Genomic DNA, 144179 nt, shown 5'->3' with positions numbered 1-144179 from the left:
ATGTCAATTGTTCGCCCCAGTACCCCATCTACCCGCCACCGAAATTACATCGATCCTCAACCCCATTCCCTTTGCCATGTGGGGGGTGGACATCCTAGGCGATTTCAGCGGGACCGCCGTGGTTGAAGAAGGTGAACAGTACCTCCTTCAGCGTTTAGTAAAAGGGTCTTATAAATCATTTTAGGGATGTTAGGGTGATTTGGTTTAGATGTAGGGACAAGAGTCCTTCTTGAGAGAGATACCGATATCTGTCCGTATCCTGTTGTCATCATTGCCGGGGGGTGACAAAATTTAGTGTCTACACCGATCAAATTCCAATTCTTCAATCCAAACCACCCTAGCTTAGGCCAAGAAAATCATTTTAAAAAAAAAAAATCGACTTTCTTTTTCAAGGAAACTTTTTTTTCACCAAACATTGAACATATACCACATCATCCAGGGTTCACAAACCCCTATAAGGTTCCCACATGCATCTGAAGCCTCGTGGTGAATAGATTCCTATTCACCGACATGGTTTGAGGTATTTATATCAGATCACCAAATACGGTTGATACTACATGGTTTTGAAGGTGATTGATACCGATACTTGGCCCATATTATATTGGTGAAACAGTACAAACAATGGGTAAAATAATATATAAAAAAAATTCATTTTTTAAGAAAAACTAGGGTAAACTTTTTCGATACTGTGATTCATATCGATAGTATTGATTTTGAAAGTGACCAATACCTGACGTACACTAAAACCATGTTCACCGTGGTTTATAGAAAACTTGATCCTTCATTTTTTTTCCTCAAGATTAATTAATTCCAAATAAATAATATTTTTTATCCAGAATTTTCATGCAAACCACTAATTTAAAAGGACATCTTGAAAAAAACTTATAACCTCATTTTCGGTATGAGACTTTTCTAATCAAACAAAAGGAGAAAGAAAATCATGAATACGGAAGAGTTGTCTAAGGGGGCCGCCGATAAGGTTGAGTCAATTTCTATCTGGTAGTAGACTGAAAAGCTCAGCTCTGTCACAGATCCGATTGGAACTTGAAGTCTAGCTAAGAGCAAAATGGTGACCATTAAGATTTTTGAAAGAGAAGGTTATATCAGCTGAAATCATGTTTTAAAAATCAGATTGGTATTGACATAATTGACTCTTCTCATTCCAATTAATCCTCATTTTCAAATATTTTTTTTTTTTTGAAAAGGAACTTGATCTAACTGGTCACGTGATAGTTTCTACGTTTACACACAAACCAATGCCTTTGTGCATGAAAAGACCATTCAACCCATAATGAAATTGAAAATTGCATATAAATCAATGCTTCTGTGTGCTCTTTCATTAGCTACCATATTGGTGTAGGAGCTACACGACCGGTTAACGTCCTCTTGCCCTTTTTGCTAAAACCATGACCATAAATGCACACAGATTTTTTTTAATCACAAAAAATTTCAAACATAAAAAATCAATGAAACCCATCTTTTTCCAACACAAATCTTTTATGGTGCGTTGCCTTGTCCTGCCTAGGACCCGGCTCCTACCAATCCAGGCAACAGTGCTGCATGTGCAGCACCTGAGATAAGGTTGTGCGCATTTACCGCCTTACCCCCTGCCCAATGCCTTGCCCAAGCAGGGATAAGGCGGTCAATGCGCCCTCCTCATCTCAGGCGCTGCACACTGTTGCATGCTGCCCGGATTGACAGGATCTTTTTCCGTCCTACTTGTGCTGCGTAGACACAGGATAGCGCGCAGTGATCGCTTTACCTCTACTCAGACAAGGAGCTCCGACAAGGATAAGGCGATCAATGCGCACCGCTTTATATCTGCGCAGCACAGCAGGACGGGTAGCAAGCGCCGTAGAAGATCTGAATCCATCTTTTTCACGGATTGGCTGGCGTTTAATTTAAGTTATAAATAAGTGGTTAAAATGTATGTAGAGAAGGAAATCGATGGAGAGAGGCTTGTGTGTGATTGTGATGATTAATTTTCTTTCCTTTCATAACCCTTTTCCCTTTTAAAGCTGCGTGACCCCTCTACAGCCATGTTGTTGAAATCCTGGTAATTAAGGCTTTAGAGCCAAAGGGAAATAAAAGCTGTGGACGTCACAACTCACAATAACAAATTTTTGTTTAGTTTAATAAATAAAGTTGTAATGATTAAGCGAATCTAATTAATTAACCCTTGCACCAATAAATTAAAACCTGACCAGATGCCCTTCTTTTGTTCTTTCTTCCCTATTCCCTCCTTCCTATTCCCTCCTCTTCTTCTTCTTCTTCTTCTCGTATGTTGGTTCATGTCAAAATCTGAGAATTGTTTTACCAAAAAAACAAAATCTGAGAATTAAGCTTCAAAACGTGATTTGATTATGTGTTTCATGAACAAACACGTACATTTTGATCTGGTAAGACAGACAAGACAAATTGATGAAATTTCCTTTAATTACACCTTGGTTAAGCAGCACACGCATTTCCTAAGTATATTATGAAATAGATCACATAAAATATATCCTTAATTTCTCTTTATTAAAACATTAATTTTTTTTTTCTAAGTTGTTTTCATCAGATGGTCCAATGATGTTATAGTTTATGCTGTCTTCCTTTGATTTCACGAAGCACGTGCATGGCACATCATGCCCACCACTCATTCACTCACTCTGATTCTATATTTCTATGCATAGTATATGAGAGAGAGAGAGAGAGAGAGATGGGATAATTTGTGAAGCACTGTTAGGTAACGGGACATTGTCACATATATCGTCATCTCAATGGGTTGCAAGATGATGGACTAAAATTAGTAATGTGGTGGTGGTGGTGGTGGTGGTGGAGGGGGGGGGGGTTGTAAAACAAACGAATTCACATGAGGTATATATATAGAGGTTTGGTTATATATATAGAGAGGTCTGAGGTCTGGCCCCTCTGTTAACTGTGGTGAGTCCAATGGTTTGAGGTATCGAATCGATCGGATTCGTAGATTCATATTGATGGAGACCGATATTGATTCCTGGTCGATCGATCCTGTATCAATGAATCGGCACAGACAAGGGTAAAATTTTAAAAAGAAAATCTAATTTTTTAAAAAAGAAAATAAGGATAAATTTAACTGATCCCGACAGAGACAAATACTGATACCGATACCGATTACTAAAACCCTGGTGATGACTGAACGAATTGAACGAAAAACAAAAGGTCTGTAATAATGTGGCACATAATTAAGGGTCACTATTTTCCTTTTTAAATTTGCTAAAAATGTGTTTGTAATTTAAGTACATACTGTGTGTGGAAATTCAAGCCAGCTTAAACTTTTATTCTTACCTAACATGCATGCTAGTTGCATGTCCTTGTTCAATTAAGTATTTAATTTTTCTCCGTCACTATGTCTACTTAAGTATAACACTTCATTATTTGCCATATGGTAATACATGAGTTAGTTCATTTGCTAGAATACTAGACAAACAACTTATTAATTTTACATTTTATATTCATTTTCTTGTGATATCATTTTGGTAATTTATTAAAACTTTGAATCAGAGTTTGAGCAACTTTTCTTACTTATTTTGGATTAAAATTGGGCTGGCTTCATCAAATTAAACTGCGATGCAACATTGGCAGAGAAGAAAGTGTTCGCTGGAATTGGCTACATCTTAAGAGACGCCAGGGACTGTGCTGTATCAGCTATATCCGAACTTCGTAACTTCACGTAGGTTTTAGTGGCGAAATTCTGGCAATTAGGGGAGGCATTCTGCAGGCAATTGAGGAAGGAGTGGATCACCTTGAAGTTGAGTTAAACAGCCTTGAATCTATCCAGTTCGTTTATGGTAGCAAAGACCCTATTCCAATGCATTTCATGCACCTTGTAAATGATATCTTACACTTGACATCCTTCCTACAATCTTGTAGGTTTCATCATATCTCCAGAGTTTGTAACAGTTTGACTGATACTCTGGTTAGGAAGGCCATTTCCGTGTCGGATTGGATGTTTTGGCCTATATCCACACTGTGGATTCAGAACAGTAGTAACTTTGAATTTATGAGCTTTACTCTATTGAATAATTAATTCTCTCTTTATTCAAAAAAATAAATTAAAAAAATTAGTCAATAAGATGTACGTGGGGTCCTTTATTACATGGACTAATCTATGTATTACCAAATGACAAATAGTGAAAAAATATACTTCACTAAACATAATGATGTCTAGAAAGATTTATATCAACTGAGATTGAATTCGGGCTTCGGAGTTCGTACTTCATGTTGATAATGCCTTAAAATATAGACCCCCATGACTTTTTCCTCCTTATTTTTTTCTAATAACGAGAGGAAAAGCAAATTTTGTGTGGGAATCTGATATCAATCTTTATAACTTATAATGAAGAAAGAGATTTGTTGATAGCCCCCATAGCAGACCTTTGCTTGCCTTAATGCCCATTTGACTTGTGGTCCTAAACAAGTAAGTACTTGTATATTTATTTAATCATAGCTAGGTATTGCACATGAGACGATCTGCCTTTCTTGGGGAGCTTTAATATTTCTTTGTGGTCCTCTCTTTCTTTCCTTTATTTTTATTTTTTTGGGGGGAGGCTTGAGGAAGGTTGTGGCGTTCAAAGTTTAAACAGGTTGGCCATTTTGAAGTTACAGAACATTTGATTTCTTTCCATTTTAAGAAATTAATAAAGTGTACCACATTGGTACTTTCGGAATTTGGTAAACTCATAAGAGATAAAATGATATCTCTGTTCACTCACTCCATGGTTTATGTGGGAGAGCGTGACGCCTAGACACATCAGGGGCGGAGAGAAGACCACCCCATGCAGTCACGCCCATGAAATACGAAATGATGCCCTTATTGATGCTTTTGCGATGCTCCTATTGACCCCCCACATCCCCATGCCCTTCCTATGTGATGCCCCGTCCTATATCCCTATTGGTGTTATTGGTGTCGCTTGCTAACTTTTTTGCACGCGGACAATATACCATCCCTCTCACGACACACACACACACAAAAGTTACAAACTCTCTCACATGTATCCTAGGCATCGATAACCGGGTAAAATAGGGGGTGATATAAAATAAAATTTTCTTAAAATGTGATTAAGCAGTTTTATAATAATTTTCTCGTAGATTCTTGAGGTGAAATCCCTTCTTTAGTAAGTAGATAAAGAATAAAGTTCTCTACACAGAAATTCCCATAACGAGAGCTTTTTGAGATAGAACCTTTTTTTTTGGCTTTTGAAAACCCCTAAGCCAATTTTCGGATAAGCAAAGGCTGGATCGAATTAAATTTTAGTCAATGGAATCTTAAGACTCCCTCCATGGAAAAAGATTCCATCATTGAATCTCATTTTCTAGAAACAAAAGCTTGATATACGATTCATTTCTAGCTTTAGAATGCATTCTAGACTTGGAATCCACTTTGAGAATTTAGATTGGTGTTTGACATGCATTATTTGGAAATAATTTGATTTAATATAAACAAAAAAAGACAGAGAGAAGTTGTAAAGCCAGAAGAACATGCCATAGTTTTATTCTGCAAGAATGCAAAACTGACCTAGAATGTATTCCCATAATGCATATCAAACACAGCCAAATTTATTTTACAAAATCAAAATTCAACAATGCCTATGCTTATGATTATTGAGAAGGGTGTTTACTACAAGAACCAAAAGAAGAAGCAAATAGCAACAGCCTGAGTTCTCTCCATCTCTTCACCGTCATGCGACGGAAGAGAACTTTCTAGAATCTTGTCTGCAAAACAAATGAAGTTATGGTGATGGAAATGATCTCCAACTTTCGGTGCCAGTGGTGGCTATGGTAAGGAATGGTTCCATTCCAATCGGGATCCTCTACTTTCGCCTGCCCGGTACTGCTGCATGCGTCTCAGACACAGCAGGATGGTGAAAAGACCGCTTTACCCCTGCCCGAGCAAGGGCAAGGTGGTCTTTACCGCCTTGCTGTGTGTAGGGCGCATGACAGTATCGGGTAGGCGAAAGTAGAGGATCCGGATCCGGTTCCATTAAGGGTTTGGTAGTAAAGAATTGGGCTCATGCTGAAGGAGCTTGCAAAAAAGGATTGCACGGTGCTCTTTGATTTGGTTGTTGTTACTATTGTGACTATGCTCACCAGGTGATGATTTGCTTCCTATTGTTCTTCTCCCCCTCTTCTTTTTCCCATTATTCTCTGCCTGAAGCAAAGGTACAAAGATAGATAGACGTTAAAATTTATATAATGATCACCGGTTGACGATTAAATAGAGAGCTTGCAGCTGATTGGGGGATGCTACAATGACCAACCAAGGTCAAGACTCAAGATTGAACCAGTGAGAACTCAGAACATTGTTTGGATATATATATATATATATATATATAGATATATATATTCAGCTTCTTTCATGATGCACATAAATTGCTCGATGAAATGTGGAAAAGGGATTTTATCTCTTCATTTAAAAGATAAATTCAATTTAAAATTAAGAATGCACTTAAGTTGAATATGTATACATACCATGTTCTCATTCTTAGTTAAAAATCCATTATGGATTTTGAGAATGTGAATACATACCAAACATAGCCAAAGTGTTGGAGATAATGATTCCTTGAATCCTCTTTGAATGGTTTGTAGTAAAATCGATAGGTTAGTATGTCTCCCACACATCAAGTGATTTTAGGATGAAGAGTCAATGAGAGGGCTATGAAGTACGAACCCTATCTCCAACCCAGATTGAATACAAGCGGCCTATACTTCATCAGCAAAGAAAATTCAACCGGCCTATTAGACCTAATTTACAAACCATCTAGCATTTTATGATTATCAAAATTATATTATAAAAAAAAAAAGGAAAAAAGAACTCTGTTCGGAAGTGTGCTTGTTGCACTCAAACACATAGGGGTGAAATGACCACCCCACCGTTTATGAAAAGTGGAAATGCCGCCTCTGTTGATGCTTCCGCTCACGTTCTCGTTGGCCCCTGCACTTGTGTAGGTGCTACAATCCTAGACAAAGAACATGTTCCCAAAATGAAGATATTTAGATTTTACATAGAGACTTTAGAGACTCTTTTACGTTCAACCTTAGAAAAAGGTTGAAACAATTTTATGCAAAAAGTTCTCAAACAATCATTTAGGAAAATATACTTTTATTGAATATTGGGTACACTTAGTTTTGTCACGTGGAAGAATGATGTCATACATCTAATTTTTTTTGTGGGGGGGGGTATATAAATGTGACGCACTAACTTTTTTTTGTTTTTGTGAGCAAAAACTCCTGAAGGGGGCACATTAATGAGCCCCAAAGGGCAACAATTGTTAAGAAAACTCCAATAACTCCTCAGGAAACAAGGAGACCCAAAAACCCTTAAAAGGGTAACCAATTAATCACCCATTTAGAAATAAAATAGGCCAATACATTCTTCGCCCTATATATAAACATGACAGAAACAACAAGAATGAAAATTTTCTTAGAGGATCTTTATATCCTCAACAACTGTGGAAATCTCAATAGTGGGAAGCCATGGATAAAGCATCAAGCACCTAATCAATGTGACAAAGTCAGAATAGAAAGCAACATGGTGGTAATCAGCATGGAGAGTCGCACTCATAGCCATCCGGAGAGCAAGGCCCTCCCCCACTACTATTGGAAAGGGCCCACATGATCAATGGTATTAAAGCATAGCTCCCGCTCATTAGATAGACAAAAGCACCCATATCCCATAGCTTTCGGCCTAGTAGAAACATCATCTAAAAAAACAAGGACAATCTCTAGAGGCTCGCCAAAAGAGGAAGGAAAGGGCTCATTGGAGCTATAAGGAGGATACGTCTTAGGGATTATGAGAAGGCTTCCTCCACATTCCTATTGACAGTGGAGATCCAAACACCGAATGAAGGTATAGAGACTAAGGCATCGAGAGTTCCTCATTTTCCAAAAATTTTCAAACAATAATAGCATGAGAAGTAAAGATACTTTGTTGCTCCTTTGTTAAACCAGGAACTCTACTCCATTTAATAATCCATTCACAAATAGACACTAAGGGGCCAATTAAGGACCTCATAGTCACACAAGAAGCAAATCAGGTTTGCTAAGTTAAGGGGCACTCAAATAGGGCATGCTCCACCATCTCAACCACTTATCTACACTGTTGGCAGAGATCAGATATACCAACATTTCTTCTCTTGAGATTCACCATTACATCTAAAGCATTCAAGCAAGCCTTCCAAAGAAGGACTACAACTAGGGGGAATCTTAGAATTCCATATAATGCCCCACACCAATCTAAGGATGCAAGAAATCCTGTTAATTGAGGTTTAGTGAGAGGACGCCGAAGAGGAGCCCAACATGTAAGCTGATCTAACTGAGAAAATGCCCTTAGGATGGGCCCCCCAACAAATGTGGTTTTGACCTCCCTCTAAACTGAATGGAACCTTGAGGATAGCCTCCACCTCAAAAAGCTTAAACAACCTTCTCAACTCATTAACCCTCCATTGAGCTAGAGGAGAGATAAGATCTGACACCCACAAATCAGTACAATTTGGGGGTCTAGGACAAGCACCCATGGATCATTTCAAATCTGAATAGACCAACCATTTGCCACCACTCACAAGGTTCCTTTCACAAATAAATTCATGCCTTTCAAGATACTCATCCAGGCCCATGAACGCTTTATCCTTGCTTAGGCCATAATGAAATCACTATGAGAAAAAGAAATACTTCTAGTCAGTCTAGTCCACAGAAGATTTGACTTGTTTAAAAGATGTCATCCCAATTTTACCATTAAGGCATCATTTTGGATGACAAGGTCATGAATTCCAAGCCCTCTGTCAAGCTTCGGCTTACAAAGAACTTCCCAACTCATCCAATGAATCTTCCTCTCATGCTATTTTTGTCCCCATAAAAATCTACAAAATGCCTTGTTCAAGTCCGATAACAAACCAACATGAAAGGAGAAGTGGACCATAGTAAAAGAGGGAATTGCCGAAGCCACTGACTTGATGAAAACTTCTCTTTTGACAGGGGAGAGAAGCTTCTCCTTCCATCCCAAAATTTTGTTATGGATGGATATGAATAATAGGCCAATATGTCAAATTATAGCCACAAGTCAATTATTACCTTCCCATTTGATGACATACACAAAGACTCCCTTTGTGTGTGTGTACACCTTTGTAGTAATTCTTGATTTTCTAATTTTTGTTTTTCTAAGAAAACCAGGTCCGTAATTTATGCATAAAAGTTATATGGAGAAAAGATTCATACTGGGTTGTGTGTAGTCTATGCCCAAACACAGGACTACACGAAATGATGCCTTTGCCCTCTGAAATAAAACACCACCCCCGTTGATGTTCAAGCTCATTGACCCCCGCACTTGTTTTGAGGCTATACAGCTTGGCAATGATCTTTTATCCAAATTATATCTAAGGGAAAAAGAATGCTCCCTGGTCTTGTGCAGCTTGCACCCTGACATAGCCCCCTTGAATTGACCACCTCATACATCTACAAAATATAAAGGGTAAATTTCATGAATACTCCTTGCATTTGGTCGAATGACACAAACATTCCAAAAACTTTCAATATATCACGCACAACCCCTTATGTTATGATTTTATTACTATTTAGTCCACTCCGTTAGGTCTGTACAATTAAGTGATGGTTAACTCTTTCTTAATGGCGAACTACCCTTAACAAATTGACCGACGAGAAATTGAAGAGAGAGAACGAGAGATTATAACTTGTAACTGAGATGTCAGAAAAAAAATGGACTCCTCGTTTTCTCATTTAAAACGGCCACTTTCACTTCGACACATGGAGATACGTCAATTAGCGGTTTGAGTTCGACCTGCCGACCCCGAGCAGAAACTACGACTCAAAATGAATCCTCGTGAGCGTTTCTGGCTGTCTGGGCCCCACTTCACCTCTTACAAGTTAAAATTTAAAACTACCCTTATCAAATTGTGAACCTTCCATAACACCCTTAAGTCTAAATCCCCATAACTACCCTTTACCATCCCCATCTCTTCCTTCACCTCCGAAATCTTCACAGTTTCCATCTATTCATTCAGAGCTTGATCCCAAACAATTGCAAGCTCTCCGCTCACTTAACAACCTAGCTGCTAAAGGTCCTTGCTTTCAACCGTCCCTCCTCAATGCCACTCTTTGTGACTCTGAAAAGCCCTTCAGGCACCTTGTCTCGCTTCGACTCATCAACTACTCCGACGATGTTCAACAGTGAAAAAACCCTAAGTTCAACGGAAGAGTCATAGACAAGTTGAGCTTCTCTCCCCTGTCTCAAAACCATCGGCAAAAGATCCGAAGAGGGATGAATACAAAAAAAGAAGTTAAACCTGAAGAGAAGATAGAAGAGGTTCGTTCATGAAAGAAAATACTCCGAGAGATCAGATCTATTTATTACATTTTCGTCTTCCATTTTGGTTTCTCTGGTTTCAATTTCATTGTAGATATTCTTAGGTTTCCATGCAGCCTCCGGTGATCATAGTGGTGTTAAAGGTCCACATGCACTACGAAGCCTGCGTGCAAGAAATTGGAAAATGAATACAAAGGATTAAAGGTAAAAGCTCCAATTAGTTTGTGCTCCTGTTCAATATGGTATTTCTTTGTTGATTTCATCGATTATTCTTCGAATCCAGAGGAAAAAGATATTCCCATGGATTCTCTTTAGAATTATTTGAATTTTCGTCTTGATTATACATAATGAGAATATTAATGGTCAAAATCCGGGAAGATTTATTAAAATCCCAGGGTTCCAATGAAAACTCCAACCCATTGTGTGGTGGCAAACACTTGAAAGATTTATTGGTGAAAATGAAAAATCTCAAATCTTAGGGTTTGATTTTTCAGGAGTCGAAACAGGAGATTCAAATTTGAAGAACTCACTGGTAACAGTGAAGGGCATCTTCAACCCACAAAAGCTGGTTGAGTATGTGTACAAGAGAACAGGGAAGCACACAACGATCTTGAAGCAAGAGCCAAAGAAGGCGAAGGAAGAGAATGAAGAAAAGAAAGGCGAAGGTGAAGGTGAAGGTGAAAAGAAAGGCAAGGGAGGAGATGGTGGCAAGAAGAAGGAAGAAGGAGAAGCCATCAGTGGAAAAACCCTAATGTACTGATTTGTGCCTATATCTCAGAAGGGGCAGATGACCGATGGTGGTCTCTCTCTCTTGATGGTATCGAGCTGGTGAAGGGTGATTAACTTCCATCCGACACCAGTCGTCTCTTTAGTATCTAACTCGTCTCTCTAGCTTGGATAGAAGATCCAACCCCCTGAAGCAAGGTATGCATGACCTTACTACTTGTCAATTTTTTCCTGATGTAATGTTGCTATTCTTCAAACTCCTAGAAAGCCTTTAGCAAAAACACGTTTTGAAAGGCTCTGAAAAGGAAGTTGCAGGTCTCCAACGGTAGAGAGAGAGAGAGAGAGAGAGAGAGAGAGAGAGAGAGAGAGAGAGAGAGAGAGAGAGAGAGAGAGAGAGAAGTTGTAGGTGGAGGAGGAAGGGTGCATATCGTCGGTGGTGCATGATGGTCTTCGATGGTGTTTTTTAATGGACTTAATTAATTATACCCTAACTATTGGTGTGGGTCCATGGGCATAAAACCCGGTTTGGGATCATTTTAAGGTTAATGGGGGTATACTAGTCCTTTCCATTGTGGAAGTGGACAAGGATAAAGGTTTTGTATTATAAATACAAGGTTGGGGTCCCTGTAGTCACTTAATCTCATTTGCTAATCTTCCTACCAATAATTTGAGAGGTGCATATGAGACAATAATATTGTGGAAGATCCAAACCAAGGTTTTTATTTGTGTTATTCATGGGGAACTCTACCAATTCTTCTCCAACATACGTGGGTGCAAGGTACACACCGTTTCTCTTGTTTTCTTTATTCAATCGTGTTCTAGTTCGTTGCATGTAATTGATTTAAAGTTTCACAAAGTCCAAAGAGATTCAACACGCCTCCCTCTGAGTTGTAGGTCTCCAACGGTTTGAGAAGGGAAGAAAACGTTCTGAAAGGCTTTTATGTATATAAGTAAGATGGTCAAAATGGACATTTCAACTTTTAAGCTTAACAATGATTAACATCAGGGGGGAAGTTTATATATTGAAGGTTTTTGAGGTGTTTGTGTCATTCGACCAAAATGCAAGGGGTGTCTGTGAAATTTACCCCAATATAAAATCCCCTTGATCAAAGCCCCTATGCATCCCCTCATTGGCCCTTGCATTATTGCATGAACATCTGACATCGTTCTTTGTCCTTTATACTGTGGGTGAACAAAACGTACACCCATCTATCTGGGGTATGGTTCGTAATCTTAGATTGGATCGGAATCGATCATAACCGATCCGTCAAGGTATTCTTGGATCGACCAGTCCGATCTAATACTTGCCATTTTTTTGCATTTTTGACTGATATTTTGGGTGTTTTGACCCCTTTTTTTGAAATTTTTATCGATTCGTACCGATTTTTAATTTTTTATTAATATTTTTGACCGATCCAAATCCGATAAAAAAACCTGGATTTTAGTCATTTTTTACCGATCCAGGTCAAGTTTGATCGATCCAAATCGGTATCGAATCGTTCTTGGTCATGACCGATCTCGAGTCCAATACCTGGATTTTGAACCGGGGTCATACCAGATCATAGCTTCGCTGAATAAGAATAATCCAGCATGATATGACACTTGTAAGCATCTCAAATGGCGATACCACTTGGCAATTGGTATCACCATGTGTCTTCGTGAACCCTGGTTCAGCACTTCAGCCCATCGTTTTTGCCGACCCATGCAAACCTTTTTTTTTTTGCTAAAACCCCCCATGCAAACCAGCCGCTGCTTTCAGAAAACCAGCGACCAAGAAATAAGCAATCCCCGAACGTATACGGTATACGGGTGAATTGAACAGTTGTGATGAAGATCATAGCTCTATCTCAATAGTAAAAACGGCGCAAGGCCACGAGACTAACGTTTTACTAGACGTGAAATTGACTGGATTGATTGACCAACGAGAAATTGAAGTGAGAAAACGAGAGATTGTAAGTTGTAACGGAGACTGTCAAAAGAAGAACGGACTCCTCGTTTTGTATTTTAACCGGCCGCTTTCAGTTTGACACGTGGAGATACGTCAGTTAGCGGTTTCGGGGGTTTCGAGTTCAACCCGCCGACCCCGTGCAGAAACTGCTACTCAAAACGAACGCTCTTGAGCGTTTCTGGGCGTTTGGGCCCACTTTACCTCTTACAAAGTTAAAAGTTAAAACAACCCCAACGGACCCACGCCGTGCACCCCCCCCCAATAAAAAAAATAATTAAACGAATCCCATAAATAGAATAGAGAGAAGCAGTCTCGACTATCGAGTCTCTCGACATGAGTGAGCTGTGCGTGGGAGAGAAGAGGGGGGAAGAACTGTGCGAGGAGGGACTTCCGGGAAGGAATAGCAAGAGGTAAAGAGCCCATGTAGAGTAGACTCTCAACTCTCAAGGCTCTTCCAACCTCTATAGCTTCACAGATTTCGGGCGTGATTTGCACTGGGAATCGGAAAAGGACGACAAAAGAACGAGCAGGAAGAGAAACGGATGATTATTTCATAAAATTCTTCTCATTCTTCTAATTCAAATCGTAAGTACCACATCTCTTTTGTTTCTGTTCATCCTTTGTTCTGGCCTGGGATCTCCATTTCTTCCCACAAATGAGATAATTTTACATGTAAAGTTGTTCTATAAATAACAATCCAAAAATTGGGTCTTTAGTTCAAAATGAGGGGGTGTTATACAGAGAATTTAGTGTTTTGATATAATAGATTGTGACCAGATAATTTTTTGCATTGTAGGATTTTCATTGAATAACCTACTGATTTCTTCTTAGCCTTTTTTCTTGCAAATCGAGACCTTGTTGCCGCACTTTCGTGTTTAGGGATTTTTCTCTTTCTGTTCTGTGATTTTGATTTCATTTTCGTGTTTTTATTTCAGGGTTCTTTGATGAATTTTATTACAAGAAGTGCGATTGCATATCTTTCGATAAATAACTAAATTATTTTTTCTTTCCTCTCGTTTGGATATGTGGTCTTGGATTTGGATCGATGACGAATTGAGACGGACTAAATATTAGATTTTATTCTGTTTTTCTTCTTTGGCATTTTGGATTTCCATTTGTCTCTGGAAATTGATTTACAGTTCGGGCTTCTTAATCACTTACTGCTTGAAAGATCGCATTTTTACTATCAGAAATCGGTTGTTTTAACTTTTATTTTTTTTGTTTTATTCCGGAAGTAGCTCAAGCGATAGGTTCTATTCTTGACTGATTGGTTTTGAATTTCGTTTTGGTGCGGAAGAGAGGAGGCCTTTGTGCTGGTCGGAGTCGGACTGATAAATCTACTGCTGTTCCCGGTTGAATTCGGGAGATATGTTGGAGGGCCAGTCTTATCTGATTTCGAGGGCCTTGCCAAGCTCCTGTGAGCAAGAGAGTAAGTGGGCTTACATGACTTACCATCTCATTGAGGTCTCAAATGGAAAGCGTCATTTAGAAGATGAAGGGGAAGAAGCATTTGGGCAGAGAAAGTCATCTGACGCGCATCAGAGAGAGGAAATGATTCAACCCCTGCATAATCTCTCCCAGCCTTCTGAAGACCAACCTCATAGTAAGCGTCATCGTGGGGATCAATCAGATTCGAATTCCCTCACCCAGCCCATTTGCCAGGACGGCCCGATGAACTGCCTTCCTGACATGCATCAGAGAGAAGTAATGTCTCAAAACCGGCATGATCTCTACCAGTCTCCTGAAGTCCAATCTGATAGTCAGCATCATGGTGGGGAGCAATCTGATTCGAGTACCCTCATCCAGCCTGTTGGCCAGGAAATCTTAATTAACTGCCTCCTTCATGCCCATCACGCAGATGAAATGACTCAAAGTTTGGGTGATCCCTCCCAACTTCCTGAAGACCAATCCAATTATAGGCGTCATCATGGGGATCAATCAGATTTGGATTCCCTCATCCAGCCCATTGGCCGGGACAACTCGATCAATAGTCTCCTTCTCTGTTCAAGGTCAGATTATGGTTTACTGGCCTCCCTGAATCGGAGTTTTCGTTCTTTGATTCGAAGTGGGGAGCTTTATAGGCTAAGGCGGATGAAGCAGATAATCGAGTACTGGGTTTATTTCTCTTGCCAGCTCCTTGAGTGGGAGGCATTTGATCCCATTCGTCGCCGATGGATGCATTTGCCAAGAATGCCTGCAAATGAGTGTTTCATGTGTGCTGATAAGGAGTCCCTGGCTGTGGGTACTGAGCTTCTGGTATTTGGGAAGGAGGTGACTTCTCAAGTGATATATAGATACAGTATTTTGACAAATTCCTGGTCGTCTGGCTTGAAGATGAATGCTCCCAGATGCTTGTTTGGGTCTGCCAGCCTTGGGGAGATCGCGATTCTAGCTGGAGGATCTGACTCACTGGGGAATGTCTTGGATTCAGCAGAGCTTTATAACTCAGAGACTGGAACTTGGGTGACACTCCCAAGCATGACAAAGCCAAGAAAGATGTGCTCTGGGGTATTTATGGATGGGAAGTTCTATGTTATTGGGGGAAGCAATTCAGTGCCACTCTCATGTGGAGAAGAGTATGATTTGCAGACTGGAATTTGGCGTGTAATCCCCGACATGTTTCCCATACAGAGTGGAGCAAATGGAGGAACAGCACCACCTCTGGTTGCAGTTGTAAATAATGAGCTGTATGCAGCTGATTATGCAGAGAACGAGGTGAGGAAATATGTAAAGGATAGTAACTCATGGATCACCCTTGGTAGGTTGCCTGAGCGGGCATCCTCAGTGAATGGTTGGGGGCTTGCATTTAGGGCATGTGGCAGCCAGCTTATTGTTATTGGTGGACCTAGGAATTTGGGTGGAGGGATTATAGAGCTCAATTCATGGTCCCCGAATGAAGGCCCACCACAGTGGAACCTGCTAGCCAGCAAGCATTTAGCGAGTTTTGTTTATAACTGTGCTGTGATGGGTTGCTGATGGGGAATTGGGTTTTGGTGACACCATGTGCATTATGTGGTGCCTCACAATGGATGAGATGTAGAAGATGGTCTTAAAAGATAGGATCCTGGCTAGTGGGTAATCTCTGCCTTTTTTTTATTCCTGGGAAATTTCAAGTTTTACTCCAGATTTAATAGAATGTTTTCTTGTAAGGAGGTCTTGATTTTTTCTTCTCTCCCCCCCCCTTTCTCTTTCTATTTTTGTTGTTATTTCTTTTTATTTTATTTTATTGAATTTGCATCTTCATCCATTGTATCGACCAAAGCTTTGAAAGGTGCTCATCATGTAGCAAAATGACAAGTTAATAATTGAAGCTCCAATACAATGATAGGTTGTCAGGAATGCTTGCACATGTTTCTTGAGCATTGCAGAGATATTTCTATTGATCTCAGAATATGGTTGTCTTTTTCTTGGAGAGAAAATTTGCTTTAAGAAGTTCTCTTTCCTTTGATCTGCTTATGCATAAATTTTATCCCATTCTAATCTTCATGTTCGACATCACTAATGAGTATTAAGGGCCCTAACATAATGAGGTGAATTGTATTCAACTTTTTTTACTTGATCTAAATTTATTTTACTCTGTCTCTGTGGATCCTAACATGTTTTTCTTTGTCAATTTGATGAGAACAAAGATGTTCAGCAATTTGATCGATTGCTGTTTTTTTTTCAAAGATATAAAGATAGTTGAAATTTTAGTTGAAGCTACCAAAAGAAATAGATCTTGGGAATTTAGGGTCTTTTTGGTATCATTTTTCATTTTGTTTATGGCCTATTTAAAAAAAAAATCATTAATAAAAAGCTTTTATATAAAAAGAAATGAAAATTGTTTGGTAACTATTAGGCATAATAGAGTATAGAATGAAAAATTGTTTGGAAAGTAGTTATGCGTAAACAATTTTTAGTAATAGGTGAAGAAATTCCCCCATCACCCATCCTCTTTTACTACTCAACACTCAGCATGCACAGGACCACTGGTGCCTTCGGAGGCCTGCAAAGTCCATTTATGTATATACGCATGGATCTATTTCCATGTGTATAGATCCATGTGTGAATGCATGGTGGCAGTGTCTCCTTGGGTAAAAAAAAGTGAGAACAATAATGCCAGGAGAAACGAAATAAACTACTGTAGAAACTGACCTTGATTCAACAATTTTGGTGCGGTCTCATTCATAGTTGTCACGGCGTCACGGCAATCCAAGTTGGTGGAGGGGTGTCACGTCGATATATCGACATGTCGCCCGCCATGGCGAGCATGTCAACCATGTTTTATTTTTTATTTTCTCTATTTTTAATGTGTTAATAGATGTATACTCAAGCCATGTTTTATTTTTTCTCTATTGTTTCTCAAGTTTTAAGAAGAAAATTCAGAAATCGAAGAAGAAATCAATGAGAGAAAGAAGACAGGAAGAAGAAATCAAAGAAGAAATCGAAGAGGGAAAGAAGAAATCGAAAGAAATTGAAGAGGGAAAGAAGAAATCGAAGAGGGAAGAAGAAATCGAAGACAGGAAGAAGAAATAGAAGAGGGAAAGAGAGACAGGGAGAAGAAATCAAAGAGGGACGCCATGGCGTAGGTTGCCATGCAACCCTCTCCAGCGCCAGGACGCCATGGCGGCGCCATGACAACTATGGTCTCGTTAGCATCCATGTTGTTTTCCTTGAGCATGACATAGATATTGGCGTTGGAGTGATTCCCGATGATTTCCTTAATTGATTTAATGGTTCTCCAGACGCGAGCAGAAAGGATTTGAGTTCCACCGTCGAACAGGAGACCATATCCGCGAGGAGAAGAGAAAATGGATTAAGGACCAGAGAGAGAAGAAGTGGCCAAGGGAGAGAGCAAGTAAAATCAAACCCTCGAATGGCTGGGAATGGGGAATGAAGAAGATAAGAAGATGTGGTGAAACGATCTTTCAAGTCTCCAGTCGAAGCAAGAAACCCTTGGATGTGCTTTGCATCCCTCTTAGAAAGCCCGCGAACACGGCCGAGGAAGGGAGAGTAGGATAGAGAGGGAAAGGAGAAGGCAATTCGAGGAGCAAGGGTTTTGAAATCGTTTTACCCAGGAGCCCCAACTCACAGGGCTCATACCACTACGACAAAATCAACATCACCAACACCATCTAGCTTGCCAACAATGTCTCCATGGTGGATGGCAAGCTCCGCTACACCATCAACGACATCTCCCACGTCGACCCACCCAAGCTCGCAGAGTTCTATAGCATTACCAAAGAAGAAGAAGGGGGCTTTTCTAAAATCAAAACCAAATGTCTACCCTCACTTCTTCTGCTTATGAGCTCGTGCTCATTATACTTGAGCGGAAAAATGAAGGAAAAACGTTTTTGGCCATAATCCATAATAGACTCTTGAGTCTATTATGATTTTGGGGGTGTTTTTGTTTATTTTAAATAAAAATAAGTTTCAAAATGATACCAAACACGAAAAAATAAAAGTTGTCATAAAATTAAAATGAAAAATGATATAAAAAAGACCCTTAGTGTATCTCCATTATATCCCTTACATGTTATAGGGAAAATCCTGGGTCCTGAGGTTGCTGCAAGATCAATACACTGGTTGGTGGTGGAAGTTTAGGGATAGATGTCTAATTGATTTCGACATAAAAGATTGCCTTTGAGAATGGTTTGGTAATCAAGTTAAGATCCTTATGCTTGGTTGTACTTTTTGGATGGTGATGGGGTGAAAAAAAGAAAAAGAAAAACAGCTTTAAATATGTACTAGAGGTTAGAGAGTTAATTAATATCTCATCATGCTGATCTTTTTTTAAACCAAGGTAATATCTTAGGTGGCACCCTTTTGATGGGACTTGATCCTGAGATCTCAGGCCACAGACTACGTAAAGGTCATGAGCAGTACTCCTAAACAACAACAATGCAGCTTTATCCCAACTAAATGGGATCGGCTACATGGATCCTTGGCCTCCAATCAGCTCTATTGGAGGTCATACTTGATACAAGGCTTAAGCTATGCACGTCTTTCCTCACCACTTCTCCTAGGGTCATTAGGTCTGCCCCTGGCTCTTTTAGTTCCTTCAATCTGAATCAAATCATTCATCTGTACTAGAACATCCAAAGGCATCCGTTGAACATGGCCATGCCACCTCAAACAACTTTCTCATAGCTTATCATGTATTGGACCTACTCCCAAATCAGCTCTAGTATGATCATTCTTTACTTTATCCTTCCTAGTTTTGCTACACATCCATCTCAACATCCTCATCTCCGCTAGACTGAGTTCTACATGATGCTTCTTATTTGCCCAACAATCCACACCGTGCATCATAGCCAATCGTATGACTGTCCTATGAAATTTTCCTTTTAAGTTTTAAAGGAATATGTTGATCGCACAACACTTCGGACGCACCTCTCCACTTCATCCATCATATTTTAATTCGTTGTGAAACATCATCCTCTATATCACCTTCTTTATTTATGATTGAGCCCAGATACCTAAAATAATCCCTTTACGGAATCTCCATCTCCATCTCCATCTCCATCTCGACCAATTTTCACCACTTCATTATTCGTCCTAGTGTAACTAAAGTTAAACACAATATAATCCGTTTTCGTTCTACTTATCTTAAAACCTTTTGATTCCATTGTTGATCTCCATTACCCATCAAGACACCATATACTCTATTTTCTATCGTGTCCTAGCATAAAACCAAATTGGCTCTCCGTAATAGTAGTTGCTTTTCTCAGATGGGTTTCAATAACCCTCTCCTATAATTTTATAGTACGACTCATTAATTTATGGCTCTATAGTTGTTGCAGCTTTGAAAAACGCCTTTATTTTTTAAATTGGAACCTCAATGCTTCATCTCCATTCATCTGGCATTGTCCTTGTGCTCATAATCTTATTAAACATCTTGGTCAGCCAAGATATACCATAGATTCCTTAAAGCTTCTTTTACTTCAGACGCCCTAATCTTTTGTACATATCTACAACATGTAGTGTCTTGATGGGTGCAGTCTTCTTGGACACTATTACTTGAACTGTCTTCAATTAGTAGGTTCTAGAAATAATCTTTCCATCTCTCCTTAATATCATCATCCTTTATTAGTACCTTACCATCTTCACTATTAATACATCTAACATGGTCGAGATGGGAATAAGTCTAGGGTTAGGTTATATACATGTTGGGCTTTTGGTCCCATGCGTTTTCAATGTAATAGGTCACTTTTATGGACCTGAAGTAGGGGTAAATAGGTTGCATACGGGATTAGCTTCTACACTTAGCTTATTTTTATGTCTTAGTGTTTTAAATTGAACCAGTCCAAAGCTTGTTGAACCAGTGGTTCAATTTAAGTTGTCTTTTTTAATTTAATTTGTTTTAAGTTGTTGTGTGAACACTTAAAGAAATCACATGACTTATTTTAGGCTGTTACTGAAATTCGGCCAGAGGTGGATATTCTCTTCTCCTAGGCTGAATATGATTCCTAGGACTGTTATGAATTGACCCTATGGCCATTATAAATAAAGGCAAACCGTGGGGCTCCTTTTTACCTCACTGTTTTTGAAAATATTGCTCTTGCAAGATGCTGTCTGCAACTTCCTTTTCTTCAAGAAGATTTTTGTCTTGAGTGTGATCAAGACTGGTGGGATTGGTGTTTGATCCAATCGACACCTTGTGGTTTGAAGCCCGGGTGATTCCTTTTGAAGATTTACCATCAAGTTTGATTTTTATTCAAACAAGCTGCTGCCAAGGAAACTCTGCAACCACAGTGAGTTTGATTCATCCCCAACCCCAGTAATTCTTCTTCTAATCCTCTGACAGCCCAAATCCTAGGATTCCCCCTTTTGTTTTCAATTTTCCCAATACCTAAATTCTGCCCAGACCAAACCAGCCAGCCAAATCACACCAGACTTTGATCGAATTCTCCTCTCATACTAGGGAAAACTCGATGCAAGTTGCTCCCTCATCTGACCATCATAAACCCTAAAATCCATCTTTTGCTCTTTTCAAAAACCCGAAACCCTAACTCTAACCTTGCTGCCGATTCTAATTAAAAAGGCCTGAACTTGTTAATACTTAATGTAACCATTACTGGTAGACTTCCCTACATCAACTTAGCATAACTCTACCATCAAACCCTAGGTCCCATTAAACCCTAACCCTAATTTAACCAAAAACACCTATTTTTACCTATTTGAACTACCCTGTTCATGGCAGATTCTGGTTATTGGCTTCTAGTTGGTCTCCTACCAATCTAGAACTACATTAGGGATACTCGATCCAATTTTATTCCCCTTCTCTATTTTCTTCTTTGTTTCTATTTCAATCAATTTCATTGTGTGATCTGCTACAAGTTCTGCAATCAATTAAGGAATATCTGCTACAAGTTCATCAATAGTTGCCAGTTTTTAAAGACCAAACCAGCATTAAATTTTGTTCAAGAAGATCCTGCCTGGGGCTAGGTCCTTTGTGATCCAGCCTTACATTAGAAGGTGTAACAGAACAAGAATATTTAGCCAGCAGATGGACCTTAAACTTGGATCAAACCTAGGTCTTGTTAGGGTGGATTAACCCTCCAAGTTTGGGCTAATTCTGGTGGCCTGATTGGGGATATATGGAGGTCACAAAAATAGAAGGTAAGGGCTGAAATTAGAAAGTTAGAAGTTTCAGACAAATCAGCCAACACATTGATTCCAAACCAAGGTCGAATGAGGTTCTCCAAGTGAGGAATTATTTCTCCCAATATGATATTGATCAGGAGTAGGTCAGCAGGTGGACTGTCACCCGAAGTTGCAGCAGAACATGAAGAGAACCAGGGGCTGCAGCTGCAGAACTGAGGAGTTCTGAACCAGGTGCTGCAGATGCAGAACTAAGGAGTTCTGAAACTCCAAACTTCAGGCTTCATGATATGGTCTCCTGGTGGTCGAATGAAGGTCTTGGTGATCATATTAGAACCCCCAAAACTGCATCATAGGAGGACTTCAGATGAACTGATCAGCAGGCAGAATTCAGCAAGACAAAATTTGAAACTAAACTGCTGCAGGTGTATTTGATCTCTCAAAACAGCAAGCAGTCCTTCCAATAGTTGTAGGGCTTGATGAGGACCTCCGACAAGTCTGTAAACTCAGTTAGGTGTCTCAGATTCTCTATGGCAGTCTTGGAAAACAAAATAGAAAGTAAATGAAAGAGAAGGGAGATGGAGCAAGGGAAGGGGAATGGGGATAGGATGGGTCGGTTATCTCAGCCAAGGCATCTCACCCTTTCTCAGCCTCTCTCAAGTCAATGGGGATTGCAAAAGCAAACCTCATTCATAAATTCAACTCGTGGGGGGACCCCTTGGGTCTATTACAATATATAGGACCAAGTTACTAAAAATAAAACAAAGAATAACTTGCTGCCTAAGTAACTCTAACTTCGTTGTTAGGCAACTAATACAAGGACAATATTGACTTCCTAAAATAGAAACAAAGATGCTGAAACTAAAAAGGAAAGTAACTTGGCTAAATAACTCAATAACTTGTTACCCAAGTCAACTAAAAATAGAAACAAAACTGAACTCCTAAATCCCCCACACATAGGCAAATTTGAATCTTCTAATAAAGCCTCCACACAATCTGGTCTTGGGCCCCACAGGATCTTGTAGAAGCATTCCCACAAAGGCAATATGGGCTATTATACTGTTCAATTGAACAGTAACATGAACAGTGTTTCTATGTAGTCCTAGATAGATGAGGGATCTACTAGAAGCCACGTAACCAGGACCTTCCAAACAACTGGCCGATTGGACAGGTTTAAAGACTTAGGTCAAAATTAGGGTTAGGTTTTAGGGTAATATGGTAATGCTAGTCAGGTTTAGGGGAAGCTAACAGTGAAGGTTTGATGATGTTTAAGTGAAAATTTATAAATTAGAAAATTAGGGTTTTGGGTTTTGGGTAAGATGAGTGTGAGGAGTTTTAGGGTTTAGAGGTGGAGTTTGGGCTAGGGCTTTGGATCAAGTGCCAAGGACAGTGAGGAGAGGATTCAGTTGTAATATGGATGGGTTTTGATGGCTGGATAGGTCTAGGTTGGTAATGTAGTTCTAGATAGGGTAAAGCCCTACTAGAAGCCAATTAAACCAGGACCAATAACAAGGAACTAAGGGGCTGTTGGTTCTGCAGTTTCAGTAGGACAGAATTGCAGTTTTAGGTCAAATCTAGGGCTTAGGTTAGGATAATGGAAGGGGGGCTTAGGGGGTATGGCTAGGCAGGTTTATAGGACTCTAATAATGTAGGTATTATAGAGTTTTAAGCGTTTTGAACTGGGCAGTAAGTCAGGATCGACTATGGGTTTTGGGGAAATTAATGAGGGATGAGGGGATTAGGATTTTGATGGACAAATATGGCTGAGCAGCAAGATCTAGAATTTAATGGAATTAGGGTTTGATGGAAATCAATCAAAAATAAAGGGGGATCCATTGGGGAAGGGAGTAGAGGATTAGAAAAAGAAATTAATGAACAAGTTGCAGCAGAATCCACTAGTAGCAGCTTGAACAGAAGTGAAGGATAGAACCACCTTTGAATTGGGATCCTCCCGGCCGTCACGGAACAAGGAGTTGATCGGATTCCGCCAATCCCTTTCACCTTGATAGAACCACAAGGATGCACACTCATAAGGAGCACATGAGCAGCAACAATGGCAGCCAACAAGCAAAAGCTTTTTCATTTATCAAATTCGTGTTCAAGGCTTTGCCCTCTTACAACCTTATATAAAAGACTCAAAAATAGACTTCTACTCTAAAAAGGAAAGGCCTAACCCAATCCTTAACCTATTGGGTAACTTAAACTGACTAGGAAACTAAAATACTAAAAGAAATAGACTCAAAACCTGGCTGGACTTATAGAATCCTAATCCATCCCAACTTACATCAAATGACCACTTAAACAAGTCACATGATCACTCGAACTGAATCAGTTGGATGCAACCAATTTGAACCGGTTCAATTAAAAAACATAAAAATAAACTAAGTATTGGGCTAATCCCGTATGCAACCTATATACCCCTAGTTTTGGTTCATTAAAGTGGCCTATTACATAGAAAACCATTGGGATCAAAGGCCTAACATGTATATATATCTCAACCCTAGACTTATTCCTAATAAAAGAAGCCCAGTTTGGTGATAATTCTGCATCAGTAGGTTTCTAGGTTTCTAGGGTTTTACTGGAGTTGAGGGGGATTAGGGTTTTAATGGTAGGATGGGGTTGTAAGCTGGATCGAGTGTAGGGTGTGGTGAGAGGGGGTTGTGATCCAATTTTGATTGGATTCTGATGGTGGGATAAGGCTGGATAGAATTGTGAATGTCCTAGGGTTAGATGGATTGATGGGGATAAGTAGGGCTTAGGTTGGAGGATTAGAAGAAGGTTGATTGCAGAAAATTGTAAAATACTTACTGGATTTGTAGGTCTTTAATGGTAGTAGCTTTGAAGGATAAAAGAGAGCCTCCCGATCTACAAGATGCAAGGAGCCGATTGAAGATCCACCAATCCCTTCACCTTGATAGAGTCTACCAAGGTTCTAAAACTCGGGTTTTGACTAGGTTTCGACCAGTCAGAAACTGAGTTCATCTCGGTTTCGACCATATCTCAGTCGAAACCTGGGACTTTCACCAGGCTAACTCGAACCTTGGTTTCGAGGCCCAGAAGTTTTGTTTTTCCCTTCATTCTTGTTATGTTGCCTATTTTTGACATTTTAAACCCAATCCATGCATTAGTTTCACATAGAGAACACTAAAAATATTACTTGTGGTTTTGATCTAAGTTTGATACTATATATTGTTCTTGGACATGGTATCGAATAAGGTTTGACCGGAACATAACTCCTTCAATATAAATGAGATTTAAGAAATCTTGGATTTGTTAGAAAACTTTGTTTTGATAACTTTCCAACCATAGTTCGAGAACTTGTTTTGTTTCGGTATTTCGAGCTGACCGAAATATCCGAAATATTCGAAATTTCGGATATTTCGGTTGAAATAGTGTATTTTTTCTGGTATGTTTCGATAGGTCATTTGGGTGGGTTTTAGGCCAAGTTAAGGCCTGAAACTTCAAGGAAACCCTATTTTAGGCTATGTAAACACATTTAAATGTTCAAATTGCAAAAATAGTCACCCAAAATGGTGTTTTGGATGTGCACCATTGATTGGCAACGTACGGTCGAGCCCTAATGTATAACTTAGTTAATTACACATTTACACATACACATTGTACATTAAACAAGTAAATTGACTTGGAACTAAGTTGGAAACATAATGACTCATAAGTTAAGTCATAAATCATAATATTAAGTACATAAGACATCAAGTCAATAACAAGTTAACAAATAACAACTTAAGAGTTAAGATTTAAGAAGATGATATCAAGCATTCCAAATCACAATATGTCAATATCCCCAATTGTCCCCTACAAGGCTACAATCAAGTAGTCAACTAGTCATCATTCATCTCAAATGTTTACAAATTTGCTAATAATAACTACTCCGCCGTCCAGGATCAACCCCACTCATGGTCCGCTGGAGTCGACGTGTATTGCTCTCCGATTGTAGGACAAATGCATGTCACGTCATAGTCTGGGAGAAGAAGCGAGTGTAGTTATCTACAGTGGCCATGTAAACTGCATCATCAACATGCTGAAGGTAACCTATCCTAGGATATAGGTCACCAAACTGTGAAGAAGTACTACCCACTGATCTACTATGATATGAGTCCTATGACGGCTCTGGGAGCATGTACGGGTTGTACGGCTGTGGCTGGTGGGTTGGGTAGCCAGTGTAGGAAAAGAAGTCATCCACAAAAGACGATCGACTATATCCTTGTGAGTGGGAGTCATACTCAAAACTGGGAATGGATGGAGAAGATATAGGCTGCTGCCCCCAAGGGTACTACCCAGAATGCCCTTCGCCACATGGATGTGAATGAGATGAACCATGCTCTGATTGTACTGGAGATGGACTGCTGTCTACATGAAAAGATGGGGCACGGAAATGCCCACTCGATCTACTGTCTCGATCGCCAATACTCAGTCCACCAACAGAGCCAGATAGGGCATCAATGTCCATAAGCTCAGCTTGCCTACTAGTACCACTACCACGACTACCAGGACGGGACTGGCCACGCTGCTTTCTCGAGTAGGTCGAGGTGGATGATGTGGGCCGTGTGGCTGGTGTGGGGCCGGAGGGGGCACGGATTGCCTCTTGCTGCTCTTGTACCACAAACGGGACTCGAGTTCCCTCATATGCTTGACCACCATCACCATCATCATCACGTCCATTATTACCTTCATCATCACCTCCATCATCACCATCTCCACCAGGACCACCACCACCATCTCCACCAGATGACATAGACCAATCTTCATCCTCCTCATCAACACCACCAATAGACTGGAACGGTATGGGTGACGCGTCCCGTGCATGTACCTCACCCTCTGCAGCCAAGAAGTCATCCACATTAGCTCCCCTCCCCCTGGGTCTGGGCCGGCTGCCTCTGCCCCTCTTGCCTCTAGCTCTGTCGTTTACCACGGTTCGCCATAATCAGACTAGTTTACTGTTGCATGAATAAAAGACAATTCATTAATCACTGAAGCACATCAATTCTTTTAGTTTAAATGTTTAAGAATTAAGATTTAAGAGCACTAACACAAGTATATAAGTATATAACTATTTAGTATTTTTCCCCTAACCCTCATATTTTTCTCATATTTAAAAACAATTTTTAAAAATATTTTTCAAATAAATATTGGCCTAGCACAACAAAATTGAAAAGATATGTAAATGGGCAGCAAATAAGAAGTATGTAAAATTTACTTTTATATTTTTCAGTAATTTTAAAACAAAAACCTCATATTTTTTCTTATTTTTTGCTATTTTTTTGAATTTTTTAAATATTTTTTATAATTTTGGAAAATTAAAATAATTAGTTATTGGAAGAAAAATATTTTTGACACCATGAGGCCATAGATCGGCCAATGGTGTCTAACATATATTTAATTCATCACCATACAATATACATAACCCCTATTATTTTTTGATTTTTGTTGTAAATAAATTCAATTTTTGAAGTAGAAAAATAAATAAATAATATATATACCAAAAAAAAATTTCGACACCGTGAAGTCGTAGATCGGCTTCCGGTGTCTAACATATATTTATTTCATCACAAACAAACATGTTGATCAAGCATTTCCCTAAAAAAAATCAATTTTGAGAATATGGTTTTACCTGAAATAGTGGAAAGGCTTCACAGATGTGCTAAGAAGTTTGTTCTCCAAGTGATTCCGGTGTAGATGCGGCAAGGATTCAAGTGGGAAGTGGAAGATTGAAGAAGAAATAAGCAAAAACCTTCAAAAACCAAGCAAAAGAGGAAAATTGCTCTCTGTTTCTCAGTCTCGGTCGAAACTTCGACCGAGACTATCGAAACATGGTATTTTATATAAAGCATTTTCTCGAGATTTTTGAAATCTGGCGAGATTTTGAAAAAATCTCGAAATATCTCGAAATCTCGAGAATTTCGATCGAAATTTAGTATTTTTTTGATTTGAGGGGTCATTTCGTTTCGAGGGGGTCGAAATTCTCGAAATCTCGATCAAGATTTCGCGAGATTTTGAACTATGTTTCCAACAAGTCCAACATTGCTTAAATCTGATTTATATTGAAGGAGTTATGTACTGGTCAAACTTAATTTGGTGTGCGAAAATGGTGTCAAAATCACTCTAAATGAAAATATTTTTTTGAACATCAAAACAAATGAATATTTTACCGCATTTTTGATTTTAGCAATGTTTTACTATATTAAGATTTATGGAATTTTTAGATTTGAGAAAAACTCTAGCATTAGAAAGTTGAAAATTGCATCTACCGTCGAAAATCCAGTTTTTGTTCTTGAATTGGGGGGTTGACATTTTTTCCTTTTGGAATTTGATTTTTTAACTATTTTTATTGGATTCAAATAGGGGGTATTTGCTTATTTATGAATAATATCTTAAATAAATGAAATACAAATACCAAACCTAAACATTTACTTAAATGATATTGGACATAACTAAGTGCCTGTCCTGGTTTCTGGCATAAATACCTGTCTGTCCTAGTTTCGAGCCAAGTTTCCCCTAGTTCCGATGGGTATATGTGTTGAAACCACCGAAATATGGTCGAAACCAATCGAAACTGGTCGAAACCATCAAAACCCAGTCGAATCCAGGGATTTTATAAAATCCCACTTCAACTCGTCTCGGAAACCTGCGATACCGAGTTAACTCGGTGGTTTCGACAGGTTTCGATCGAGTTTTTCTTCCATGGAGTCTACAAGGCAACACTCACTAAGGAGCAAGGCAGTAGCAACAAAGGCAGCAAAGCAGAAAACTATTTTGAAAATTTGAACTGTGGGGGAGCCTCCCACGTTGAGCTTCATTTATATCATAAAGGCCAAAGGCCAAAAACCTGTTTATCTTAGGAATTGGAATCCTAGAGCTGATTCCTATTACAAAAACAAGTCCTACCCTCATTAGAAATCGTGGAGGGGGAACAAGTTAATTTTAAAACTAATAACTTAAAGTATTCCCTAACAACCGATAGGATTAATTCCCCTAACAACCAATAGGATTAATCCCCTAACAACCAATAGGAATAGATCACTTAAATTGGACCATGGTCTGAACTGGTTCAATTTAAGTTTACAAAATTAGACTAAGTACGAAAAAATAAACTAAGTATGGAAATTTGCAAAAAGAAAACTAAGGCTCCAACAATCAGACCTACTCCTAGGGCTGTTTCTTCTTCTTGTGGGTGCTTGGATCTGCATCAATTCTCCCCAGCTTAAAAACATTCATCTCCGATGAATGGGTGAAGGCCATGTAACGTTGATACAACTCGGGGTCGAGCTTTTTGAAATCATATGCATGGATCCAAGTACTGTCATGGCGTGGGAGACCTTTCCATTTGACTAGGAAAGAATGGTAACTGGTGCCATGTCAAGTGGTCTTGTGCATATCATCTAGAACCTCCTCGATCACATCTTCAGTAGGTGGCTTGAGTTGGGGCAGCCTTAGCATTTGTTCAGAATCACCATCGTTTGAGTGATGTCTCATATATAGGTAGAGATCAGCCACATTAAACACATTGCTTATGCCCATATCAGCAAGCAACTTTAGAACATAAGCGTTGGGTCCAATAATAAGGGTCAACCACTTGTAAGATGGTCTTGTCCTTAGCAAAATGTCCCCCTAGGCCTCCCCCATGTAACTCCCTAATTATGTGATGGCATAGAGAGGAATCCGGTATGCACAATCTCGTCCCCAAGAACAAGTACCCATCGTGTAGAGCATACTTAGGGTGCTGCCCACCCTGCTGTAATTCAGCATAATGGACGCTAAAATCCTTGTCACTTGCATATTCTCCACAAATCTGCTCTATGCTAAGTGCATGTGCTGAAAAAGTGTTAAAAGTCAGTACTTTTCTGCTCAGTGCATCAGCCACTGTGTTCTCCTTTCCTAACTTATATTTCGAAGCGAACATGAACTCTTGTAAGTAGGCAACCCACTTGGCATGACGGTTGCTGATTGACTTTTGGAATGTTGGTGCTTCAGTGCTTCATGGTCAGTGTATAATATAAATTCCTTACCAATAAGGTAGTGCCTCGAGTGTCTCAACACTTGAACAACTGCCTACAGCTCCAAGTCATATGTAGAGTACTTCATCTTTGCATCGTTGAGCTTCTCACCGTAGAAGGCAATAGGGTGCCCTCCCTACATCAAAACACCTCCTAGACCCACATGTGAAGCATCAATGGCAACTTTAAATATGCGGCCCAAATCTGGTAGCCTTAACACCGGAGCTTCAGTCATCTTCTTCTTGACCAGATTGAAAGCTTCAGTGATAGCAGCTGTCCACTCAAACTTTCCTTTACTTTGCTTAGTGCATTCGGTAATAGGCACCATGATTGCGCTGAAATCCCGAATGAATCGCCGGTAAAAAGAACTAAGTCCATTAAAGCTATGGACTTCAGTAAAGGTCTTTGGTATGGGCCAATCGACAATGCTCTTGATCTTCTCCGGATCAGCTTCTATACCTTTGGAGGATACGATGAAACCGAGGAAAATAACCTTGGGCAGCATGAACGAACACTTCTTGAGGTTGATAAAAAGTTTCTCCTGTCTTAATACCCTCAACACTTGTTTCAAGTGATCAATATGCTCATCTGGATGTTTACTATACACCAAAATATCGTCAAAATAACCAACCAAAAATTTACCAAGAAAGGGGCGGAGTACCTGAGTCATCACCCTCATAAAAGTGCTGGGTGCGTTGGTCAAACCAAAGGGCATCACCTTCCATTTGAATAAACAATCCTTGGTTTTGAATGCTGTCTTCCACTCGTCTGTAGGCCGGATTCGAATCTGATGGTACCCACTCCGTAGGTCGATCTTCGAAAAGATCTTAGAACTGGACAACATATCAAGCATATCGTCAAGTCTAGGCATTGGGAAGCTATACTTGATGGTAATCCTATTTATGGCCCTGCTGTCCAGACACATGCGCCAAGAACCATCCTTCTTGGGCGTTAACAAAGCTGGAACAGCACAGGGGCTGAGGCTCTCTTGGATGAACCCCTTCTTTAGCAAGTCTTCTACTTGTTGCTTCAATTCTTCATGCTCTGTAGGACTCAGCCTATAAGCGGGCAGATTAGGCAACACTGAACCTGGAATCAGGTCTATAGCATGCTGGGTATCACGTAGGGGAGGTAATTCATCAGGCAGCTCCTCCGGAATGACATCTTAAAAATTGGACAGCAGCTCTTTGATGACTGGAGAGAGTGACTCTACTGGCTGTGGGGTCACTTCTCTAGTAACCAAAGCTAAAATCAGACCTGTATCCTTGCTGGTTTGCACAAACTCCTTTTGTGGAACAGCTAGGAGCTTACTTACCAATTCTGTCCCCCTTTGATTGGTGTACAGGGACTGCATCTTACGCATTTCAGCAGGTAAATTCAAAGGGTGAAATATGGTCTGCTGCCCTTGATGCTGAAAAGTACACTGATTCTTCCTCCCACCAATGGTAACATCGTTGTCATACAACCACGATCGTCCCAATAGTACGTCGGTCATCCTCATGGGAATCACATCACACCTTATGTCCTCCGAATAGCGATGGAGATGTAGGGTTACAGAACAGCGCTGGTTCACCTCCATCTTGTTGCCATTTAAGAGAGAGACCTTATAGGGTTGTGGGTGTTTTTCAATCTTCAACCCAGCCTTCTTCACAAAATATCAGAAACCACGTTGACACAACTACCACCATCAACAATTACCTGGGCGTTGTGATCTCCTGAACGCATGCGAGTATAAAAGATGCATGTGTTAGAGTTTATGTAATGAGGGTAGTTTGGGTATTAGTCTAGTGTCTTATTTTGTATTTCCTTGTTTTACCTTTTACCTCCCTAGGGTGATGGTTGTAATTTACTATTTTCATATTAGTGAATCAAATAGGGGAGAAGAAGATACACTCCACCTATTTCGGTTATCATCTCTTCTTCTCTTCTTCTCTTCTCTCCTTCTCTTCTTACTTCCTATCTTCTCCTCTTATCTCTTGGATTAATATTACACCATTTCCAACTTGGTATCAGAGCACTCTCTGATTCTGGTTTGAGAGTCGTTCTACACTTCGCTTCCTTGTAGCCTTCTTTGGAACCCTAGAAAATGTAGAGGGTTCCAATAGGAGGTTATACCATGTAAAGAAATACCCAAAGTAATCTAATGAAGTTCTCTCATCATCAAGAAGGTCATACAAAAGAAGTTTGAAGACCATTCAAAGAAGACATTTGGCTGTTTGCAGCTCAAATCAAAGAAAAACAGCCCAGATTACTGTTCCGTGAACAGTAACCGGAGAACTGAAAATGCTCTCCTTCTTCCTATTAGAGCTTTGTTGGAGTTGGTACCTGGCCCATTGAAGTCGTCTTAGGGCCCCCTTTCAAACCCCCAAAAGTTTGGTTGCAAAGGAAGACAGCCCAAGGTCTGCAACTTCTTTTTTTGTCTTTTGTTAAAGTAAATCCACCAGCTTTCTCTTCAATCTGTGGTTTCTCTCTCATCAGGCCACCATTTGCCACATGGCTAGGCTCATTTGAATCGCCCAAGGAGTGGGATTCTTTGGTTTGTGGTCTTGATTCTTGAGGTTGGGAGTTGAAGGTGCATCACTCCTTTCTATCTGTTTCCCTCAGTACCACCAGGTTTTTTCTTTTTTTTTTTTGATATTTTTGGTCTGAAATGATGGTGTAGTTGTGCTTAGTTCTTGGTGGTTGGTTCATGAAGTTATATGGAGTTTGTTTGTTGGTTTGAGGTGAAGTTCCATTGCACACAGCATGGTTGAGTGGCTTCCCTTCATTTTTTTTCACTAGTTTATCACCCTGCAGAATTTTTTCTTACTCCTTGGAAAGAAGGATTTGGGTAGAGATTCTCCCCACTTTGTTTGCCTATCATGTCAGAGGACAAACGAAGAGGCCAAGGGCTTCTTGGTATTATGAAGAAAGTAGTTTGAGCTTCTCCGGTTGTGGTGTCGGACTGATAAATCTACTGCTGTTCCCGGTTGAATTCGGGAGACATGTTGGAGGGCCAATCTTATCTGATTTCGAGGGCCTTGCCAAGCTCCTGTGAGCAAGAGAGTAAGTGGGCTTACATGACTTACCATCTCATTGAGGTCTCAAATGGAAAGCGTCATTTAGAAGATGAAGGGGAAGAAGCACTTGGGCAGAGAAAGTCATCTGACGCACATCAGAGAGAGGAAATGATTCCACACCTGCAAAATCTATCCCAGCCTTCTGAAGACCAACCTCATAGTAAGCGTCACCGTGGGGATCAATCAGATTCGAATTCCCTCACCCAGCCCATTTGCCAGGACGGCCCGATGAACTGCCTTCCTGACATGCATCAGAGAGAAGTAATGTCTCAAAACCGGAATGATCTCTGCCAGTCTCCTGAAGACCAATCTGATAGTCAGCATCATGGTGGGGAGCAATCTGATTCGAATATCCTCATCCAGCCCGTTGGCTAGGAATTCTTAATCAACTGCCTCCTTAATGCCCATCATGCAGATGAAATGACTCAAAGTTTGCGTGACCCCTCATAACTTCCTGAAGACCAATCCAATTATAGGCGTCATCGTGGGGATCAATCAGATTTGGATTCCCTCATCCAGTCCATTGGCTGGGACAACTCATTCAATAGTCTCCTTCTCTGTTCAAGGTCAGATTATGGTTTACTGGCCTCCCTGAATCGGAGTTTTCGTTCTTTGATTCGAAGTGGGGAGCTTTATAGGCTAAGGCGGAAGAAGCAGATAATCGAGTACTGAGTTTATTTCTCTTGCCAGCTCCTTGCATGGGAGGCATTTGATCCCATTCGTCGCCGATGGATACATTTGCCAAGAATGCCTGCAAATGAGTGTTTCATGTGTGCTGATAAGGAGTCCCTGGCTGTGGGTACTGAGCTTCTGGTATTTGGGAAGGCGGTGACTTCTCAAGTGATATATAGATACAGTATTTTGACAAATTCCTGGTCGTCTGGCTTGAAGATGAACACTCCCAGATGCTTGTTTGGGTCTGCCAGCCTTGGGGAGATCGCGATTCTAGCTGGAGGATCTGACTCACTGGGGAATGTCTTGGATTCAGCAGAGCTTTATAACTCAGAGACTGGAACTTGGGAGACACTCCCAAGCATGAAAAAGCCAAGAAATATGTGCTCTGGGGTATTTATGGATGGGAAGTTCTATGTTATTGGGGGAAGCAATTCAGTGCCACTGTAATGTGGAGAAGAGTATGATTTGCAGACTGGAATTTGGCGTGTAATCCCCGACATGTTTCCCATACAGAGTGGAGCAAATGGAGGAACAGCACCACCTCTGGTTGCAGTTGTAAATAACGAGCCATATGCAGCTGATTATGCAGAGAATGAGGTGAGGAAATATGTAAAGGATAGTAACTCATGGATCACCCTTGGTAGGTTGCCTGAGCGGGCATCCTCAGTGAATGGTTGGGGGCTTGCATTTAGGGCATGTGGCAGCCAGCTTATTGTTATTGGTGGACCTAGGAACTTGGATGGAGGGATTATAGAGCTCAATTCATGGTCCCCGAACGAAGGCCCACCACAGTGGAACCTGCTAGCCAGCAAGCATTTAGCGAGTTTTGTTTATAACTGTGCTGTGATGGGTTGCTGATGAGGAATTTGGTGTTGGTGACACCATGTGCATTATGTGGGTGCCTCACAATGGATGAGATGTAGAAGATGGTCTTAAAAGATAGGATCCTGGCTAGTGGGTAATCTCTGCCTTCTTTTTTTTTCCTGGGAAATTTCAAGTTTTATTCCAGATTTAATAGAATGTTATCTTGTTAGGAGGTCTTGATTTTTTCTTTTCCCCCCACCCCCCTTCTCTTTCTATTTTTGTTGTTATTTCTTTTTTTTATTTTATTTTATTGAATTTGCATCTTCATCCATTGTATCGACCAAAGCTTTGAAAGGTGCTCATCATGTAGCAAAATGATAAGTTAATAATTGAAGCTCCAATACATTGATAGGTTTCCAGGAATGCTTGCACATGTTTCTTGAGCATTGCAGAGATATTTCTATTGATCTCAGAATATGGTTGTCTTTTTCTTGGAGAGAAAATTTGCTTTAAGAAGTTCTCTTTCCTTTGATCTGCTTATGCATAAATTTTATCCCATTCTAATCTTCATGTTCGACATCACTAATGAGTATTAAGGGCCCTAACATAATGAGGTGAATTGTATTCAACTTTTTTTCTTGATCTAAATTTATTTTACTCTCTGTGGATCCTAACATGTTTTTCTTTGTCAATTTGATGAGAACAAAGATGTTAAGTAATTTGATGGATTGCTATTTGTTTTTTCAAAAATATAAACATAGTTGAAATTTTAGTTGATGCTACCAAAAGAAACAGATCTTGGAAATTTAGGGTCTTTTTGGTATCATTTTTCATTTTGTTTATGGCCTATTTAAAAAAAATCAGTAATAAAAAGCTTTTTTATAAAAAAATAAAAAAAAATTGTTTGGTAACTATTAGGCATAATAGAGTATAGAATGAGAAATCGTTTGGAAGGTAGTTATGCGTAAACAATTTTTAGTAGTAGGTGAAGAAATTCCCCCATCATCCATCCTCTTCTACTACTCAACACTCAGCATGCACTGGACCGCTGGTGCCTTTGGAGGCCTGCAAAGTCCCTTTATATATATACACATGGATCTATTTCCATGGTGAACGCATGGTGGCAGTGTCTCCCTGGGTAAAAAAAAGTGAGAACAATAATGCCAGGAGGGACGAAATAAACTAATGTAGAAACTGACCATGATTCAACAATTTTGTTGCGGTCTCGTTAGGATCCATGTTGGTTTCCTTGAGCATGACATAGATATTGGCATCGGAGTGATTCCCGACGATTTCCTTAATTGATTCAATGGTTCTCCGGACGCGAGCAGAAAGGATTTGAGTTCCACTGTCGAACAGGAGACCATCTCCACGAGAAGTGAAAATTGATTAAGGACCAGAGAGAGAAGAGGTGGCCAAGGGAGAGAGTAAGTAAAATCAAACCCTCGAATGGCTGGGAATGGGGAATGAAGAAGATAAGAAGATGTGGTGAAACGATCTTTCAAGTATCCAGTCAAAGCAAGAAACCCTTGGATGTGCTTTGTATCCCTCCTAAAAAACCTGCGAACACGGCCGAGGAAGGGAGAGTAGGATAGAGAGGGAAAGGAGAAGGCAATTCGAGGAGCAAGGGTTTTGAAATCGTTTTACCCAGGAGCCCCAACCCACAGGGCTCATACCACTACGACAACATCAAGATCACCTGCACCATCAAGCTTGCCAACAATGTCTCCATGGTGGACGGCAAGCTCCACTACGCCATCAATGGCATCTCCCACGTCGACCCACCCACCCCATCCCACCTAAGCTCGCAGAGTTCTACAGCATTACCGAAGAAGAAGAAGAAGGGGGCTTTTCTAAAATCAAAACCAAATGTCTATTTTACCCTCACTTCTGCTTATGAGCACGTGCTCATTAAACTTCTACTCTCCAGCATAATGCACATGGTGTCACCAACACCAAAGAAGAAGAAGAAGAAGGGGCAGCAAGTTTATGAGCACGTGCTCATTGTTTGGCGTGCTATTGTACCTTTGTGGGAGGTAATTTAGTTATATGGAGAAGCAAAAAACAGCCAGTTTAATGAGAACATGCATGCCAAACAAGAGACTGCGGGTGACCTCCAATAAATGACGATTTTTCCTCTCAGCTACCCCATTTTGTTGGGGGGGGGTGTCAACACACGCGAGCTGATGGATAATGCCATTATTAGCAAAGAAGGTTTGGAGGCCACTATACATGTATTCTCCCCCTTTATTGGACCGAACAATTTTGATCCGAGTATCAAACTGAGTAAGAATCATCTGGTAAAAATGCTGAAATGCGTCACAAACATCACTCTTATGTTTCATAAGAACAGTCCAAGTAGCACGAGAAAAGTCATCAACAAATGACACAAAGTAACGATAACCAAATAAAGAGGTAGTAGGGGAAGGTCCCCAAACATCAGTATGCACAATGTGGAAAGGAACAATAGTTCTATTACCATGATATGGATAAGAAGAACGACAATGTTTGGCAAACATACATGGTTCACATTGAAAAACATGAGAAGAAAATAAGTGAGGTAATTGTTTCCTCATTACAACAAAAGATGGATGGCCAAGATGATGGTGCCATAACATAACAGAATCCACAGAACTACTATCATGACATCCACACACATAGGATTGAGCTATAGGCAAAAAAGGTTAAAAAAGATAAAGGTCTTGCTCCTTACGTCCACTACCCATAATCCTCTTCGTCACCAAATCTTGAAAAAGACAATGAGAAGGATAAAAGGTGACAACAGTTCAAAGATTTAGTCAAATGATTCACAGATAAAAGATTAAGAGTAAGGTTAGGGACATGAAGAACAGAAGTAAGAGAAATAGATGATATAACAGGGATACTGCCCTTACCAGAGATGGGAGGAAAGGGAACCATTGGCTACCCTAACCTTATCCTTACGAACAAATGGTATAGGAATCATAATAATGGGACGTACCGTCATGTGGTCAGGGCCCCAGTCACGACCCAAGACGGCTGCGATGAGAAGCGAGGTGGAGACTGTAAAGGCGAGGATGAAGAGGAGCTGGCCACGGTAGGGGTAGGAGATGTGCTCAGCTGTGACATGACCCGACGAACCACTGCATCCACCAAAGTAGAGTCATCAGGTGTAGCATCTGCCTCAGTCATCACGGAGTGAGCTCAAGCTCCCCCTCTACGGCCACCACGAGTACCAGGAGGGTGACCATGAAGAGTCCAGCATCTGTCCTTAATATGTCCAGATCTCCCATAATTGTCACATTTAAATCTGTCTCTGCCAACTCCACTGGCACCAACTATCTCCACTGCTTTATCTTCCTCACGGTTAGGCCCTTGGCCTCTACCATCCCCACGGGTGTTGCGAAGAGAACTAGAATTGAGAGCTGACTTCTCAGGAGATGATGCTGGTGTTGGTTCCATAGCAGCACGCTGAGTTTCCTCACTCTGTAAGTAACTACAGACCTCACTAAGAGATGGGAGTGGGGACCAACCTAAAATCTGGAGCCGGATTGGCTCATAGTCAGCACTCAACATTCAGACCACCAAGTAAATTGAAGACCCCCTCCTTTTCAAGAGTCCGATACACCTTTGCTTCATCCTCTGGGTTGGTCAAGTGAAGATTTTTGTAGTGGTCATACTCCTCCAAAAGACTAAGAAAAGCATTGTAGTACTCAGAAATGGTCCTATGACCCTGCCTCATTGAGTTAATCTTTTGGTGAAGCTGATAGGCCTTGGCAGAGTCACCCACTCTATCAAAAGTCTGGGAGACACTGTCCCAGATTGCCTTGGCAGTGTCTTTTCTCATGAACCTTCTCCTAATCTCAGGCGTCATGGAGAAGATTAACCATGTCATTACTGTAGAATTTTCGGTCTCCCATTTCTCATAGGTAGATGAACCAGGCTCTGGGGCTTTAATAACACCTGTAATGTACCCAAGTTTCCCTTTACTCCTAAGGGAAAGCCTCAGAGAGTATGACCAGTCCAAGTAATTAGTGCCATCAAGCTTCACAAAGGAAATCTGTGTATGTGTGCTCTCATAAACCAACTGAGGAGCAGCAAGAGTGGGCCGTGAATCAGCCGAACCAAGCCCAGAGGTCTCTGAACCAACCATTTTATAGGGAAAAAGGCACTTGACCATAAACTAGGGTATCAAACCACGTGGGGAGCATAGTTGTCAAGGTGTCGCCTTGGCGTCCAAGCGGGAATTCATGTGATAAGCGATGGTACGCTTAATGAGAGTCACGAAAGGTGGGAGCCTTGACCAACTAGGCGTCGCCAAGACGGTTAAAGCGACGCCTTGGTGCGCCATGTGGTCAAGTCGGCCGCCTCTCTTGTGTGGTTTTTTTTTCCATGCATTATTCCTTTATTCTGTTTCTTTACTTTTTATTTGTTGATGTACAAGTATTTCGTGTAATGCTGCTACATAGGATCATACAAAACTGAAATCCCTGAAAACCAAAAAACCTAAAACTTCTCAAAAAGTAAAAAACCCTCGACCAATTTATCTCTCTGCGAAGTCTAAGACTCTGCGACTCTGAGCAAACGAAGGCGGCAAAGCTTCTTCCTAGTTCCTCTATTCCGGCACTGCTATTCTGGCAACTAGACTCAGACGAAGTCACGAAGGCCGCAAAGCTTTTTCCTAGTTCCTATCTTTCTGTCTCCGGCAAGGTAAGTAGTTAGTAGCCCCTACTCCATAGTCGTCTTCTTCTTCTACTCTGTTTTTTTTTTTTTTTTTTTTGGGTATCGCCTGCTGCTGCTTCTCTTTTTTCTTTGTTGCTTGGATAGCTGCTCTGCTTCTTCTTCTCTTTAACGCACTAACCTGTTGCTGCTTCTCTGGTTTTTTTTTTGCTTGAATGCTTGGTTAACTGCTCTTCTTCTTCTCTGTAGTTTGTAACGCATGCTGCTGCTGCCTGCTACTTCTCTTTTTCTTTTTTGCTGGGATAGCTGGTCTGCTTCTTCTTCTCTTTAACGCATTAACCTGCTGCTGCTTCGCTGTTTTTTTGCTTGCATGCTTGATTTACTGCTTCCTGCTTCTTCTCTGTAACGCACTAAACTGCTGCTTCTTCTCTGTTCTTTTTTTTTTGGCTTGGTTAATGACTTGATGCTGCCTGCTTCTTCTCTGTAATGCACTAAACTGCTGCTTCTTCTCTGTGTTTTTTTTTTTTTTTAACTTCTTCTTTGCCTGCTGCTGCTGCTTCTTCTCTGTTTTATTTGTAATGGAATAATGGTGAATCAGTGAATGAATCACTGAATTCTGATCACTAATGGGATTATACATCTACATCTGTAACCCTTTTTTTTTTGGTATTGAAATTCTTTATAGTTTATTAGTTTATGTACATTATGATGTCTGATTATTCTGAATTTTTATGTATCATGTATGATTTTTCATTTTGATGACTTGAGGTGGCTTAAATTTAATTTTTAATGATACAAGGTATGATACTATGATGCATCATGCCATCATGGTGTTTTGGGGGTGGGGGGAAACTAACACTAGACCGCCTTTACCGCTTGAGCTCCGCTTAGGTGGCCGCTTTACCCCTTAAGCGCTTAGACAGGCCTCCACCGCCTTGGACCGCCATTCCGCCGTGACAACTGTGGTTGGGAGTACACACTCAACCCAAAAAGGACCCAACACAAGACTCAGATTTCAGCAAGGAAGAAAAAAACAGGAATAAGCTTGATAATACTGCACCATAAAGCTCTTCAAGGTGTAACATTAACTTTAAACAAGTGCAAAGACCTCACAAAGGCTGTGCATAAGCATTTCTCAACCAAGGAAGCAGCAAAGTGCAGCTTAAATGCAAGAAAAACAGAGGCTATACACTCTCGGCTTTACTTTGGCAGCACGTAGGATCCCACGAAAAAGGGGTTCTGCTCATATAGCTTCTTCAATCAGCAAGGGGGGACATAGTTATCATAATAGGTGTCCTTGGGCGATGCTAATGGACCAATCCAAGACCCAAACACAAGCCGAGAGAAAAGAAGAGAGAACCTCCAACTTGAAACTGGCAGAACTTCTGGCAGCAGCTGGGTGAGATCCAGATCTTCAAAAGAGCTTCAAAACAGCTCAAGTAGGGTCTTCAATCATCTAAATAGGCTATAATGAACCTATTCCATACTCTTTCAACAAAGCTTTATATCGGAATCTCCTCTTTGGAATCCTAGGGCACAAAGGATTTCAAAGAGAAGAGAAAGAATGGGAACAAGAAGCTGAACATGACTCTCAAACCCCGTAGCTCTGATACCAAGTTAAGTTTCAGGTTAGGGCTGTTAGTAAGAGAAGGAGAAGAGATTGAAGAAGTAAGAGGAGGAGAGGAGAGGAAGAAGAGATATTTCGGTAGAAAGTGTTGTGTGTTAGAGTAAGAGCTCTACACACCTATATTACTTTATTGATATTTAAGAGGGAATTACATCCACCTCCCTAGGGAGGTAAAAGGTAAAAAGAAGGGAAAGAATAGAAATTACATAACAAGGGAACTAGACAAAGGGCTAGTTCCCAAACTACCCTTACTACATAACTTCTCATAAACATTTTACTTGTGCTCATAATCTTATTAAACATCTTGGTCAGCCAAGATATACCATAGATTCTTTAAAGCTTCTTTTACTTCAGACACCCTAATCTTTTGTACATATCTACAACATGTAGTGTCTTGATGGGTGACGCAGTCTTCTGGGACACTATTCTTGAACTGTCTTCAATTAATAGGTTCTAGAAATAATCTTTCCATCTCTCCTTAATATCATCATCGTTTATTAGTACCTTACCATCTTCACTATTAATACATCTAACATGGTCGAGATGGGAATAAGTCTAGGGTTAGGTTATATACATGTAGGGCCTTTGGTCCCATGCGTTTTCAATGTAATAGGTCACTTTTATGGACCTAAAGTAGGGGTAAATATGTTGCATACGGGATTAGCTTCTATACTTGGCTAATTTTTATGTCTTAGTCTGGTTGAACCAGTGGTTCAATTTAACTTGTCTTTTTTAATTTAATTTGTTTTAAGTTGTCATGTAACCACTTAAAGAAGTCACATGACGTTATTGTAGGCTCTTACTAAAATTCAGCCGGGGGTGGATATTCTCTTCTCCTGGGTTGAATATGATTCCTAGGACTGTTACGAATTGGCCCTATGCCCATTATAAATAAAGGCAAACCGTGGGCCTCCTTTTTACCTAACTGTTTTTGAAAATATTGCTTTTGCAAGCTGCTGTCTGCAACTTCCTTTTCTTCAAGAAGACTTTTGTCTTGTGTGTGATCAAGACTGGTGGGATTGGTGTTTGATCCATTCGACACCTTGCGGTTTGACGCCCGGGTGATTCCTTTGAAGATTTACTTTCAAGTTTGATTTTTATTCAAACAAGCTGCTGCCAAGGAAACTCTGCAACAACAGTGAGTTTGATTCATCCCCAACCCCAACAATTCTTCTTCTAATCTTCTCACAGCCCAAACCCTAACATTCCCCCTTTTGTTTTCAATTTTCCCAATACCTAAATTCTGCCCAGACCAGCCAGCCAAGTCACACCAGACTTTGATCGAATTCTCCTCTCATACTAGGGAAAACTCGATGCAAGTTGCTCCCTCATCTGACCATCATAAACCCTAAAATCCATCTTTTGCTCTTTTCAAAAACCCGAAACCCTAACTCTAACCTTGCTGCCGATTCTAATTGAAAGGCCTAGACTTGTTAATACTTAATGTAACCTTCACTGGTAGACTTCCCTACATCAACTTAGCATAACTCTACCATCAAATCCTAGGTCCCATTAAACCCTAACCCTATTTAACCAAAAACACCTATTTTGACCTATTCGAACTACCCTGTTCATGGCAGATCCTGGTTATTGGCTTCTAGTTGGTCTCCTACCAATCTAGAACTACATTAGGGATACTCGATCCAATCCTATTCCCCTTCTCTATTTTCTATTTTCTTCTTTGTTTCTATTTCAATCAATTTCATTGTGTGATCTGCTACAAGTGCTGTAATCAGTTAAGGAATATCTGCTACAAGTTCATCAATTGTTGCCAATTTTTTAAGATCAAGCCAGCATTAAATTTTTTCATGAAGATCCTGCCCACTTCTAACTTTCTGATTTCAGCCTTTACCTTCTATTTTTGTGACCTCCATATCTCCCCAATCAGGCCACCAGAATTAGCCCAAACTTGGCGGGTTAATCCACCCTAACAAGACCTAGGTTTGATCTGAGTTTAAGGTCCGTCTGCTGGCTGAATATTCTTATTCTGTTACACCTTCTAATGTAAGGCTGGATCACAAAGGACTAGCATATTGATTCCAAACCAAGGTCGAATGAAGTTCTCCAAGTGAGGAATTATTTCTCCCAATACGATATTGATCAGGAGTAGGTCTGCAGGTGGACTGTCACCTGAAGTTGCAGCAGAACTTTAAGAGAACCAGGGGCTGCAGATGCAGAACTGAGGAGTTCTGAACCAGGGGCTGCAGATGCAGAACTAAGGAGTTCTGAAACTCCAAACTTCAGGCTTCATGATATGGTCTCCTGGTGGTCGAATGAAGGTCTTGGTGATCATATTAGAACCCCCAAAACTGCATCATAGGAGGACTTCAGATGAACTGATAAGCAGGCAGAATTCAGCAAGACAAAATTTGAAACTAAACTGCTGCAGGTGTATTTGATCTCTCAAAACAGCAAGCAGTCCTTCCAATAGTTGTAGGGCTTGATGAGGACCTCCGACAAGTCTGTAAACTCAGTTAGGTGTCTCAGATTCTCTATGGCAGTCTTGGAAAACAAAATAGAAAGTAAATGAAAGAGAAGGGAGATGGAGCAAGGGAAGGGGAATGGGGATAGGATGGGTCGGTTATCTCAGCCAAGGCATCTCACCCTTTCTCAGCCTCTCTCAAGTCAATGGGGATTGCAAAAGCAAACCTCATTCATAAATTCAACTCGTGGGGGGACCCCTTGGGTCTATTACAATAAATAGGACCAAGTTACAAAAAATAAAACAAAGAATAACTTGCTACCTAAGTAACTCTAACTTAGTTGTTGTTAGGCAACTAATACAAGGACAATATTGACTTCCTAAAATAGCAAAAAAGATGTTGAAACTAAAAAGGAAAGTAACTTGGCTAAATAACTCACTAACTTGTTACCCAAGTCAACTAAAAATAGAAACAAAACTGAACTCCTAAATCCCCCACGCATAGGCAAAATTGTATCTTCTAATAAAGCCTCCACACAATCTGGTCTTGGGCCCCACAGGATCTTGTAGAAGCATTCCCACCAAGGCAATATGGGCTGTGACACTGTTCACTTGAACAGTAACATGAACAGTGTTCTAATGTAGTCCTAGATAGATGAGGGATCTACTAGGAGCCAAGTTACCAGGACCTTCCAAACAGCTGGCCGATTGGACAGGTTTAAGGACTTAGGTCAAAATTAGGGTTAGGTTTTAGGGTAATGGGGTTAAGTCTTATAATGGTAATGCTAGGCAGGTTTAGGGGAAGCTAACAGTGAAGTTTTGATAATGTTCAAGTGAAAATTTTAAAATTAGAAAATTAGGGTTTCGGGTTTTAGGTTTGGGGTTTTGGAAAAGTTGAGTGTGAGGAGTTTTAGGATTTAGAGGTGGAGTTTGGGCTAGGGTTTGGATCGAGTGCTAAGGGCAGTGAGGAGAGGATTCAATTGTAATATGGATGGGTTTTGATGGCTGGATAGGTCTAGGTAGGTTTCTAGGGTTTTAGGGTTTTACTAGAGTTGAGGGGGATTAGGGTTTTAATGGTAGGATGGGTCTGTAAGCTGGATCGAGTGTAGGGTGTGGTGACTGGTGAGAGGGGGCAGTGATCCAATTTTGATTGGATTCTGATGGTGGGATAAGGCTGGATAGAATTGTGAATGTCCTAGGGTTAGATGGATCTATGGGGATAAGTAGGGCTTAGATTGGAGGATTAGAAGAAGAAGGTTGATTGCAGAAAATTGTAAAATACATACTGGATTTGAAGGTCTTCAATGGCAGTAGCTTTGAAGGATAAAAGAGAGCCTCCCGATCTACAAGATGCAAGGAGTCGATTGAAGATCCACCAATCCCTTCACCTTGATAGAGTCTACAAGGCAACACTCACTAAGGAGCAAGGCAGAAGCAACAAAGGCAGCACAGCAAAAAAACTATTTTGAAAATTTGAACTGTGGGGGAGCCTTCCATGTTGAGCTTTATTTATATCATAAATGCCAAAGGCCAAAAACCTGTTCAGCTTAGGAATTGGAATCCTACAGCTGATTCCTATTACAAAAACAAGTCCTACCCTCATTAGAAATCGTGGAGGGGGAACAATTAAATTTAAAAACTAATAACTTAAAGTATTCCCATCAACCAATAAGATTAAATCCCCTAACAACCAATAGGATTAATCCCCTCACAACCTATAGGAATAGATCACTTAAATTGGACCATGGTCTGAACCGGTTCAATTTAAGTTTACAAAATTAGACTATGGAAAAATAAATTATGGAAATTTGCAAAAAGAAAACTAAGGTTCCAACAATCAGCACTACTCCTAGGGCTGTTTCTTCTTCTTGCGGGTGCCTGGATCTGCATCAACTCTCCCCAGCTTAAAAACATTCATCTCCGATGAATGGGTGAAGGCCATGTAAAGTTCATACAACTCGGGGTCAAGCTTTTTGAAATCTTCTGCATGGATCCAAGTACTGTCCTGGCGTGGGCGACCTTTCCATTTGACTAGGAAAGAATGGTAACCGGTGCCATATCGAGTGGTCTTTTACATGTCATCTAGAACCTCCTCTATCACATCTTCAGTAGGTGGCTTGAGTTGGGGCAGCCTTAGCATTTGTTCAGAATCACCATTTTCTGAGTGATGTCCCACATATAGGTAGAGAGCAGCCACATTAAACACATTGCTTATGTCCATATCAGCAGGCAACTCTAGAACATAAGCGTTGGGTCGAATAATAATGGTCAGCCACTTGTAAGATGGTCTTGTCCTTACCAAAATGTCCCCCTAGGCCTCCCCCATGTAACTCCCTAATTATGTGATGGCGTAGAGAGGAATCCGGTATGCACAATTTCGTCCCCAAGAACAAGTACCCATCGTGTAGAGCATACTTAGGGTGCTGCCCACCCTACTGTAATTCAGCATAAAGAACGCTAAAATCCTTGTCACTTGCATATTCTCCACGAATCTGCTCTATGCTAAGTGCATGTGCTGAAAAAGTATTCAAAGTCAGTACTTTTTTGCTCAGTGCATCAGCCACTGTGTTCTCCTTTCCTGACTTATATTTTGAAGCGAACATGAACTCTTGTAAGTAGGCAACCCACTTGGCATGACAGTTGTTGATTGACTTTTGGGAATGTAGGTGCTTTAGTGCTTCATGGTCAGTGTATAATATAAAATCCTTACCAATAAGGTAGTGCCTCGAGTGTCTCAACACTTGAACAGCTGCGTGCAGCTCCAAGAAATATGTAGAGTACTTCTTCTTTGCACCGTTGAGCTTCTCACTGTAGAAGGCAATAGGGTGCCCTCCTTGCATCAAAACACCTCCTAGACCCACATGTGAAACATCAGTGCCAACTTCAAATATGCAGTCCAAATCTGGTAGCTTTAACACCGGAGCTTCAATCATCTTCTTCTTGACAAATTGAAAGCCTTAGTGGTAGCAACTGTCCACTCAAACTTTCCTTTACTTTGCTTAGTGCATTCGGTAATAGGCGCCATGATTGCGCTGAAATCCCAAATGAATCGCTGGTAAAAAGAAGCAAGTCCATTAAAGTTGTGGACTTCAGTAAAGGTCTTTGGTATGGGCCAATCAATAATGCTCTTGATCTTCTCCGGATCAGCTTCTATACCTTTGGAGGATACAATGAAACCAAGGAAAATAATCTTGGGCAGCATGAACGAACACTTCTTGAGGTTGATAAAAAGTTTCTCCTATCTTAATACCCTCAACACTTGTTTCAAGTGATCAATATGCTCATCTAGATGTTTACTATACACCAAAATATCGTCAAAATAAACAACCAGAAATTTACCAAGGGGCGGAGTAACTGAGTCATCACCCTCATAAAAGTGCTGAGTGCGTTGGTCAAACCAAAGGGCATCACCTTCCATTCGAATAAACCATCCTTGGTTTTGAATGTTGTCTTCCACTCGTCTGCAGGCCGAATCCGAATCTGATGGTACCCACTCCGTAGGTCGATGTTCGAAAAGATCTTAGAATCGGACAGCGTATCAAGCATATCATCAAGTCTAGGCATTAGGAACCTATACTTGATGGTAATCTTATTTATGGCCCTGCTGTCTACACACATGCGCCAAGAACCATCCTTCTTGAGCGTTAACAAAGCTGGAACAGCGCAGGGGCTGAGGCTCTCTTGGATGAACCCCTTCTTTAGCAAGTCTTCTACTTGTCGCTTCAATTCTTCATGCTCTGTAGGACTCAGCCTATAAGCGGGCAGATTAGGCAACACTGAACCTGGAACTAGGTCTATAGCATGCTGGATATCACGTAGGGGAGGTAATTCATCAGGCAGCTCCTCCGGAATAACATCTGAAAAATCGGACAGCAGCTCTTTGATGACTGGAGAGCGTGACTCTACTGGCTGTGGGGTCACTTCTCTAGTAACCAAAGCTAAAACCAGACCTGTATCCTTGCTGGTTTGCACAAACTCCTTTTGTGGAACAGCTAGTAGTTTACTTTGCAATTCTGTCCCCCTTTGATTGGTGCGTAGGGACTCAGCCTATAGTTAGATTTAGGTTAATGAAGTAAGTGGAAGAGGAGAGGAGGTTGAAGGAAGAAGAGGAAGACAAGAGAAGAGGTTAGAGAAGAAGAGAGCAAGTTTTGGTTGTAATCGATTGTGATGGAGAGAGTTCTCCAGTCACCTATATTGATTCAAACATAATAATAAAGAGAGAATTACAATCACCTCCCTAGGGAGGTACTAGAGAAATAAAGAAGAAAAAGAATTACATAATAAGACAACTAGTAAAGTAACTAGTTCCTAAACTACCCCTGTTACATGACTTCTAACACTTCTAACACTCCCCCTTAAGCTGGAGAATATATATCATGCATTCCCAGCTTGCTTAGGAGAGTACTAAACTGAGGAGAACCAAGAGCCTTGGTGAAGATATCTGCCAACTGATCACCAGTCTTCACAAAAGGAGTGCAAATGCAGCCAGAGGCAATCTTCTCCCTAATGAAATGTCTATCAACTTCAATGTGTTTAGTCCAGTCATGCTGAACAGGGCAGTGAGCAATACTGATGGCAGCCTTGTTGTCACAGTACATCCTCATGGGTCCTTCAGTGTCAAACCCCAATTCTTGAACAAGTTTCTTGAGCCAAATGAGTTCACACACCCCATGTACCATAACTCTAAATTCTGCCTCGGCACTAGATCTTGCAACAACATGCTGTTTCTTACTCCTCCATGTAACTAAGTTACCTCCCACAAAGGTACAATAGCCGGAGGTAGATCTCCTGTCTGTAATGGAACCAGCCCAATCAGCATCTATGAAGCCTTCCACTCTCAAGTGATTGTGTCTTGCATATAGCAGTCCTTTCCCTGGAGAGGACTTCGAATACTTCAAAATGCGATACACAGCATCTAAATGGCCACTCTTGGGAGCATGCATAAATTGGCTGACAACTCCTACTGCATAAGAGATATCTGGCCGAGTCATAGAGAGATAGATAAGCTTCCCCACTAGCCTTTGATACTTCCCCGCATCAACAAGGAGGACCACAGTCATCTCCTAGGTTGTGATTCTGCTCAATAGGAGAACTTGCTGGTTTGCAGCCTAGCATCCCTGTCTCTGTCAACAAATCAATAATAAACCTCCTCTGACATATGTTGATTCCTTTCTTGGTCCTTGATACTTCAATTCCTAAGAAGTACTTCAAGGGACCCAGATCTTTGATTTCAAATTGCTGTGCCAAATAGCTCTTCAAATTACCTATCTCAACAGTGTCATTTCCTGTGACCACGATGTCATCAACATAGACAATAAGAGCTGTGATAGTACCATTACTCTGCTTGGTAAAGAGGGTGTGGTCAACTTGGCTCTGGGAATATCCATTCTTCAAAATGGCCTGTTGGAAGCGTTCAAACCATGCCTTTGGTGATTGTTTGAGACCATATAGAGCCTTCTTAAGGAGACACACTTTCCCTTCAGCTGAAGGCATCTTAAAGCCTGGAGGGGTTTGCATGTACACTTCCTCTTCCAAGTCACCATGAAGGAAGGCATTCTTCACATTCAACTGATATAAAGGCCAATCTTTATTGGCAGCCAAGGATAAAAGAACTCTTATTGAGTTATGCTTGGCCACAGGCGCAAATGTCTCCTGGTAGTCAATCCCATAGACTTGACTGTATCCCTTAGCCACCAACCTTGCTTTGTATCTCTCAATACTGCCATCAGATTTATACTTGATTGTGTAGACCCATCTGCATCCAACTGGGACACGTCCCTTGGGAAGATCCACAAGTTGCCAAGTACAATTCTTCTCAAGTGCCATCATTTCCTCAGACATGGCTTGTCTCCACTTTGGGTCAGACATAGCATCACTAACATTCTTGGGAATAGAAGCAGTAGAGAGGGCAGTAACAAAGGCACGACCTGTAGGAGAAAGTGCATCATAGGAGACAAACTGGGATATGGGATTAGTACAAGTTCTCTTCCCTTTCCTAACAGCAATAGGAAGGTCCAAATCAGATGGAGGAGAAGGAGTGTCACCTGATTGAGAGGAGTGGATCTCAGGATGTGGATCTGGATCTGAGGAGGACTCTTGGTAGGTCTTCTTCCTTGTATTATGCAAGCCTTCACCCTTTTGGTATGTAATGTAGTAATCCTTTTCCTTACTAGAACCACTTTCAACAACCAACTCAGTATTTCCCCCTGGTTGATCATCAATCTCAACCACATCTGCACTCCTGTGTTTTCCAATGTCAAGCAGAAAAGGAGATGTAGATAGAGGGGAAAGAAAGAAGTCATCAGCAGCCTGTTCACTCCCACAATGCTCCCCCTGAAGAGGATGCTGAGAAGGGACAAAGAAAGGTACAGACTCAAGAATGGAAACATCCTTAGAAATGAGACAGCGCCGGGAGGATGGGTGATAACATTTGTAACCCTTGGTAGTAGAAGAGTACCCGAGGAAGAGACACTTGAGAGCTTTGGGATCAAGTTTGGTGTGAGCAGATTTATTAACATGCACATAACAGACACAGCCAAAGACTTTCGGAGGAAGAGAGAAAGCAGAGACCTTAGGAGATAAGGTGTCTAAGGGAGATTTGAAGTTAAGAAGCTTGGTAGGCATATGATTGATGAGAAAGAAGGCAGTGAGAAGAGCTACAGACCAGAAGGTCTTGGGAACATGCATGATAAATAAGAGACTACGGGTAACTTTCAATAAATGGCGATTTTTCCTCTCAGCAACCCCATTTTGTTGGGGCATGTCAACACACGCTAGCTGATGGATAATGCCATAAGTAGTAAAAAAGGATTGAAGACCACCAAACATGTACTCCCCCCCTTTGTCAGATCTGACAATTTTAATTTTCGTCTCAAATTGGGTAAGGATCATTTGATAGGAATTCTTAAAGGCTTCACAAACATCACTTTTATGTTTCAGAAGAACAGTCCATGTGGCACGTGAATAATCATCAACAAATGACATAAAGTAACGATAGCCAAATAAAGAAGTAGTAGGGGAAGGTCCCCAAACATCAGTATGTATAATATGAAAAGGAGCAACAGTTCTATTACCATGATAAGGATAGGAAGACCGACAATGTTTAGCAAACATACATGGTTCACATTGAAAAACATGAGGGGGCAATAGAAGAAAATAAGTGAGGTAATTGTTTCCTCATTACAACAAAAGACGGATGGCCAAGACGCCGATGCCATAACATAACAGAATCCACAGAACTACTATCATGAAGGCCACAGACATAGGATTGAGCTGTGGGCAAAAAAGGGTTAAAAAAGTAAAGGCCTTACTCCTCACGTCCACTACCAATAATCCTCTTCGTCACCAAATCCTGAAAAAAGCAATGAGAAGGAAAAAATGTGACACAACAATTGAGAGATTTAGTCAAATGACTCACAGATAAAAGGTTCAGTGTAAGGTTAGGGACATGAAGAACAGAATTAAGAGAAATAGATGATGTCACAGGGATATTACCCTTACCAGAGATGGAGGAAAGGGAGCCATCAGCTACCCTAACCTTATCCTTACCAGAACAAATGGTATAGGAATCATAATAACAAGACGTACCAGTCATATGGTCTGTGGCACCAGAGTCAATGACCCAAGACTGTGCGGTAGAGGAAGCCGAAGTGGAGACCTGTAATGCTGAGGAGGATGAGGAACCAACCACACTAGATGTAGAGGACGTGCTCAACTGTGAAACAACCCTGCGGACCACTGCATCCATAAAGGTAGAGTCATCCTGTGGAGCATCAGCCTCGGTCGTCGCAGAATGAGCTCGAGCTCCCCCTCTACGGCCACCACTACCACGGGTACCGGGGGGGCGACCATGGAGAGACCAACACCTATCCTTGGTGTGGCCAGTTCACCCACATCTGTCTCTGCCAACTCCACTGGCACTAATTGTCTCTACAGTACTAGCTTCTTCCCTGTTGGGCCCTTGGCCTCTACTACCTCCACGGGTGTCCCGAAGAGAGCTAGAATTAAGGGCAGACCTCTCATGAGAAGAAGCAGGTGCTGCCATAGTAAGCCACCGTGTCTCCTCACTCTGTAGGTGACTGCAAACCTCAGTAAGAGAAGGGAGAGGAGACCGGCCCAACAGTTGGAGTCTAACTGGCTCATAATCAGGATTCAGACCACTAAGTAAAGAAAATACACGCTCTTTTTCAAGTGTCTGATGCACCTTAGCCTCATCTTCTGGGTTGGTCAAATGAAGGTCCCTATAGTGGTCATACTCCTCCACAAGACCAAGGAACATACTATAGTACTCAGAAATAGTCCTATCACCTTGCTTCAAGGAGTGAATTCTTTGATGGAGCTAATAGACTTTGGCAGTGTCACCAACTCTGTCATAGGCTACAGAGACACTATCCCAGATAGCTTTGGCAGTCTCGTTCCTTATAAACCTTCTCCCAATCTGAGGCTTCATGGAAAAGATTAACCATGTCATAACTGTGGAATTTTCGGTTTCCCATTTCTCAAAGGTAGGTGAACTACCCTCAGGAGCCTTGATAGTACCTGTGATATATCCAAGTTTTCCCCTACTCCTAAGAGAAAGTCTCACAGAGTGTGACCAATCCAAGTAATTGGTACCATCAAGCTTCACAAAAGAAATCTGTTGGTGAGTGTTCTCATAAACCAACTGAGGAGCTATTGAAGGGGGTTGTGAATCAGCCGAACCAAGCTCAGAAGACTCAGTACCAGGCATCATGTAAGGGAAATGGTACTTGACCATAAACCAGATAAACAACAGCAAATGGGGAGTATAAACTCAACCCAAAAAAAAAAAAAAAAAAAAAAGTTCCCAACACAAAAAAGAGGACTCTAGCCAAGAAGAGCTTCACCCTAACACTCTCTCCGGAGTAAAATAGCTCACACAAGCTTCGAGATTGCAAATACAGATGTGCATAATCATCTCTCAAAGCAAACAAGGAGTCCAATGTACCCTAAATGTAAGAACAACATTATCGGGTTTACCTGAGTAGAGGAAGAACACCATAAACTGAGTTGTACTCAACAAGGAGATACAACCATCAATGAAGGACACCAGAGGCTGAGAGAGGATCCTTCTACGATTCTAATAGGCCACTCCAATCACCAAGTTCATCCCCAAATAAGGAGAAACCAAGGTCTGCAGCCTGCAGCAGGGGAAAACAGAGCAGAAACTGGATCTCGCGAAAAGGAGCTGTGTTCAGATTGGGTCTTCAAGCAGCAAGAGGGAGCACAAGGTACTTAAAGAACATCCTTGGGCGATTCTAGAGAGCTATTCCAATGCTCAAACACATGCTGGAAGAAGGAGATACAGAGGCTGCAATGGGAAGCTGGCGGTAATCCTAGAGCAGGCCAGAAATGGCTCCAAATCTTCAAATGAGCTGCATCAAGGCTTAAACAGCAGCTGTAATGGCTAGAATAGATCACCCTCAACCTATTCCATAGTATTCTCACAGATTCTTTACATAAGAGGCTTCTCCTTGAAATCCTTTATGACCTAGGATTTCAAAGAGAAGGAAAGAATGGAAACAGGGAGCTGGATTCGACTCTCAAACCTTTCGGCTCTGATACCAAGTTAGATACCAAGTTAGATTTAGGTTAATGAAGTAAGTGGAAGAGGAGAGGAGGTTGAAGGAAGAAGAGGAAGACAAGAGAAGAGGTTAGAGAAGAAGAGAGCTAGTTTTGGTTGTAATCGATTGTGATGGAGAGAGTTCTCCATTCACCTATATTGATTCAAACATAATAATAAAGAGAGAATTACAATCACCTCCCTAGGGAGGTACTAGAGAAATAAAGAAGAAAAAGAATTACATAATAAGACAACTAGTAAAGTAACTAGTTCCTAAACTACCCCTGTTACATGACTTCTAACACCTATAAGCGGGCAGATTAGGCAACACTGAACCTGGAACCAGGTCTATAGCATGCTGGGTATCACGTAGGGGAGGTAATTCATCAGGCAGGTCCTCCGTAATAACATCTGAAAAATCAGACAGCAGCTCTTTTATGACTGGAGAGAGTGACTCTATTGGCTGTGGGGTCACTTCTCTAGTAACCAAAGCTAAAACCAGACCTGTATCCTTGCTGGTTTGCACAAACTTCTTTTGTGGAACAGCTAGGAGCTTACTTTCCAATTCTGCCCCCTTTGATTGGTGCGCAGGGACTGCATCTTACGCATTTCAGCGGGTAAATTCAAAGGGTGAAATATGGTCTGCTGTCCTTCATGCTGAAAAGTACACTGATTCTTCCTCCCACCGATGGTAACATCGTTGTCATACAACCATGGTCTTCCCAACAGTACGTTGGTCATCTTCATGGGAATCACATCACACCATATGTCCTCTGAATAGCGATGGAGATGTAGGGGTACATACAGAACAGCGCTGGTTTACCTCCATCTTGTTGCCATTTAAGAGAGAAACCTTATAGGGCTGTGGGTGTTTTTCAATCTTCAACCCAGCCTTCTTCACAAAATATTCAGAAATCACGTTGACAAAACTACCACCATCAACAATTACCTGGGCGTTGTGATCTCCTAAACACATGCGGGTATAAAAGATGCATGTGTGTCTCCAATCTTCTCCTTTGATTTCAGCTACCAAAACTCGTGTAACAACGTGAATTTCAAAAGTATCCTCTTCCCCAATCATATCATCAAAGTATTCCTCTTAATAGTCTCTTTCATCAAGTGGGTAAGGATGCAAATCATCATCTTCTTCCGCTGTTTCTTCCTTTTCAGCAACAGCAATGGGCTTTCTTTGATGGGGGCAGTCCTTAGCATAGTGTCCCAAGTTTTTGCAGTGGAAACATCGGACTTTATCCGGACTTACCATGGGTGCCTTGCCTTTGTTGTCAATCCGTAAAGGAGGGGCAGAACGTGAAGGACCAGCATTAGAAGAGTCGATGGTAATGGGTTTGCTTGCTGGAAAAGTTTTCTTGCCATCGACAGCAGGGGTACAAAACCTTCTACCAGAAGGTGCTAACAACTCCTCAACCCTAAGAGCCTTCTCAAAACAGTCCCTAGCACTGGACACATCTACAACTCCAATGGCCTTGTTGATTTCATACTTTAAACCCAAACGAAAATGTGCCAGTACCTGAATGTCATGCTCCCTAATGCTAGTGCGAGAAGAGAGTGCATCAAACTTTTGCATATACTCCGCCACTGTCATGCTTCCTTGACGTAGGGTATTCAGCTGGTCTTGCAATTGTGCCCTAAAGTGCTTAGGCAGATATTTCTTCCTCAGTTCATGCTTCATATCAGCCTATGTGGTAGGTGCAATACCATCATACTCCATGTCACCCTCAGTGGTTCTCCACCACTCACGGGCAGGTGTCCTACTAGCTTGGTACAGGCTAGTCTAATTTTCCTCTCCTCCGATAAATCATACCAATCAAAGTAGTCATCCAATGCAGCCAACCAATCATAAAATACCTGAGGGTCATGGCCACCATCGAATTCCTTCAAGTCCAACTTGACCTTCTGTACATAATGATATCTTCAACGAGGGGCACCATTATCAGCATGAAAGTAAAACCTAATATGGTCTTCAAAAGTCATACGGTTCTCAGGAGTTCTCTGCTGATCTTTGTCTTCTCTATCATCTCTATATCCATCATTCCTGTATCAATCATCCCTATGCCTGTCTCTGTACTTGTCCCTGTCTTCTCTACTTCTATGATGAGGTCGGTGGACTTGGGATTGAAGCTGAAACCTGTCTTTGCTCAATTACTTGCAACCTTTCAGTGATAGTCCTCTGTTCAGCTCTAATCTCTTCAGATATGGCCTTCTGTTCAGCAGTGAACTTCCGAAACAGCTCTAACATTGCAGCCATAGATCAGATGTTGCTGGTAAAGGTCTGCCATGCTCATCCATGGCTCTGATACCACTTAATGTAGTCTTAGGTAGCAAGGAAACCAACTAGGAGCCAAGCAACAAGATTTGCTATGAACAGGCAGTCCGATTGGGTAGAAATTGGGATTTTAGTCCAAATTAGGGTTAGGGTAATGGGGGGGGGTGAATCTAATATGGTAAAGCTGGGCAGGTTTAGAGGAGTCTAAAGAGCTAGGTTTGGTGATGTTTGAATAAGAATTTCAAAAATAGAAAATTAGGGTTTCGGGTTTCGGGTTTTTGAAAAGATGAGAGTGAGGGGATTTAGGGTTTAGAGATCGAGTTCCCTAGGGGTAGAGAGGGACACTCAGCCAAAGTTTGAGGGGCAGGTGATGGTTGGATATTACTGTGGGGAAATTAGGGCTTTGGAGTTTTTAATGGGAATCGATGGAAGTTAGGGTTTTGATGGAAGGATGGGGCAGAGGCTAGGATCTACTGTGAGGGTTGTTGTGAGGAGACTGTGGTTCAAATTTGAATGGATTCTGATGGTGGAAAAGGTTTGTGAGTAAATGTGAGTGAATTAGGGTTAAGGAAATTGAAGAAAATAAAAAGGGGGAGGTTAGGGTTGGGCTGTAGAAGGTTTAGAATGGAAGAGATGGGGTTGGGGATGGCTCCAACTTACTTGTAATTGCAGGGGAATGGAGGCAGCAGTAGCAACTTGAAGCAAGTTCAAACCTTGCAGCAGAATACTTGAGAGAAAGCTTGTTCGGACCACCCGGGCTTCGCACCGCAAGATGTCGATTGGATCAAACACCAGTCCCACCTTGCTTTGATCAAACACAAAGCAAAACTCTCAAGAGAGAAGGAGCAGCTTGCTAACAGCAGGTTTAATTTCATAAAAGTGGGGAATGATCTCCTCCATGATTTGCATTAATTTAAATAGGGCTTAAAGCCTAAAACATATTCAGCCTAGGAGTCAAAAATACCCCTGGCCGACCTATTCTAATCCACACTCCTCTCTAAGTTGTGGGAGTGTGGTGTTGGCCCAAAAAACAGAAAATTACATTAATAAATAAAAGGTGACTGAAGTCCCTTAAACTGGACCAAAGGTTGAACCAGGTTGGACCGGTTCAACTTAAAACATAAAGAAAAACACTTAGAAAAAAAAAGTATGGATCCACCTAACACTACTGACTTTATCACTTGGACAGCAGATTGTTCTTCTTCTTGCGGATGTAGGGTTCAGATGCCACAACAAAATCTAAAACTGAGGTCATCTCTTCATTCCTCTCTCCAAAACCATATCCGCCATGTACACCTTCATTGCCTTTACGATCTATCCCAATTTGTCCATTCAGATTAACTCCTATTATAATCTTTTCTCCGATTAACTCCTATTATAATCTTTTCTCCTTGACTAAAACTTTGCACTAATCCATCCACATGTTCCTAAAATTGTAACTCACTACTTTCATCCATAGTTCGAACACTCGTTTCGTTTCGGTGTTTTGGGCTGACTGAAATATCCAAAATTTCGGATATTTCAGTCGAAATTTTGCATTTTTTCTGGTATGTTTCGCTAGGTCATTTCGGTGGGTTTTAGGCCTAGTTAAGCCTGAAACTTCATGGAAACCCTATTTTAGGCTATATAAACACATTTAAATGTTCAAATTGCAAAAATAGTCACCCAAAGTGGTGTTTTGGATTTGAACCATTGATTGGCAATGTACGGTCGAACCCTAATGTATAACTTAGTTAATTACACATACACATTGTTTAAGACTTTAAGTACTAGAGGACATAATAAATTAATGATTAATAAGCAATTTAAACAAGTCAATTGACTTGGAAGTTGGAAACATAAAGTGAATAACTCATAAGTAATAACTTAAGTCATAATATTAAGTACATTAAGTCAATAACAAGTTAACAACTTAAGAAGATGATATCAAAATGACAATATCCCCAATAGTCCAATACAAGTCAAGTAGTTATCAAGTGACTCAAATGTTTACAAATTTTCTAATAATAACTACTACTCCGTCCAGGATCAACCCCTGGGTAGATTGGATTTACTCGGGCCTTCTTCGTCAGGACTCCATTTGGACGGCTTCAAAGTCAGCTGATTCTTCTTGGTTTTAGCGCAAGATCCTAGCATCCCGTCATCTGGTGCTTTATGCTATTCATTCTCTTATTGGGGATGGCCTCTCTTTCTTCCTTTGGTTGGACCACTGGCGCCCAAGGGGGATTCTCCTACACTCGGTTACCCCCCAAACCATTTATGCTTCGGGCCTCCACAAACTCTCCTTGGTGGCTGACATATTAGATCTGAATGGCTGGACCCCTCTTGTTACCTCCTCTCCGGAGCTTAACCTCATTTGGAATGATCTTTCTTCTATTCCAATAAGTCTTTTGAGAAGAGGCGACTGTGTTACTTGGAAAGCTGGCAATTCTAGCTCCTTCTCCTTAAAATCTGCTTGGGAGCTCGTCCGTCTCAAAGGTCCTTTGGTCCCTTGGAGAAATTTTTTTTGGTTTAAGCATCACATTCCTAAGCACTGCTTCACAGCTTGGAGGATCTTCACTAATTGCCTTCCAAGGCATTCCTTCGTCATCGCCAGATTGTTGTGACCCCATCTTGCTGTCTCTGCTGGAACAATGTGAAAGACACTGGCCATCTTTTCTTTGAATGCCCTACTGCAACAGCTATTTGGAAAGGCATCCTTTTCAAGTGCTGGCCAGCTCTTAGAAGAATTCTCCCTTTCTCTCGGGAATGGATTTGGATTGATATGACCTTCGCCGGCTCCTCTATTTGCGATACAGTTGGAAAGCTAGCGTTTTGTGCAACTCTCAATCATATTTAGATGGAGCGTAATATCAGGAAATGGACCTCCAAATCTAGGTCTTATCAGCAGATTTGGGATTCCATTTCGTTTGAAATTAAGGCGAAATTATCGTCTGCTCCTCCCTCCTCTTGTCCTAACACCCCAAGGAATAGACTCATTGTTGTCTCTTGGGGTCTCTCCTCTGTATCTCTTGTTTCTCATAGCTGAGGCTTTGGCCTCCATTCTTTGTTTTGTTGCACCTCTTCGGAGGCCTTGTAATTTTTTCTCTCTTTGGTAATGAATTTCTTATTCACCCAAAAAAAAAAACTTGCGTTCTCCTGGAGATGGTCAGTGCTGGTTTTTCTGAGCTAAATTGTTAAAGAAGCGTTTGATTTGCTAGATAATTTTCTTGTTAGTCTATAAATATCTAATGTGACATCATCCATTAATGATTGTCTGAACATAATTTGAGCTTCTTGTGTACATCAGTTCTTTGCTGTAGCTTTACTTGCCATTGATTCTGAATTAAAATTAAGTTTTTGTTACTATTGACCCATCCATTCACATGATGAAGTGGAACTTCTGATTTATGATATTGATATGTGGTATTATGTCTATTTTGATCTCTTATTATCCATTCTTAGGTTGGAAAATCTTTGCTTCGTTACTTTATTAGTTGCCTCTGCTCACCTTAATTCACTTGCTCTGGTCCTTGACTAAACTCAGAAGGCCTATAGAAGAGTGTATGGTAGCTACAAGGGTGCGCTAGGGATCATGGGTGTATGTATATACTATGATACTTTAAGGTAGATAATTATGTCTCATGTTGGGTGATAATACTTTCATTCTTTGTCTTTTAGTAACTTCTTTAATCACAATTAGTCCGTCATAATATAAAAGCAAGTAACTGTGTCAAAATTATAAGTTACCATTGATGTACTTGGTTAATTCATAGGGATAAATCAATGAAACCCAAATCTTTCTTGGCTATCATGCTCGTAGTCTACTCTCTCCTTTTTTTCTTTTTTATTATTTTATTATTATCATTGTATATGCCAGATCCAGATTGTCCAAATGTTGGGGAACCATCTGGATGGATTACCTACATGTACAGTTCATTTTGCTCTACATATCGTTGCTTTAGAATGTTTCTTCTTTCCTTATTTTTTTGTTTGTGTGTGTGTGTGTGTGTGTGTGGGGGGGAAGTTGTGGAACAAAACATTTTGTTGCTTCAACCATTAAAAAAAAAGTGTTCTTGCTTTTCCTCGAGGAAACAGAATTACAGAGCATGAAAAATTTGCTCCTATTTCCATGTATCATAGGACCACGGTGCTAAACTTGCCACGGTATTGGAGTGGCGACCATTTGTTGTTGTTATTTTTAGGTGAAGGCCACTGTTAATTTTTTGTTTAAATGTAAACTAGGAAAAAGTTTTCCTACCCTGTGGGTGAAGGAAAAGTACACCCATCTAGGGTCATAAATGCTTTGTTCCCCTATACTAAGAAGTCGATATTCTATAATACCCTCCATTGTTCCCAAACCATCCAAACCCCTCAGTCAAGGGATTCTAGTATACGAGTTTGAGTAGGGCATTTGACTGGAGGGGGACTTGTGATGCGTAGTAGGGTTCAGAACTCTGACTTTTGACTCCCGGTAAGTGTAGTAAACTCAGGGGAGACCACCAGTGATGCAGTTTCATGGCTGAACCAGCTTGATTAGTCTGATTTTCCAAACGGGAACCAGGTCCGAATTGAGATTTAGGTCTAGTAGGATATTTTAGGATTTTATTAATTTATATTTTTAGGATTCTTTATAATTTTTAATTATGGAGTTTATCAGAGTTAGATACATAGGAGATAGATTCTCTATTTCAAATTTCCTAGTTGTTTAGTTATCTTGTTGAGTTAGTTTCCTAGCTTTATAGTAGTTTCTATTTGTGATAATCTTTATTTTATGCTTGTAACCAAATGGATTGAAAAGCTAGTTTCCTTCCCTCTCCCCCACCCCCTCAATCAATTTAAGTTTTTCCCTTCCGTCGCTTTGCTGTTCCTTCTTTCGTCCTTTCCGCGAAGCCCAGTTTCAGATTCTTTGTAATTGCTCTCACATTGCTGAGTCTGAGAGATTATTGTGTGGAATCCATTGGTTTGTGAGAAATCCAGTTCGAACCAGTCTTCCCTACTGCTGGTTCTGTTGGCGGAAGGTTGAAGACAATCCACTTCCCTCCCCAAAACCTAGTTAACTACCAAGCTGTCCTTTAGTATTCTGATTATTTACAACTTTGCCACTTCCCTTTACAAACTCTGAAATATTTACGATATTGCCATTATCTTCCTATTATTGGCTATTGTGCATGTGGGTGAGCTCAAAGCGAATCCGAACAGGGTTATTTGAACCCGGGATCATATCAACCCGTCAACCTTGGAATCGGGCAGTTATGTTGCTCAACTTTCATCGTTGATGTGTTTCCATCTTTTCAATAATCTGATTTGAGTTGCCACCCTTCCATGTATTCTATAGATTGCTTATTACTTTAGACAGCAAAATTCTAAGTGACTTTTCTTTAGAATACCATCATCTCTCTCTGACCTGACTAGGTACATCATTTACTGTCTATTTTCCGCTTTAAGAGAGTATTTTTACGCCTCAATCCCAGTGAAAGGGGAAGTAATGGTGGGAGTTTGAGAGTTACTGGTCGGTCTTATGGCCCTACCTCAAATCTGTGATAGGTATCAGAAGAGACTTTCTTTCAGAGATGGGTGGTTTAAGATCAGGTTCACCGAGTTGTTTTCTGTATCATTCTTTTCAACTAAATTGATGATGGTGATGGATTGGTGGAGTCATGGGCAGGCCCTTCTTTTGTTGGACATCTCATTGTTGGCTATCACGCCTGATCATGTTTGATGTAATTGTAAAGCCCATGCCTGTCTTGACCACAGCATGGAAAATAAACTCAAAACAGGCAAAACTCAATAACCCAAGGTCTATTGAGCAATTGTTTAATCCAATTCCTTATCTTCTGTGTTGTTAACCCCATTAATTTTTTCCATCTGCTCATGTTCCACAAACTACTAATTTCAGTCTCTCTCCCAGCCGCACAACCCCCCCCCCCCCCCCTCCTAGATAGAGTACATATAATTTCGTCAAGGAGACTGGTGTGTCTAATGTCCACAAATTTCATCCAGATTTAATCTATCACAAGGCAAAAGTGCCTAGGGACTATTTTTATGTTCCATATTGGAAAATGAGGTTCATTACATTTTGTATTTATTATCGATTTGGAAATTCAGACCATGTGGTCACTGGTTCGAGTCTCTGGAAATAGCCTCTTCGCGAAGCGGGATGGAGCTGCGTACATTATGACCCCTCCCCAGACCCTGCAGTGACGGGAGCCTCCTACACTAGGTACGATCTTTTTTTAAAGTCAGACCAAGACAAATCGGATGGTTTGGTTCGAAAGTAATTGGTATGTTGTCTCTATATCTTTATGTGATTTACGTAGTTCTGTTTCGGTCGTAGTTTCTTAGTTTGCTTCAGTTTTTATTGTCAGATTAAGTGGGAGCTAAGGAGTTATGCTCACTTTTATATACGTAGTTATCAAACTAAGGGCAGAGTTATATATTGAATTTGATTCACAGTTTTCTTTCACAGGTGAGTCTCTCCTGTTTACTCTTTCGCTTTCTCTCCTTCCATGTTATCATTCCTTGTTCTATTATTTAATATTTTGCTCTCGTTCATCTGTTCTGGGCGATATTAAGAACCCCACATAGTTGGTTTGATCTCCTGGAATTCTCTTCCCTTGTTCTCAGAATTTGGAAGATACATTGCTACTCTAGGGAAATTCTGGTTGCAAATTTTGGGGTTAAAAAGGAGTGCATAAATTAGGAATCCAACTCAAGCGCCAGGTCTGGTTCCTTGTTCTTCTGCTAGACCAAGTTGCCTGAATAAGTATTATTTATTCCCTTGAGTTTTGGTTATGCTATTGAGCTCATTCAAGGGGATTATTAATTGTGATTCATCACCTGAAATTTCAGGTTGATGAGTGTTTTTTTGAGAGCTCTCTCTGTAGGTTCGAATCTGGTTTCGTGCTTTGTTGAGAGTTCTCTCTATGGCTGAATGGCGTATGGCTGAAGGGCTACGCCATGAAATTATATACAAGCCTCTGATTCTTAAGCTTGTTTCTGTTTTATGCCATCCCCACACTAACTTCCAAAATTTATCTTCTACCTTTTAGAATTAGTTCTTCGCTTGGCCCCTAATCTATTACCCTACTCTCATGGAACGCTTGGGTGGGCTCATTGAGACCTATAATCAGTGTTTTAAACCCATGGGTTGCATTACTCCTGTTCACGTGAGTAGGGCTCCTAGGTGGCACATCCGTGAAGCCAAACCGAAGGAAGAGTAAAAGGAAGGAAGGGTGTTTGTGGGGCGAGGCCACCAGGCCTCGAATGGGAGGGGGGTAACGCTCTGGATCCCCCCGCTTGGAGAAATGTTTGGATCAGAAAGGGGGGGGGTTGGGTTCTGTTTCCGGGCCGGGCAGGAGGTGAAGGTTCGAAGACCTCAGGTAAGGAAGAGGGGGAAAAGTGCTTTCATCTATCTCGAAAGTTTCTGCCCAAAAATAGTTTATAGAGTGACAAAATTAAGCATTTAAAACTAGGAGAGATCCAACTCCATTTAAGGCCCTACACAGGCGGGTAGGGCATTAGATGGAAGGATATATTGAATTTGAGGGCTGAAATTTGACACATTGCTTAGACTATGTCTATGAAATGCAACCCTCATCATTCTTCCATGTGTCGAAACTGGATATGCTCGCTAAGGAAAATAGGAATCTGTGAAAACTGTTTGCTAAAGTAATAGCTGAGAGAGAGAGAGACTGTTAACAATTCCTCAAGTCCCAACAGAAAATCCTTTGCGGAAATAACCTAAAAGCATGCACTTGCTCACGCTTTATGCAAGGCAAAAAGATGCGCGCACTGTCCGTGTTTGAATTCTTTCCCATGCCCTCTCACACAAAGTGAGGTTCTCACACATGTTTTTTAATCTATTTTGAAAATATGGGATACATATGGATTGATACCTTTTTCGGATCACTTATTAGTGGAATGTGCAGATTCCTTCCCATGCTAGTAACATAGGAACCCCTCTCCGTTCCTTTTTGGGTTAAATACACATACCCCCTGTAATGCACCCAATATTCTTCGTACCCCCTAGGCTTCTGATAAGTCCACGTACCACCCCTCAATATTCCACGTACCACCCTTGCTTTATCCCCCTAATGCCATTTAAGTCCACACCAGGTATTAAATGTTAAAAAATGACCAAACTACCATTTCTTCTATCTTTTCTAAAATTTGAAAAGACATAATTGCCCTGACCTATTTGTTAAAATTTGAAAAGACCAAAATGCCCTCATCTTTCCCAAATCATCGTCTTCTTTTACATACCCACCACCACCACCGATCCCAATACTCATTTCCCTCAAATCTCTTCACCCCATTTTCATTTTTTCTCTTTCTTTTCCTAGTGCAACACATCTCTCAAAATCTTTCCTTTACATCCGTTTAGTTTCTTCAAATGGCTTTCGTTTCATCTCTCTTTTAAGAAGAAAAATCAGAGAGAGATAGAGAGGGGTGAAGAGGGAGAATACATTTGCAGAGAGAGCAAGCGAGACCTCTCTTTACAGCTCTTTTTGGGTTCTGGCGTTCCTTTATTTATTTGGAAGAACAAAAAAAAAGTTTTGTTTTTTTTCCTTTTGTTTTAGCCACCAACCGATGAAGGGCGCTTGATAAATCTATCGATCTTCGTAGCCGATCGTTATCCTCCTGTGTTAATCAGGTATTGGTTTCTTTTTTTTGCTGATTTTAGTTTCGATAATAAGTTTTCTTAGATTTATGGTGGTCGTGTGGGTTGCCGTATGGCAAGTCCAGTTATTGGTAGAACTCGACGTCAAAAGAAGGCAAAGCCTGGTGTTAGAGCGGTGGACACGGCAGTAGAAAAACCTCTGGTTGAAAGAGACCGCAACTCCCTTTTTACCAGAGGAGGAGGCTCTTTTGGCTCGTGTGGTTTTTGATCAGACTGGTGTATATGCTGAGATCCCTCGACGTTCAAATAGGACAAAGACCCCCTCGGTGCGCCTCACAGATCCCCCGTAGCCTTGTTTTATTATTCCTCTCGGGTAAGCGAGTGGCTTGAAGCCCTCGCCAATATGGTTTAGGACTAAGTCCCCCTTTGTAAGCTTTAGCTTTCTTTGCCAGTATTCTGTCATAGGCTTGTTTGCCCCCTTTTATATTTTCAATAAAATTTCTCTTTTCTGAAAAAAAAAAAATAAAGTTTTCTTAGATTTAATGGGCTATAATTCTGTGGTTTTAGGAGTTCCGAGGAAATTTGCAATTTTTTATTCAAAAGTATTTTGACGGGAAATAAGGACGGCAACACTCGTTTAGGGTTTTCTCAGCGGTAATGGTCTCTTCTTTTTTTTTTTTTTTGAGAGAAAAAAATCATGTGGTTCATTCAGTGTTTGCTTCTCTTGTATTTGTTGTCATCCATTTGTGATGAAATGTTGCGTTTTGTTACGATTCTCCCATCAATGAGCGGTCTTGTTGGTCATTGACTCTTTGTAAACTTTGGTTACTTTGTGAATTTCTGAATGTACTTCACATGCTGGGATGAGAAACAGTGAGGTGGTGCTTCACGGTGGGATGGTGATGGTGTTAATGGGGGGTGGCGGCGGTGGTGGTGGTGGTGGTGGGTATGTAAAAGAAGATGATGATTTGGGGAAGATGAGGGCATTTTGATCTTTTCAAATTTTAGCAAATAGGTTAAGGCAATTAGGTTTTTCAAATTTTAGAAAAGATAGAAGAAATGGTAGTTTGGCCATCTTTTAGCATTTAATGCCTGGTGTAGACTTAAATGGCATTAGGGGGATAAAGCAGGGGTGGTACGTGGACTTATCAGAAGCTTAGGGGGGTATGAGGAATATTGGGTGCATTACAGGAGGGTACGCGTATTTAACCCTTCTTTTTTTTTTTTTTTTTGGTGGAAAAGAGAAACTGCATTAATCAAACATAATACTTTCAAGTTACAAGGTCATCCATACAGTCAGAGCTTAACTTCAAAATCCTAGCAAAATGAGATAATCTATCAACAGGTTCAATGTATGATCTATGTTGTTTTATAATGTTTACAGATCCATGGGATGCAATAAAAAAGGAGGTATCAAAAAGCCAAGTAAGAAGATGATACGGCCAGCTCTGGTCAGCTGGGTTGGAGAGCCACCCGCGAACTTCCTCAGAATCAGTCTAGATAGTTATTTGTCGACATCCCAGTGGAAGTGCCTTTTGGAGTCCTGCTTGGAAGCCTCGTAATTCTGCTTCTTGCGGTGACCCTACAACTCCGAAGTTCATAGAAGAAGCAAATAAACTATGATTATGAATAATTATGTAACCCTTCTTTTTTTTGGTAGAATGCAAGAACATGTATTATGAGAACCATCATAAATGTCAATATTATTACTCAAAAATTTTCACCCCCATCCTGGGCTGGGCTGGTCTGGTCTGGTCTACAGTGCTGATATAATGAGCCTAGGCCCATTGTTCCGAGTGTTGATTGGGAAGGGCTTGAGCATTGATTACGTGATTCGCGCTATGGATTGGAAATCAGTCCTATTCTCAAATGCTCTAAGCCCAAATACTTTATACTTCCCAAACAAATTGAATATCCAATTAAGCAAATTATGAACAAGGTTCCACCAGAAATGCCAAACAATTTTCATCACCAATAGACATGGTAGTTTTTGTTGGTCATTTTTTACAGTTGATGGACAAAGAATTCCCTCTTTCTTGGTCAATATAGAAGTTGAAAAAATGGAGAATTCCGAGGCTGAGTGAGTGTCTGAAGCTGCTGAGGATACAAGAGACTGAGGGTCTTGACTCTAGAGAGAGAGAGAGAGTGAGAGAAGGATATTTTAAAAAAAAAATCAGAAAAGTTGAAGGAGAATTGGTTGAGGACTTGAGGCATTTTGGTAGCAGAGGTAGAAAAGATTGTAAAGAAGTCTCTTTAAGCACCTTTTCATTCGTTAAAGGAGAATTGGTTAAGGACTTAAGGCATCTTGGGTGTCCATAAGTTGAAGACTCTTTTAAGCACATAGATCGTAGTCTTGCATTCAAGGCTCTTATAGCACCTTCACATTCGTTGCTTGAAATTTTTTAGGCATCGGTTTCCTTCCTATCTTCTCATTTTTTATTTTTTTCTATACTTTTGGATAAAAAAAATTTAGGACCGAGTTTCTTTCCACCCACCCACGGTGAATAGGATCTCATTCACTAAGGGGTGGAAGAGGGCATGAATGGATATCGGGAGGGTATTTTGGAACATAATATAAACCTAGGAGCGGTTTGCAAACCCTAGGACGGTAGGTAAATTGGCCTCTTTGGGTGGAGGAAAACTTTCTCCAAAAATTTATGGCCATGATTTTTCAGTTCTAAATTCTAAAAAAAATTTGTTGGAGGTTACTAGTGTTTTTTTTAGCAACTTTAGACGTACTTTTGAAAATGCTGACCTGTGAGATAGGTGCAGATTATTATTATTTTTTCTTGGGTAGAAGAAATCATCTATATATATAACATGGACCACGTAATATCTAGCATATATAGTTGGAGGTTTTATTGGTGTTTTTGCAACCTTAAACAATACTTTTGAAAAAAATGAAAATTGACTAGTTATTAACCACCCAAAAAAAAAGACAGAAAAAGAAAATATTGACTAGTGAGTGAGATGGATACAGATCATTTCCAACATGGACCATGCTTCGATATATAACACATGAAATTAGGATTGGATCTTTCTACGGCACGGGCTGCCCCAACAGGCCTGCTGTGCAAACACGGCCACAGCAATAACTGCCTTATCTTTGCCCGAGCGCCTTGCCCGAGTGGGGGTAAGACAGTCATTGAGCGCGGCCTTGTGTCTGCGTAGCACAGTGCAATTGGGGCAGTGCGCAATAGAGGATCCGGATCCATGAAATTAGGGAACTTTTTACCTTCCAACATAAAAAGGGTAATGTTAGATTTAGTTTTGAGGCTAAATGGTTAGGCCACCCTGAACTTCCTAAGGTCCATCAATCTTGGCAATGTGTTCCATTGGCTCTGCTTCCTTTTACCTGTTCTCCAAATCGAAACACTGGGTATAAGGTTATGCTCAAGGATTGAAGCATGCTAGTAAAATAGCATTTAAAACTCTGCTTTGAATGCATTTTCGTTTTTTACCATTTGAAACGCGTTTTGCCATTTATCTCCCAAATATACAGGAAAAAAGGGCAAACGAAAAGCAATCCCATTTTAAATGTTTTTTTGATCTTTTTTTTTTTTTTTTTTTAAGGAAATAAAGAACGCTAACAACATGGTATAAATATTTGATACCATAATATAGAAACAAATTTCAAGAATTAAAAACACAAAAACACATTTTCTCCGATGGTGAGTTAATTTGAGAGGTTTATCAACATGATTCACCGTTTTTAGGCCATATATATGGATGGCTTTGATGATTTAACTATTAATGGATGGATAAAGCATCTTGTGGAGAAACAATGTGTCACATTTCATGATCTATCTTAACTATATGGTTTACCATCTAATATGGATTATGTTTTCAAATTAATAGATGACTATTATAGATATTCCAACCATATACCATGATCTATCTTAACTATATGGTTTACCATCTAATATGGATTATGTTTTCAAATTAATAGATGACTATTATAGATATTCCAACCATATACATAAAGGGACTGTGTGGAGGGGTCATCTGTGAGGATCAGGATTGTCTCCAGGGAGCCCAACGTCCAGGATGCTACCATGGGGCATCCAACGATTGAGCTGTGCTGCACACATCTTGACGCATGCCTAGGGATGTGTGTGGCACAGCCCAACAATTGGCAGCACCCTGGGCATACTGGGCTCCCTGGAGATGAGCTAAATTCCATTAGTGAAGGTTCAAAGTCGAAATCAATCATATGACCTAGTATGAAATCGTTTACATAGTGATTCAAAAGTTGATGTTCCATGAGATCTAAATAATGCTCCAAGGTGATGTTGAAAATATGACCATCGATTTTGAGATCCAACTATTAAGCCATCAATGTGGCACGTTGATTTTTTAGAGAAGATAGTTAGGAACTCTAAATTGGACCATGTAGGAACAACATAAATGCTAGTATATCATCCCCTACATACAATTATACAAAAGCAAGAGATGGTTGTGTTGGAGTTGAATGGGTGGACCATGGTCAACCAGGTCTAGCATTGCATGCTTTCAATGGCCTGGGCCTAAGAAAGAGCCTGAGAGGAAAAACTGATGTTCAAACTTCAAACTTCAAACTTCAAAGGTGGGACTTTTGCCATCACAGCCTGGTTGGTGGTGTTGATCAGCAATGTCACATTTATTTATTTATTTATTTATTTATTATTATTATTAAGAAAGAATATTGTTGTCTCGTCACGTGGCCCCTGCACCAACGAAAGGGCCAATAAGAGAATATTCAGGGGCATCAACTAGCGGGGGGTTTTTTTTTCATCTTTTAGTGGGTAAGGCAATCATTTTAGGGGATTGTGTTTAAGTGCAAGGGTCACGCCACCAGGCAATGTTCTTTTTCCATCATTATTTTTAGGGTGAGGGATCTCTGGTCTGTCATCTACCACCTTTATAAAGAATTGGGTAAATTACACATCACCTCTTGATTTTCAATCGAAACTCAGATCATCCCTTGATTTTTTAAAAAACTCAAATGACCCCCTATACTGTAACAGTGTTAATCTACTGCTAATTATTGATGTGAAAGGACTATTTTACCCTGGTACTATTTATCCCAATGGAGCCATCGTCCTTTCCACTTTCACCTCCAACCATTTCTATCGAGATCTCAGATAAGCCACAGTTGTTAACAATGGTATCGACAAACTACGATGTCTAAGCGCCGCAGTTTCGATCGAAGCTAGGACAACTCAAATTGCAGCCTCAGAAAATAAGTTACTCGAAACTGGGGGAGAAGACAAACAATTTGTCAAGAGATTAAAATTTCTCAAAGAATATTAGGGTTTCAAAACAAATTTGTTGTCTAAGCTACTCTGCTTTCTTTTCTTAAGCTCAAGATATGCTGATGGCATCAAAGATCAAACTTAGGCAGATTCTAATTTTAGGGAAGAAATGTTTGGTTCTTTAGATATTGTTCTGGGAGTGTTGGGACACAAGAAGTCTCCATTCTCAGGTTCGCTCCTCTCTCTCTCTCTCTCTCTCTCTCTCTCTCTCTCTCTCTCCGATTCAAGGGAATCGATGCTTGTAGAGAAATAAATAGAGGAGAGGTGGTTCTGGTTGGGTTATATATATCGCTAGTTGTCGATATCCATCTTCAATCTATCATCTCTCTCATATGGATCAGGAGCGATGAGCAGCGCAAGCAGCAACAAGGGTAGCAAAAGTAGAGACGGAGACGCAAAGTTTTGTTGCAGTGATGACATTCTTACAAAGCATCTAATTTCACTTACCACTCAAATGCGTCTTCAGATCCAAGTGTGTATCAAGGGAATTTAATAGGGTGATTTTAAGGGAATTTAATAGATGAATTCATGAAGTTTTGCTAAGATTTCACTTTTGGTATTTGAAACTTTCTTTTTTGGAAAAATAGAGAATCCCTCTTAAATAGAAGAGATTTTCGTTTTAATTTCTTTCGTTTTCTCTATAAGCATCGATTCCCCTGAATCGGAGAGAGAGAGAGAGGAGCGAACCTGAGAATGGAGAATGCAATGGAGTCCGAGAGGAAGAGATGAGGTGGATGGGCCGAAATCTGTGTCGATGGTTAGGCTCTCAATTGCGTAGGTCTTGACTGTGACCTCGCAAAAGCAAAAAGTGGCTCTGAGGGAAGCCTACAGGAAGAAGAAGTTCCTACCGCTTGATCTTCGTCCGATGAAAACCAGAGCCATTAGAAAACGCTTGCTCTTCCAGTGGCTTCTCCACCTTCATTGCCCTTAATGTACCAATCGAGTTCCGTTGGGCGACCGCGACGGCGCCATGGATCCCAGAGATGGAGGGCAGGGCTTGGAGACGGTGAAGCTTAGAGTTGCAATTGGCACGGCTCCGGTGCCGGTGCTGGAGAAGGTGAAACGTTTCAGTTCTTCACCACACTTGATTTTTGGGGTTTTTTGACAAAGGGTAAAACAGTAAATTTACCCTTGTCAGGGCAAATTGGACATTTAAACACTGGTCAAAGGGTAGTTAAGGGATTTAAAAATATTTAACTCGCTGGCATCATCACTTAATAGCATAAAACTAACGTTAGGGATTAATTTGTCATTTTGGGGTCTAAATTAGGGGGTGATTTGAGTTTTTTCAAAAATCAAGGGGTGATCTGAGTTTCGATTGAAAATCAGGGAGTGATCTATAATTTATCCTAAAGAATTTGAATGAGACATAATCATGAGGTTTGGGACAGATATTGGAGACTTTGTATTGTGAGGTAAAAGTCTTTGAGCAAGCAGTGCAAAGAAGCGCACCAATAAGGTGTGATAAATCAGTATCATGATTGGTGTGATTTCTTGGAATGCATTATTGACGAACGCATCCAAAGAATGCATTATTGACAAACGCATCCCAAGAATGCATAACAAACCCAGCCTTAGCCTCCAAAGGTCTATCTAAGATTTAGGGGGCTGGTAAGTATTGCTTATGTTAGCTAAGAAGGCTACGATAGAAAAAGTTAGAATGCTCACTACTAACAATGTTATTGACTTTGCATTTCTTTTCTGTTTTATGTTTGATCTTCATTTTTTTCGCCAAAGATTTCATACATGGTCATGCAAGCTTGCACAGTCGTATCCCCTCTCACATGGGAGTTGGAAAAGACACAAACCCGCACACCCTATTAAAGCCTTGAAACTCCTGCCCTCTCACATGCATGGCTTACAAAGTGATATATGAAAACTGTCCCCTTTTTGTCTTTTTTTTTTAATGAAAGAAAAATAGCATTAACTAAAAGAAAGATAAGAACATTACAGCAGCTAATTTCTCCACCCTAGTCTTAGATGCCCACTTGTGGGCTATTGATATAATGTCCCTAAATGTCATAATGAGTTTAACAACATCAAAACTTTTCATCAACATAACAGTATCCAACAATAAATTGTAAACCCTCCAAGGCCATCCCTCTTCCGTTTCTTGCATAAGCCAATCAATCACTTGTTTACAGTCCATTTAAATAGTCATTAATGTCCATCCTTTTTTTTTTTTGGTAATAATTAATGTCCATCCTTGGTTCTTAGCTTGTTGAAGCCCTTGCAACAACCCCTGAATCTCCACTTCTTGTGGCAGACCATTATCCATTGAGACAACATTAAATTGAGAGTGACACATTGATACTGAGGCCCATCCAACTGTGCCAGTGGAAGGCTCATAGCTATTGTCTATAGATACCACATTTTGACACCTTGGAAGTGTGCCTCAATGATGATGGTCAAAACCCGGCTAGCTCACATGGTAACCAAATGGAAAAAATTACCAATTTACCCTTACCCTTTGTAACCAAACTGTCCCAACTAGAGCCTAAACTCCTAGGATAACTTTATCCCATCCATTGAGTCTTGGATTTAATTTAGCATCCCTTCTACAAAGGAGGGGTACCATTTGTGGGTCCTAAACCCTGATCTAGGTGGCGACTCCCCTCTCAACAATCTCCGCTCACCCCCTCATCCGGATGCTCCAGGTCGGATTTTTCCTTCCATTGTACCTACATTATAGCATATGAGAATTTTTTTTTTTTTTTTCTTTCCCTTGTGATAATCTTTGGTACTCAACACAAGATAACACATAACTTGGAATGGGGCAGTAACATCAACATAGGAGAATTATATTAAGGGACCATTTATACACAAGCAAGATAATGTGTGGATTAAGTGTGATATTGTTAAATAACACCTCCTTCCGGGTCAGCCAAACAAAATAAGATGTGATAGTAAAGATAGATAAGAGACTCCTTTTGTCAACTTCCCACGGAGATTGGAGAGAAATCAAAGATTCAATCAAGCCATATATCAAAGGAGCAGAAAGGGTCTCAATTATTAGAAAAGGCGCCAACTCATTCAATCAAGACAGCTAATATCAGTCCCTAAACCTAATGGCCCAACAGCAAAGATTCTCTTAGTGAAGCTACAAAAGAGAAACAAATGCCAAATGGGTTTCTAACTCATTACAACAAAGGCAGCAATATGACTTTGGATGAACTTTTAAGTGCCATATAAAATTCCAAACATTCCTAACTCCCCTGAAGTGCAAAGGCCTTAATGGATTTTGACATACTAATCTAAAAGCAATCTTAGTAGAGAAAGATCCAGTTGTAGTTAAGGGACAAACCCACATATCAGCCTGGTTATGAACACTAATAAGAATTTGACATATAGCACGCACCACATCTGGTGGAAATATAGCCTACAAGACATTCATATTCCATCGACATTGTGCTAACAATGTTTGGTACAGAAGAGTAAACATGTTACTTCTATTAGGGGCTGGTACCCGAAACTCATTCAACACAGAAATCCAAGGATCAGTCCATATATTAATGTTTCTGCCTGATCCCACTCTCCAGCGAACCATGTTTTTAACCAAGGGAATGACTTTGACAATGTTGTTCCAAGTAGTTGAAACTTTTTTAGAGAGAGTAGAGTTGTGGGATCATATGAATGAAATTACTGCCCTCCAAGCACTTTAACCCAAAGGCTGTCCGGTTGAGTTAAGATTTGCCAAAGAAGAAGAGCTTTATTGTGATCACATAAAAGCCTAAAACCTAAGCTTCCCATAGACTTGGGCTTACATAATGCATGCCATCCAACTGTTGTCCATTTTCGCTTACCATCCTCTTCACCTCTCCAGAAATTTGCATTGATGGAATCTAATTTTTGACACACCTTTAGTAGGCATAAAAAAAAACAGGGCATCAAATAAATGGGAATAGAACTAAGAACAGATTTGATTATAGTTAACCTACCCGCTTGAGATAAGAAGGGAACTTTCCAATTAATTTCCCAGCTTCCTCTCTACTCGTTGAACTAAAAAGGACCAATCACGGGACGTATTCCTAGAGAAAAACATAGGAGTTCCTAAATAAGTAGTATTATCTAAAATAGAGATAATACCCAAGCTACAGGCCACAATAGTCTTAATATCCTCACCTACATGCTTACTATACACCACACCACCCTCTCTTGAAATTTTTTTGTTGTCCTAATATATCATGTAAATGATTCAACAAAGCATACAAGGTAGAAATATCATTCGTATAATTAGCATGGTAGAAAATGAAGGTATCATCAGCAAATAAAAGATGAGTTACTTCAGGACGCTACCTCCCAATCTTAATATCCCTAAACATATTCAAATCCTTACAGGCAGTCAAAATACGGGACAAACCTTCCATAGCAACAAGAAAAAGGAAGGGACTCAAAGGGCATCCCTGTCTAATACCTCAGAAAAACTCAAAGAAACATAAACTACTTCCTTCTAAGTTAATTGAGTATGAAAAAGAAGACAAAATATAGCAAAACATATCACACCAAGTCTGATTAAGACCTAAATACTCAAAAATGACTCGAAGGTACCCCCTTTCTACCCTATTATAGACCTTAAACATATCTAATTTAAAGGCTACCCAGCCCCTACGACCTTTATGGCGTTTAAGAAAATGAAAAATTTCATGAGCAACTACGATATTAACTGAAATTTGCCTATCCTTAATAAAGGCTGCCTGAAAAGGATAAATAAAACGATGCAAAAAAAAGTCTAAGTCTATTTACTAAAATCTTGGCAATAATATTATATATCACTATATACAAACTTATAGGCCTAAAATCATCCACATGCATTGCCTTGTCTTTTTTAGGAACTAAAGTAATTAAAGTATGGTTAATTCCAAAGGGCAAAAACAAATTACTAAGAAAGAATGCACATAACCAAAGATGTCATCCCTAATTACCAAGTCCCAATTTTATGCTTGATCTTGATGCATGCATTTTCCTTGCTAATTTCTCCCTTTACTTTTCCGTGTTTATAACTATTAAGAAAAGGAATTGAATGAATGACACCTCTGCGGGGCTATTTAAAATATGTAACCTTCTTTTGATTGCCCTTTGTCTTTATAATAAAAATTCTTTTAAATCAAATACAAAGGGATGTTCATAATACTGACACATGAATCTGCCATTCAAGGGGCAGGATGGTCATTTTGCCCATCCCATGTGTCTGGGCATAGCCTATGCCCCCAGCACAAAGAGCATTTGGCCTAATTTGAAAATTTATTTATGTTGTATAATTGTGAAGACTTGCCATTGTCTTGCATGTATTTTGAGTACACATGTAAAGTGACATATTTTCACTTTCTCTAAAAAAATAGGATAGAGAATGCTACTTGAACATGTGTGGTGCGCTGCCCCTGCGCGGCTACTCCCAGACAGAGGGGTATCTCTCTCTCTCTCTCTCTCTCTCTCTCTCTCTCTCTCTCTCTCTCTCTCTCTCTCTCTGTGTTGTTGGTTCTTTCATTTTCTTGAGAGAATAGATACCCTGCCAGCCATGCACATGCTTGAAATCAAAAGGGTTTCAAAGGCTTAGTAGATAAAGAAGATAATGGAGATATTGTTTTTCACCCCCATCAACTTTAGCTCCCTTTGTATTGGACTGCCGTGTCTCTGGGGTATCTCATCTGACTCTGCCTTCAAAGTATCGTTTTCAAAAGACTTAAAAAAAAAAGGAGACAAAGAGGCATTAAACGAGCGGTTAGTGCAAAGAGAAGTGGCCCATAACACAGCATAAAGTGTGCACATCGCTCTCATTTGGTGGGTTGTGGATGATAAAAAGCTCTCCTCCATCTTCTATATTATTAATCCTATTTAATTAGTCTTAGTCATGACCCTAACCCGGTCATGTACCTCTGGTGTCTCTCCAGTCTTACCTTAAAGAAGAAAAAAGTAATTAAGAAAAAGATTTGCTTTCCTTGCTGCTCCATGTCTACTTACTTACCATATCATCAATCAATGTCACCCACAGCTAGCAACTAAGGAAGGAATAATACTTCTTAATTAAATTCCATTAATCCATTCTGATAAGGTACTGAGAAAATGAGCATTAATAGAGAATGGCTTTAATCTATTATCACTAATAGTCTTTTTTACTAGTGCTAATTAGGACATCCATTTCCATCCCCTCACGTTCTGTCTGCTGGGTCATATATGTCTTTAAGTGGTTTACAAGAATAAAATTAATTATTAAGTGTTATACCATGACACTTATGCCAGATCTTGTGAGATATGGTTTAGATAGATACTTAATTAGTGCCCATGAACAACCATTAATAAGAAAAGGAATAAACATCAAGTGGAATCAAACTTGACGTGAACGGTGGAGAAACTTCAAGTACAGTAATTATTTGATTCCTCACTTTCTAAATGACAATGGAGACTTTAATTGGATTGCAGTCTCTCTTTTACTTTCCTTTTATTCCTTAAATTTCACTTTCTCCATCAATATTATCATGGAGTCCTTGCAGAAACCGATTCAGAGGTCCACGATTCATTAATCACACATGAAACATATAGGGGTGACTCCATATAGTCAGGGAAAAGAAAGTGTCAAGAAAAGAGAGAATATGTATATGTGAAACTCGACATCAATGCACCAGTTAGGGGTGTCAATCAATCGGTTCGAGATGATTTTGGTTCGATTTGAGTTGGGTTCAGTGTGGGAATGGTGAAACCGAAATCAAACCAATAAGGAAAGTTCTATTTTTTGGAAGGGTTTGGTTTCGGGTTTACATAAGTTTGTTATCGGATTGTTTCGTTTTTTACCCTTTTTGGGTTCGGTTTACCATACACATTTATGTAAACCTATAGATAAAAAAAAGAGAAGCAGTTTTCTGTACGGGAGTGTGGCCTACGCCAGCACTCCCATGTGTCTCTCTCTCCTCCTTAAAACAAGGGGGTAGAGGTGTCTTTTTACATGGGGAGGAGAGAGATAGACTCATGGGAGTGTTGGCGTAGGCCACACTCTCGGACAAAAAACTGTTTCCCTAAAAAAAATATGATTTTTAATGGATTTGATTTGGTTTCGGGTTCTTTCGATTTGCTTTTGGGATTGTAATCCCCCAAACCGAAACCCGCCTAATACGACTTCAGCTCGGTTCAAGTTGGGCTATTTCGGGCCGGTTTACCCGGTTCAATCCCAACTTTGACACCCCTAGCCACCAGCTGTGGTATCTAATTAATCCACATAGAAACACAGAGTCTTATGAGTGTCTAAGGATCAATTAATATTAATGCTAATATTAAACAAATGCCCAGTGCTTGTGGTTGAGGGTTTGAAGGCCCAACAGCATAATTGAAGAGTAGTAGAACAGAAATCTCTAAGCCAACTCTGAAAACAAATCTTCATTGGTTTTTTCACACTTAAATAGATCAAATACTTGTACCATGTGAGAAACTTAATCATGAAACTAAAGTCTAAACACACCATGTGTAGGGCCCTTTTAATTTGGATCCCAAACCCAAATGAGCTTCTTTATTATAAGGTGACTCTATATATGCACATGCCTGTACTGATCATTTATTAGCATTTTTGGCAAACAAAACTGGTCTGTGCAGTCCAAAACATAGATGCAAGAGTAAGACCAACACCCATGTGTTGTCCAGTAGAGATAGCTAAAAAAAACTAGGGTTCTTGATTTGAGATCTACTTAATCTTTTAATTAGTTCTATGTGATTAGGTTTAAAAGGAACTAATATAATTTTAAAGCCCCAATGCTTTGTCATTCCAGTACTCTATCTCCATCACACTAAATATTTAATAATAATTAAGGGCATAATTAATTATTCAACCAAATCTATGAATAAACTTTTAATCAAATGTGATATCCCATGCACAGCTAGCTAGACCCTTAACTCTGAATTAAATATTAAATGACCTTGGTCAGCATGAACACATCTTGATTAGATTAAATAAACCACTTAATTAAGAAAGGAAAACAAAAAAAATAAGAGAAAAAGTAAAGGAGTGGTGGAAGGATGTAACATTACTTTATTCCAATTTGGAAGAGACTTTGGGAACTCAACTTCATTTATGCTATTGACTAGAGTGGAGTTCATGTCTTTTTTATCTAAAAGCTAAAAGCTACAAAAGGGGTTCTAGGATAAAGTTAAATAAGCCTTGAAGAAACCAACCCTTTAATTTTTTATTTTTTTTTTATTAGGAAGGAAGGTAAGAATCTAGACTACATTTGCCCTAGTTCTACTAAACCTTTTTCTTGGGCTCTTTTCTTAAATCAAAGCTAGATTTTTAAGAACTTTTTTTATACAATATTAATCTAATCTTGCAGTGCTAATCTAGTCTTTAATGGGGGAAAAAAAGAATTAAGAATTTGATAACCAATATCAATGCAACTTATAGAAAACCCAACCATTACCCAATAACCACCCAACCCTTGAAAGCATGAACCAAACTATTCCCACCATGTATCACCTGATCCAATGCTTACATGTAGCTGAGTAGCATTGGTTATTGTGATTAAAGACCCACTAATCTTGTTTGACTCTTCAATTAGCCCAATTAAGTGAATGATAGCTACGTTTTAGAATAGAGTATTGGATTATTGGCCTTGTGGGCAAAGACCAATGTATAATCTGAGGTAGGAGTTATAATTTAGATAATACAACCCCCCCCCCCTCTCTCCTTTTTTGTTTTCCATTCCAATGAGGCCAAGCCTCAGGTAAGACCATTCTTTGAAACCATCAATTGGAATTCACAATAGAATCGGTCTGGATCGTCTTTGGAATCGGTGTGTAGATCCATAAGGCGTCTAAGCAAGGATCGATCCGAATGAAGAAGGGGTATGGTTTTAAAACTTGGATCAGAATTGGCTAAATTTATCGAATCAACTTGGAACAGACTAGGGCCAATTCTGATTGAACCTGACTCAACTCGTATATTGTGTTCGGCTAAATTAGCCCGAGTCAGGACGAGTCAAACCAATTCTGATATATTAGGGAATCTATTAATTGATAAGATTTTAAGAGAATCTATTAGTTGGTAAGATTTTTTTAAGTTTATTATACAGTGTTGAATGTGTAAAAATACAATATTGATTACAAAAATTTTTCATTTTATAAAATTATGCGTAGAAAGGATCATTTTTCTATTAAGTGGAAGAAAAATGAAGATAATTCTAAAATAAATTTGATTAGCTGGTGTCAAATTTGCAAACCAATTTGCAGAAACAGCTAGATTGATCCGTGATACGTATGATAATATTATCGTTTTATTAGTCATAACTTGTTGACATACTCTCAATAATGAGAAATATTTTCATATGATATAGAGGGTGGACCTCGGCACAACGGTAAGGTTGCTCCATTGTGACTTAAGGGTTAGTTGCGAGTTTGAATTGGGAAATAGTCTCTTTATGAAAAAAGGATAAGAATGTGTACATTACGAATCTCCCTAGATCCCACAGTGGTGGGAGCCTCGTATATTAGATACGACATTTGTGGAGTTTATTAGTGGACCATAATCAAAATATAATAATTTATTGTTTAAAAGAAAAGAAAAAAATAAGTCCATCAAGAATACTGCAAGTAAATCATGATGGCATGCAGACATGCATGTAAACATGTTTTCGAGTTTATATGCAACATCAGCATGAGAAATGCTACTACTATAATGGTTTCTTTATTAAATTCTTAAGAAGCTATGAGTGCGTGTGTGGGCTTTAAAATTTTTTATTTTTTTTTCCATTTCCCACTTTTGAAGGCCCATCACCCATGTGTAGTGGTGATGATAGGTTTGTACAAGAAGCTTTTGTACTTTTTGTTCCTCCATAAGCGTTTCACAGTTGTAGGATTCCTTTATAAGCATTGAGGAGAAAAAGAAGAAAATATGAGTATGTTTCTTTAGTAGGGTGCATATCTCATCCTCCCATCGCATGAAGAGAGGCATTTATGACTTATGACTTATGACTTATGATTTATGACTTATGGCTTATGACTATGACACTTTAAGCACAAATCACTTCGTATGGGCAGCACGATTGAGGGTCAATTAACTAACACAAAAGGTAATCTTGTTGCAATCATGATTGAAAAATCGGGTTTTGATTTGAATGAACGAGTCGAGCTAAAAATAATAACAAAACAAAACAAAGCAAAAAGAAATCTGGTCAAAGTCATGAAGATTTGTCTAGGTTTAATAAATGATCAGATGAAGTCTGAGTCGGTCTGAGTTTATATTGATTTGGTTGTTTTGCACTAGTAATGTGAAAATCATGGGTCTTGTGTTTTTTAAATGTGCAATGTACCATGTATAGTCCATAAGTTCAGTATATACAACTAAAAAAACAATCTTAGAATTGTTATTTATTGTCTTCAATATTAGCCTATATTTTTCTTTCTTCTTGTGTAGTAACCATAGCCTCAATCCTGGAAAAAAATTTACTGCTAACCTTAGAAATGGAATAATTCACTTCCCCTTTGGGTTCATTAAAAACCCTCCTAGTTTTTTTATAGTTTCTAAAATACCCCTTAAGATCCCTTTTCCTTGGTTGACAGCGTTGTAGCAGAAACATTCCTGCTACAAGTGTAGCAACAAAATTTCATCCATCAATCCCTCTTTATTCAAAGGAGAATAAGGAAGATAATAACAAAAAAGAAAAAAAAAAAAACGACTCACTCTAACTAGGTTTAATTCGCCTAGAAAAAAAAAAAAAAACATGACTCACTTTGACTAGGTTTAACTCGCCCTACTCACCATATTTTGAAAAGGACAAGTCAAGCTGAAAAACGATTTTCCAGTTGTACTAAAAGCTGGTATAAAAAGATTTGTAATTTTTTTTTAAACATAATACATTTTCTTTGAAGGAGTATTTCTCACAATAATATAATAATAATTCACTTTCAAATTATTTTAAAAAACCATACTTCTCCCACTTGAAAGAAACTTGTGGGAATTAGATAAAAGCAACCAAAGGAAGGTTATACCTTCCAAGTTCACCATTTTGGTTACAACGAGATGCACCCACTACTAAATCATCTTCGCTCGAGGTTAGAACAAATACTTAACCCAATCTAACTAAATAATAATATTTTAAACTATTAATGGATTGAATTCATATTGGATCACTTGTTCACATGTCAAATTTTATGTATGATCATGCATGGTGCATGACGATGCACACAGCCATGAATGAGGATGAGTGGGTGCACCATAGACTCTCATTTCCCATTCAACAGTTGTGTGTATGGCAGTGCTTCATACACAATCGTGCATAAACCCTTTTGTCTATGACAATAATAGAATTGGATTATTAGGGATTGTTAGGGGTAAATTTAGATGTGATCCATATCATGGATCATTCCCAAATGGAATGGAAATCGGACAGAGAATGAAAACGGTGAAACCACCAACTAAGTAACATAATTACCGATCATGGTTCGTATTCTCAGGATTGGTCTTGGATTGATGCATTAGATCGATCTCAATATCGCCCGAAATCGGCTGAATTGAATGCATTAGCTCCTACATTTTAATAAAAATTCAGTTTTCATTACCTTTTTACCTTTGGTTGTACCAATAAATTGATATCGGATCACATTGATCTCGGCCGGTACCGATCCAATCTAGCGAATTCACAGATCTAAGATCGATACTTCAAACCATGTTACCGGTACCCACCAAAGAATCCTATAGTTGTACGAAAAATTCAGCAACAGCATCGATCAGTGGAATGGGTGAAACAGTGAATCGTGTGCCCCACTCCTTAAACGGTCATCACTTACCACAGCTACAGGATCAGGATCGTTTCCAGGGAGCAGGGAATGCCCAGGGCGCTGCCAACCACTGTGCTGTACCACACACATCCCTAGACTTGCACCAATCGAGATGTGTGCGACACACTCAACCACTAGATGCCCCCTTCTAGCACCTTGGGCGCACGCCTCCCTGGAGATGAGCTAAATTCCAGCTACAGGGTACTGATCGTAGCAGAACAAAAGTGATTAAAAGTGAATCAAGTAATCAAAATAATATATAATTTAGATTAATTAAACTATGTATTAAATCTCTACCAGTGGAGTTCCTAGCAATTCCCAATCCCAGCACTACGCCTTTACTGTGTCGTGGGTCTTCTTGGACCCCACTGAATAGGATAAGAGAGTACAGAAACAGAATACTGATTACCCCTTATTTTTTTACCTGAAAAAAGATTTCCCCTTGTTTGATACTCACTCATGGCATTGATCACACAACATAGTATTTTTAATTTCCCCAAAAAGAAAAAAACAGAAGAAAGAGAAAGTTTGGTTAGATGTCATCGGTGTGATGCAAGATCCGGCTTCTCTTCAGGAGCTCAACGCCCAGGGCGTGCCCAGGAGACATCTAAGGATTGGATTGTACCATACATATTTTGGCGTATGCCTAGAAATATGTGTGGCACACCCTATCACTGGATGCCCCCTGGGCGTTCTGCGCTTCCTTAGAGAGAAGCTCAATCCTGTGAGGTATCCCGCAATCCGCATGGCATGGCAGCCATAGCTTTGGGCATCGGGCAGAACAGTACTGCTATCACTGGGCCTGCCCTACCCCTTTCTCTGCCTACAATGGCTGGTTACTTTTTTGGGTGAAAGTAAAAGAAATACGGTCCTTTCACTACTTTCTTTTCTTTACGTGGCATCTTTATGTCTTTTATCAACTCTAAAGCCTCTGAGGAGTTTGAAGGTGAGAAACAATGCTGCTTGGTCATGTGCGATATGTAACCTCTACGCCTAAGACAGGTCTTATAAAATGACTATTGCATCCTCATGAAAGGTGAAAATTCTTGAGGGCGTGATAATCTTTCGTTCTTTCCACATGACCCTGTGTCTAGGCGCAAGGACGCATACCGCACGTGATTAGATAGGGTTTTTCATGTTGACACCCTTATTTGCCAACCAGCGAACTCCTTTCCAAATTTTTTATATAAAATTATTTTTAATATATTTTTAAATTTTACATTAAAATTAATAAATAATATAATTTTATATGACAATTAATGGAACCTTCGTGAAATTCTAAATTACATGACGTACACCGTTAAGTAATATAATAAAAGGGTAAGAAAATGCTACTTGGTCGCATGGCCCCTATGCCAACGCAAAGACCAATGGGAGCATACACATAAGCATCAAAGGACTAGGAATTCTATCTTTCTATGAGGACAGGGTGATCATTTCGTGCCCACTTGTGTCTAGGCACAGAGGCCATGTGACTAGTTAGCACTCTCTCCCACCCCCTATGGAAATGATGAGTTCAGATCATATTCTTGTACACCTTTAGGCACACAAATGGAATCCAAGATCACATTCTTATATCAGAATGGTTCTCGTACAAGAATGTGATCCAACCTCATTTTCCCATCCCCTCTTCATATCACCCTTTTAAGGTTTTCAATGTGTATCGAGCACCGTATCCCTGTATTGTTTCTATATCGAATAAATTTGGTATGGTATGATGGTATATGTATGAGATATATGTATCGAGTCGATATTTAATATAATCCTATAGTATCGGTATCGATATGGACGTAATACTAAAAATACATAATACCATACAGATACCGTATCGAATAATATCAAATCGATTTGATACACTATCGATATGAGATATGAGATATCTATACCGAATCAATATTTGGTGTGGTTTAATATGAGAGTAATGTAAAATGCCAAAACTGTACGGATTGACATCTTTACACCCTTTCCATTGAGTATAACTGTCAACTCTAGAAAAACCATCGGCATGCTCACCCACTCTCTCTTTTTTTTTTATGAAAAGACATATCTATCCTTTATTTTGAGAAAAAGAAAGATAGACACATAGGAATGCTAGCATAGACCAAACTACATGACAGAATTCTTTTTCCCGTATAAAAAAAGGAAGAAAAAAAAGGGCCCTCAAAATCAAATGCATTACATGTTATGTTGCAAAGATCAACCTTGTAATTTGTAAGTTATAAAGCCACAACTGTACTTGACTGGCTTTTGCCCTATCACCATTTGGGTATTTTGTCATATCACTATTTGGTTGTGTCGCTGATTGCTATTGCTGTTTGCAATTTTAACCCACACAAAAAATTGAATGTAAATAATTTGATATTATTAAGTACAAGTCGTAATTGTTAAATATTTGATCGATACATTAAAAACTCTGAAACTATTAAATCAAGCTCTTTAAACTATTTCATTATAAATGGACCCAATCTAGTATTCTAGGCTGGCTCAATCTGGTGTCCCTCGTTAGGCGCATAACAGTAACCATCGGAAAAGAAGGAAAGTGTGAAAGTTGGATGACAATGATGATGATGTGAAACCGTTTTTATTCAAAGAATTTGCCTCTGACTCCGTAATTTGCAGACCACTACTACTTAGATAAAAACAAGTCAAATCAAATCAAGACGTCCATTAAAAGGCCAAAAAAGTAAAAAAGATACGCCAGGCACGGCACGAAAAAAAAAACAAATCACATTCCAGACGTTCTACTTCCAGACTTTGATTCATTCTTTCTTTTCTTTTTTAAGAAATGGGAAGAAGACCATCGGAGCTGATTTTTGAGACTACATTTAAGACAAGGACCTAACCCTAACCACAATCCACATCACACACGTGACACGATATGATATGATATGATACAATACGACACGAGATATTGGACCATTTGGTGAAAATATTACAAGTTATATAGACTTATTACTCAAATTCTCAAATGGAAAAGGCAGAAGGGAGTCTTTGACGCACGGCACAAACAAATCCTCAATCAAGCAAAGTAGCAAACCAACCAAAACGGCAAACCCGAAAACCACTACCCATCATCTCATCTCATCTCAATATCTCATGTCTTCCACAAATAAATAAAATAATGGAGTTTCAAAAGATACGCCACTTGTACATTCCACCTCCCTTGGCTTTTCTCCTTTCCTGTAAAACGGTAATAATAATGAGACTCCCCCAATCGCATCAAATCTCTATAAAATAACTTCTTCACTTTTTCAATTAAGAATCCTTTTCTTCTTCTTCTTCTCTCTCTTTCTTATTTAATTCTTCCCCTATTATTTTATTCTATCACCTGTTTCCTTGACCGGTATCTCTCTTTTCCCCACTCTAAGTCTAGGTCTCTCTCTCTATATATAACCCCTTTCTCACCAGTTTCCTTATCCCACAACTCTTCTCTCTCGAGTTCTTTGTCCATTCCATCCATCCAATCAAACACACAAAAACAATCTCTCAGTCCTTCCTTCCCTGTTGCCTTCCCTTCCCTACCCCGTCTACCACTGCTACTATTTCCAATAATGGCAGACACAGTAACATCACTGAAACGCCCAAGAGAAGAAACACAAGTAGTAGAAGAAGAAGAGGAGATTATTATGGAGGAAACGAAACGTCAAAAACCCTACCATCACATACTCTCTATTCTGGAAGCAGAGGAAGAAGAGCCTCACCTAGATGATCTCTCTTCTCTTATCACAACCCTCCAGCAGGAACTCTCCTCCACCTCCTCCAACTCCAACAGCTCTACCATTCCCTCAGAGGCTGGCTCCATCGATCCCCCATCCAGTTGCAGTAGTGAGCCCAGCTCCTTGTCCTCGTCTACATCTTCGTCTCCCCTGCTCTTCAAAGACTATTCCGAGGAGGAGGAAGAAGAAGAGAAGGGGACGACGACGAGTTGTAGTAATATTATGAGACATCTTCTTGAAGCATCGGACGACGAGCTTGGGATTCCACAGACCCAGATCAGATCAGAAGAACTACACTTTGGTGATGGTAGTAATGATGGTAAAGGAGTAACTGGGTTCTCTTTGTTTGGATTTCATGATGATGGCTTGTGGGATTTCGAAGATTTCACTGCTAACTACTATACGCTTTTGCAATCTGAGTTCTTCATGTAGTAGTGGTATTTCAATGACCACGGTGAAGAAACTTATTGATCAGAATGGAAGAAAGAAAAATCAGAGAACAAAAGAAACACAGTTTGTTTTAGAAGAAGAAGAAGAAGAGATCAAGATAGTAGGTAGCAGGGACAAAGTAAAGACCCGAAAGCAGATACAGAAATGGGAAAAGGGGATTTCAGTATACTTCCCCATCTTCCTGTTTTTTTTTTTTTTTTTTCTCTTTTAATTCAGTGGCAAACAATGTCAAAAGTTGAAAAACCCTTGGGGAGCACCATTTCGAAATGAAATTTCCTCTTTTAAGTCTCAAATCTTCCATCTTTATATTTTTTCCGGAGTCACATATTTCTAATGACACCACCCGGTGCCCGCAGCGCCCGCCGCCGCATCCAGACACGGGCGTCACGAAATAAGTACCGCACTTCTGGTCATTGCCCTTGTGTGTGGGTGCAAGAATCCCAATGCAGCCTCGAGCATTGAGTGTATTCTTTTCGTCTTTTTCCCTTGAAACTGACGCCGATAGGCTTGGGTTTGTTTGTAAGAAAAAGACTCTACAGCGAAGAGGACACACTCGTACCTCTCTCTCTCTCTCTCCCCCTCTTTTAATGGGCTAATGTTATTTCTACCGCAGCGTAGCCTGCGCCCAGACACATGGATTTATCATTTAAGGGTGCAAGGTGGAATTGAATTCGTCTCCATGGAGCCCAACATGCTCTGGGAGCATCCAGTTGTTGGGTTGTGCTGCACACATCCCTAGGCATGCATCGAGATGTGTGCAACACAACCCCACTCTTGGATGCCCCCTAGGAGTGTCCTGAGCGCTGAGCTCCTAGGAAAGAAGTCGGATCTGGTAGGGTGGTTATTTCGCCCACCCCATGTATCTAGGCACAGCCTACCCCTTAAATGACCTAGCTATTATTTTTTTGAGATACAGTTTCTTACCTAAGAGTGGAGGATGCGCTAGCACTTCTTGCTCTATCTCTCTGCTCTTCATAAAAAAAAATGACCTCTTTGGCTTAAGGAGAGAGAGGGAGGTAATAGCGCACCTTTGCTCCCAAATAGGACACATTATCCCAATTTTTAGGTGTTTTTTTGAGAAGGGAAACCCTAATCTTGGGTCGATCTTGGGGCCATTATTCAACACTTCATGTTTAAAGGTCTTTGCATTGTGCAAGTTTAAAAACTCGTTGAGTACAAACTTCAATTCAATGAATATTATTTTCCAGCTAAAAGTCTTAACTAGGGAAAAACAATGTTAACCGGTAGCATGGTTCTTGCACCTAAACATAAGATCGTGGGAATTTACCGTTCAGCCCTCAATGGAATTAAAAATCTCATTCCAATAGATCCACATGTGTGTGTTCTCATTAACCATCAACCTGATGCAAGTGCTACACAATCAGACAACGATCCCTTGCCCATATCCCAAATAATATAAGGGAGAGAGATCAGTGTGATGCCATAGCATAATTTCCCACCTATGAGGGGAGTGGGTGATCAAATCGTCTAGCAGTGGTGCTTAATCAAGGAGAGTGTGGGATGCAAAGGGCATGCAAAAGAATGGAATTTAATTGATGTTTTCGAAACTCACAAGATGATCTGAAACATCTATTTTTACCATTTTTTATCTAAACTATTTGTTTTCACTCAAAATTGGGAGAGTGCATAGTATTGTTTAGAGTACCGATACTCTAAAATTTGACACATGGTTAATCTAGATTATCTCTTCTCCATTTAATGATAAGAATGGACATATCATCTAACTTGTACATACGTCAATTAGCATTATGCCTTAGGGTGGTCGGGGCACGAAGAATCAGAGCTCTCCGAATCAATTAGTTGTTTTTTTTTTTTGTTGGTAAAATCAATTAGTTGTTGAAATGTTGAGAAATTAAGAGTGTCAAATTGGAACTGGAACGGAAAACCGAATAGATTGGTTACAATCCTTAGGGTTCGGGTCTAGCATAGAAACCGATGGTTTGAACCGAATTTGGTACCAATATATTATAATACTAATATAACATAAAAAATATTACTAGTATTAGTATTGGATTTTATAATACTACAATATTATAGTATAATATATTTAAGCAAAAATTTTCATCCACAGCCGTGCATGTGCACAACCTACATTAAATGCAGTCAAATAGGCATTATGCCAATCTAAAATGACATAAAAACCCTTGCACCCCTTGTTTGATGGAGTTGATGGGAGAATCTCCCGTGCACGAATATCTTCCCCATATATTTATAAGGAGGTAGTTTTCTGTCCAGGAGTGTGGCCTACGCCAGCACCCCCATGTGTCTATCTATCTCCTCCTCAAAACAAGGGGGCAGAGGTGTCTTTTCATGTGGGGAGGAGAGAGATAGACTCATGAGAGTGTTGGCATAGGCCACACTCCCAGACAGAGTTCTTTTTCCCCATATATATACAATATAAATCGAGTAAAGGAACTAGAACCCAATTTTAGAACCGAATACGAGTCGAAACCGAATCTAACCAAACAGGTTAGGTGCGGTTTGAGTACTGACTTTCAACACCAACACTCCTTGAAGCCAAACAGAATGCCTGGTTCCGGAACAATTTACACCCTTATAGAAACCCAATCGGTAGATGATGGTTCGAATTCGTTTGGACCTTTTAACTTTGTAAGCTTTTTAGCTGTTGCCCCTAAACGACCAATTCTCTACCAAACTCATGAAACCTAGAAGATATCATATGATGATCCATTCAAATTTCATCAAAGGAGACTCACTTCACATATCCAATATAATTTTGGTGGAAGACTGGAAGTGGAATGGAATATCCTGAAATTTCTTCTAAAAAAATATGATTAGAGAAAAACTCCTTTCTGTATCAAAATGAAAATAAATTTTTTTGGGTGAAATGAAAATGAAAATAATTAAATGGAGAAGGAAAACCCATTAACTTATTACAAGTCAACAATTTGTATTAGTCAACCAAGTAAATAAATTTCGAGGGACTTAATACTCCATAGACGTTTTTGCCTATTTCTGATCCATGGTTGCGTGATTTGTAATGTTCAACTATGAGTTTCTCACGTTATCCTTAATAATATTTTCTTACCAAAAAAAGAAAATAGACGTTCTTGCCTACCTGCAACGTCAACGGTCTCCAAACTCCAAATTAAGGGAAAATTTTCATGGCTAGCAGGCAGACAGCTTGCTAGATAATTCTAAGTATCAGTACTGTGCTATGCATCACGATCAAATATGGCCGGCCGACCGGTCACCGCCGCTGCTCAACCATTGACATTTCTATTTTGAATTTTCTTGACCCAAATATCACATTAATAAATTAATTGATGATGTTTAACAGCAAATAACTTCAGACTAATTCCAGTTTTGTCAACAAATAAATATCAGTTTATTGAACTCTTATATAAGTAAAGTCAACATTTTAATATGAAATTTGATATCTGTCACGATTAGTAATATCTTTAAGAATAGATTTCTTTAATTTCCAAGTTATTACTCCGAATCAATATAATTAATTGAAGAAGACATGCGGCATTTTGTTTCTTCATCCACTGGATTTCATGGTTCCTTTACTAACTCTGCCAATAGATGATGGCAATAGTGGGCCAAACTCGGCCCACCTTTGTTCCATTCCTTATATGTAGTTGGGTTGCACATTTGGCCCGGGATAAAACTCCAGCCCAATCAAGCCCATGAACTCAAAACCCTGAAGTTAATAGATTTAATGGGCTGAACTGATCGTCATTGGTTTTTATCCCCAGGTTTGCGAAAATTGTATGGTCCATTTTGTATTACACAGTCTCCCTTTTATTTTAAATGGTCAAATCCGTTGGATATCCATAAGGCAATCGATACCAAATCAGTGTTACAAATTTTTTTTTTAGAAGTATCGTAAACCTTGGCACAAAAATAATCCAATCCGGCCTGATACGATCGATATGTATAGGTATAAGTATTGGTATCGATTTTTGGAATCAGCCGATACCTCCGACCTGATACTAGGAGCTAAATTCCTGTTTGGACTGTATATTGGGCTGGGCCTAGTCTATGTTAAGGTCGTCCAACCATCTTGAATTTCACACTCAAAATTTAATGGGGAAATGGAATTATAACGATCACCTTTTTCCTTTCTATAATAACATTTCATGAGGGGAGCTGGGTTGTAGCACTTCCATATCTGGAAGAGTGGTGGAAACTATTTCATCACTCCCTTAATAACTCCTTTTGGAAGTTCCTCAAATTTGGTGGACTAGTCAGCCTAGGAAGGGTTCTACCAAATCCATCCATTGGATAGCCCACCAAATCAATCCTCGGCCCAATCCTACAGAACTCAAAAAAAAATTGCTGTAAAGTTTAAAATAGTTGGGCTCAGTTTGGACTTGCCCTCACAGACACTCGAATGGGGTTGGGCTTGGGCTTTACTCCCTCAAGGAAACTCGTTTTGGCGTCAGAGCGGCATCAGTACGTAGGACTGTATGACGAAAGCATAGAAATGACATGTGGCATTCTCATTGGTTGATTGATTTGATTGAATGCCACGTGGTGCAGCTATGACACTGCCAGTTTAAGAACCTTGATTTTTTTTATTTATTTTTTTTTGGGGTAAAAGTTTAAGAACCTTGATTGGATGCGGGAATATTGGTAACCAAATTGATGGGTTGGTAAATAAGTCCAAAAAGTCCATTTGGACCCTATCAATTTACTAAAATATCCGTGTCGGGTTACTTTAATCCAACAGGAATATGGCATGAGGCTTAAACAGTCGTATACATGTAGAACAAACACCGGACATGATTTCAGGAGACAAGGCAACACAAGCAGCCAGCCACAGAGGGCTTCACAGAGGGCTTGTAGTTGATTGGATATATATATTCCTTTCCTTTCTGGTTAGGAATATTTTATGACCTGGTTAAGATAAGAACAACACGTGTCCTAACAGAAACTGGCGGCTCAACTTTGAACTACTAATTTTGGTCCGTCCATTTGATATTCCTAATGAGTAAAGGGCCCACATAATATGATGGGTGATGGGGCCCATCTTTGAGTTGCCAAATTCGTGACGGATGGGCCCAAAATATAAATATTTATCTCCCTACACCCTGGCCCTTCCCTCCCCTACAAGAGTTTGTATATATAAGAACCTTAGCAGAACGAAAGAAAGAAGAAGCTTTCTCACATACCTCCAGTGATGTCTTCCAGAGGATCATCAACAACTTCAAGAATCACAGAAGATGAGATCAATGAGCTAATCCTCAAACTACAAGCTGTGATACCAAAGAGTACCGGCCGGAAGGTCACAACCAAGGTATGCTAAGTATCTTTTTTCTTTCTTGTTGCATGTTTGTGCCTCTGAAAGGGCAGACCTCGGCGCAATGGTGAGGTTGGTCGATCCATTGCAACCAAGAGATCGAGGGTTCAAGTTTGAAAACATCCGATCTACAAAGCAAAGGTAAGATTGCGTACATTATGACCACCCTTCCAGACCCGGACTGGAGCATGTAATGCCAGTAAGTAAAACACAAACCACAGGGTAGAGGTTAATGGTGCAATGTAACTGTGCATGGCTAAAGTTGATAGATGAGTTTGAAACAAATGGTAAATGAGATATGGTTTATGTACTTAATTAATTAACACTTAATTTTTTGGTGATTGGATTCAGGCATCAGCATCGAAGGTTCTGAAGGAGACATGCAACTACATAAAGAAGCTTCACAGAGAGGTGGAAGACCTCAGCGAGAGACTGTCAGCTTTGATGGCCTCTATGGACAACAACAGCACTGCAGAGGGAGAACTTCTGAAAAGTCTAATTGTTCAAATAATAAGTGAATCTGTGAGAGATAGTGTGAAGTGAGAACAGTAAGGCTTTCATTCATTCTACGAGGATGTACACAGGAATCAGTTCTATTCTCTCCCCCACTCGCGCCCTTTACTTTGCTCCTTCCTTTATCTCACACTATGTATGTTTATGTCACGTTGTATACACATCATTTTCCAATAAAAGGTTACATTAATTGGGTTCCCCTAGTGCCATTGTGTTTTTTTTTTTTTTTTGGTAGTCCCATGGTATGTGTATATATATATATGGGCAAGAGATCCACGTGAGCACAGCAGCCAATGAGTGTATTGGCATTTAAGGGGTGGGATTTCTATCATTCATGGGGCTGGGGCAGTCATTTCGCCTCCCACTGTTTGGCGTGGCTTGGCCCCAGATAGACTGTCCTAAATGATGACTTTGGTGGAAAACAAAGAGGCTTATCTATAAAATGGAAATCATTATCTAAATTGTGTCAGCAAGCTGATTTATTAGGGTGTTTTTGGTTGCGTAAATCTATTGGAGCCTGCATTGATTCTGGATGGTTATCCACAGAGTTACCATCGTCTATGGATTTGTTATTCTGGAAACTAAACTGTTTAGTTATCATGATTCTGTGACTTGAACTTCCTAAAATACTATTTGGTTACCCTGAGTCTGTCAGTTGGATTCATCCTAAATCTATCTAAAAACTGTTTGAGTACCCTAAGTTCTGTTAGTTAATAAATATTAGTTTTTTAATTAAATATAGTTTTTTATATTAAACATTATTTTTATTTAATCAAATATTAGTTTTTTTAATTGATTATTTGTGTTTTATTTAAAAAATATAAACATAATATTTAACTAAAAGTGGTATTTTATTTAATAAAATTTAAGATTTTATTTTGTTTACTATTAGTGTTTTATTTAATTAAATATTAGTGTTTTATTTTAATTAAAAATTACTGTTATTTTTCAATAAATTATTCATTATATTTTATTAAAAATGTTGCTTCCAGCTTGAATCATGATATTTAAATATAATATGGAATCAGGTGATCCATATTTGAGTAAAAAATAAACAATTTTAATACAAAAAGTGGAATCAGATGATTCTCTTTAATAATTGAAAATCACAATTCCACAAAATTACCATCTATAGATTTACGCCATTAAACACAAGCTTTCAATATGGATCAAGTAGTTGTTGTTGAGTTCACATTGAAAAGTCAATACGCCATAATCTTTCTTATCTTAATAAAATATGTTCTGCCACTAACCCAAATATAGGATACTACGATACTACTGTGGCCAAACGGTAGGCCAAATTTTGCTTAGGTAGACCATGAATCTGTTAAGAAGCATCGATTAATTGGTAATTACTTTTGTAATCAGAAACTTAATGGATCGACCCAAGGCCCAACGGCCGTTCAAGCCCAAAAGTTTGAACGTTGGGGCCGTGGGGCTAGCCTTGCGGGCTTAAACATGTGCACCTTTAGGCGGGAGATTTAATTATGGGGCAATGTTCTCTGCATCGTAGTGCATCATAGAGAACGGGGGTGCAGAATGCACCAGGCATATGGGGTGTGGCAAGGCGGTCATTTCGTTCACCCCCATGTGTCTGGGGCAGTCTGCACCCCCCCCCCCGATGCAAAGAACATTTTTTCTTTAATTATAATCCCAATCCTAAAAAGCCCCCCCGATGCAAAGAACATTTTTTCTTTAATTATAATCCCAATCCTAAAAAGCACATTGAAAATAAGTAAAACCATTGAATACCAAACACTTGAGAACATGGTTTTAGTTCATAGTATCGGATTGGTATCTGTACCGCTGATATCAATACAATGAGACATATTCTGATATTGATGTGGATTGAATGATTTTGCCCCTTAAATTTTGATACCATTTTTTTGGTACTTTTTTGTCCTCCTTGGTTTAATATGGATTGGTCGATACGAACCCAATACCTTAATCAATGATTAGAAACTCAATCCATTGGTTTACAGAGGCTAAGAGGCTTATAGAAACAGCTTTATTATATATGTGCCAGTTGTGATTCTTTAGACTCAGACTCAAGTCAGTCACTGATCCTTGTACATAAAGCTTTCTGAGTGGTTTCAACAACCAAAAAAAAAAAAAAAAACAGCTTTCCGAGTGAATCATCCAAGAAAGGAAGATGAGAATAACTTTTAAATCCAAGAAAGGTATCAACAACAATTAATATCCTTCTTTGGTGCTCCTTCTCATCTCTCTCTCTAGTCCTTTCCCGTCCAATCGCCTGCCTATGCTGCCCAGTTCAATATTCCCACAAATTAATTGAGAAATCATCCATAAGGTAAGATAAAAACTTGGGGTAATTACTATCGCAATCCTACACATAGCTTATATTTACTAAAATTATCCTACCTTAAACTTATTTTCTGAAACTACCCTGCTTTTAAACTTTTACATCTCCTTCTACCCTCATGTTTTTAAATATCCAGATTACCTTTCCTTTTCACCTAGTAACTTGCTAATCTATTTAATTTACCATTCATCTTCTACTTTTTACTATTTTTATCCTTAAAATAGTAAAAGATGACGCACCCACCCACTTCTTCTCTCCCATTTTTCACTGCATTCAGTTTTGTTTTTTTTTTTTTTTTTTGTTGTTTTTTCTTCAATTTTTCTATTTAATTAATTTTTTATTCAACATTTCATCCTCTTCGTTCTTCAAACAGATCATGGTTCTAAGTATCGATATCGTGTCCCCCGATACAGGCGATGTATCGGTTTTGTTAGTCATCAATACCGATATCCTGCTGATACTGTATCGGTAGCACGGTACTAACAAGGGGTAAAATGGTTAGAGAACTCTTTTTTAAGAAAATTCAAGGGTAATTTTGCCCGATATAGCCGATCCAAGATGGTACCGTATCGATATTGTATCGATTTTGTAGGTTATCGATACCCGTTCCGATATCGTGCACTAAAACCATGGAACAGATCGACTCTCATAAAAAATAGTAAAAAGTAAATTGAATAAAAAGAGGAAGAGAGAGAAGAAATGGGGTGTTTTGAAGAGAGTCCATCTGTTCCATGGTTATCGGTAACCTGTAAAATCGATACAGTATCGGCCTGGATCAACTGTATCAAGTAAAAATACCCCTGAATCTCCTTTAAAATGAGTTTGTTTGTTTTTTTTTTTACCATTTTACTTCTTTTCATACCACGCTATCGATACAGTATCGACACGGTATCGGTGACTTGCAAAATCGGTACGTAATGCCTGATACGGGTGATACGATACCAATACTTAGAACCATGATCTGTTCGAAGAAGAACGTTGAGGATGAAATGTTGAATAAAAAATTAATTAAATAGAAAAATTGAAGGAAAAAAAAATCAAATGGAGTAAAAAATGGAGAGACAAGAAGCGGGTGGGTGCTTTCATTTTTTACTATTTCAATGACAAAAATAGTAAAAAGTAAAAGATGAATAGTAGGTTAAATAGATTAGCAGGTTACTAGGTGAAAAGGAAGGGCAATCTGGGTATTTAAAAACATGAGGGTAGAAGGTGATGAACGTAAAAGTTTAAAAGCAGGGTAGTTGTGGAAAGAAGTTTAAGATAGGGTAGTTTTAGTAAATATAGGCTAAGTGTAGGGTAGTGATAGTAATTGCCCCTAAAAAATTTTAAAAAATAGAGAAAGAATATTACCTGGGCACATGTGATACGCTGCCCTCGAACCAGATACAGAGATGCACTAAATGACCATGGCACCCCATGAAAAGGGAGAATTTTCCATGATGTAGCGATCATTTTACACACATGTAACACTAACCAGGAATGCCATTGCATGATAGTGCCATGCTACTAGCACGATCCAAATTTTGGTAGAGATTTGGGATTAATGTTCTGTCCCCATATGAAATGACTTCACTACCTTTGTCAAATTTTATTTTTTGGATGGATGAAGAACCTCAATACACTTTCAAGAACATCAGATAATTAGGAATTTGTTTTCTTTTGTTAATTCCAATAAGCTCAGTTTGGTTGCAAGGGGAATTAAAAGGAAATGAAGTGAAATTTTCATACTTAAAAAAAAATTTTATTTAATCATTACCCCATGTGACACCATGTGACAATATATTCAACTCCAAATCATTTTATATTTGATTATTAAATTTTACTTTACTTTACATCTATTTTTCTTTGGCTTAAAATATAAAATACATATTATATGTAAAATGTATCTTTACTAGATATGGTAAGAAATTTAAGTAATTTATACTTTATACAATCACATGGGATAATGATTACAAATGTTCCTTTTTCCAGGTTTAAAAATTTTCTCTTTGTTTCCTTTTAATACCCCTTGCAACCAAATGGAACCATAGTTTCCATCATCAAAATGAAACTCCAACCACAAAGATCGATCCAAGAAAACGTAACGGAACGGAAGTACAATCATCTGGATGGATATCCACATTAGAAAAGAAAGCCTTTTAGAGAGAGAGAAAAGCGGCCCTTGAATTAGTGAACCGCTTTAATGGCAGTTTTTCCACTGAGAGGAGAAGAAGGCAACATCGGCCTTGAAAGTATAAAACTGTCCATCTGCGAGGTGAGATGGAGAACAGCAAGCTTCTCTTTCGTGCTAAGTCCTTCTCGGATTTCCTCACCTCCGTACGAATCTTCTTCTTTGATCTTCAAAATTTGATGATGAACGATTCTAATGTTCTTTGTCCAGGTTTCCACTTTTCCAGCCGATTTAGGGGACTTGTACAGAGTTAATGTCTCCAATAAGCCTTCTCTTTCTCGATCCTCCTCTTGTTGCTTCATAGGAAACCCCTTCGATTGGCATGAAAATCGTCTATCAACGTTGGAATGAGTAGATGTAGGTTCCCTCGTCATCGTCATCTCTGTAAATCTTACAGCAATCATCGCAAACTTGGAGACCCTAACTTCGTTGAGTTTCTGAAGATCAGAAAGAGAGCCCCTTTCTTGTGATTCGTCCACAGGCTCTACTACAGTCATCCTTAATCTGAAACCATGAGAGATAAAGAACGGAAGAACAGAAAACTACGGTTTACCGATCGAGGATTCCACATGAGAAAGCAAGGAATTCAGTCTCGCCTTTCAAGGGGAGCTAAGTAGGGGTGTCAATAATACCCGCCTCGCCCGAACCCGCCCTGAGCCCGGACCCGATCCGCCCCTGATCTATCAATCCGAAGGGCGGGTTAGGGTTGAGTTTTGGCCGACCCTGGCAGGGGTCGGGTCGGGTCCGGATAAGACCTCGGGCTTAGCCCAGCCCGGCCGGACCCGACCTGTATTAGTTATAGATATATAATATTATATATTAATGTATATATTATAAAAGAAAAGACAAAAAGCCAATAGTAAACCCTAAAATCTAAATCCCTTTTCATTTTTCACTTATCCAGATCCAAAAAGCCGCTCGACGATCGTGCCTCTAGCTTCCTCCTTCCCGCTATCAAGCTTTAGTGAAGATCAAGGAAGTCGCTTACTGCGTCGAGTTCTTACGTTCGTCTTCTCTGTGGCTTGCTTCCAACAATGTTTGTTCATGGATTTTGGCAGAGAGAGAGAGAGAGAGATTCGCGAGTACTGCGTAGTCCGTAGAATACTAGGGAGTACAACATGAAGGTACAATGATGCGATAGGCGTTGGATAAGAAGCGAGTTTGAGCCGAAGTTTGTTTAGTTGAGTCCATAGTAGAGTCTAATTCTATTTATGTTTTAATTAGGGTTTCTTGTTTCGATTTTAGAGTAAGAGTATTCAATTATTTTTTAAATACCATTGTAATCCACTGATACTCGATTTGAGAGTTTTGGAATGAAATTTTTTTGGGTTAACCGATGGTTGCCATGAGCCTTGCGTGCACTCCTCCCTCCACTCGATTTCCTTCTTCTTTCTTCTTTTACCCATGCTGCTGCGTTTATTCCTATTGGTTGCTTATGCTATTGAGGATTGAGAGGCCTTGGGGTGTGGTTGCTACTCTCAAAATTTCAGAACAAAAGACCTCCGGATGAGAGAGATCTATCTCTCAAGAAGATTGAAGCCCTGTTCGCTTTGGTTACATAGCGAAGGTTGAACAAGACTTCAATCGTGAGTCTAATTCAAACCCCTATTTGTTTTATTTCCCTTAATACCCCTGCCCTTTATTCCTTATTCTCCACTTAGTCTATTATTTTGCTTTGTTCCAAGTGTGACCCTTCACATTAGTTACAATCCCTTCTTTATCTTTTCACTCTTGCCTACCCAAATACACTATTAGTTTCGTTCATTTACAATCCTGCTACTGTTCTTTTAAATCTTCATGCCATTGAAAGTTGGAACTTTATTCTGTAAATGAATATCATAGACAGAACCAACAGTATATGTTCTTCGTTTATGGTGGGTAGATAGTTCTCTCCTTAAATTCAAGTCAAAATGTTGCATTTGTTGTATTGGCTATTGATAAAACATTAAAGCCTCTTGCAATATATAAATTAAGCTCTTAGGATTTATGAATTTTTAATGTTTATTCTTTTGCCAAGCTTTGTTCTTTTATCTCATGTGTTCAATAATTTGAGTTCTTGAGGAAAATGTAATTGAGGTACTTGAGATAAGCTTGCAGTCAAGATTTATACATGTTTGTGAATTATTTTTATTTAAATTTACAAGTCCCTCTCTTCCTCTCTCCTTCCCCTCTTATTCTTCTTCTTTAAAGAATTTTTCAGGTTTTTTTAGATATATTTTTGATATATATCAATCGGGTCAAGACAGGGTCAATCGGGGCCAACCCGACCCCGCCCAACCCTATCGAGGTCGGGTCGGGCCGGGCGGTTAGGAAAACCCCGGCGGGTCGGTCGTGGTTGAGGGTTTCTTGGCCCCGCCAGGGTTGGGTCGGTCGGGGTTTAGGTTAAGGCCTCTAGGGTCGTGGTCGGGTCGGGGTTTAGGCAGGCCGGCCCAACCCGACCCATTGACACCCTAGAGCTAAGTAAGTTACCTTTCAAGTATTTAAAAAAAATAAGGGAAATTTACAAATAACCCCTGAGATATGGATTTTTTATCGATGCATTCAACTTTACGTACTATTTATACACATCTTCCCTATTTTTCATAATAATTAATAAAGGCAATTACTATCACTATCCAACACTTAGCTTATATTTATTAAAATTACACTTCTTTTGTAAAACTACCCTGCTTTTAAACTTTTACATCTCCTTCTACCCTTATATTTTTAAATACTTAGATTGCCCTTCCTTTTCACCTAGTAACTTGCTAATCTATTTAACTTACCATTCATCTTTTACTTTTTACTATTTTTATCCTTAAAATAGTAAAAAATGAAGCACCCACCCACTTCTTCTCTCCCAATTTTTACTACATTTAGTTTTTTTTTTTGCTTTTTTTCTTCAATTTTTCTATTTAATTAATTTTTTATTCAACATTTCATCCTAATCGTTCTTCAAACAGATCATGGTTCTAAGTATTGATATCGTGTCACCCGTATCAGGCGATGTACCGGTTTTGTTAGTCACCAATATCGATACCATGCTGATACTATATCGATAGCACGGTACTGACAAGGGGTAAAATGGTCAGAGAACTCATTTTTTAAGGAAATTCAACTGTAATTTTGCTCGATACAATCGATCCAGGCCGATACCATGTTGGTATTGTATCGGTTTTGTAGGTTACCGATACCCGTTCCGATACTGTGCACTAAAACCATAGAACAGATCGACTTTCATAAAAAATAGTAAAACGTAATTGAATAAAAAGAGGAAGAGAGAGAAGAAGTGGGGTGTTTTGAACAGAGTCCATTTGTTCCATGGTTTTAGTGCACGGTACGGAACGGGTATTGGTAACCTACAAAATCGATACAGTATCGACCTAGATCAGCTGTATCAAGTAAAATTACACCTGAATCTCCTTTAAAATGAGTTTTTTTTTTTTTTTATACCATTTTACCCCCTTTTTGTACTGTGCTACTGATATGGTATCGACAAGGTATCGATGACTAGCAAAACCGGTGTGTATCGCCCGATACGGGTGGTATGATACCAATACTTAGAACCATGATCGGTTCGAAGAAGAACGATCAGGATAAAATGTTGAATAAAAAATTAATTAAATAAAAAAATTGAAGAAAAAAAAAACCAAAATGTAGTAAAAAACGGGAGAGAGAAGAAGCGGGTGGGTGCTTTCATTTTTTACTATTTTAATGACAAAAATAGTAAAAAGTAAAAGATGAATAGTAGGTTAAATAGATTAGCAATTACAAGGTGAAAAGGAAGGGCAATTTGGGTATTTAAAAACATGAGGGTAGAAGGAGATGTAAAAGTTTAAAAGCAGGGTAATTTTAGAAAAAAAGTTTAAGGTGGGGTAGTTTTAATAAATATAGATTAAGTGTAGGATAGTGATAATAATTGCCCCTAATTAATAAGTTAATCCAATATATATTATATATTGATAAAATTACCCTTCCTGTTAAAATAAACATGCTCTTCTTATTTTCCCTTGTTTCTACTTTTGAAGAACCCTAATATCAGAGAATCATCCATGGTGGTACCATCTCTCCCATCTCTGGTTAGGAGAAGCCCTTTACATACAACTCATCTTCCCTACGACAACGACTCACCGATCTGTGAAAACCTAAAACGTACTAAGTCAATCTGAATTTGATATGTTTTGGGGTTTATAATACTATAACGGATAAATCCCATGATTCCCTTCAGTGATCTCATCTCCAAGGGTTAAAACGGAATTGCTAATGAGCGATGGAATCACTTTACCTGAACCGATGAGAAACCAGCGAGATGAAGACAAAAATACTGAGCTCAAGACGAACCTGTCGCTATTAAACCAGTTGGGTTTTGCTAGGTTCCTGATCAGATTGGTATGCTTTTTTAAGCTCTTCTCTCCAGGATTCTACACAACCTTTGAAGAGATGGTCAAAAGTATTGGAGAAATTGTAAAGCAACAATATGCAAGAAATTAAAACTTGAAAAGGGATTCTCCATGTTGGATTTTCAGAAGTTCAGAATGAACAAGGGAGGGTTACTGATGAGACATAAAACACCCCACCAATCAGAAGCGGCCACATGGCCGAGCCGAGGTCATACCAAGAACCGAACCGAGCTAAGCGGAAGACCAGGCTAACCCGATCTAGGTAAACCCTATTGCTTGGCCGAGCTCGTCAGACACTTCCCAGTCAACCAGACGCTGAGCCGAACTTGTACGGGTCGACGAGGCCGACCTAGCAGGCCGAGCTCTTCTGCCGATCTCTGGCCGCACGGCACAACAGATCAGTACTCATCCAAAAATCCCCATCACGGCTGAGCTGCACGCCCTCTGACCCCATGGTCCGGGCCTACGCAGGTCGGCCTGGATTGGAGCACCACAGCGCGGCAAAGCCCACACAACTAATGATGACCCTCAGGTCATACGGGCCGAGGCCGAGCTCTTAGGCCGACCTCTGTAGCCGAGCTCCGACGCCGAGCTCTCCACGAAGGCTACCATAGCTCCCCACCGGAGATCACGGCACCACATAAGCACCACCCGGGAATCACGGGATAAGAATCAAGTCACGATCTCATCGCGATACCGAATCACACTCCCATTAGGACTCTTACCTTAACAAGAGTCCGACCCCGAAGGAAATTCTCCACTCCACTCCGCTCCGCGGGGAAAAGCCTTACCAAACAAGGACCCTTACCATAATAGGACTCCTCCAACCGCCTCATCTCCTTATATAAATACTAAGGTATGGAGCTCTATTGCTCATCTCGCTTTTTACTAGCTGTTACGTTGTTGCACTGGTGATCTAACTTGAGCATCGGAGAGTCATAGGCCGGAGCCACACCGGCCCTCTTGTGCTCATCACTTGGTCCTTGCAGGCTCATCCGTGGGCGAACCAAACATCGGAGATTTCCACACGCAATAGTTACATAAAGATGAGGCCAATTTAAAGTGTTCAAGAGGCCGACCAAAGAGCCATGAAGGACTACTCAAAATAGCACCAAAAGATCGAGGAGGACCAAGTATGATTTGTGGACTTGTTTTCACCATATATGAAGGGTTTCATGAGTTACAAGGAAAACTCGAAGAATGAACTGCAGGCTTTTTTATTATTTTAATTCTATCATCTTATCATGGTAGATGGAACGATGGGATTGTTTTCGAGAGATGACGAATGCTGGGAGAATCACCGATTGGGTTGTTCTTGGAGTCGATTGAAATAGAGGAGTATAGAGATGGGAATGATGTGTTGGACAAGTGTGTGTCCATCAAACCGGTTCGATCCGGTTCAACCCGGTTCACCTTTGTATTGAACATTTATACATTTTAGTTTAATATTGTCACATGCGATATAAACTTTTGAGCATTATGTGTCCGTAAGTTATACTTAAAATGGTAGTCACGACTAGGGTTTGGGTGGGCACCCTTATCATATGGTCGTCGCATTGGGTATGCCTAGACATGTGATGTCATGGTACGAATGCGAGTGTTCACATGTTTGATGTGTGCATTGGCGAAGAATCTACTTTGTCGATTCCCTCATGTATTCTTGCCCGGATGTAGGAAGGGATAGGCGTGTCACCGACACCGTACTGAGGGAACCCTATCACGCAAAGTGTGATCGCATTCTTTGGTTCATCAATGGCGAGACTCAAGCGAGTCAAAGCCGGTGTTGGGAATGCGTGAACACTTTGTGAGTGAAGGAGTTATCCAACACGGTCACCACTTGCCCGATTGGGAACACCAAGATAGAGACTGCTGTGCATGGTCGGATCATAATGCGGATCGATGCACGTTTTGGAAATGGTTTTGCAAAATTTATTTTACATAAAATGATACATTATTTATAGTTATTTCAAATAAAGTGTTTTATCGAGTTTTACGGGACCCGATCGGATGCACAGACGCTCTTATATGGACATGTACTATGGATTGGGGTTTGGCGATACATGTGTACATGCCCTAGATTCCATAATGATGGTGTTGATTAGTGGGGGTTTGTATATGATAAATTGTTATCATATAGGGAGTTATTTGGAATTTGCTAATTTAATTGGCTCTTTATTTAATTAATGGATTTGGTGCTAATTGTAATTATCCATTAATAATTAAATAAAGAATCTAATTAATACTTTCCTATTAGATTCTGTTTCTTCACCGTGTAGCACTTTGAGTTTAAACGAACTCAGAGGTGAGAGAGAGAGTCGACTCTCACTAGGGCTCTATTAAATCTATCTAGGATTTAATTAAAACCTATTATTATAAATAGGGGACCAAAATACGAGAAGTAAAGCTCTCCATGTTTTTGGAGCAGACACTCTCTCTCCTACGTTTTTGGTTTCTCTCTCTCCTCTTGTGATCTCTCTTCTTCTTCTTGCTTCTCTCACTGTGTTTGAGAGTTAGGGTTTGTGAAACCCTAGATCTCGTGGCCGAGGAGTTTGAGGGCATCTCGGGATTGGCGTGTAGAACCTTGGTAGCACCATTGGAGGTTCGAGATCTATTTGTTGGAGCGCTCATTGGAGGAAGAACCACTATCTATTGGAGGAGCAACACTTGAGGCTCACCAAGTTAACGAGCTTCTTTATTAATTCCTTCTGTTCATTGATTATTAATATTTATGGGATGCGAAAAGAAACTCGAATCGATTATTTTCCTGCGCATTCGAGTATGGGATGGATCCCTCTTACCATGTGATGGACTAGAGACCGTTTCTCCGTCCCTATTGTGATAATTAATTTTATGGAATGCAATAGGGAAAGAGAAACCCTAATAGGGATGCACTGTGGTTCCCATGGGCGACCATGGGAAACCCTAAAATTAAAATGGGGCACCCATGGGACACCATGGGCTAACCCAGATGCGTGCAAAACCCTAAAGATAAATATCTTGGTCTCCCTAGGGAACCATGGTTTGATCCCTGGACCGTTGTTTGGCCAACATGATGAAGGTCGACCTTGCAGAGAGATGGCGGCGGGAAGGTCAAGTTCAATGACATCGCCTCTCGCTATTCCTATTGCACCTTTGCCAAACGCGGCTGCGATTTAGGTCTTCACCTCCTCTATTTATTTTTCTTCATCCATTCTTACTTCTGTTCTCCTTCTTTATGTTTTACTTTTATATGGATTCTGAATTCTAGGTTCTTTTCCCGGTTTACTTCTTCTTGGACCTAATGGTTGCGGTGAATCCACACTCTTAAAGGTATCTCACTATTTCAATCTATGTTGGTGGCTTCTGTTGCTTATTTTAGTCTGTTTGTATGAATTAGTGTTCAATCTTATCGAGGTTTCTTTGACTTGAAACCTATGTCGCCGATAAACAATGGAGTTCTTGAATATTTGATGTCAGGGCTCCGGACTGACAGATTTTACCTACATAGATAAATAGAATGGTCATTAAGTTGGAGTAAGCAATGTGCTACTGATGTTATCCATCCAAGAAAAAAAGTGTTGTAGTCGCAGGTTTTGGATGATTGCATGTGCAGGGGAAGAAGAAGTATATTGGTCCTAAAATATCTAAAACACACCTACCGTTTGTCACAAATGGGAACAACTAACGGTTTGGATTAACTTATCAATTAATATCAAAAGTAGGGGAAGTACGTGTAAATGGTGCGTCCAGTAAAAAATCCATACATCAGATAGGATAAGACTTGTGGAAAACCTTGGCTAGGACCGGTCAAAGCTGTTAGCGTGGTTGTGGCAGGAAAGTCGAATCTTTGAGTTTTGTTGCCACATCAGCGAATCTCTAGTTGATGCCAAGTGGCAAATAATCTGGTTTCTTAATTAGCTAGAAATATGAAAGCCTTTAAGTGCATTTGGTGGTTTGGAAAGGTTTCGTTCGAGTTCTTCTTCCATGCTCAGAGTTGAGTACTTTACGAATAAATCTGTATTTGATCATCATCAGGTGATGTCCGAGAGTCATGAACTTGGAACAGTGCATAGACTATGGCATATCTGGATGCAAAGATGAAATAAAAACAAGGGTACTGTTACAAGGACTCAAAGAGGCAAATCAGCTGGGGTACCAAATAGAGTAGGCTTGGACAGACTCCAAGTCGTTGGTTGAGTTACTCTCCAAACCAAAGAGTGAGACATGGTCGTGGATGTTCATTCCTCTCATGTTTGAAATATCCTTTTTAATTGCAAACAATAAAAAATTTGTTTCTATAAGATCTAATGATGAGGATGTAAGGATGATTATGTGATTGACTAATAGATAAGCTACCCTCTTTGTGCGTGTGTGTCTATGTGATTGACTAATGGATCAGCTACCCTCTTTGTGCGTGTGTGTAGATGGAATTTTATGAAAACAATATTAAAATATGATTGGCTCACATGTACATTCACCCGTTGGTACATGCAGATGATCCATTCTAGGGCTGTTGGGGTAGGGGGGGGGGAGCATTACCCTGTGCACACACGGGGCAAATAAGAACGTTCACGAAAACATCATGGGGGCTGGGATCTTCATCCTTCATAGAGGGCGGTGGCGCTCATTCCACCCCCTCAATACGTCTGGGCTGATTAAGAGTATTGTATGTGGAGGATTCAATGGACAAGGTACGTTTGATCCACCACAGCTTGTCTGTCCAGATTGCATGAATAATGTCCAACTAAAGGATAATAGAGCAATCATGCCTTGCTCGTATAACAAAAAGGGTTTCTGTTAAAGCCAAAAATCAATGTAATTACCCATCATGTCTTTCTACCATTGAAAAAAACAAAACCACCATGTCTGACAAAAAAAATATTTAAATATACGACCCAAAACTCTTCATAGCAACAATCAAAAGTATGTAACAAAAACCCAAAACTTAACTTCAGAACCTCAAAATTTCAATATCTCTAACATTTTCGCGTAGAAGTTGAGGGGAAACGAGACACCTTACTCCTCGTCCTCTTCATCTCCATCCCCACCAGCAGCCTTCTTTGCAGCAGCCTTCTGATTCTTTCGCTTCACTCGTCCAGGGCGACCACCTCCAAGTGGGCTAGTGAGCGAGAAATCAATATGCTTCTGTGAGTCCATTCTCACCATGAAAGATGCAATGTTAACCACCTGCCTCCCAACTCTGGAATGTAACATCAAACAAATACAAGGATAAGTCAATGGTCATAACCATAAAATTCTGCCTCCCTATTTAGGAATGGTGGATAAATATCCCCAATGTTGCCCGATACCTTACAGACAACACCATCCAACCTCCTTGGTGGAGTGGGAAAACTTGGTGCATACAAGAATATCCAGTCTAAATCAAGCCAAATCCAGCCAAAGCAAGGTGACCTCATGTGGTTTGTGTGAAAGCAAGTTAATCAAAGTATGGATTGTCACAACATGAACAGAGAATGTAGAAAATCATGAAAAATCCCTTAAATAAAAGTTGATAACACAAGGGCGCTACTGTTTTACGACAACCTTTCTTTGAGATACAAAAGGAAAACAGTACTGCCTCTACATTTTCCCAGTCCCATTTTGAAATTTCAATTACTGGTTTACATTTGCATTCTCAGGAAGGGGTGGAATCAACCCAAGGCTCCTGAAACAAACTTTGATCATTAAAGATAATACCAATGAGACCATCACCACTGCCAAAACTCAGGACCCAACAGCCATGCGGTCCAGCTAGAAATTAATGTTGAGGCCGTCCAGCCAGAAATAAGACCAAAGGAGCAAATTATGTGTTGGGCAAATTCAGTGGCTCTGATAGCTAATGGGAATAACGACAAAATAATGGACGAAGAAATACCCCAAAAAGAAAGTGGACAGTTGCTACCATCCTAGGGACTTGGTAATACAAACCATTGACCAAAAACCATCTAGCTTGAGCAAATGAGGTACAGAAGATACCATAGTTTGCAAGATTTATGGTCAAGCACCCATCATCAACCATGATTAAGTACAAAGCAAAACAAAATACTTCAAATGCCTGTTGCTGGAAGTTTCAAGAATTATTTTGTGCTTCACACAATTCTTTTGTTATGAACAAAAACATGATTATGATGATTAGCAAAACAAAGCATGTTCTGTACACAATAAAGAGAGATGGGTGAACCTAAATTAGCTCATAGCACAACCATGCGGATGGGCAACTGACTAGCCCGCCTTGGAATGCTTGTCCCACCTTTCATGGCAGCCGTAAGAGCGAACAACAGAGTATTATGTTCCTTTATCTTCTTTTTGTGTGTATGTGTGATATATATATATACACATATATATTCACACACACACATATATATATAGAGAGAGAGAGAGAGAGAGAGAGAGACAAAGAAATTAGGTGGGCTAAATCACTTATACTCATCAGCCTACGTTAGTTGGGGTCAAGTGTTCTACCTAGCCCAAGTTGGACACAACTAAAGTTGTAGAGATTAGATTCTGACTCCTAAAATGGGGGGGGGGGGGTGTTGAACTTAACGTCAAACAATAAGCTACCATCTTCTGCATCTAACTACAAACAGCAAAAGTTCAGTAGGTAACAAAGCTAAAGTTCATTAATGCACAATAGAGCAAAAGAACAGTAAAGTGCAAACACAAAGATAAAAAGTTATTCACAAACTATGCATTTCCAATTGACCCTAAAAGAAGAGAGGGACAAACATTCAAGTGCGAGTCATTAATCTCTCCCACTCAGACACATTAATCCAAGACTTTTGGATAAAGCCCACCTTACAAATTCGAGAAAAGAAAGGGGACATTTCCATACATATTAATAGGGGAGTGGGTTCAACATTTCTGTTTAGTTTGCCAACCCTTTCTGCAGAGCTTCTTCAATATAGGGGCAATGGCACTTAAACTATAATCAGAGGACACGGAGCCTCATGAATGAATGGGTATGACCAGGGGAAAAAATCAACGAGAAGAGACAGGACTAGAATACAACATGCATATGAACTCATATATGCCCATCACCAGCTACTATCGGTGAGTTGATGAGCAGACAATAGTACATGGTGCCACAAAGACAACCTTTTTTTTCCTACTCTTGCCAAAATAATACTGCCTCCTAAATCAGTAGTTAAGACATTTAATGACATAGTGGCAAGCTAAAGCAACCCCACTAAAATCAAAACATAAATTTTACGTAAGTTCATTTTCAAAATAGCTTAAGTCAAAAAGTCCCTCAGAAATGGGTCTTCAAGAAAGTATGAATTAAATTGAAGTACATGCACAAAACACCATCCATATAAGTTCAGAGAGTAATCAACATCGCCTAACACCAACGGATTCATGTTCTTTAAATGCAACCACTTGATGTCATTTGATTAAAAATTACACAAGAAGAGTAACTGCTTTATCAACAACTACGAGCATCAGGCCATCAACTAAACTATGAAGCAATGAAACCAATAAAATATAATCAAAGACGAAATAATGGAATCTATATACATTGTACATCGGCAAAATTCAGCCACATATAGATAGAAAACTAAAAAAAGGAAGCGAGGTTTGTTAAGATAAAAGACAGGAGGTAGTATTTACACCTGATATGCCTCTGCCTGATAAGTACTCTGGCATGGTGAATGGACTTCGCCATACCCGACTTGAACACGAGGGTCTGGAGACGGCGTTCAAGGAAGTTCTCCACAGTAAGAGCCAAGACATAATCGAGCTTGTTCTGGCTCTCGTCCAAAAGCCCGAACCTGTTCATCCGCCGGAGAAGGGCTTCACCCTCAAAGATCCGGCGTGGATTCTTCTCATCAAGAGTGAGAAGCTCCCTAGCAGCGTTACGGATGCGGCTAAGTGCGTACTGAACCCTCCACAACTCCCTCTTACATCGGAGACCGTACTCTCCGACGAGCTTCAACTCAGCATCTAATCGCTCTTTTTCGTATGGACGACGAGGCTTCTTGAAAGTCTTCCCATCTGAAATGATTTAAATATTGTGGTTAATGCCCACATTTTAACACAAATCCATTAACGGGAACAAAATAGGTAACCACCACCATCGATTTCCTTCTTCCTTTCTTAATAAACACAGAAAAAATGCATGGATCGTTAAAGAGTGTTTCGCTCTAAAATAATCAAATCCAGTTGCGTTTCTCGATCCTCCAGACTAGACCTGTTAAATTTCTTTTCCAAGATGATTTTTTTCCTTTTCCAATATGAATTTTCTACAGAAAATGCTCTAATCTTCAGATCATATTGACATATCAATGCCCAATTAAATAACAAACACACCACACAAAAACACAGAGAAAGAGAGAGAGAGAGAGCTTACAGTTCCTGTAGAAACTGACGTGCACCATGGCTTCGTCGCCGTTCTCGACTGGTGTCGAGAGTGCAGGAGAACAAAGAACGAAAGTAAACGAAGGAAGAAGAAAAAGTGGAAGTTTATAACTTTATATAGGAAACCCTAAACCCTAGGGTTATTAGTGGGCTTGGACCAGATTGATTGTTTGAGAACTCAGTCCCTGGGCTCGCTTCAGCATGGACCTCCAAGTCCGTAAATTTGGTTCAAATATCCAATCACCATCATAGGTCCGAGTAGTTTTGGGCCAATTGGGCTTATAAACCGAGTAAAATCTTGGCTTCGATTGTTGATTTGTTAGTGTACGCACTCTTTAGGGCTACGTTTTGATGGGACGGTTTTGATGGGGTGTCTTTAGACGTGTTTTTTTTTAGGGGTGTCAATCGGTCGGGCTCGGTCGGTCTCGGTCAGGCCTGAACAGGCCTCACCAATTTTATAGGCTACACCATGTCTCACCGTTTAGGCATTCGGGCTTGCCTTGGATGGGCATGGCATGGTTTCATTTTGGTCGGTCAGTGTTCATTCTTTAATCAAGACAACCTTATTCGGGCTAAACGGGCCTGAAACGGGTCTCGGTCGGGCTAATGACCTATTTAACTCTAAATGGTTGGGCTAATTGATGTTTCAGATCAAATGTCATGTAATGGATTCAATCTTTTTAAATTGACACTTCTCAACATTGATAATTAATACAACATTATACCCTTCAATGGGTTCCATCTCATCAACAATGAACAATTTTAGTGAAATAATAGTAGAGGTGGGTTCAAGAAAGGAGTAGTCAATTTGGCTATTTCTTCTTCTTCTTCTTCTTCTTCTTCATCTACTAAGTTGTCTATTAGCTTCATCAGAGGTGGGTTCAGGCCAAAACTCACCCAAATATAGCCGCCATGACTTCCCCTCCGACTTCGTCTTTGGTGGATGAACTTCAGCTTATCAGGTATAGTATCATCAAAAACCTTATATTAGATCTCCTGTCATCAAATTGAAACTGAATTGTTTCTTTATGGAAGATTATATTAGGAGGAGCTAATCAAATCATAGATAAGAAAATACTGAGTATATATGTGGTGGTGGTTCTGTGTTGAAGGTGGAAGGAGTAGCAGGAAAGGATGGAAGATCACCCAGTTCCTGGGATATCTTTACACATCAAGGTCGGGCTAGGCCGGGCTAGCATTCGGTCGGTCCGGTCGGACGCCCGACGGGCTAAGGCCTCAAACCGAGACCGCCTGGTTACTAAATATGCCGGGCTTAAGCCCGACACATTTAGTAAACGGACCGGGCCTTGAATTGACACCCCTAGTTTTTTGCATACGAAACACTCATTAACCAAGGCTGTCTTTCAAGTTTCACTTATGATCTTAAACATCTACATCCACCATTTTTTTGGGGGGGGAGGGGGTGGGGAAGTTTTCATACACGGCTGTGTGTAAGCCGTGTATGTGAAAGGGTCTCTCACAAAGAGTTGGAAAAATCATAAATCCCCACTCATTAATTAATGCCTTGAAACTCCCACCCTCTCACATAAGCGGTTTACATGACCGTGTATGAAAACTTCCCCCTTTTTTTTATGAAAAAGAAATTAAATTAGAAGGAAGATTAATTTAAAGAAAGCCCTTCGAAAGATGTGTAGTTCTTTTTGTACTCTCATTAAGAGCGGAAAAGGCCAAACCATGCAACATGTCTAAGATTTTAACATCCTTAAAACATGTAAATGTAGTATAGTCAAGTTTGCTCAGAGATCAGCAAGTTCCAAAAAAGTGGGGAGAGAGGTCCAGGAAATCTTTGTGGAATCAGGGAAGAATAGGAGGTTGATCTGATCTTGGTTTTTACTCCTTACTTCCATGATTTTGATATTTGATTGGGTGGCATATTTTCATCCCTATAGTATCCCTGTGAGTTCTGCCTCCAAAACATCCCGAGAATTGAGACAACCTACAGATCCACTATTTATTTAATGTATATATGTCATCACATTTTCTCAACCTATATTTTGTGGGTTCTCTTGAAATTTTTTTTTTTATTTTTTATTTTGGTTAAAGAATCTCTTGAAGATCTCAATTCTACATCACTTTTAAAGAGAATGAACTTTACAACTATGCTTTGAAAGCTTCTAGAATCATATAGTAGATTTTTTTTCAATCAAGGTTACGTTTGGTATGATTTATTGGAATGCATTATCGCCAAATAATGGAGTCCAAGAATGCATACCAAACACAACACAAATCAACGCCATTACTTATTCTTCTTCTTCTACTTGGGTTATTATAGATTTTCCCCCTTTTGTGCCTAGGTTGTAATTTTTAGTTGGAATGTATGGCAAAATCACTATCCTCTGCTGTACTGCATCGTGCGGCGCTGCAGAGGCCATGTAGCACAGCGGGCCCCACATGAAGCACATGGCCTCTACAACGCCGCATGATGCAGTACAGCACCGTGCAATTACAACATAGGATAAAAATTCATGTATGGCATGTGTTTGAAATTTGGGGGATTTGATTCTATATTGATCATTGTATTACCTGTCAAATTGGGGCTTATAACCCTTATCTGCATAGGAGCATAGATAGAAGCAAGAGTTGTAGCTTTTGGCCTGTTGTAGCAGTCGAAATAGTTGAAGAGTATTTAGCAATATACGAGACCTAATTAGGGCATTGCTCCGTGGATGTAGGCCACTTGTTGAACCATATATATCATGTGTTATGCATATGTAATTATTGTACTTGTGGATATTGCAATACTGTTTTTTTTTTAACACAAGATATTGGAGTACTGTGTGTGCAGTACCTACTATACCTGGCTACATAGTGGTTGCGAGGTGAGTGTGCATACTATGTGTGATTGGTGAAATTGGGATTGCCCCAATCAATCTATGTCGTATGTGTACTTGAAGCTAGTACAATGAATGTGGTGATCAACGGGGTTCAGTTGAAAGAAAATTTTGCAGACACTGATTCACCTCCATCTCAGTGTTTGCTTGGGAATATAAATTTTGAAAATACCTTTTTACCCTTGATTTAAATAACTTCTGAGAATAAGACAAGAGACAATCAAAGTAGGTTACTACCTGTAACTTTGCCTCCTTGGTGACAACAAGATTCACCTTTAGTATAATACACAAAATTTTCCAATGAGGATAATAATATCATTTCACACGTGTACTTGAAAAATGTGAATGACAATGATACCGGATAATGATATAATGAGAAATCACTTTCAACTTATTTTTTAAAATCATTTTATACCCCCATCTTTAAGGATTTTTGGGAATAATACATAGGACAATTAAAAGATGATGTCAAATTCTAAAAACACCTATAGATGTGTTATTCAGACACTCTTAAAATGAAAAATGCTAACATCTCTATTTTCTCACTAAATGCTAGTGTAATATATGAGAAAAAGAAGGTTGTCATGTTGCATGCCCCTTGCGCCTAGACACAGGAAGGGCAAAATGATCGCCCTGCCCCTGTTGGATGCCCTTGTGTTTACTCTCATTGGCCTTTGTGTTGGTGAAAGGGCCACACATCGATCACTCTCCCGTAATATTGGAGAAGGATTTGCTGTCTAGTTGCGTGGCCTCTACACCAACTTAAGGGACAACGAGGCAAGAGTGTCAAAATCAAACTAAAACTTTTAAACCGAAACTGTGCACTGTTTAATAAATGGTTCAGTTTTGGTTTCAAATTTGAGACTGTTTAGTTAAAAGATTTAAATCAAATAAAATTGTTTAAACTAACAATAAACTGTTTAAAACCAAGTCATGCATGGTTAAAATAAACTATGGTAAGAAAAAACAAATCCCACTAAAAAATTAAGTGACATTCAAAAATTTTGAATAAAAAAAAATACAAACAATTGTAAAACAATAGGTCAATAACCAATCAATTCAATCTTAAGTTTACATCTATTTGAATGAAAAATTAATATATAAACAATTATAACCCTACAGTTTTTTGGGTAGAAATTATAACCCAATATTTACTATAAAAAAACATATAACAATAATCAATTCAATTCAATGTTAAGTTTACGTCTATTTCAGTAAAAGAATTAAAAGAGAAAGAAGGCGTTTGGATAAAGAATAAAACTAAGGAGAAAATATAGGGACAACCCCTCAACTATGGCCCGTTTTCATGAATTGGTTTTTAGGCTTTCTTTTGTGATTAACCCGAATTGATTTTACCCAATTTTATACAAGTATGTAAGGTGCTAGGCCCTACCCCACGATTTGATGAATGAATATAAGCTTTGCTGCTTCTTGATTCTGTGGATTTTAGACCATTATTCTTCCGTGGATTCAGTGGAAGGCCTGGTGCATTCCAAGTGTTTTTTTTTTTCGGTAAAGGATGCATTCCAAGTTAGACTTTACTGCTTTAGTATGATTCCAGACCTGCAATCAGGTGGATTCCTGATCGGTTTTTTCTCTTCTATCTTTTCCACCGATTTTCAGGTCAGTTTCTGAACTTTTCCCAACCCTGTGCCTACTAGTTCTTATACTTTCTTAATTCTGTTCTACCTTTTCAGTTTAATATTCTGATACCTTGTTTCTAGTAGTTTCAATTATGATTCAATACTTGAACTTTATCTATTTTACTGATTCTACTCAACTTCTTCATTTCTGGTTTTCTGAACCTGATTTTTAGAATTCTGGTTTACCAAACAATCCTTTATCAGTTCAGTGTTGATTTATGATTTCAAACCCTAAAGCCGATCCTTTGATTCTATGGACTTTCAGGGTTTGAGAATCATAGTTCCAGTAGGATTCTTTAGTATCTAAAACCTGTCCTTTGATTCTATTGGATTTAGGGTAGTTTGGTTTTTTTCTTTCTTTTTAATGTATTAAGTTATTTTGGGTATTTTTTTTGATGAAGTTATATAGGGTATTTTAGTAACTTTATGTTTTCTGTTAGTTAGTTAATGGTGAGTTAACTCAATGGACTGATTGAGAAGGTTTTGAAGATGATGGGGTGTACTTCAAACCGTTTGCACTAAAACTGGATCGTTTAACACCCTTGCAATGAGTGGCTGTGGAGGAAAGGAGGATCTACCAGGTGGGGTACGGTGGTCATTTCATCCCTTTGCTTGTGAATAAGCAATATTCTTGTTTTGTTTTTTGGATGGTAAAAGACAAAATATAATATCAAAAAATATATCTGAAGCATGGTTTGAGGTATCGGATCGGATCAATCGATTTTGGCCGGATCGGATCGGAATCGGCCAAGATCAATCCCAATACCGATCCGAGCCATCTGTACGGACAGGGGTAAAAGTATAAAAAAAAAAGTTTTTTTATATAAGAAAACAGGGACAAAAGTGTCATTTGCCCGAATTTGAACGATCTCGATCCGATGCGATCCAGCCGATACCGACATCACGAACCATGATATTATTCCGAAGTTGCTGCCGGCCCGGGTGTTTGATTCTGGGCGGTACTGCTAAAGTAGTAACCCATTCACAGAATCACAGTTTATAGTGACTTGTAAGCTCACTAAGCTGTGAGTAGTGAACAACTCTCTTTCTCTCTCTGGTAGCTCTACTTTCGTTGCTTTCGGCTTCCATTATACAGCCAAACATCCACCTTTATCATCTATTCTTCTTTATTTCTCTCTGCAAAATTATTCGATTCTCATTTTTATTCTGGACATCCTTCGGATTCCTAAAATTTTGCCTTGATTTTCCCATTTCTTTTAATTTAACTAAAATTCCTCAATTTCCGGCTCCACCCCCTGATCTTTCGTGTTCCTCCTTTATTTGTTTCCTTTACAGTTACTATTTTTGCTGGATTTTGCTTTCCATCATTCTGTGATATAATTTTGCGCGCATATGCACTAATATGAACTTTGGAAGAAGATACTGATATATGATTTGTATGTGAAGAGCACTGCAAGGTTTGCAGGAGAAATGGCGGCGATAGCGGTAGGGATGATGGACGCTGCTTATTTCGTCGGTAGGAATGAGATTCTGAGTTGGATCAATGCCACGCTTCAGCTCAATCTCTCCAGGGTAGAGGAGGTACTTACCTCTTTTTTTCCAATCCTTTACCCCACTGTGAATCTAGGTTTTCATGAAGTTTCTTGTTGAGTGTTTTTGGGGGGGGGGGGAGTGGAGGTGTTGGTGTTGCTTTCTTCCCTTTGTGTTATTTGTTTCAATATGATCTAAAACAGATTTGTGCCCTTCTGGGTGAACTCATCGTTTGTGCTCGACTGCGACTGTCACGAGGAATTCATTACAGTACTTCACTGGCCACTGGGAAATAAAGAGCTCGAGTAGCCAATTTTGCACCGAGTATGATATGACTGGAAAAGTGCATGCAGTATAAACATCTATGGTTCTTTCATTTTCTCAATTTTGTGTTATATTCTTGTGAAATGGTATACAAAATTCAAGCTTTATATACTATGGAAAATTGTATCTGTTTGAATGGTTGGGATTTGGATAGAGTAGTGGCAGGAAGTACTTGTAAAGAGAAAACCCTGTGTTCAAGATTCGACTGTTTTGGTTTTATCCTTGGGACGTTTGTAGTTTTACTTGGATTATTGTCAACCCATAAACTTCCATAGTGTTGGGGACTTGAAGTTAGAATCGGGGAAAATGAAAGTATTGGAAATAGGGAGAGGGTTCACTGAGCAAGCGGCATAGAGAAACCCACCTATGAGGTGCGGTAAAATGATATCGTACATTGGAAGGCAGCGAGAACATTTCATGTGAAGAAGGAGAGATATAAACAGAGGTGCTAGTGTACCCTACCCCAGCAGCTCAGAGAACCTTTTCCCTTGGAAATAATTATAAGCAACTAGTTAAGTTGATCGAAGATTGGGTTGATTATGTCATAAAACTCATTATAATGATTAATCAAAAAGAATTTTCTTGTTTCCTGTCTGAGGTGGGTTTTGATTAAAAGGGTTTAGAGGGTGCAAGTATGTAAATAGTAGTACCAGCATCAGATTATTTTATCTGATTAATTTCTTTTGTTATCAGTTTCTGGGGCGTGGTATGCATGGGTCCCCCTCCCCCCCGGGGAGTATGTGCTGTTCTTCCAAGAAGAACGAGCCCCCCTCCCCTATCTCAACCCTTTACCATCATTTAATTTTTCCCTAAAATCTATTTTGTAGGCTGCATCTGGTGCTATCCAATGTCAGATGATGGATATGACCCATCGTGGAGTTGTTCCGATGCATAAGGTACCAGCTTGTGTGTATTTCTGTATATTATTGTTTGTTTTACTAGGGTGGTGTTCTTAACAACAGTTTATTACTTTATTTTGGTCAAAGTTCTTACCCCTCATTTTTTTAGGTGAACTTTGATGCTAGGACAGAATACGACATGATTCAGAATTACAAGGTTCTGCAAGAAGTATTTAACAAGTTAAAAATAGAGAAGGTAATTCCCAATCGTGCTTGCTGTTTCATTTCTTTATGTGTTCTTTCTCTGCAAATAATTTCCTGTGTGTTAAATTTTCTGTTTGAATTTTTGGAGTAAAGATTATATAGGGAAATTCCCAGATGAGGCTCAATCCTTATCTGGAGTGGACTCCCTCTTGGTTTGGATCTCGATTTTTGTGACGTGGGAGCAGTAAGGGTGAAAAAATAATTTTTTTGAAGTATTATATGTGCTGGTATACTTGTTATTTCTGTCTTTACTTGTGATTGTTATTAGTTCACATTATGAATAATACATATGGCTCACGGTTTACCTATTAAGTTAAACCGTAAGTCCTATTGCCTTCTCTTTTCTCTTCTTTCTCCTCACAGTCTCTCCTTTTGTTCTTCTTGCTTTTTCTCCTTGCGGTAGTGCTGTCTTTCTAGTCTCTGATTTCGCTACAAAAATGTTGAATGAAAATCTTCCATGGCCAATTTTATAAGTGACTAGGCGATCATAGGTAATTTCCTGGCTGGTAGCGTCGGTGGTTGTCAATTGCACTTGTTGGCTTCGATCCTTCAACTTCCCCATACCTATTCTAGTTTATTGCATGTTCACGTTTGGTAAATGAAGAAAAATGGAAGATAATTATATATCATGTAAATACAGATGTATAAGCTGCCTTAGCTCAATTAGCATGTGATTGTGATTTGTGTTATAACTCTAAACAAAGTGCTCCTTGCTGAAAACCATGCGTGAGTGTCTGTCTATTTTACCTTGGCTAGGCTGGTGTATCTAGGCACCCTCAAGCCACTGGTTTGCCGATGTTCTTGACAACGCTGAACAACTCTTTTATAACTTTGTGTGCATTCACACTCCTCTGTTATGACTTCTACTCGACCACTACCTTGTACAGACAAACTCTATACTGACTTTGACAAGAATAAAATAACTGGAACCAAACCAAACCCAAACGTGAATCAGAAGAACCAAACTAGGCTAGATGCAGTACTGAACCCCTTGTAACCCAAAATTGTAGAATTCAGATAAAATAACAATAGACTATCCAACTAGGGCTGTTGTCCCAAGAAAGGGGCCCTGCATATGCCCTTCTACAAGAGATGGTCCTGTGGGCCCACATCTGATATGACCCTATTTAAGGCCCTGCTAGAATATTAATTGAAATTAGAATCAGTTGACCTACTTGATGTCAAGGCTACTATGTGTTCCCTGAGACTTTCTGCTGGTATGCGGGTGGTATTGTTATTACTATGGGTCTATTATGGTTTTAACACAATTCTAGAGTTATTTAACTATTGCTGTTGAGGTGCAAAGTGTTGTTTATCGGTCTGTGTGTATGTGCTTTCGTATAGCCTCCCAATCTTCCTACAGAGGTCTGCGGTGCTTAAGACGTGCAACATTGCAATGATTATGATATTGCGACTCTATTAGATTGTCTCCACTTAGGAACCAAAATAAACAAATCATAACATTTTAATTTTTGAAATATTGATTTGAACAGTCCCAAAATGTTCCAGAAGAGCCTAAAAATCAATATAGGTCATATGTGTGAGTGTGTGTGGAATATTTATTTTGAACAGTCCCAAAGTGTTCCAGAGGAGCCTAAAATCCATATGGGTTATATGTGTGTGTGTGTGTAATCTCCATAAAAGTTGAATGGATGTTTTTACACATATTTGTTTGTATGCATGAATGTTGATAAAAAATTGGAACTGTGACAACGTATTGAAGAGATGAACTTGTTAATGGCTATTGGGTCGTATTTAGGATGCTTCTCTTTCAGCTTTTTTAAGTGTTAATTTTATACTGTGAGATTGGCAGCATATTGAAGTGAACAAGCTTGTTAAAGGACGGCCCCTGGACAATTTGGAGTTCTTACAATGGTTGAAACATTACTGTGATTCTATAAATGGAGGCATTATGAATGAGTAAGCAAAAAAATTTTGTGTGGTTGTCATATTGCCCTTTCATATTTCTCTATGTTCATCATATTGCCCTTTTGGATTTTTCTTACATTTATTCTAACTAGTACGACCTGATTCATTTTGTTGATCCTCCTGACTATCTCCTATAGGAATTATAACCCAGTGGAACGAAGAAACAAAGGTGGGAAGGAGCGGAATTCAATAGTTTCTCACAAAGTCTCAAAATCACTCCAAGCAAACAACATTCCTAGTGTTGTCTCAGGCGATGGAACAGTCTTTAAGACTTCTGGTCAGCTTATGTCATCAAGCAACAACTACATTTCATTTGGATGAGCTCTATTTTGATATTTCTTGTTGTCTTACTTTCAATTCTATTGATATAGGTCCGAAACAAGGGAGAAGTTGCGTAGTGTCAGGTGGAGCTAATTCTGCTGCAGAGATTCAAGCATTGTCTGAGCAAGTGGATTCTAATCTTTCCCTTTTTTCTTCATATTTTACTTGTTCTTCTTTCTTGCTTTAGTTTTCCCCCCGCTTGGTTATACAACTTATTTACATTCTCCTAGCATCTACTGATGGGGAATTTTTTTTTTTTGATAGGTAGGGGGGGATGTAGGATGTGAACCAGGAGGCTTGAACTCAAGACCTCCTGGTAGCAATGGGCCTTTACGCACCACTAGCTACCAAGTACACTGGGCACTTGACCACTGATGGGGAAATTTTAATCTGTATTTGAGCTGCAAAAGTAAAATATTGCTTCAGAGTAACACACCATAGAACGGCTTCCACCTGAGATATCTCCTCTCTCTCTGGTGGGCCTGTAAACGGATCGGATTCGGCTCGGATACGGATTGGATGTAATCGGATTTGGATATTTCCTGGTCGAATACGGATACCTCTAAACGGATTCGGATGGATTCGGATGCGGATCGAATTCGGATTTTCGACCATCCGTTTACACCTCTGCCTTGTGTAACCCGAACCTTCCTCCCCCTAGTGGATACAATTCACTCTCAATCCATAGTTTTAGATCATGATTCTCTTTTCCTCATATTCTAGAACATGTTGAATCTTAAAAAACCCTCAAGATCGTTATTTACTTAATTTTTTATAATTAAGTATTCGGATTCAGATTTTTATCGAAGTATTCAGATTTTTTTCCGGATATCTCTAATCGAATACGGATGCCCCTAAACGGATACGGATGCGGATCGAATTTGGATTTTCGGTTATCCATTTACAGCCCTACTCTCTGGGGATAGAGGCATGCTTCTTGTGCATAATTATTCTAAACCTAACAATTGTAATATCCGATCCTTGTACCCTGTCGAACCATAGTGATGCTTATTTGTGCGTGGGTTTAATGTGAATCATGACGAGTCATGGATCTGATTGTAAAGGGTTCCCTTTGATACTTGATTTATTTTAATGTTTTGAGTGGTTTTCTTTTAGCCAATTTACGATACACGCACTTCAGGTGGTTTTTAAGATTCAACAACAACAACAACAACAACTACAACTACTCAGCCTTATCCCAACTACATGGGGTTGGCTTCATGGATTCTTCCCCTTCAATCAGCTCCATTCGAGGTCATACTTGATACAAGGCCTAAGCTATGCATGTCTTTCTCCATCACTTCTCCTAAAGGCATTTTAGGTCTGCCCCTGGCGTTTTTAGCTCCTTTATTCTGAATCAAATCACTCCTTCGTACTGGAGCATCCAAAGGGCTTTGTTGAACATGGTCATGCCACCTGGCCCACCTCAATCAACTTTCTCTTAGCTTATCATGTATCAAAGCTACTCCCAAATCAGCTCTAATATGATTATTCCTTACTTATCCTTCCTAATTTTGGCACACATCTATCTCAACATCCTCATCTCAGCTATACTGAGTTTATCAAATATGATAGTTCTTAACTGCCCAACATTTCGCACCATACATCATAGCCGCTCGTATTACTGTCCTATAAAATTTTCCTTTTAAGTTTTAAAGGAATACGTCGATGACACAACACTCTAGATGCACCTCTGCACTTCATCCATTTTATTTTAAATCTCTGTGAAGCATCATCCTCAATATCACCTTCTTTATTTATGGTTGATCCCAGATACCTAAAATAATCATTTTGCAAAATCTCCCTCTCATCAATTTTCACCACTTCATTATCCGTCCCAGTGTAATTAAAGTTACACACCATATACTTTGTCTTCGTTCTACTTATCTTCAAATCTTTTGATTCCAAGGTTGATCTCGATAGCTTCAACTTGGTGTTAGTCCCTACTTTTGTCTCCACCAAAATAATATCATCAACAAAAATCATACATTAAGGAACCTCATCTTGAATGTCTTTGGTTAAATCATCAATGATAAATGCAAGCAAATAAGGGCTTAAAGCTGATTTTTTATGTAACCCAATTGAAACTGATCCCCTACAGTTCTTACACTAGTCATCACACCATTATACATATCATTAATTATGTCCACATATTTACTTGAAACACTTCTTTTCTCTAGTACTTAGCCAGATTTACTCTGTAGGGACTTTATCATAAGCTTTTTCTAGGTTGATAAAGACCATATGCAGATCTTTCTTGCAATCTCTAAATCTTTCCATGAGTCTCCTAAGTAAATAACTTTTATTGTGGATCTTCTTGGCATTACAGTTTGAAAATTCGAAACTAAAGGCCATTTCGGTCAGACTGAAATTAGCGAAATTTCGCCGAAACAATTTTGTATACGATGTAGAAATGACCGAAATTTACTCAAATGACCAAATCTCACCGAAACAGTACATTTTTGTCTACAATGTAGACAAGGCTGAATTTTGATTGAAATGACCAAAATTTTGCCAAAACAGTGTGAATTATCCCACGACTGGCCAGAAGAAGAAGAAGAACCAGTCCTAATGGGCCAGAACTGGACCAGCTCGAGCCAGCCTAGCAGGACCAGATCGAGCCAGTTCAGCTGACCTAGAAGACCCAAGAGTGTGCCACAATTTTGACAAGACTAGTCTTTGACCAGTCACATCCCCAACTGCCTAGTTTCTATTTTAGTGTCCTCCCTTTTTGTTTTAAAAGGCTGGATTATAAAGCCTCAGTAGTTTCTATTTTCAATAAGTTGCCATTGTCACTTAGTTGCTAGGTTTTAGTAGTTTCTATTTCCCTACTTTCTATTTTGTAAGCTTGCCTAAGCTATAAATAGGCCACCTATTGTAAGGAAGGAACACAATAAAAGAATTTTCAGGCCATGCTTGCCATCTATTATGTGAGAATGTGAGATTATGTGAGAACATTCCCTGTTTAACAGCTGGGATAGCTGTAGGTGAGAGACCCAGGGCTGAGAAAGCCCACCCCTACCCCATTTATTATCTTCTTCTCTCTTCATTGCCCTCTTCTCCCCAATCGAGCCACACCTCTGCTGCTGCTACTTGTGTCTACAATAGTTACTGCTGGAGAACATCTTGAAGATCAGAATCAGTCCTCCTATCAACCCAAGAACTGCTGCTGCTGGTGCTGCATCCAACCAAAAGGAGACCTTGAACACCCTGTGGCTCTGATGTCCTGGTCAGTTATCTCCATCAACTTCAAGCTTTAATATCTCTGCAGTCAGTGCTCGGATTCAGCAGAGATTTGGAGGGTTGAACCCTGTCAAGGAGACTCCACTCGATCCTTGTTTGGGATCCAAACTCCTACTGGTTTGCAAGTTTTCATCTAACCTTCTATTTTGGAATCCTCTTCATATCTCAGCCATTAGCCATCAGAATTGGCTGGAATTTGGAGCAAAGATTCTCTCCATTACCTACCCACTCGACCCAGGTTTGGTAGTCATCTGCTTACTGGTTTGGTTCCTACACTCAATTCCCTGTTTGAACTCTACCTTCTAATTTGGTAACCTACTTCTGTTTGTGTTTCTGGCCATTGAAGTTTATTCTCAGATTTGACTGCTTATCTTCCCTACCTAAGTCTGAATTTCTTTTCCTGAGTTTATTGGAGTTTGAGGACTATTATTGGGACTGTTACCTTTGGTATACAGTCTTACATTACTGTGTCGATTCCTTAATTTGCCAGTTATTTCGTCTTGGCCTCGTCAAAATTGCTGAAAATTTGGCGAATTTTTGAACTATGCCGAGCATAAAACCAAATTGGTGTTCTATAATAGTAGTTTCTTGTCTTAGGCGAAACTCCTCCCATAATACATCTAACATGGTCAAAATCTCTACTCTTCCTTTCCCTCATTTAGTTATTTTATAAATAGCTTTTTCTCGTTCGTATGTGCGTAGATTGTTATAATCTCTTCTTAGCTTCTGCTGGCCAATTTATACCCTTTTAGATTCGTCCTTATTCCTTGGCCATGTCTCAAAATTAGCTTTCTTAGTCTTCATAGCTGCTTGAACATCATTTCACCAAGTCTCCCTAGAGGAGTGACGTTTTCCTTTCAATTCGTTTAGGATATCTTTAGCAACCTTCTTAATACAGTAAATGATTTCAAGGTATCTCCTTTTAAGCTCCACCACCTTATCCTAGGGCAAATGAGCTCACCTTTCTTACAATCCAGCGTAATAACATACATATCCATGACCCCTAATCTATGTTGTGTGGTTAGGCTCTCTCCTAATATTATAACCTTACAGTCCTTACATAACAACCTATCGGATATTCTAGTTAAAAAGAAATCTATTTGGCAACTATGATGCCCAATTTAGAAGATAACTAAATGCTCCTCTCTCTCTTTTCAAAGTATGTGTTTACAATAGATAAATCATAGGCCGCAACAAAATCTAAAACTGAATCTCCTCTTCGTTCCTCTCTCCAAAACCATATCCTCCATGTACACCTTCATAGCCTCTATGATCTCTCCCAACATGTCCATCCAGATCACCACCTATAATAATCTTTTCTCGTTGACTATAACCTTGCACTAATCCATCTATGTGTTCCCAAAATTGTAACTTTACTACTTTCATCCAATCCTATTTGCGTAAACGCTAATTATATTAACAGCCTCTTTCTCTAACACAAGCTTGATTGACATAATCCTATCCCCAAATCATTTAGCATCCACCACATTATTCTTAAAATCTTTATCCACTACTATGCCCACTCCTTAGCTTTTTTACCCTTCCATCTAGTCTCTTGAATATAAGCTATATTTTTTTTTTTAAAATGAGAAAGAAAGGATATATTACGATAACAAAAAATTACGAAGAGATAGAAGTGTTGCTACCTTTATCATTATACCATCTAAAAGCAACAGAAGTAATGTTTTCAGTTTCTTCAGCTAACTGGATGTAGCTATCAACCAGATTCCATGGGAGTCAGAGAGAGTTTGTAGGATGAAATATATGACAAAGGTCTTTACTACAAAACCGTACTTCATTAAGTCTAATATTTGACTCCTTTGCCTTCTTCCAACCCTGGAGTATTCCAAAAAGTTCTGCTTCCGGAGTATCCTTGATATTGAGGCAACCTGCAACTGTTAATATATTCTCACCATCTATCAAAATATTAAAGGTCCAACTGGTTATGTTAAAGTCTGATTCATAAATTCCTGCGCCAATTAAACCAGGGAATTTAATGTTCATGTTAGTAGGCAATGATATAAGTGGTGGAATGTGTGTGTGGTGTGTAGAATCCATTATAGATAATCCCTTCGTTGGAAGATGAATTTCCATGTCAGAAACCCACTTCATCAGATCTCGAATAACTAGCATAGGGTCTGCCTTGGCAGAGCAAAGGATAACTTTGTTTCTTACAGACCATATAAAATAAAAAGTTAAAATAAAAATAGAAAAAAACCAGATCAATGATTGTTTGTCAAAGGCTTTCGAGCTAAGGAGAGAAGCACAAAGATGGGTGATTTAGGGAGCAGATAGATGCTCAGTTCTCATTCCAAGTGGGCTAGAAGCCCAAATGCGCTTGGTCCAATCACATGATAGGAAAAGATGCCAAAGTGATTCGTCGTTAGAACCACATAAAACACATGTAGGCTCGACGGGCATCCATTTCGAAATAGTGGCTCTGACTGGGAGTCCTACATGTAAAACACACCAAAAGAAAACTTAAAATTGAGGATGAATATTAATTTTCCAAAAAAACTTCCACCATTTGGAGATCATGGGGCTGGGGGGAGAATATAAGCTATGTTAATCCTTCTTCTCCTCATAACATCTATCAATTCTAGACTCTTACCTGCTAAAGATCCAATGTTCCAAGATGCTAATCTAATCCTATGCTTTTGGATTAGCTTCTTTACTAGCACTTGTTCATGGTGCGAGAACCCTTATCTACTTGTTACTGCATCCGGGCGTCGATGTGGCATGTCGCTTACAGCTCTAGCTAACCCTTGCTTTCTATTCACTACACCTTGGATCAAAGTATGGTGCGTGAGTGCGTCACTTGCGGGGAACACCCTTGCATAACGTTGAAAATATAAAGTTCTAGAATCCTTGTAAAGGAGGTTTTTAAAATTGATTATTGTTTCAAATAATATGTAAGTGGGGTGGGAGGAGATGCAATCTTCTGCTCTTCCTTACTTTAATGTGCGAGCATAGTGTTAATAAAATGTTATTTCTTTGCATTTGCATGCAGATTCTGGACCTCAAGCTTTCAGTAGATAATCTGGAGAAAGAGAGAGATTTTTACTTTGCAAAGTTACGGGACATCGAAATTCTTTGTCAAACTTCTGAGTTCGAGTCTCTGCCTGTAGGAGTTTTTCTACTTCTATGGAAGTTTCAGAATGATTTTCTACCATGCTTACATCAACATGCTTATTCTATTTGCATATGTTGTAATAAATTCTCCAGCCCTCATGTTGGTGCTCATTTTTTTTTTAATCTCTTTATATAACTAGCTCTCAGTTAGTCATTTTAATTTGGTCAATCCATACACAATCTCTAAATTCTTGTTGAAGTGCATCTGTGCATATTTTTTCTCTCTTCCTTTTCCCTATTCATATTTTAAAACTTTATTCTGTCTGATGTCATCATCATTAAGATTCAAAAGTTAATTTCTCTTCTTTTCTTATGCAGAAAACGTGATGGTTTCAGTCTGCTTAAAATGATATATCTTTAGCTTCTCTAAACTTGATTATTTCAAGCAATATTTGTTGCTTTATATGGAAAAGATAATATGCAGTTACTGAGATTTTGCTGTTTTTTTTTCCTTTTCTTTTCTTTTTTGGTTAGACTTTATTTACAATGATTAATATATCAATGTTTTATTTCTTTCCTCTTTGATGTGGGATAGCCAGGGTCTAGGGCGAAAACAGTACCACACACATAAAAGCCTTGCCTCACCACGCCACGACCTGGCCCAGCTCGGTGATGTGGGTTAGTAGGGTTTACTAAGGTTTGGTATGTTTGATTATTAGGGTTTTGGTTTGAGGGTTGAAACTCTGAAAGTAGATCTTAGTTCTCCCCCACCTCATTTCTGATGGGTACTGAAAGCAGATCTTAGTTGGGATATAAGACCGGAATCATAGTTGCAAAGTTCCATGGCGAGTCAAGGACTGGTGGCCATGCACCTTGTTGCATCGTCACCTAGGCAATTGAAGCATGAATAGAAAGAGCATACATTGAGGTTTGGATTCTAGGGTTTGAATTTCATAACTTAAGCAGCAATGTTGTAAAGAATCTCGTTGAATTGTATTATGGTGTACAATAGCATATAAAACAACAATAACATTCAAAAAAATGTAAAAGAATACATTAGTTGATGAATATGGCACCATGCCTATGTCAAAACCTCACCAAGTTGAACAAGGGGCCGCCTTGCCCACCTAGGCAAGTGCCAATTCACTAAAATAAGGCGACATACTATGACCAGAATTTCTAGCAGAAAATAAGAAGAGAAGATTAGAAAAGTAGAAAAGAATGCATTACACCTTCTAGGGTAACTTGATGGGATATTGAGATAGTGACCAAAATGCTTTGTTTGATATCTCCCCTCTTCTGGACCTGGACTAGAATCTGTTCAAAGATCAACAAGCTTGGACTTTTGGACTTCATTACTTTATGACCTTTGGACCAACTAGTACTATGATGAGGAACAAACTAGCTCATGGAAATTGGTCTTTCTTTCAAGTGTATTTTATTTGTTACTTTACATATTTTATACGTTGGCTTTTATTTTTTTATTTTTTTGTAGTTTGTTATACATTGTACTCTGATTATCTTCTTAGTAAAACTTTCCTTTGCTTTACCTAACCAAAAAAAAAAAGGGCCTCGTACCCCAGATAAGAGCCATATGAAAATGACTTAAAACTTTCCTTTGTTTTTGTGTATAGTACATTATCATCATTAAGTAAAGGGATCATGTTGCACTTATAAGAGCTTGATTGATATTGAGGATTATAGACTATAGACATTACGCCTGTCTTAGATATTTAAGCCATAATTAGACTATGCTCTTCTCATCCGGCTACGCACACACATCACAACTCTAACCAAGAGAAGGGTAGATATTAGTTTATTTATTTATTTACTGAGTCGCAATCCCTTGTGGCAGAAATTTTTCTGAGAAAAGTCTCTTTCCTTTTAATAGTTACTACATGTTAATGAAGGTGTGCACCGACCTGAGCTTGACAATGGTTTCTCTTTCAGGCATCTGAGAACCATGGTTCATGTTGTCAATATAAGAAGCATGGATCATAGCTTTAATCCTTGCCTTCTGAATTGTAAATTGGAATTGATATGCATATTTATAGACATGTCTATAATGAAATTTTAGAATCAGTTTCAAGTTCATTTATTTCACATCTATTTTATGAAATGTATTAAATATTTCATACAGATGGCAGCAGCAATTAGAAAGATTTTGTATGCAGCAGATGCAAAAGAATCACCTCTTGCTGAAGCTCAAGAACTCATAAGCAGATCACTGAATGCTGATGCAGCTGAAGTAGACTACGACGCTTAGTGCAAATCTTGCCAAAGTGAATGGTCCGCCATGCTTTATACTGGTCCTCATTTTACTGCTGTTCTTCAATCCCAACTCAGTGGGGATCTGCCTCGTGCGAGGAACAACTATTGGCCGCTTTCTGGCAACACAATTTAAGCTTTGATCTTTCGAATGTGACCTTCTTCCTTCTATTGTTACCTTCTCTATGGATCGTTTGCCTTTTAAGTTTAGATTAAAAAAAAATCAAGGGTAAATTATACATCACCCCCTGGTTTTTAAATGAAACTCAAATCACCTTTTGGTTTTTGAAAATACTCAAATCACCCCCTGTATTAGACCCCAATATGACAAATTAGTCCCTACTGTTAGTTTTATGATGTTAAGTGATGATGTCAGTTAGATAAATAAATTTAAATCCTTAAACTACCCTTGATCAATATTGATTTATGATTTTACCCTTGTAACTAAAAACCCAAATTCATCCTCTTCCTCACACCTGCAACTACCCATCTAGGGTTTGGGTGGACGATAGTGGCGGACCAGAGTAGGCACGTCACTTCTGGACGTGGGACTCCATTGATGCCTAAACGGGAGTTCGAGACTTACATCTTCTCCTAGAGAATGATATTTTATCATTTAAAAGAGCAATAATCAAGCAAAGGAGAAATTAAAAATATCCAGAGAGATTGCTCTAACAATTGTAGTGGAGGAGGTGATGGAGCAGGTGTTGCCTTTGTTTTTTTTCTTTTTGTTTTTGGTAATTTGAATCGATGATGGTGTCGGTGTTTATTGGAGTTTGGAGTGATTCGCATGGTACAATAGATTAAAAACGAATTGCACAACAGATTAAAAACCCGAACATTTTTCTGCCCTGCTTTCTCTCTCGCTCTCTCCTATTGTTCTCAAACAGCCCCTTTTTTTGGTTTTGGGAGACAAGAGGGGTATCCGACTTTTAGGCCGACTAAATCCCTCCCTGGACTCGTACATGACCCCCGCGCCACGCACGAACCGGGAGCTTCTGGGCCCTAGTGAGCTTCAGGCGGGTGGCCCCAAAAAATTATGCAGCGGCGAAGGTTTGATCACGAGACCCCGCTTCCAGAGGCGGAGTCTCAAAACCCCCCTTTGCTCCACTCACTTTTGAAACCCTCTTCCTCAAACCCCCCATTCGAGCGGGACAAAGCAAGGTGTGGTGTGCATTCTCCTCAGCTGGTTGGAAACTTTTAGATAGTGTAGGTATCAAATAGCAATGGTGTCCCCTGTGATTGCCGAGCACAAGTTGCAGTGAGCAGTTGGAGGAGAAGATTCCTTTGATCGAAGTCTCTCCAAGAAGAGAGATCGTCTTAGAATATTGTAGGAGTTTTTGCCTTCTGGGAATCTGGGTTCAAGAGTGAAGGGTAGTATTATAAATTTAATTCTAATGTTTTAGTACAGGGGTAAAATAGTCCTTTAACACCAATAACTAATAGCAGACTAACACCGTTATTGTAGAGGGGGACGGATGAGTTTTTTTAAAATCCAGGGGTGATTTGAGTTTCGTTTGAAAACCAGGGGGTGACATGTAATTTACCCAAAAAATCAATTTACCAGTCTTTTTTTGTCTTGGTAAAATATATATTATCTAGCCAAAACATAAGGCTATGGTACTGAAATCTACATAAGGGAAGTTGCAATCCACAACTCTATTGGTGAATAAATTAGTGACATTTTTCTACAAAACTAAGATCATTTTATTTTCAATTACGCTTCATAATATACTTAGGTTATAGGTATTACTATATGGCATTTCATATATTATTTTGTTATTATGATAAATCTCATTAATTAAATTAAAAGGTAATTATTTGGTATAATTAAGAAATCCCCATGGAAAAAATTGAATAAAATAAATTCTCTAGATTCTCTCTGTTGTCAAAATCGATCTCCTTGAAAAAGCATGCTAAAACTTGACTGAAAGCTTTGAAAACATTGCTAAAATTTTGTACCAATGCCTCTATAAAGTATGAACAACAATATTAATAGACATTTTGCTAGTTTTCAATAACACTTGGACCAAGTTTAACATAGAGAAATTCAATATATAATATGGGAGAGGGATAGACACACCACCCGTGTGTCGTTAGTGGGCGGCACCAATGTGGGCACAGGACAAGGCATCATACAAAAGGGACATGGTGATCATTTCAAAGGGGAAGGGAGAGATAGACATAGTTGGCGCTAGCTTGCGGTATGCAAGGCAACGTGGCTCAGACATACATGGGCGCGGAATGATCGACCCACCCCCATGAAAGACAGAAATCCTACCCTTATTGATGCTTTTGCTCATGCTCTCATTGGCCCAAATTGTCTATTAGGGATCTCTATACCCTTTTTAAATTATTTTCTCTCTCCTTTTCTTACCACGCGGGCTTGATGTGGATGATACCACTTCTCACATCACCGCCAATTTGGCATGGGAGATGCCCCCACACTGGGGGCATGGCGAACCCTCTTTCCAAAAATATGTAGCCAAAGTATTAGTCTTTTCACTTGGATAGAAGATAACTTGGGCTGTCAAGCCACGTGTCAAATGAGGTTCCACCTTACTGCTGTGACAGTGTGGCCAAAACTAGGGGTGTCAACTTTGGACCGAAACCGATAACTGGACCGAAACCGTCCCGCTAGGAACCGGAACCGACCCACCCAATAGTTTATTGGTCCGGATCTGGTCCTAGTGATAGGTTATTGGTCCGGATTTGGTCTGGTCCCTAGAACCGTTGGAACGGAAAGAAATGCATACACTTGAACTTGTCTTGCACCATTTTTTCTGTTTTAAAATGTTAAAAGATGATCTTTGCTATTTTAACATACAATTAAAGTGACTTTTATTATACAATTGTTGTCCAGTTGCTATTCGAACATGACCCAAGACTAAGCAAGACACTTGGCCACTCAAATTCTAGTATTCTACCCCTCATATCTGTTGCACATAAAGGACACACACCAGTAGTTAATGAATTGCTTTTGAAAGATTCTAGCTTGCTTGAGATTTCTCGTTCCAATGGGAAAAATGCTTTACATTTGGCTGCTCAACAAGGGCATGTTTGGACCCGATTAGGAACTAGAACCGAACCACCCATTAGTTAATGGTCCTGGATCTCAGATTTGGAACTGGTGAGCTTATTGGTCCGGATTTGGTCTTGATACCTTAGAGTAGGAACCGCTAGAGAACCGGACCAGTTGACACCCCTAGCCAAAACACAGGTATGCTAAGCCATTTTTTGCTTAGGAAGAGTAGGGGTGTCAAATGGCCGGTTCAGCCGTTTTTTTTTTTTTTTTAAATGAAAGTGTAATCACACAAACCACACACCAATCCCCAAAGGTTAATTGACTTTTAGGACTGTGAAATGGCGGATATACACAACAGGTTCAGCTTGGTTTTGATCAGGCTGAATATGTTTCGATTTGGGAATGAGTCAAATCAAAACCAATCTGTTAAAGAATTTTGGTTTCGATGTTTCAATATCAGTTTAAATAGATTTGTTTTCGGGTTTGAACCACAATGAAATCTTAGATTTATAAACTGTAGTGTGGAAAGATTTAGTAAAAACAAATTAAATCACCTTCCTCAAGTCAAACAAAAAAACAACAAAAAATAGGGAAATTTTGATGTTGTAATTGGATCAAGGAGGAATAAATTGTAAAGATAAGATAACTAATATTGAAATCAATGGATAAATAGAATCTATAGCGAAATTATTGTTGCAAATCAAATCATTATTTCTATTATAAGAGGAAGATAACTAAGGAGATCAATGGAAGCATTGTTACAAATCCATTTCATTATTTATAACCTCATATTCATTGATTTGTAACAAATTCCGTTGCAACTACAAATTTTCTCACTAATATTGAAATCAATTCACCTATTCAGAACCTCATGCTCAATGTTTTTTTTATGGGTTTCATTTAGTTCGGTCACAGTCTAGATATCAGTTAATTCGGTGTAGTTTGGCTTTCTATCAATCCCATCATACCCCAACCCAAAACCAGTTGATTAAGAATCAGTTTAGTTCGGTCTAGGTTTTTTGTGATCAGAAACTTCATGGACTGACCCATTCTTCGCTTATCTCTTTCTCTAAACCTCTCTTCTTTCAAACTTTGATTTGCTTTTCTTTTTGGGTTGATGTTCTCTGTGCCGCAGCAGCCTGTGCCAGACACATGGGCCTGCCATTAGGGGGGCAGGGTGGTCATTTCGGCCACCCCCATGTGTTTGGGCGCAGCCTGCATCCCCCGCACAGAGAATATTTGGCCCTTTTTTTTTTCATCTCTCTTTCGTTCTCTGTGACATTTCTCAGTTTTTGGAAATCTAGGTAGGATTTTGTTGGCCTAGCTAGGTTAGGGTTTGTGTTTCAGTGGGTAAAAATTACTGTAACAAATCAATGGTGTAGCAGTTGTGAGTTCAGTTACTTTTAGATCACAAGAGGAAGCCTGAAGATTTGAAGCCCGAGGCTTTAGAATAGGGGGTTTTGGATCCTCCACTGGCAGAAGCCTTGGCAGATTCGAATGCAAACTTGAAATCTCTGAATCGGACTTGAATTAGGCTCAGAATGTAGCTCTGAAACATCAAGAAATCGATGAAACTGTTTCAGTTTCACCACAAGCGTAGCGGCCAAAGTGGTCATGCACCGTGCATGAGCCTTATCCCATCTCACAAGAGGGGGTTGAAATGACACAAAATCCCTATTAGATGAATTAATACCCCTTCCCCCCTCATGCGGCCGTGCATGATGAAAACCTCCCCATTTACATTATGATTTATGAATCCACCACCACACATGAATTTCATAAGCCCAAACTAGGAAAAAAACCAACACTTTGTTGAAAGAAAGAAAGAATAGGAAAAATTGAGAATGAGTTCCATGGCCACACTCCCTTGACTGGCTCAGGAAGCAATCCCTCCAAATCCTGCATATAAGTTCAGATTCAAGCCCTAGTTAATCAAGTGATGCTAATAGAGAAATCAAGTTAAACATACCAGGTAAGGAAAAAAATGGTTAATATTGAGAGAAAACTAACCTGACAAGGACTGTGCTCTCATCATTAGTACTCCATCTCTTGTTGCTGAAATGTTTTTCAACAAATGAATCAATTATCGGTTTTGCAGGTCACAGAAACATGGAGGAGACAGGGAGATGATTGTTTGAACACTAACGCTGTGGCAAGCTAGTAGACACGATTGAATAATGGATACGTATATCGCAAAAAATGCACTCATGTGGGGCTGCAACGACATGGATCTCTACCCAGTTCTTGCAACGATGACATCATAGCTTGTGGTCGCAGGGATGGTTTTCCCAGGTTGCATACATGGCATTGCAGTGCATACAAAGACCATACAGATCTTAGTCCGTCGATCTCTTTTGGTACTCAAGAGGAATTAGAAAAAAATTACCTGGTCCATCTAAAAATGCAGAAAAATTGGGATATGGACTTATTTTCTAGGTACAACTGTTTAACCAGTGCATTAGTAATGTGTAATCGGTCTGCCATGGTTCCAGATTGGCAAAGCGAGTATGTAAATTGTATGCTAGGCAGAAGAATTCATATCCCGGTTCTGCACGATGGACCTCGACGAGGTAATTTCTCTATTATTTCTTATTCCAATGGGATGTGAAAGAAATACTGACACAGCTAATTTTTTCTATTTCTTCTTTTGTACTGAAAGAGATCGATGGATCAAAACTATGATCTATATGGCCTCTGTATGCGCTGCAATGCCATGTATTCAACTGGGAAACCATCCCTGCGAGCCCAAGCTATGGTGCACCAGGTGTAAAAACTGGGTAGAGATCCAAGTAATTACAGCCCCACATGAGCACATTTATTGCGATACCGGTCGATGAATTCCAAAGAATGGAAGACCTGTATATCGGATTGGATATCAGTCACTTGCAAAACCGATAATTGATTCATTTGTTGAAAAACATTTCAGCAACAAGAGATAGAGAGCTTGGAGAGATGGGCATTATTGATGAGAGCACAACCCTTGTCAGGTTAGTTTTCTCTCCATATGAAGCTCTGTTAGAAAGCTTTTTTTACGTTAAATGGTATGTTTGACTTGATGGGAAGCTCTATTAGACAGGCCATCCGGACTTATATGCAAGATTTGGAGGGGTTGTTTCCTGAGCCAATCAAGGGAGTGTGGCCATGAAGAACTCATTCTTAATTTTTTCTACTCTTTCATTAGTATTTTGAATTTCTAAAGATAATGAGAGACAGAGGATGAATACTGTGAATGTTAATTCCGTGCCATCAGATCAATATATATAGTTTGGAGTACTCAAAATCATTGGCAAGCTAATTGCCTCAATCTAATTGCTTGAGGAATCTCTCAAATTAATTTCATGTCAACATACAAGACAGATTCAAGTCCTTGAAAGAAGCTGCAGAAGATGGACGTATTTGTTGGTGCATTGCCGGATGATCAAAACTATCTATCTTTCTAGTCGTAGTGGGAGAGGAGAGATGGGCCAAAGTGGTAGAAAGTATGGTTGTAGGCCAATACTGTAGCGGGCACGGTCACGGCACTGAACTGGTTCCACTCTTGAAGTGTTGATGTAATATAAGAAGATGTAACCATTGTAATTGATAAATAGAGCGTCTGGATTATGAGGATGGAATGCCACTAGATTGAAACAATCGTGATTGAATTGAGGATCAACAACATATGGTGACAGTAGCAGTTCTGGACTGCCTTGCAGCTTACGTATCAACAACCATTCGTCGCAGTAGCAGTAGTAGTACTCCTAGTTTGAATGGAAAACCCATATGTCAATGCGCGTAAAATCGTGAGAGAGATGGTGCATTGCCATTTGGAGTAAGCCGTCAGTGGATTCCCTTATGACGACGACATGGCCATGCTTGGGAGGAGTTTTAATCTTCTCTATATATTCAGCTCTCTTATAAGGATCATACACCAAAATCTCGTCATAATCACAACTCATCCAGTGAATTGCTCCTCCTATCACAGTGGGCTTCAAATTCATGGCTGTAAGAAGTGGTAGTAAGTCTCATCAGTAACAGCCACAGTAGATTGCTGCCATTCACCTGTCTCCGAGGAGAAAATCTCAATCTCAATCTCAATCTCAATATTGGACCCAGTAGTCCTTGTGGCCGCAGTTGCACGCACCACTTTGCATCTGTAATCATCGGTGACAACAAGACCCATGAATGGTAGCCTGAACGATTCCTGCTGCTGCTTAAGAGGAGGAGAAGTTGATAAGACTCCCTTGAGAGAGGGTTGTATATGGAATAGGTCGTCATAGGTTGGCGGCGACTACAGATAAGAAAAAGGCCATTGGAAGAACATATGAAGTAACCGAGCCCATCCAGAGTTCCTTGAGATGAATCCAAACTGCTGATGATATCTGCTGCAACTTATTCTTCTTCTTTTTCTATTTCAACAAATTTATCATCATCATCAGGACTACAACTCGAAGTTCCTACTTTTGGTAGTATTGCTAAGAATGTCCACATAGGTCTGGCGCCACTCATAACAGAGGAGACGCTCATTGTTGGGGTTTGGAAGAAGCCCAAGAGTAGGTCGTTGTTGCTTTTGCTGCTGCTGCTTCCTTGGGACACATACCTGTTACGGAAACGAGGGTCGGAAATAAGGTTTTGCCACCTCTTTGATACACACTTGAATCTGAAGATTGATTTGAGTGGCGAGCGAAATAGGATGTCCTTAAGAATGTCATCACTGCAACATAATTCTTTGTCTTCTTCGTCTCCAGTACTACTGCTAAGCATGTTGTTGCCCAAAGTACTGAGAAAAAAAGACAGATTTTGAAACTTCTCTTCCCTCTGTGATGGTCGGAGATGCTTACCGGCTGGTGGAATTAGGTGAAGATGATGCCACGGGTTGGAGAGAGGGAGACCTTGGGGGTTGTGGGAAGCAATCTCAATCTCTCTTTTTTCAGGAGAAAATCGTCCAGAAGCCTGCCGAGGGATCGACTTATATATATTGATCTTACATGTCAGCAAGGCAGCGGAGAGTGGGTGCAAGCAAGATGGGTTTAAGGAAGTTACGAGTCAGAGACGAAATTTTGCTAGAATTTTAGATCTAATCGAATTTTGGTAGTGTTTTTTAGAAGTTACGGATCCGTAGGGAGTCGGGAGATGAAATTTTGCTAGAGTTTGAGATGGAATAGGATTTTGGTGCGTTGGCTAATGCGAGCGCACTTGCAAGCATCGATTTGGATAGAATTTTTCGGATTCAGATCTTCTACGGCCTTGAGATTAGCAGCCATCGTCCTTCCCTGGCTTTTGGGCTCGACACGTGTACTTATGAAAATCGAATGGTCAATTTTAAAAATTTCAAATGTTGTTTGTGAAATTTGGTTGATCCCAGCAAATCAAGCCAGACCGGTCGCAAACTGAAACCGATCAAACCCACTAGGGTTTTGTTTTGAAGAGAAGGGAAAATCGTTCGAGAAACCAGCTCGTCTTCTTCCTCTCACGCTCATGGAAACCTGTCTTCTTCCTCTTACGCATCTGGTTCTGGTTTGTGCATAGCAAAAATCGAGTCTTCTTCCTCTCACACATCTGGTTCTGATTTGAGTAGCAGAAAAAAAGGGGATTTTGAAGCCTTCCTCTCCAACGGCCGTTGTCTGCAAATCGTAATTGTTTCAAGAACATTTATCAACTTCTCTAATTCAAGAAACACTATTTTCAAAGCTTGATTCCATTATTTTCATTGCCACTAAAAAGTGGAAAACAAATGGGGAAGAAGTATTGAGAGGAAAAAAAAAATTACAAACGAAAAGAACAAAGGGGAAAATGAAAAACCCAATTAGGGATTTCTCAATTCCTGTATCAGAGCTTCTTCCAACAAACTCTCTGACTCCTCCATCAATTCATGGCTCAATCTAAACATCAAAATACAAAGTTCCATCTGATTAAGACCACCATCACCATCCAAATCACCTTCTCTCAACATAGACAACAATTCATCATCTTTCAAACCCTGCAACCCTAGTAAATCAGTGTTCCTCTTCAAGCTTTCAAACGTGATGACTTCCTTGTTAGGGCCCATCAATAAGTGAAACCCATTACAAAGCTCTCCAATCAATCCTTCCCCATCCAATTTCTCAGCCATAGGTGGCAAGAAATCTTCAAAATCAACTGCCTTTCGTCCAACCATTCCTGAATCTTCAAGTTCTTGAATAAAATCGAAGAAGAGAAGATAAGAGAGAATTCAAACTGAATTAGGAATGAGGAGTGGTAAGAGGAGGCAAGAGAGCTAAATAATGGAGAAAACGAAAGGGGTTCATGGAAAGAGAGTCCATGGATACCAATGAAGAGTCTGCGAGGTTGGGCGGTTTCTTTGGATTCAGAAGCGTGAGAGGAAGAAGACGAGCTTCCATACCCACGTATCAACCGACGAAGTCCGCGAGGTTGGGTGGTTTCGGTTTGACTGGCCGGTCCGGCTGGTTTGCTGGGATCAACCGAGTTTCACAAACAATATTTGAAAATTTTAAAACTGACCATTCGATTTTCATAAGGACACGTGTCGAGCCTAGAAGCCAGGGCAGGACGATGGCTGCTACTCTCAAGGCTGTAGAAGATCTGAATCCGAATTTTTCTCATTCCATGGGGTAGGATGGTACATTCCATGGGTACAAGGCGGTTCTGTGTCTAAATTCAAAACGCATGAGTACACGGGATTAGGTAGCGATCTTTTTTCTTTTTTGTAAGGGTAAAAGATTTGCAGAACGCCACCACCCCTCATAAGACTCAAATTAGTGTAGCACCACTCCTTAAAAATGTCTTATATGCCCCTTTATTGAATCCAGATCCTCTGATGTGCATCGAGAGTAATTACGCTGGAAGTATACCCAAAGGATGCCACGTCTTAACCTAAAAATTGGTCACCTATTTCCCTTTTCTCATCAATTTCTAAAGGGAAATTTACGCATATACCCCCTGTATTTTGCTTTAAGTATAAATCGACCCGAAATTTAAAAAAATGAACGTGTACACCCCTGAACTTTTAAAACCATGCAAAAACAGCAAAACTAACAATCTGTTAGCCATACCACCTTAAGTGATGACGTGAGGTTTAAAGTGGACAACTAAAGCAGTGGGTGAAGAGATTCTCCCTTCTTCCATCCTCCTTCTCAAAATTTTCTTTATGAAATCTTCTTTCTCTTTGTTTCACTCTATGTCCGTGCAGCACCGTCATGAGCGATGTTTTCACCAAACCAGCCATTTCATCGAGCATAGCCTACGTTACTTTCTTGGTAGGGAATGGAGACTACATAAAAGACGTTATGGGTCTGGCCAAGGGGATTAGGAAGGTGAAGAGCGCTTATCCGCTCGTGGTGGCCGTCCTACAAGATCGGGTACTGCCAACACTGCCTAGACAAGGTCAAGTGGCCTACCGAGATGGGCTCACCACCTGCCCTCTACTTCAACGCTGACATTTTCGTGTTCAAGCCCAACCTCTCCACCTGCGACGACTTCTTGCAGAATCTCTAGGTCATTCCGCCAACTGCTTTTGCAGAGCAAGACTATCTCAATATGTTCTTCAAGGACACTTACATGCCCATTCCTCCTGTTTTAAATTTGGGAAGGAAGATGGAAGAAGGGGGAATCTCTTCACCCACTGCTTAGGTTAAATTTTACTATTGAAGATAAGGATAAAAAAGTAATTTAATGTCCACTTTAAACCCACATCATCACTTAACGAGGTATAACTAACGGACGGTTAGTTTTGCATGGTTTTAAAAGTTCAGAGGGTGTGCATGTTTATTTTTTGAAACCTCGGGTCGATTTGCACTTAAGGTTGAGTATAGGGAGTGTACGCGTAATTTTCCCATGTCTAATTCAATCCCTTCTTTCTCTGTCCCCCGCTGCAACCTAACCCCAGCACTTCGCTCCACCCTCCCTGTCTCCCCCTCCCTTTGTTCCTTTCCTAATCCCCACCCCCTGCTTCTCGTAACCCAAACCCTGCTGCCGCTCACTTCCTGCAACCTCCCTAAACATAATTACATAACTACGTTTCCCATGACCAGTGAAAGGTGGGGAGCATTGCCGCCTCTCATTGCCAATTATGGTGATGGATTTTTCCTGGAGCAACAACAGCAACAGCGCTGTCCTCACAACCACCACCACAAGTCCACAGCAATCGAAGGCTAATTTCTACTGCAACTCTGCCCTGTCTCTCCCCTACTCACCCCATGACCCTCGTGTCACTGCAGAAGTAGGCCTCACCCTTCCTTTTCCCAACATGGCCTTCCAACAATCATCATCCACCCATGCTTCATACCCCTCTAGTTTCCTTCTCCAGTTATTTCTAATAGCACAATTAGTAGAGAATTTGAAAAGCTTTGGGTTTTAACGTTTCGTATTTGCAGCCCGACTAATTCCATAATAATTAACATTTTATTGTAATATTAACAATAAAGCACTAGAAACATCGAATTCCGAATAGGGCGGCATTGAAGTGAGAGGGGAGAGGGAGGAGGTGTTACAGGTGGGGGGTGGAGTTGCAGGTTGCAGCGGTGGGATGCTGCAGCCTTGTGCGGAGAAGAAAGACAAAAAAAGGAAGAGAGGAGGAATAGGAGGAGGTGGTGGTGGGTCCATCATGTTAATTAATTAATTAAATAAAAAAAAATTTTTAAAAAAAAAAGAAGGAATAAAAAACGGAGAGAGAAGATGAAATGTTAGGGTATTTGTGGAAGTTTCATCATGTTTTTTCTTAGAATGCAGGAGTAGTAACTAACTCCGGGGTTTAAGTAAATCTTTTTAAAATTGAAACTAGTAGATGTGAAACAATTTTTTAGCCTTCTTATCTTGTAATTAATTTTCTTATCTAGTAGATCTAGGCAATTTTCCCTTGTACTTATCATATTTTCATTTTCTTTATACTATTTCTCAAAAGCTTTATTTCTTCAAACAGAGGGTATTTGGGGTTATTGTAATTCTATGAGTTATGCTATTCTCGAACAAGAAGCTATCGGTAATGGGTGTCTTAGGGGAATGATTCAAAGTACTATTAGGCCATGAAAAGCCAAATAAGGACGATAAGGTAATCCCAAATCTCCATTAACGTTGTGTTTTTCTTTTTTCTTTCTTCACTTCTTTCTTTCCAAATTGTTCAGTTGCTTTCCCTTTTAAATAGTTTTTCTTAGGAATTATATAGGAAGGGAAAAGGTTAGTGGTAATAGCCAAAAGTAGAAGCTATGGAGAAGCTCTTCAACCCTTGGATCGTTATTGAATGGGGACGAAAATTGGCTGCTGCCCGAGTTGCAGTTATGTTCTTGCTGCCCCAATTATAGGCGCCAATTTGGAATCCAGAAGGGTATTTTGAAAAATACTAAAACCTAAGAGGGTATTTGTGAATCCACAAGGGAAAGGAATTATTCCAAGTTTACGCCTACGATTGGGGGCAGCAGGAACGGTTGCAGCCAAATTATTATTTTTTGGATTAAGGGAGAGTATATATATAAATAAAGAATATAGTTTTTACAATCTGTAGTACCGGGTTCCATTAGCATCTCTCCTAATTAGTGTAGAGAGAGCCTCTGGAAGACCCTGCATACAGAAATGGATTTCCTGAACAAAAGACAAAAACCCTGCTAAAAAGTCTGCACAGTTATTTGTTTCCCTGACATGATGCATAAAGACACAACTTCTGAACCAAGATCTAAGCTCAAGAATATCCTCCACAATCCCTAGCTCCGTCCATTGCACTTGAAATCGACCCATGATCATCTGAATGGCCACAAGGGAGTCAGACCAAAACTTGGATTTGGGTTAAGTTCAAAGATCTAGCCTTTAGCATTCCAGACTTGATAGCCATTAACTCCATATGAACACTGTTCTTCTCATAGTATCCTCCTGCCACCGCAAAAATAGGCTTGGCCAGGTGATTTCTCCCAATAGTACCATAGCCACCAACTTCCCCACGCACTGACCCGTCACAGTTGATCGCACACCAGCCTGTTAGTGGAGAGGGCCAAGTGTGGATCCTTGGTTGGGGATGGACGAAAGTGACCTTGATGCTCCATCTATAAAAGAATTCTCAATGTGCAGTCGTGTCTGGGATCACAGTCTTCAATGAGGAGAAGTTGCCTCTTGTATCATTTAGAATCCTGCAACAAACTCTTCCAGGCTCATGTCGTTGATCCTTAAAAAGCCTACCATTCCGTTCCTCCCATATACGATATAGTATTGCCACTAAGCTGAATCCTCTCACATCGTTAACAAAAGAATCTCCTTTGAAGTGATCCTCCAACCATTGGATCTCCGCATTCCATGATGCCAAAGGAGCTCAAGTATAGCCATTGATGTACAGAATTCGCTTCCACACCATAGATGAGTAAGTACACTGGAAGAAGATATGATTTAGAGTCTCATCTCCCCATAGGCATGTGGTATCCATGGTCATCCCCCAGGACGCAAGTCTGGTTCTAGTATTTAGCCTACCCATAAATGCTAGCCAAGCAATAAAAGAAAACCTAGGCTGTGTTTGAGAGAACCAAACCAGGTTGGCCCAATTCGTCTTCGCACCCTGTATGCGCACAGACTGCCAAGCAGATCGAAGAGTGAATCTACCATTGGAACAAGGTGTCCAAATTGTTGTGTCTTCTTGCAACCGTCTATGTGTCCTTATGGTAGAGATCTCCTGCAATTTATCTTGGAGATCGAGGTCTTGTTCAGTCCCATTCCATACGCCCTCTCTTGTGCGAAGTGAAGCAACCTTGTCAAAGGCCCCGTGACTCAGCGCCTCTGCTATAAGCAATCCAAATTTTGCCAAGGGTCCGCTTGGTAACCAGGGGTCGAACCACAACAGAGTATTAGCACCATCCTTTAGGATATGCGTAATACAATTGGAAGCCATCCTTCTCAGATTCAACACTGTGCGGAAAGACAACGAACATTGTGTTGGAGTAGGTAGCGACCAAATTGAGTGCTGCCTCAACCATCGCCCTTTCACAAACTGGACCCAGCAGGTTGGAGCATCTGAAGCTACATTCCAAACTTGTCTCATCAAGGATGCACGGTTCCAATACTTTAAGCGTCTCAGCCCTAGCCCTCCTTCGTCCTTCGGCCTACACACGCTTGTCCCATGCCACCTTATAGGACCCAGACTCAGAGCTTCCAAACCATAGGAACTTTGCCATTTTACGCTGTATAGTGTGTAGCACGCTCTTTGGAACCTGGAAGACATTCAGCCAGTGTGCTATGCATCCTGTAATTACAGGCTGGAGGAGGACCAGGCGATCCGCGTATGAAAGAGTTTTAGCCTTCCAATCCATCAGCTTCCTCTCCACTTTTGCAATCAGTTCAACAAAATTTGCAGCTTGTAAGTTCTTTGAGGCCAATGGCACACCCAAGTATTTAATTGGGAGACAGCCCGCAGATATCCCCAAGGTATCCTCGAAGTGACTCACAACGTCCGATGAATAGTTTGAGTAAGAGATAGATGATTTTCCTTGGTTAATTATTAGGCCCGATTCTGCAGAAAAACCTTGAAACAGTTGTTGGAGAGCCTCGACATTACTAACCGCACCCTTGCCGAAGATGAACAAATCATCAGCAAAGCACAGTGTTGTGATATCCAGTGTTGCACAATGTTGATGGTATTCAAACATACCCCTCCTTGCCGCCCCAACCAACAAGTCCGAAAAGACTTGCAAGACAATATTAAAAAGGAAGGGAGACATCGGGCAACCCTGTCTGAGTCCCCTATTAGCAGAGAAGACCAGTGATTGAGTACCCTTAAGGAAAATAACATACTTTGGATTCACCACACACTGTGTGACCTAAGTGATGAACAACGGGGGGAAATTTAATCTCAGGACCAGGGTCAATAGAAAGCTCCATTGGACAGAATCATACGCCTTACGCAAGTCCAGTTTAGTAGCAAATTGAGGCGTACCTTGGTTAAGGTGATAACCATGTAGGAGCTCTTGACAGAGCAAGACATTATCAGTGATCTGTTTGCCTTCGATGAAGGCCGATTGGTTAGTACCCACAACCTTAATCTTGTTGGCCAGCAATTTGTACATGAATCTATAGATGAAGGAGCTCACAGTAATTGGTTGGAAGTCGCTGAAGGTGGTTTGGGAGTCCCCCTTAGGGACCAGGGTCAACCGAGACATCTTGACCTGGTCAGGCAGCGTTGGATTGATAAAAAAATCCAGTATAGCCGTGCAAAGATCACCACCTGTGATCTCCCAAGTTCTTTTGAAGAGGCATGCACCAAAACCATTCGTGCCTGGAGCACTATCCTCGCCTGCTGCGAACACCATACCCTTGATCTCTTCAATCGTGAATGGTCGGGCAAGGAGGTAAATGGTCCAGCGACCTATCAACTGGGAGATCAAAATGAGAGCACTGTACTGGGGGAGACCCCATGAAAGCAGACTCAAAGTAATTGGCTGCCTCAAACCTGATTTGATTTTCATCACTGATCCACTCCCCCGTGGTAGACTGAATCGAGAAGACACGAGTTCTACCTCGTCGCACCTTCAAGGACCTGTGAAAAAATTCAGAATTGCTATCGCCATTCTGAAGCCAGCGAATGCGTGCCCTCTGGCGCAATTCTGATTCCCTAATGTTCATGAGATGGCGGAGCTACCCCACCAGGTGTTTCTCACGATGGACATGGTCAGGATCCATAGGGTGCAGTTGGATTTCAGCTTGCAGATTCTGAACCTCCATGCCCATTTCAGTAATCTGACCGTCCAAGTTGTGGAAAGGTCTCTTACTCCATCTTTTAAGTTTTAGCTTTAGGGCTTGTAATTTCTGCAACAGAACAAACATTAGCATACCATCGATACGCTAGTCCCAAACCTCACACACAAGAGGGAGGAACTCATCATGGTCTGCCCAATGATTGTAGAAGTAGAACTATCTCCCACGTCGTTGCGGTGTCGCCCCCATTGAAACAACAATAGGACTGTGGTCCGAAATGCCAGGCATCTGGAACATCGCAGAGGCAGTGGGGAAGGCATCTTCCCAAGGCTGATTCAAAAGGGCCCTATCAATCTTCGAGGCAATTCTGTCCTCCCCACCGGCTTGGTTACTCCAAGTAAGATGGCACCCCGACCATTTTGCATAAAAAAAGGTCACTATCTAAGATATAGCCAGCCAGAGGTTGCACTTGTCAAGAGGTTACTGGGCTGCTACCCAGTTTCTCAGAGGGAGAACGAATGGCATTGAAGTCTCCTAACAACATCCACAACAAAGAAATAGAGGTGCTTAACCGTCTGATATCATTCCACAAAGACTCCCTCTACGGTGCAAAATTTGCTCCATTGAAAGGTTTAAAGGTGCTTTAGCGGCGTCAAAACCTTCCGTTTTTTTATTGTGACTAATACGTTTAGTGCTTTTGTTTTTATTGTTAGGGCTCCACCAAAAAATTGCTAGGTTATAAGGAAAATAGGTTATGCAATCTAGATTCAGACAGTGTTTCTTGGGTTTCTGATAAATGGTTTCTTAAGGGGTGGGGATGTGGGGAAGCAGGGGATAGGGGGTTAGGAAAGGAACAGAGGGACGGGGAGACTGGTAGGGTGGAGCAAAGTGGTGGGGTTAGGTTGCAGTAGGTGGGGTTGAGTTGCATCAAGGGCTGGTGGGGTTGCAGAAGGAAGAAGAAGGAGGAGGCACCAGAATGGATCATCTGCATGCACCAACAGATGAACGTACATCTCAGAGCCAATCACATTTTAATTTTGTTTCCATAAAAACACCTCCTCCCCTTGTAAATGGAAGAAATAGGAGAGGTGGTTGGCTTTCACATGTACGTTCACCTGTTGGTACATGCAGAGGAACCGAACTCCACAATGAGGTGGGTCCTTTTAGTGTTTTTTTTTTTTTTTAAAAAAAAATTTTAATTATAACTATTTATAAGGGTAAAATTGTTAAAGGGGAAAAAATTAAGTAACTGGGTTAATTAAAATCTGGTTTAGGTACCCCAAACCTAATATGTGAAACATCGAGTGCTTAAGCTACAATTTGTCCATACATTAGGTAATCCAAGGGAAAAAACTTTGCTGCTACATTTGTAGCAAGAATGTTCCAGTTATAGGGTTGGCAGCAAGGAAATGGAATAATTCACTTCCCCTTTGGGTTCATAAATATCCTCCTAGGTAAGATAACCCTCTCCAATTCCCTAAAACCATGTAGTGCGATAGTTCGGGGTGGAAATGCCAACATGTGGCAGTTCGGACTTCCAACAGTGCCGAGCTCAACAAAAAATAAAAAGAAAAGAAAAAAAAAAGGAAATCAATGAGCACGGACCATTGGATGTGAATCTCCACCCCGAACCACTACACAGTTAGGGAATTAGAGAGGATTAAAATCTTTTACCCAAGATATAAAGAGATGGTTTTCTAGATACTTCAAGGTCACGAGTCTCATTTTCACCCTATCTTTCGGTTGGTTTTATAGAGGAAAAAGAATGCAAATAGGATGACTCTCAAAAAATTAAAGTTATCAAATGAACCCATGATTTTTGTTTTCAATTGATGTAGCCAACGATTTCAATTTTTTAACAAAAACCTATTTATTGACTTATTTCATGAAATGAATGAAATTTTCAAATCGAAAACATACGAAAGAGTCTTTACATATTCGATTCCAATGCACACTTCTTCTATTGAGATCACCCATGCATGACTCGCTCTTACCAAATTTGACTCGTCTGAGTCACTAGATTTTGAGGAGTCGAGTTGAGTGCAGTTGAAAAAACTTTTTGGTTTTTTGGGTAGAAAAAAAATACTGATGTTACAAATGTGTGGGTAATCTCAGCCGTGAAAAAGATAAAGTTAGAGCCGTCGGATGTAGGGCTTTGGCTATTGAAATACCTTTTCATTCTAATGTTTTCCTTGATGAAATTCTCTGTTTCGTTTTATCACTTTTAAGTAGAGCAGCGAACGCGCGACGGAGGGAGGCTCACCTACCGGAAGCGGCATAGCTATGCCACCAAATCCAACCAGACGAGGGTCGTCAAAACCCCTGGTATCAATCTCTTCTCCCACTGGAACATAAATGTGAAAACTCTACTAATTTTCATTCTCAGTTTCTTTTCGTTCTAAAACCTAGTTTTCTTTATTCTTACTTCGTTTCCTCTCTTTTGATTCTATTGGTCAGGGGTGATCGCCTTTTTTCTAGCTTACCTTAGTTGATATACTATGCTCACTTAATCGTTTTGGTGTTCTTTGCTTTGTTCGGGATCTCGGGATGGTTTTAGTTGTTCGTTTCCTCCGTCTGATTGTAGAATCTATTTCTTATGTAGCCGAAGCACTGAACCCCGGCTTAGTGTCTCATCCTTTTGCTGATGTCGTATTTAAGTATTTAATCGAGTAATCTATCGTTGCCTTTTGTTAAATGCATTTTGATCTGTTACTTCAGTTGTTCTG

General features: G+C 39.8%; 6 protein-coding genes, 4 long non-coding RNA genes and 1 pseudogene across 11 annotated transcripts; 7 read left to right on the top strand and 4 right to left on the bottom strand.

The window, feature by feature from the left end:
* Positions 1–10223: 10223 nt before the first annotated feature.
* Positions 10224–11044, top strand: LOC122672891. The gene is made up of 3 exons (XR_006334504.1): positions 10224–10339; positions 10456–10543; positions 10834–11044. It is a non-coding gene; the product is annotated as an uncharacterized LOC122672891 (long non-coding RNA).
* Positions 11045–13565: 2521 nt separating this feature from the next.
* On the top strand, positions 13566–16401 carry LOC122671362 (F-box/kelch-repeat protein SKIP11-like). The gene is made up of 2 exons (XM_043868527.1): positions 13566–13598; positions 14311–16401. The coding sequence occupies exon 2, from the start codon at positions 14382–14384 to the stop codon at positions 15987–15989; it is 1608 nt and encodes a 535-aa protein (XP_043724462.1). The 5' UTR covers positions 13566–13598; positions 14311–14381; the 3' UTR covers positions 15990–16401.
* Positions 14284–32699, bottom strand: LOC122671365. The gene is made up of 3 exons (XR_006334338.1): positions 32557–32699; positions 18995–18996; positions 14284–14341 (listed from the first exon to the last, which is right to left on the bottom strand). It is a non-coding gene; the product is annotated as an uncharacterized LOC122671365 (long non-coding RNA).
* LOC122671363 lies at positions 32553–34572 on the top strand (annotated as a pseudogene).
* A 24971-nt stretch (positions 34573–59543) lies between these two features.
* Positions 59544–63210, top strand: LOC122672778. The gene is made up of 3 exons (XR_006334476.1): positions 59544–59555; positions 61449–61453; positions 63087–63210. It is a non-coding gene; the product is annotated as an uncharacterized LOC122672778 (long non-coding RNA).
* A 20659-nt stretch (positions 63211–83869) lies between these two features.
* Positions 83870–84532, top strand: LOC122671916. The gene has a single exon (XM_043869402.1). It carries the CDS (start codon positions 83920–83922, stop codon positions 84514–84516), a length of 597 nt encoding a protein of 198 aa, XP_043725337.1. The 5' UTR covers positions 83870–83919; the 3' UTR covers positions 84517–84532.
* A 5172-nt stretch (positions 84533–89704) lies between these two features.
* LOC122671228 (transcription factor ILI3-like) lies at positions 89705–90367 on the top strand. Its single transcript, XM_043868340.1, has 2 exons — positions 89705–89821; positions 90176–90367. Exons 1-2 carry the CDS (start codon positions 89705–89707, stop codon positions 90365–90367), a joined length of 309 nt encoding a protein of 102 aa, XP_043724275.1.
* A 13702-nt stretch (positions 90368–104069) lies between these two features.
* On the bottom strand, positions 104070–107610 carry LOC122672753 (40S ribosomal protein S9-2-like). 2 transcript variants are annotated; one of them, XM_043870228.1, is made up of 3 exons: positions 107536–107610; positions 106799–107180; positions 104070–104388 (listed from the first exon to the last, which is right to left on the bottom strand). In XM_043870228.1, the coding sequence occupies exons 1-3, from the start codon at positions 107561–107563 to the stop codon at positions 104205–104207; spliced, it is 594 nt and encodes a 197-aa protein (XP_043726163.1). In that variant the 5' UTR covers positions 107564–107610; the 3' UTR covers positions 104070–104204. The 2 variants fall into 2 exon arrangements, with proteins under 2 accessions (XP_043726163.1, XP_043726164.1); XM_043870229.1 differs by lacking the exon at positions 104070–104388 and adding an exon at positions 106026–106110.
* Positions 107611–113457: 5847 nt separating this feature from the next.
* LOC122670594 (microtubule-associated protein RP/EB family member 1B-like) lies at positions 113458–125891 on the top strand. Its single transcript, XM_043867537.1, has 8 exons — positions 113458–113580; positions 114681–114749; positions 114862–114948; positions 116770–116876; positions 117023–117162; positions 117257–117333; positions 123460–123573; positions 125662–125891. Exons 1-8 carry the CDS (start codon positions 113470–113472, stop codon positions 125785–125787), a joined length of 831 nt encoding a protein of 276 aa, XP_043723472.1. The 5' UTR covers positions 113458–113469; the 3' UTR covers positions 125788–125891.
* On the bottom strand, positions 123270–143797 carry LOC122670596. The gene is made up of 3 exons (XR_006334231.1): positions 143703–143797; positions 137759–137764; positions 123270–123281 (listed from the first exon to the last, which is right to left on the bottom strand). It is a non-coding gene; the product is annotated as an uncharacterized LOC122670596 (long non-coding RNA).
* On the bottom strand, positions 134481–134954 carry LOC122670595 (calcium-binding protein KIC-like). Its single transcript, XM_043867539.1, has one exon. The coding sequence runs from the start codon at positions 134948–134950 to the stop codon at positions 134600–134602; it is 351 nt and encodes a 116-aa protein (XP_043723474.1). The 5' UTR covers positions 134951–134954; the 3' UTR covers positions 134481–134599.
* Positions 143798–144179: the final 382 nt, after the last annotated feature.

This window comes from Telopea speciosissima, chromosome 8, assembly GCF_018873765.1.
Source record: "Telopea speciosissima isolate NSW1024214 ecotype Mountain lineage chromosome 8, Tspe_v1, whole genome shotgun sequence".
NCBI lineage: Eukaryota > Viridiplantae > Streptophyta > Magnoliopsida > Proteales > Proteaceae > Telopea > Telopea speciosissima.
The sequence above is the reverse complement of the archived record's forward strand: the minus strand, read 5'-3'. Positions and strand labels throughout refer to the sequence as shown.

Bases quoted from the DNA above. Each gene is read 5' to 3' on its own strand.
- LOC122671916 (XM_043869402.1), top strand. From the start codon at position 83,920: ATGGCAGACACAGTAACATCACTGAAACGCCCAAGAGAAGAAACACAA.
- LOC122670594 (XM_043867537.1), top strand. From the start codon at position 113,470: ATGGCGGCGATAGCGGTAGGGATGATGGACGCTGCTTATTTCGTCGGT. The intron at 114,949-116,769 runs GTAATTCCCAAT...TGAGATTGGCAG, and splicing joins ACAAGTTAAAAATAGAGAAG to CATATTGAAGTGAACAAGCT. The intron at 117,163-117,256 runs GTCAGCTTATGT...CTATTGATATAG, and splicing joins AACAGTCTTTAAGACTTCTG to GTCCGAAACAAGGGAGAAGT.
- LOC122670595 (XM_043867539.1), bottom strand. From the start codon at position 134,950: ATGGTTGGACGAAAGGCAGTTGATTTTGAAGATTTCTTGCCACCTATG.
- LOC122671228 (XM_043868340.1), top strand. From the start codon at position 89,705: ATGTCTTCCAGAGGATCATCAACAACTTCAAGAATCACAGAAGATGAG. The intron at 89,822-90,175 runs GTATGCTAAGTA...GATTGGATTCAG, and splicing joins GCCGGAAGGTCACAACCAAG to GCATCAGCATCGAAGGTTCT.
- LOC122671362 (XM_043868527.1), top strand. From the start codon at position 14,382: ATGTTGGAGGGCCAGTCTTATCTGATTTCGAGGGCCTTGCCAAGCTCC.
- LOC122672753 (XM_043870228.1), bottom strand. From the start codon at position 107,563: ATGGTGCACGTCAGTTTCTACAGGAACT. The intron at 107,181-107,535 runs GTAAGCTCTCTC...AAATCATTTCAG, and splicing joins CGTCAGTTTCTACAGGAACT to ATGGGAAGACTTTCAAGAAG. The intron at 104,389-106,798 runs GTGTAAATACTA...GTTACATTCCAG, and splicing joins ATCAGGCAGAGGCATATCAG to AGTTGGGAGGCAGGTGGTTA.